A 101,396-nucleotide genomic window follows, 5' to 3' on the forward strand; every position below is an offset into this window, starting at 1 on the left:
CCCCAACCCCAACCCCAACCCCAACCCCAACCCCAACCCCAACCCCAACCCCAACCCCAACCCCAACCCCAACCCCAACCCCAACCCCAACCCCCAACCCCAACCCCAACCCCAACCCCAACCCCAACCCCAACCCCAACCCCAACCCCAACCCCAACCCCAACCCCAACCCCAACCCCAACCCCAACCCCAACCCCAACCCCAACCCCAACCCCAACCCCAACCCCAACCCCAACCCCAACCCCAACCCCGTTAAAATAAATATAGGATTAATTTTTGATTATTAAAAATATAATTATATTTATCTTACACTTTGCATTAAATTTCAATTTTTTGCAAATTAAAATTTATAAGCTCTATTTAATTTTGCTAAAAATTAATTAATTAACGAGAGACACACACAAAATTTGAATTGTAAATAATATCTAAATAAATTAGTTATAAGCGACACAATTTTTTTTTTGTGTATCAAAAAAGAGTGTGTCACTCACTATCTTCTAAGTAATATTTAAAGTAGTCACAAATTATGAAGATAAGAAACAATTTAAAGATACAATTATTATAAATTTGCTAGTGATTAACTTTGCGGGAAAAATTAGAAATCTTAGTAATTAGATAAAAATAATTAATAATTAAACAATTAATAAAGCAAAATATCATAAAATATTAAGTAGCAACACATAAGTCAAAATGGATAAAAAGTCATTCGGTCAAACTTTCTGCGGAGAATACTACGGTGCTATGATGAAGGATAAGTCTCAAAGAGGAGCTATGCTTAACTTCTACGGTTAAGACTCCTAAATGATTTACAATGGTGAAGAATGCAACGGACTCCCATAAATTGCCAGAAAAATTGAATCCCTCGGTTACGAAAAGATTATTTACAAAATTGAAGACTTAGACATCATTGAAAGACCTGGTTGTTACGTTATGCTCATTTTTGGTGCTCTCTAAATGGATAACAGCGACGAATTTAGATTTACCCAAACTTTCAATGTCGTTTAAAACTAAAACGGTGGTTTCTACATCCAAACTGATATTTTGAGACTTATTTTCTGAAATTAAAGATATATATGAATATTTATTTAGTATGAATTGATGAATTACGTCATAGAATTAGCAATCAATTCTTCATAATTTTAGTTAAAAATATATTTCTTTCTATCTGGATTTAACTTAAGCTATCTGTATAGGATTTTTATATTAGTATTTTTTTTTTTTTGAAAATTTTATTCAAAGCCTGCCTTACTCACTTACATACATTTTTACCCATCTAATTGAAACATAAAATAAAAAGCAAGAAGCAAAAATGGTTTCTAAAACAGACAGACTCAGTTAAGCTATTAAATTATTTTACTAAAAATAAATTTTACTCACTTAAAAAATTTTTCAAACTTAAAGCTGACCACCAATAATAATTTCTTATTTATTAGTTTAGTTTGGTGATAAAAATTTCTATTTTTAAACTCATAAAATAGCAAAGAAATAAATAAATAAATTATTTTGAGTAAAGCTCAAAGAAAATTAATTAATAGTTTTAAAAAAAATATTTAGTAATGTAAAAAAAAATAAAATTTTTACACTCAATCAATCAATAAATATTTGTTAATAGAAATTTTAGTTAAATTTTTATTAGATAGAATTATTTATTATTTAGTAATTAATTATTTCATTAACTCAAAATTTTATTTTGATATTTTAAAATATTTTTTTTCCCTGGAAAAATTGTTTCCTTCTTCCTTATTCTAAGTGCTTGTTTTTTCTATGATATTTTTATCATTCATTATTTTCTTCTTGATGTTTTGGTTCTGAAAGAAGCTTGACTTGAGCTACTACAACAGTAATATCATCAGATTTACCTCCTCTGTAATTGTAATAGGCTTTCTTAGCTCTCTTTGCGAAAGGAGAATTATAGACAGGATCGACAGATAATTTGAATGCGTACTTTGCAATAATTTCTGATAGGAGATTTACATCAGTGATGTTGTCATTATATTCCCAGAAGGGCTTGATGCAGTTTAAAATTTGATTTTCATCGATATTATCAAACACACCATCTGTACCACAAACAATAATATCATTATGTTCTATTTAGTGATCAAATGTCCATGCTTTAGTAGGACTATCTCCTTCTGAACCAATTTGGTATGGGAAGTTAAATGATTTAGTTTGCTCTTCACTGACAAAAATAGGATTAATACTCTTTTTTTATTTTCTGAAAATTGCATATCCACTATCCCCAATATAACTTGTGTAAACTATGGGTTTTTGCTCATCAATAGTGAGGATACAACATGTTGTTGAACCAGTTGCTTTTGTTTGACTATGTGAATCTATAATTAATTATTGTGGATTTAACAAATATTCGCTTTATTTATTTTTAAAGTTCTCTTCAATGTGCTTAACTAATTCTTTGCTGTAGAGGCCTGGGTCGACTCCGTACTAAGCCCAGCCGCCAACACCATCTGCAACACAGAGAATCTAATTATTACAAAAGCATGCATCTTCACCTCCTTTAAATGCCTTTTCGGGATGAGGAATCATGTAAGATGCAGCTAAAAATTGATTGATTTTCTTGCTTGAAAGTTTGCCTGCTGTTGCAAAAGAGTAAACACTCTTTTAATTAAGAAATTGCTTTGATAACTAAGCTATTCTAGAAGCCATTTTAATTTAAAAATAAATAAGCGTATATTTTAATTTAAAGAAAATTTATTATTTTATCGAATGAATATTCTTTTTAATTCAATCAATCAGTCAGTCAGTTATTGTAAAAATTAAAGTTAATTTGAAAGCAATTGATATACATATATACATACTTATATATATATTTATATCCTTTATGAGTTAATTGTGTTTAAAATTTTTTCCCCTTAAATTTGATTAACTAAAGATTTGAAATTACAAATAAAATTTGTATCACATTTATTAACGATACGATAGGATACATGCACACATATCAAAAAGATTATTAAAACTAATTAAATACACATGCGGATAAAACTGGGAGTTAACCAAAGCTTTTCCTTAATTACATATTCAATTTGCAATACAAATTAATTTCCTTCAAGCAGCGAATCAATCTAACTTACCGTAGGGAAGAAGAGGATTTGCCTTGATGGAAACTTCGTTGTAGCCACTGGATTTGGATGTGAATTGGAAACTCATAAAAATAATGGCAATACATTACATCAATAATGTGCCAATAGTAATAATTCTATGTTAAACATAATCAGCTATGAAGGATGTAATAAACAAAATGACTGGGAAGGCAAGGAAGTAAAGAGAACCAACAATTACGAATTTGTAAATAAAGACCTTAACCTTTTCTCTAGCAGTCTTAAGAGTATCCTTAATACCAAACAAGAAGTAGATAAACATACCTAAACGCAAAAATACGATAATCCAACCAACAAAACCACCGTATTAATGGAATTTGTGACTTTCATCATCTGTCAATTTGCTTAAACCAACAATCATCATGTGGACAATACCTAATAACACCTATTTATTTATAAATAATTTTAGTCATTTATTGATTGATTGATTTAGCTAGCTGATATAGTATTAAAAAATTAATTAATTAATAAATAAATTACTGCAAGTGGAATGTAAATATCGAAGTTTTCAAGTTCAGAATAGTTGATAGTCCAACCCCAAGAAATAAGAATGAACAAGATAGCCATGGTGAATTAAGCTGCGATACCGAAAAGCTAGCCGAATAATTGTAGGACGAATGAACCCTTACCATTGGAAGAGTAAATAAGCATGTGAGTCCATTCAAAGAATATATTTAAAATTTGCATAATCAGGGTGATATTAGCAAGCAAGAATGCCCAATCTAATTCTTCTTCCTTATTATACAACTTAATTAAACGCTACATGTTTTTAGATAAAAAGACAGAGCAAATAATAAGGAGGAAGAAGAAAGGATAAAGGAAACCTTCTTCTTCAGAGGAGAAATGGGAGTTTTCAATATTGAGCATTTCAGTTTAGATATCAATCTTTAAGCCAGCAGGGTTTTTACCATTAAGAACACCTTCGCAATCTAAAATTGTGAAAAAATAAGTTCTCCTATTAATTAATAATACAAAAATGATGATTTAATATTTATAGAATGCATATAAGAAGAAAATTAATTTATTTACCTTCTGACTATCTAAACAAGGGTGAAGGTTTAATCAGGACCCCATGTTCTACCGTCGTTAGGAATTACAAGTTTGTCACTGAGTCTAGCAATGTCTAATTTTTATTTACAGGTTTCAGCTGCTTAATATTCTTCCCATTTATCATCAAGGACGACTGCAACAGTAAGAGTTGAATTATCTTCTCTGTTGGACTATATTAAGGGCTTGTTAAACTTAGCACGACCAACAAAAGTTCCTTAACCAATGTCATAACTAAACTTAATTATGTAGCTATTATTTTATGCTTTCTTCATCTTCTAGTAGGGAACACTAACAGTAGTAATCTTACATAAAGAAAGACTAATAGTTGCTAATAAAATAATTGACAAAGATACAAGATTCATGGCTTTTCTTTTTTAAATTATTAAATAATTTAATTTCTTTTTATTTATTTAATTAGTTTATTATTTTCAACTTTAATTTTCTTTTTTATAAAAACAAACAAATAAATAAATGGGCTCCTGTTAACAAATGTAAGATCCCGAGAGAAATAATTAATTAATTAATTAAAATAAATCAATTACTTATTTATTTATTTCATTACGTATTTCATAAAATCAATCATAATTTTAAGAGATTTAATTAAAACAAAGAGTTGTATAATTAATTTTTTGTATAAAAAATTCTTAAGAAACCAAAAATAAAGTAAAAAAAAAGAAAAGCTATTAATTGATAAAAAAATTTTGTTGGAGAGATTAATTATTTAGTTTAAAGCCAATTTACTATGTTATAAACTTTAATTAAGATATTTATAACTTTGTAGACTTCTTTTGTCTTACGTGGCCCCAAATTTTAACTTTCAAAACTTAACTCTCTCTCACAAAAAATAAAAAGAAATTAAAGCATTTCTTAATTTAGAGATAAATAGAAATACTATTAGATTTAGATACCCTAAACAAGGTGCATAACCGCTCTTTAAAAAAAATCAGATTATATTGAAACAACCAGGAAGTTTTTTATTTTCCCTTCTAGCAAGTTTTTAACATCTCAAGATGCACTCTGTTTAGGCTAAATCTATTCGTACTCTATTTATTTTCTTGCGTTGTCACTATTAAAAAATAATTTTATATTTACTCTTTTTAATAAATAAATAAATTAGTAAAATATTTGTATTAAAAAAATAATAAATATCAGTTAGAAATAAATTAAATATTTGTAAATTCAAAAAAGATATGAAAAGATAAAAAGAATTAAACTTGATCACATCGCATAAGCAAAAAAAAACACTAGTAAACATGCAAGCAAGCAATCAAACAAATAAATAAATAAATATTCTTAAATTGTTAAAATATGAAAAATTAATTTGAATTTAATTAAATAAGAAGGAATATAAACGAAGTATAAATAAATTAATAAATTACGTGTTTTTAATTAAAATCAGTCAGTCTGTATTCTGTTTTTATATTAATTCTTACACAAAGTTAAATTAATCTCAAAACCAAAGATATATTTTTTATCAAAAATATAAAAATAGTTATTATTACTTATTTAGTTAGTTATCAAATAAACAAAAATTTTTAGGAATGGAAGGCATTAAATCTATAGTCGAAAAAATCCCTCTTTGCAAGGTCAACGCTGGCCCTAGAGACGAAAAATGGTTGGATAGAGTTAAAGAAGAATACTTGATATTAATTAAGTACATCGAATTGAATAAATAGCAAGATAATGATTGGATTAAAATCGCTTCTGATAAGGAAGGCAAGGTTTGGAAAGGCAAATGTTGGTACATTCATAATTTAGTTCGTTATGATTTTGATTTAGAATTCGAAATTCCTGCTACCTATCCTGCATCACCTATTGAATTATGTTTACCCGAACTTGATGGTAAAACTCACAAAATGTACAGGTAAAAAATAAATTATTTCATTTCATATTTCTTTATTTTGATCTCCCTTTTTAACTTCTTTATTAATTAATTATCAAATTAGAGGAGGCAAGATTTGTTTGGATATCCACTTTGCTCCTTTATGGGCTAAAAACAGTCCCAAATTCGGTATTGCTCACGCATTGGCTTTAGGAGTAATTTCAAAATATTCTAATATATTTATCAACTTAAAAAAACTCTTTAACATAAATATTTAGTTGGGTCCATGGTTAGCTGCTGAAATTCCAGTATTGATTGATTAAGGAGTCATTAAGAAAAATTGAATTATAAAATAAGTTAATAAATACTACAAAAAATTAATTTCTTTATAAATCAATAATTAATTAAATAAATATTACTTTGTTTGTTTTTTTGTTTGCTTGTCTGTCTGTCTATATGTTATATTTTAAATTATGTATCAATTTATCAAGCATTATAATTCAAATTACAAAAAGAAACTTACATATTTATGAAGAATTTATTTTATAAAAAAGTCTAATATAGCAAAACCAACGAAGTTCCTCGCATAGAAGAGGGCGTTTCGCTGGATTATTTAATTGATAGAAATAAATATATTTATTTTGGAGGTGTTAAACCGAAAGAAGTTACAAAAGATACCAAACTATTTTGTAAAATATAACACAATTACATTCATTTATATTGATATTCAGATATTATAATTAGAGAATGATAAAGATAAAAATGAAGTTAAAACAGCAAACACTATCAATTTAGGTTAGGGAAAAAACGCCCCTACAATTAATACAACAAATAGCATTTAATTTAAAATTGCGGAACTTGATAATCCATTTACATTAAATCCTGCTTTATAAAATAATACAATCCACTACTTCGATCCAAGTACGTACATACATACATATTTAATTAAAATTTTAATATGATTGATTGAGTATAAAATTTACAGTTAATTAGGATTGGACAGAATATGAATGTACTGGAAAAATTCCATCAAAGAGAATTTATCATTAGAGTTGGTACTAATCTCCCTATTTGTTTATTTATGGAGGTCTTTCTCCTGAAAAAAAAATATTGAATGACATGTATGTGCTTAATTGTGATACAAGAGTTTGGAATTCTTTCTTTTGGTATAATGGTAATTTTTTGCTGATTGAAATATATTTGTAATACACCTAATTTATAAATTTAAATAGGACCTAATCCTCCAAAAATATACTCTCAGCTTGTAAATATGGGTGATAGAAAATTTGTGATAGGAGGTGCATCTATGCCAGAAAATCTACTTACTAATGAAGTGTGGTCTTTTTCATTAGATAACATGGAATGGGATTCTGGTTTCGATGATTACAAACCTATTAAGTGGGAAAAAATAGATTTTTAAGTAGGATATTTTATATTAATTTGTATTTGAAATTATAAATTATTTATATTATTAGGATCATCACTTGTTTCCACCAACTAAAGCTCATAGTGCCATTAAAATATCTTAAAATTAAATATTCATATTTGGTGGGTTTAACTAAAAAAAGTAGTGCACAGATACATCAATCATTATGGATATTGAAAAAAGGAGAATTTTCCACTTTGAAACTAGAGGTCAAAAACCTTGTCCAAGAGCCTTCCATGTACTCTTAATTTATTAATTAATTAAGAATAATAAACAGTTATTATTTTTTAAAGAAAATGCTTCCTGTTAAAGAAAATATTATCTGCTTGTTTGGAGGTATAAGCTGTCCAGAAGATGCCATTAAAAGCTTGACAGCTACTTATCTGAATGATTTTTATTTATTAAATTTAAGTAATTTTAATTCAAAAACTAATGATTTATCTATGATAATCAATAAATTTTTTAGACGAAGGCTATTGGTCAAGACCTAATTGTGGAGGTTATGTGCCAACTCCTAGATATTCATTTGCTATGGCATCTAACCAAAGCGAGTAACAAGGGGAAATTATAATTTTAGGAGGAAGAACTTTAGAAAGTATAGGTGACAAGCAAGTATACATTTTGTGTGAACTAGAGTCAAATAGTGAAGAAGCCTATGGAATAATAGATCACGAAGCTAAATTACAATATGATGAATTCAGAGAAGCAAATAAAAAAGATAAAAATAAAGAAAAAGAATTAAAAAATGTCTCGATGGTTACTCTCGAATTCAGCTAGGCAGAAAAATACATCGTTGAGCAAAAGAGAAAAATAGGAGAATTAGAAACAGTCTATAAAAAACTAAAAGATTCTAACAAATAAACATTAGAAAATCATAAAATATACTCTGATAAAATTTTATAGCTAGGTTAAGAACTTGAAGACCAATCAATAAAGCTTACAAAAGAAATTTAAAGTAAAACTAGTCGTAATTAATAAAGTGCTTAATTGCTCACCAAAGTTAAAATGATTCTTGCTCAAGAAAGAAAAAAAAGAAAATTACTTGAGTTAAAATCCCATGCTTTGCAAGATACATTTAAAAAGGCAGAATCCTTTGTTGTCACACTCGATACAATTTACACAAGAGGCTAAAAAGGTACATTTTTATCTATTTAAGAATTTTATTTTAGAATTTATAAGTTTAGTAAAAATTTTTTATTCGAAGAGCTATTTTTTTAGGAAATTCAATTAGAAAAACTATAAAAGAAATAATTATTTCCATAAATTCCAATAATCCTCTAAATAAATTTTAGTATCTAAAAAAACATTTTTGCATTTTATAGTTAAAAGCTTTAATATTCTTTTTAATAAGTAATAATTTTTTATGAAAAGAAATCATTTAAATTTTAGTAAAATAATTTCATTAATAAAAAAAGTTTATTTTAATTTTAATATTTTTAAAAGAATTAATTAATATTTTTTAAATTAATTTTATTTGCAATAAATAGACAACTTGTTCCAAGGATTAGTTGGCAATGATGTTCTTGAAAAAATTGAGAAGCAAAGAGAAGAGCATAAAAATTAAATGTAAGACTTTAAATAAGATTTTGAAATAGGAATAAGTAGAGAAGAACGTATAAAGAAAAATATGAAATAAAAGGTAAAATAATTTTTTTATTTTATATTTTAATATATATAAATAAGTTAATTTATTTGATATATGGTAGTTTAATTAGCTAATTGAAATATATTTTATTAAATAATTCAGAAAGAAAGCATCAAATAGTTCTACAACGTATCTCAAGAGTGGAAAAAGCTTCTCACTAGTGACGAAAAATTGCTTTTCCCTTAAAAGATACCTACTAATTAAAACATTCCTAAGCAGTGATAAAAATAGATAGATAGATGGTTAGATAGTAATTAATTTAGTAACTAAATAAGTATGTTAGTCTAAAATATTTTAGATTAATAATTCATATATAAATATTTTATAATTTATTTATTTATTTCACATAGTATAGCAATTAATTTACACTTAATTTCTTTATAATATTTTATACACTTTGTTAATTAATTTATTATCTGTTTATTTATTTATGTCATTTTTTCATTCATTTTAATTCATTATTTTTTAGGTGTGTCTGTAAAAATTAATCAAAATTTGTTTTCTAGCTACTTCATCCAAGATTTGCATTTTTGTAAAAATTCAACTTAAAAGAAATGCATTTCTTCAAAGTTTTCCTATTCAAATTAAAATCTTTCTTAGTTAGTATTTGTGCTACTCAATGAAATTTCAGCATTCTAATTATCTTTGGATTTTGTTTGCTATTCTGGTAGGTTTGAAATATAGGGTTAGCTAATCTTATTACTATTGATTATATTTGTTGGAGTTTGCTTTTTTTATAAATTGTTGTTTGTAACTTCAGCTCTTGTTGGTTTTAGAAAAGCTTGCTGAGTATTTTATACTTTATTTTAAGTACTTTTTGGGGATGTGTTATTACTTTTAACTTGCTCACCATCTATATATGCTTCTCTATCAATAATACTAAAGTTATTCGTATTTTAAAATTCCTTTTTTTGAGTTTGCATTTCGTTAATAAATATATTTTCAAATTATTATCTTTTTTTTTAATATATCTAAGATCTGATTCTGTTGTTTTTATTTGGCTCAACAACTACTTTTTAGCTAGACTAAGGCTCTATCTTTGGGGATTAATTATTATTATTATTTGTTTCTATTTAATTATGCTCTAAATAATCAATCCGTTTATTTTGATAGCTTGATATATTAGCTCTTTACTTGCCGTTTTGAGTCTGTGGATTTTACTGTTATTTATCTATCAATTAATGTATTTAAGGTTAACTTTAATAAACAACTTCATCCCTCTAAATGTTAGCTTGATTTAAAGGCTAACTGCTAGTTTAATCATAAAATTGCTTAGATTTATTATATGGTTAATTTTTTGATCCCTCCTCTAGTTTTTCTTTTGCTAATATTATTGGAAAAGAGTACTCTTTAGAAGTAACCCTTGATCTTAAATAAGTGTTATTATTGCTATTAATATCTAAAAATTCATTTTCGTATTTAGTTAATTTGGCATCGCTTCCATTTTACCCATTTTATTCCTTTTGCTTGTATTCGGTAGAAAGCATCTGTCGTGAAGTTTCTGCTTTAGAATTACTGAAACAAGATTAATCATCAAATATAAAACTAAAAGAAGAGTTTTTTGTTGACTAAGAACCTCTTGCATTTGAATAGTAATCCATATTATTGTTATTATTGTTTAAGTGTTTTTTAAACTAAGTAGCGACTTAATATTGCTGTTAATTTTGCTAATTTACACTCTATATCCTCTACTACCTAACAACAGCTTTATTGCCATGAATATTCTACTCAAGCCATGAATCCATTTCTAATAAAAATATAATACAAAGTAATTTACTAAAATTTTATTTAAAATATTTACCTTCACTTGAACCCTAAGACCTTATGCCAGTTTTAGTTGATAAATTATTTGAATTAAAGTGTGTAGAAATATCGTATAAACCTATCATATCCTCCTAAAATATATTATTTTGTTAATTTATTTGTTTAGAATCAATAAAAATTGGTTATAATTTTGCAAAATATTTTGTATAATAACTCTAATTTAATTAAAAATACAAAGTATAATTTAACTACATTTAACTATAGGTTTTTTGTGCCATTGCTAATAATCTTTTTTCTATCTATTTTTAAATAATGTTTAAAATAAAAATTGATAAAAGTAATAATACTTGTTCTCATTTATGGAACTACGACTATTTTGCTCATCTCTGCTATTGTATTTTCTAGTTTTTATGAGCTGAGACTAACACAAAGCTTTACTACCTATTTATTTATCCCTATTATCAAATAAATAGTTGGCTTTGAAATTAATTAAATAATGTGGAAGATTGAATATGATTTATAATTAATAAATTGATTGATTAATAACTAATCAAAAGATAAATAGATATATAGATAGATAGATACTTATTATGTATTTCTAAACACTAAAAAACTTACTTTTTCATTCAGATTTCTTTGAAATAATCAAATTTCATATCAATTTTTATATAATCAATAAATCAATCAATGACTCAGTCAAACATAACAAACAACTTATTCTTAAACTAAAAACAATCAACTAATTAAACTTAATAATAACCATATATTAAGCCATAACTCAGTATTTACCAACCTGAGTAGATAGATCATTCATATTGAAAATATAAATTTATCCATTAAAAAAATAAATAAAAAATATTGATGATTAATATTTCGAAATTAAATACACCTTAAATTTATTGCCAAAATTGCTTAAATTAATACATTTTTTATTTAATAAATATCATTTTATCTATTTTTTTATTATTTGGGAATTTTTCTTGAAATTTCAAATTTATTTAAATAAAATATTTGCTCATTTTTTAAATAAATAAATAAAAATTAATTTATCTTTTTTAAAAATTAGTAAAATTATTAAATATATTAAAATGATAAATAACAGTAAATGACAAAAAAAACTTTATAATAAATATTATTAATTCAAAAACATAAATTCTTTTTTAAATATTACACTCATTTTTATAAATATTTATTTACCAAAAATTAGCAATATGTTTTAATATTCTTAAAATAACAAGTTAAAACTAACAAATAGAATTAATTTTTCTTTATCAATTCAACTCTATTTGAATATTAAAATTATAGAAAAAATCAATTTTTTTTTAAAATTAAAAATTTATAATAAAAAATAAATTTCTATCTTAAAATTTGAATTGGATTTATTTTATTTATTATGAATAATAATATTTTTTTTAACTTAGTAAATATTTAATAATTTAAAATCTTACATATTTGTTAAAAATATTTTATTTAGGCAAACAATTTAGTCATCAACAAATAATATTATATAGTTTTTGTAATTAAATTCCTTTAATTTTAAATTCAAAATTATATAATGCAGCATTTTTTTCACATACTTTTGTTATTTTTTAACAAAAATTTAACTTGTAATTTCTCAAAATTAAAAATAAATGAAAGTATTTTAAAATAATTAGTAAAAATATTTTATAAAAACTTAATTTTATGAATTATTTATTAAATAGATCTTTTTTTTTAAATAAATTTTTAATTTAGAAAGTAAACTTTTGAAATTGTTATTGATAAATTTATTTTTTTGATTTTTCTAAATTAATAATTTATAAATTTTGTATGGATATCTCAGAAAGATAGAATCGATTGAATTTAAATTTTTGAGGTTTAAACACAAATTTTTTGATATAATTTAAGAAAGCTTATTTGATTTACTCTTATACTTAAAATTCAAACAAATATAACTAAGTTATTAGTATTTACAAATTATCAATTATGAGCTAAGAACAGCAATAAGGATAGACACAAGGAGAAAACTATCAAGATATTAAAGAAGCTCTTGAATACCAAATAGATATAGTTTTAAGGCTGGAAGAAGAAAGACTTCTTTTGATTAAGGAAAGCAAAATTTAAAAGTAGGTCTTATTCTTAAAAATTAATGAATTTAAAAATATTTTAGATAAAAAATTAAGGAACTTCAAGACACCATTGAGAAAATAAATCCTGATTTATAGAATAAATAAAATAAATAACAGGATGCTCAAACATAAGCATCTATTTAGATTTACAGTGTTGGAATAGATGTATAAACTTAAACAGAATAAGGAGTTATTTAGAGCTAATTAAATGAAAAATATATGATCAATTTTACTGAAAATGATGAGGATTATAACGATTCTGTGCTTTAATATTCATAAAATTAATCAATTATGACTTTAGAAGATGATATTGATACTTTTTCAATTCAAGAAGGAAAAAAATCTAATACAAGCGATTTACTTTAAAAGGCCCAATAAATTTTAAAAAAGAGTGAATAGAAAATATAAAATTTCGAAGAAGCATCACAATAAAAAAAAAAGACTACTTCTTCAGCAGCTGTAAATTAATTTAAAAATATTTAATATAAATTAATTTATTTTAAATAAAATAAAAGTAAAAGAGTTTACCAATTAAAAGTCTCAATTTTAAGAAAAAAGATGGATCATCCAACTCATCACTGCAATCTTCTCATTATCAAAGCACTTCTGAAAAGTTACCAACAGAAAAAGAAAATACATCAATATCATTAAATACAGAAAAGAAGAAGGAATAGAATGATATCATAGCTTAGGAATTAGTAAAACTAACTCGTGAGAACAATTCTATGAGAGTAAACTTATTAATTAATTTTTAATCTTTTAGTAAGAAATCTTAAAATAATTTATTAATTTATTAATTAATTTTAATTAGAAAGAAATGCAAAAATTGTAGGAATTATGTAAAAAACACTAAAAAGATAATGTCGATATGAAAAAATTGATTGATGTAAAAAATGAAATGCTAGATAAATTGAGAATGGAAGTTGCTGAATTATCTCTTGTATTAAATAATGATAAATACAAATCAATTAGAACTATAGAAGTAAAATTTTAGTTTGTAAGAATAATTATTTAAAAAAAATATTGTGTAAAAGGGTGAATTAAAAAAGTCAAAACAGTAAAATGCTGAGTTAAAAAAAGAATATGAAAGGGTATTTGAAGAAAAAAACGAAATTAAAGAAGAATTATCTCAATTTAAAGTTATACTCTCAAAGATTACTGAAGAATATGATAAAATTAACAATAAAAATTCAGAGGGAGATATAAATATCAAGAAAGAAAATGAAAAACTAAAAGAAAAACTTTAAGAACAAGAAAAATAATAAAAGTTTTTAAAAGAGCAAATGCACTATAAAGAAGCTTCTGTACAAGAAATAAAAACAGAAAACCAAAAACTACTTGAAGAGATAGAATATTACAAACATGTTTCAATTAAGAGCAAAGAGTATGCTTAAAAGGCTATCTAAGACATAGATTTCTATAGAAACATATTAAAATAACACAATATCAACTTAAGTTGATCATAAATTGATTTAATTAATTAATAAATAAATAAATAAATTATTACTATTATATAAAATTCATCTTATATTATTTTTGTAATTACTCTTTATTGTTTTCATTATTCTCTAATTATTCTTTCTAATAATAATTTTTTTAAATTTAATTGAATTTCTAAAACAATAAATAGCCTTTTTTTAAAATAGTTATTGTTAAATTGGTTCAAAAATTACTTTTTACTTATTTTATTTATTAAATATTATAAGTTATTTTTTATGCTATTTTAGATAATTTTTATCATAAAAGTTTTTTTAGATTAATAATCCTCAAAATAATGAAAGATGAATTATTTTTTATTTTTTTTAGTTAATGAATAAATTCAAGAAATATATTTAAATCTTTAGAATAATTTATACAAAAAGTTATTAAACAATTATTCATTATAAATAACTTGGTTATAAATAGAGATGGAACTAGGGTTAGATTTTTCTTAGATTTTTTCATAATTTGAAGAATTTTGAAAGCCATTAGTAATTTCTTTTTGCCAATTTTAATTTTTTTGTAAAAATTTTTTGAATGAAGTGGCTTGGAAAAAAGCTTAATTTGTATAATTTCTAAAATTTATCATATATTTAAAGTGTTTATTTTCAAAGACAAGTTAGTTAAAAAAGTATTAAAAATTTAATTCAAACATTATATAAAATATCTTAAAAATAAATCAGCCAATTAACTTGGAATTTATCACACCTTATAATTGAACATAAATATTATAATACATAATTTTTAAAAAATAGAATTAATTAATTAAATAAATAATTAAGAAATAAATTATATTTGAAGAATTTATACAAGAAGCTTTTGATTAATTTATTCATTTTAAAATATCAAAAATTTCGTCTTTAGGATATTTAAATAAATTTTTTTCTATACTTTCTTATAGTTATTGAAGATAAGGTCTTAATTTATATCTATTTATATAAATTTAAGATTGGTTATCACTCTCATTCGCATAAATAGGATTTAGTAAATTTTCTACTAGAGAGAGTTTACTATCTAATTTATTAATAACTAAGATTGTTTGGTTTAGTAATTTAATCTGTTCATCTAAAATTAATTTCTGATTCAATCTATAAATAACAGCAAATCTCAACCTGTAGTTAATATCTGGGTTAAGAAGTGTTTTTTGATCTTCTTCAACAGAAGTTGTATATCTATTTTATTTATTTTTTTATTTATTTATTTATTAGTTAAATTGATAAGGTCTTTTAAATTATTTTAAAATAAATTACTTATTTCTGAGATATTATAGTAATTTAACAGCAAAAGATAATACAAAAGATTCATATATTGGGGAAACAGGCAAACTAGCTATAATTCTCTTAAAGTCAGGTCCTTTGTAGTGCATCATGAGATAGAGTCTTAAATATATAATTAAGTCTATATAATATAATTTTAATAAGGTACTTTAATTTATTCTTAAATTAACAATATATATGTAAATAAATTTATTTACCAATACAAATTTCATTTTTCTTTATTCTAAATTCCTAAGTTAAATCTTTTAGATCGACCTTTTCTTTTTTCTTCCATACAAAACCTCCAGAGCATGTGTCACTGGCTAAATACTCCTAAAATACAATCTTTTCAAATAGAATGTCATTAAGTTTCTCTACTTGCATATTCATCCACAGCTAATAATTAAAATTGTTAGTTTTATATTTTTAATTTTATTTTTACTCTAAATGAATAAGAATCGTATCGATTTTTTAAGAAGGCAAAACCGTACCACATAAGTAAAAATCTATTTGTGCGCTGTCCATAGCAATTATATAACTATTGTCCCTTTTTTTCTCTTTTTAATTAATTAAATATTTATTTAATTTATTAAATTTATTAATAAAAAAATATACGGTTATCTTGTTGTGACGACAAAGTAATTTTCTTCATCTTCATCATCATACCAGCTGAAATCAGACTCATCACTAACATCGCTAAAATCGCTTGAACTGTCACAACTTTCCCAATCCTCTTGTTCAACCTCCTCTTTTTCCTCACCCTCTTTCTTATTTTAGTCATCTTAAATTGCTTTTTTGGTAGCTGTGATTTATAAGAAATAATTTTTTAATAAAATTAAACTAACAACTAGTTTACTGTGAATTGTGAGTTATTTAACTTGCATTATAATTCCATCTTCTTCTTTTTCTAGTAAGACGTCTTCTTCCCATTTCTTCTTCTTTTATTTTTATGGCTTAGGTTCTGATTTGAGGTTAAAAAATTTTTCTAATTCAGCTTCTTTAAGCTATTAATTTTATCCCTTTCTCTCTGTTTTTTCATCATCAGAGGTGTCATTGTCTTCAGATTCAGTAGTAGGGTAAAATTTAAATGTAAATAAATCTTATTCCTTGTATGTTTATAAAAATTTATTTTATTTCCAAAAATGTTTATTATTTACTTACTTTTGTCTATTTAAGCTTATTAACATTTATTTCAGCACACAATTGCCTTAGCTCGTCCCTAGGTATCCAATCAATACCTTTTAAATCTAAATTTTTTTAGCTTTCCTCACTTAGATATTCTCTAAATTGATAAACATATTTCAATCTCCTGTTTTGATATCTAATTAATTAATTAAATACATATTAGACTCATATTGAATCAATTTAAATTTAAATAATCACTGATATAGGTTGTTTTTTATTTTATCCTCCTCTGTAAATACTAAAAGAGGATCTTTCATTAATTATAAATTTATTTTGTGCTTTTTAATTCTGTATTTTTCATGTGCCTTTTTGGGATGCTACTCAAATTCTCTATTAATTATATAATGAGTTGTAGTATCGCAGTTATGGTTGAACATATCTGCTAAAGGAACTAGGCAAACACTTGGAAGAGTCCATCCATACCTAACAAAATATTCTTAATAATTATCATAATAAAACCTTAAATAAATAATACCCTCTAGTCATGCAAAGCTCATAGCAGTAATAAAATAGCTCTTTGTTTACTTTATCTTATGGAAAATATTAAGGGTATAGCTTAACTACTTTATCCATGTTTCTCCATTATTTTTCCATCTCATTTTTAAGAGATTAAAGCTATTATATTTTTAGTTGTTAAAATCAAATTCAAATTATAATTAAAAAGCATAATTTAAAGATATTAATGATTTATTCTACTTTTCTTAAAGCACATTTAAGACAGATTATTATAAAAAAAATATTTAATTTGATTGATTTACTTCTTGTAAAATATAGGAGTCCTCAAATTATGCAAGTTCTTCAGTACTCCAATCTAGCAAGGTATAAGATTTTTAGTTGAGTTCAAAATATGGATGCCAAAATGATTATTCTCCTTTTAATTTCTCATACATTAGGTAGAGTGCAAGAATGTTAAAATCTGCATCCCCGCACTTTTCTTCGTCAAATAATTCAGGAAATCTATTTTATTTAATAATTTATTACTAAATTCTATTTTAATTATTTAATTATGAATTAATTACTTTTCTAAAACTTCTTCTAAATCGCATCCATAAACCTTGTCTTCTGAAATAATTAATTTGTTTGGAATAGCTAAAATAACCTAATTATTTTTATAATAAATGAGCTAAATTTTTTATGAAGAACATGCTTACCTTTTAGGGAGATATATCCTAATCGGCTGCAATTCCAGGAACTCCCAAAGGACCAAATGCTGCAGGGAATTAAATCTAATATATATTATAAATTAATAAAATTTTATGTGAGTAGTAAGTAATTAATTAATTAATTACTCCTTCCATAATAGCTCCATTATCAATGCACCATTGTTTAAACTTGATATATCTTTAATCACTTTATAATTTGAGGGTCTCCTCTATGTTTAACTCGTCTTCTTCTATAAAATAATTTGATTGTCACATTATGATAAATGTTAATATCTTAAATATTAATTGACTAAATAAATAAATAAATACCTATCATATTATATTGGTTCTCCGCTATTTTAAATTTTTGAAATTTAATTAAAAAAAAATACAAATTTTGCGCAATATATCTTTGTTAGTTAAATTATATATCACAATTTCAACAAAATCTTATAACAATTTACCACATGCAAAAGCTATAAATAAATATATTCATTTTTGTAAAAAATATTTAATTAATATTTCATTTTGAAACTTTTACATTATAAATTTTAATTTTTATTAGTAAAATAAAATAAGCTTTTTTGAAGTAAACCAATAAAATTTGTTAATAAACTGTTTTTTTTCTTCAAAAATTTATTTTATTTCTCAAAATAAATAAATCACACACAATCTGTAAACTCTTTTATGACTTTACGTGTTTCTAACTTACTAATTATTAATTTTGAAAATTTTAATAAATTAGCAAGTATATTTAGAGGTTGAAAGTAACAAAATTGTTTACTTAAAGATTCAATGTAAATAGGCAAAAATAAATTTTTTAAGTTGAATAAATTATAACAAATATAATAAATTTAAATTAAATTTCTAATTTTTGAATAAATTGAGCATAATTTAAAATTAACTTAATGTAAAAATAAATGAAGCAAGTAAGTAAGTAAATAAGATGAGCATAATAAAAAGTTTCATTTTTTGAATTTGGAAAATTTAACAGAGCTTAGTAAGGTTTCGTTAGCTTTTTTAGGAGATGTTTGGCCCATTTCAGATTATTTTGATAATAACTTAATTAATGGTTATCCTTTCTCAGAAAGAGGGCTTTCTAAATTATTTTTTGATCCCAATCTAGATAATGTATTTTGGGCCTTGATTTTGTTGAAAGATTTTGCTAATTTCTTGTGAATACTTGAACCTAGGTTTTCCACATTAGAGGCTAAACTATTATTGCTATTGATTGTGTCTTCATTAATCACTACAGTCTAAGCTTATCTCAAAGACACATTTTATAGATTTTTTTCAATAAATGGCGATATAAACTATTTTTATAATTTTATCATTTGGAAAAATGAGTTTTTAAGCAAATCATTAAATTCATTATCAGTAATCTCTGCACTATTATTATTAAACACTCTCTATTTAATTGAAAGCTCCTCTTAATACAAGTACAAAGTGTATTGAACAAAGTTTTGATGCTTAATTTTGAATTGCTAGCATAAATTTATGAGATCAGGGTTATTTATCTTTTATTGGTTTGTAGAAAGATTTGGGAATTTATTTATTACTTGATTGATTTGAGAGTTAATGCTATCTTTAACCTCTTGTTGAACAATTTGTAAAAGTTTACTCAAAAAAGTAACTACAGAAATTTAATTTAACTGAATTTTTTGTTTAATTACATCTATAAATTGGAAATTAAAATCTGATTATTCAAAGGCTTTAATCACAGTGTTCCAAGGAATCTCTTCAAACACTGTATCTAAAGGCATATTAAATTCTAAATTTGAATTATTTTAGTAGTTAAACTCTGAAATTGGATTATAGATCTAAGTATTATTAACATTAATTTAGTCAAATCTGACTTGGTTCATGCTTGCATTTTAGTTATTAGCATATCTTTCGTTTTAGAGAGTTATAGGAGATATCTAGCTAATATCCTCATTATCTGGATACAAATTCTTTTTTTCTTCATTTAAATGCTGTAAACTCTAAAAAATTATTATCAATAACCTTACCTCTTCTCTACTAGGTAAAGGTTATTCAAATATGCCGAAAAGCTAACTAAAGAAATAGCTAAAAGTATCCTTTTAATTTCTTTCCTATAAATAGTAAATTATATAACCAATCATCTGGCAAGTATCTTCATAGTCTTAGCAAACATCATTTTAAAGGTACTCAATCAGCTAATCGCAAGGGTTAGATTCTGATTTTTAGACTGCTAATTGTCTTTGAAAAAATTAAATTAGAGTTTATTTGGCATTCCTTTTATTATTAGGAGATTTATCATCAACTAAAATTATATTTATTAATTAATTAAATAAATAAATAAAAATATCAAATAAGTGTGAATTTACTCTGCATTGTTAAGAAATTTATATGCTACAAACACTTAGTGAAGGGATGATCGCCAAACAAACTAATAAAAATTTTTACTTTTTTAATAAAACATTAAAATTTAATAAAATAATTACCGACTAACTTTGCTGTTAATGAAATTGCAAAAATTATTTTTTTGACTAAAAATATCTGAATCATTGAATTTAGATTTGCTAATAGAAAGGAGAACATTTGAGAGTGTAAGCAATTAAGATTCTGTCTTGATTTCAGCTTATTAAGCTGCAATAGACTCTTTTTTAATCATATTCGTCATTTTACTTGTAGTTTTAGCAAGCTTTGAAATAAAAATAAATCACTTAGTTTTATCTAAAAAGAAATTAATATTATTTTTTAAATTACTCCTTCTAGTTGTGTTGGAGCGAAATCTAGGTTTTGCATGTCTTCTAGATTGAATTTCATCTCTTAAATAGTGGTTTTGAGGTTAATTATTTCCTCTTTTAACTTTCCTTCAATGTTTAAGGTATTCTTTTACTCCTCGTTTATTTTTTTCATCAAGTTTAGAATTTCATTCTAGTAATAAATTTGATTAAGTTAAAAAAAATGCAAAAGAAAGAATTATTTATTTATTTATTTACATTCAAATCTTAGATCTGCTGTTTTTGATCTTAGATCAACTTTTCATTTTCAACATACTTTTGATTCATCTCTCTTTTTATTTTATATTGAAGTCTTGATTGTATATTATCCATCAAAATTATAAAGAATTTGTAAAATCCTTCACAAAATATGGCCAGATGACTGTCTTGATCAGAAATTTATCTTATTACTGGTGGGATATTATCATTCAATATAACAATCAATTCATTTATTAATCCATCATGGAAGCGATTTTTGCTTTGTTCCAAAATTTCTCTCTACAATTTTTCCAAAAAAGAAAACAAAACTGCTTTTGTTTAGGCATTTATAACACTGTTAAAGCTCATATTTTTGAACTTTTCTTTGTTATAAATGTTTAAAACATCAAGAGTCTATTTAATCTATCAAAATAAAATAAAATAATTAAAGAAAAAATATAACATTTTATTTATCTTTAAATTTGATTAAAGAGAGTTTTGTTATTTTAAGAGAGAATTTTATTAAAAGTAGGTTTTTACATCATCAGGTATATTTTCAAGTGATTGGACAACTTATTGATGCTAAACGAAGATTGGATTTTCATTTATATATTTCTTTACAAAGCCTTGAAATTTTTACTCATGTATAACATCATTTATAATAAGGCGACTAGCTTGCTAATGAATTTAGTTTTGTTTAAGATTAAAAGGGTTAGGAGATTATTATGATTGCTAAATAGATTAATGAGTTTGAATTAATGATAGTTGCATAGGAAATTGCTACTAATCGTTTTAAGGAGAAGTCATCGACATATTGACTTACTCATTGTTATTAGTCATTTAATAGAGCTACTAAGATTGATTTCTAGAATGAGTTTGACTTTATAAATTTACATTTGGTAGAGAAGAAGAATTGCTTACAGTAGATCTAACAACCTTTCTACGTAATGTAGAAGGAGTTAGCATCGCTGTAGATGCCCTATCACTAATTGGAGAAGCTCCAAAAGGTTTTATCTTAAATTTATCTAACTAAACCCAATTTTAAGAGTTGAAGTTGATATCTTTCACATTATAGTTGCTAGAAATCTTTAATTGAGGTATCTTGCTAATATAAATCTTTCCATCTTTGGTCTAGTTTTTAATTTGTTATTGAGGACTCTGCGTTACAGAATTAAAATATTACTCCATTTAATTTTTAAAAACTTTGAATAAAATATTAGTTTCCTTTTTAAAATAATTTATTAATCAGATAGATTTTAGAAGGTAATTTTGTCTTTTTAAAGAACTAACTCGCTAATATTGAACAATTATTTACTGAAAAATTGCGAAATTAAGTGTGAATCAATGATGCTAAATAAATAAATAAATTATAATTTAATTTAATATCCATAAATTTCAAGGCTTGAAACTTTTGCTTGTAAAATTATTTGTCATATTTATATTAAAATTTTTTATTTTCTTGATTTAAATTTATTTTTAATACTGATTGATAATTTTTTCTATAATAATTGAAACAAAACAAACAATAAATAAATAAATGAGTATAAGCATTATCAAATTTGTTTTTACTCATTTGTTAATATTTAACATAAAAAATGTATAAAACTCTTAAAAATAAATAGCTATAATAATGAAAATAGATATCAAATTTTTTGTTCTAAAGAGTAAAATTAGTTTAATTTTCTAAAAAGAATATTAAAAGCATCTGTAATATTTTTAAATTAAATTTTTAAGTATTCAGTTTAATAACCAAGTACCTTTGTTTATTTTTTTGTAATATTTAGAGAAAGTTAGATAGAGCCATCTAGTTTAAAACAAATTAAGGAATAAAATCTTTTAAATTAAAATATCTTATATTTCAAATTGAAATTAGAGCAATTAAATTATCACAGTTATTGATAATTCAATCAATATTTTAATTTAATATCAATTACTCTTTCTAAATGTATTAAAATTAAATTATTCTAATATTTTAATGTTTTATTTATTTTTAAAGAGTATTAAAAAAAATATTTTTTATTAATTTGTTTGCTAATTGAGTGAAAAGTGATAAATACTGGTTTTTAAAGTTGTTAATAATAGATAATATTTATTCAAAATTTACATTTACTATAAAAAAATGAAATTAAATAGAAATAATCATTAATTAATTAATTAAATTTGCAAGTAGGTTTAAGAGGTCTGAAGAGAACTCATTAAAAAGATTTGCTTTTTAGTTATCTAGTTAGCTAGCTAATAGATAGACTTAAAATGATATGTAAAGAAATAATTAATTGATTTTGCTTGTTTGTTTATTGATTATTTGTTAATAATACAAGTTAAAAGGTTAAATTGAATATATAAAAATAATAAATAAAGGCAAATGAATCCCATTTAATTTTCATAATTTGTTGTTAACTCTATTACAAAGCACTACTTTAAGGAAGTCGCGTAAATATTATAATCACAAGAATTTATTTTAAATAAGCTAACTTAGGCTTAGCTGAAGCTTTTTTGCAAGCAATACATTGTATTAAAACTAAAATAATCTTAATTATTAATAGTTAGGGAGCCCTTAGACCTGGTTAAGTTAGACGTGAAGTAAAATCAGTTTACAAGGACTACAGTAAAAATCATAAAATAATTGCTTTTTGAGAAAAAATATATTTATCTTTTTATCTATAAATTATAAAAAGATCCCTTGAAGATCCACATTTTTAAATACAAACACCCAAGAATGCTTGAAGTAATTTACAATTTATTTAATTATACATTTATTTGCACATTGTTAGAATTTCTAGAAATTAAATATTTACTGTCAAAAATGGTCTAGAATGAAAATATTAAAAAATTATTTTATTAAATTGTTATTAATCAAAACTTCATATATATTTAAGATTCCTATGCCTGGTCATTAAAGAAGAGCTGAAAGAGTAGAAGCACAAAGAAGAAGAAATAGAGAATAAATTAATTTCTTTTGTAGATATGTTCTTGCTAAGCAAGGAAAGACTATTCCTTATAATTGAAAATTAAACATTTTTCTAAATATTTAAATAATTTTAGCTAAACTAACTAATTAATTACTAATATGCTTATTTTTTCATTTATTGCATATCAAGTTTTGAATATTACAATTTAAATCGAATATAAAATCTCAAGGATTCTATTTAATATTATAATTATTCCGATTCATATTCATTAATAATTTTTTTAAAATTAAATTAATTATAAATTATTTAATTTAATAAGGATTTTTTACAAAAAAAAATCAATTTAAATTATATTTTTTTGCCAAATTTTGTATTAAAATTGAAATCCTCTTCAATTTTAAATGTTATTAAATTCATTTTAATATGATTTTTAAATTTTAATTAAAAAAAACTATCTTCATCACATCAATAGCAAAATCTTAAAACAAAAACTAAAAGAGAAGCAAATATTTCTAAGTAAATTGATTTAAAATTCGCAGAATATACAAATAATATCTGTAATCATTTAAAAATATTTGGGTTTAAATTTATAAATTTATTTTAGCTTGATAGAATTTAATTTCTAATAATATAAAAACAAATACTTATTGAATATTAAATAACTTATTAATCTGTGAAAGGCTATTTTTTATTAATTAGCATAAATTCAAGATATTTAAATTTACTTTAAATAAAATATAAGAAATATATTAATGAAAAACCTTAAAATATATTAATATATTATAAATGTTAAACTCATTATTTTAATTTCATTTAAAATTCGCAGAATATGCAAATAATATCTGTAATTTTTAAAAAATATTTGGGTTTAAATTTATTTTAACTTGATAGAATTTAATTTCTAATAATATAAAAACAAATTACTTATTGAATATTAAATAACTTCTTAATCTGTGAATAGCTATTTTTTATTAATTAGCATAAATTTAAGATATTTAAGATTACTTTAAATAAAATATAAGAAATATTTTAATGAAAAACCTTAAAATATATTAATTTATTATAAAATTTAAACTCATTATATTATATATCTATCTTGGAAGATGATATTTTTATTACATTACATTATATTATATTACCATATTTTTGGAAAAAACTAATCTTAATATTTTTAGGTGATTGCCTAAATCTATTTTTTTTAATATGTGATTGATTGATCATTCAATTTTAAAAAATTATAACAAAAAAATTAAATTTAGATAAATCACAATAAGATTAAACTGTTCAATAAATTTTTTAGATATTTCATTTATTTATTATTAATGATATTGATTTGTTTATATTATTTATATATTATATGAATTAATCTTTTAAAAATATTTAATGGCTTTATTGTAAAAAATTTATTTTTTGTTTTTTAAAGTTTTAGAAAAATGGTTTGTTTGTTTTTCAATTAATAGAATCATTTTTATGAAAAATAAATTTAAATGATAAAAATTAAAAGAATGTAATAAATATCTATTAAATTTAATTTATAGTTTTTATCTATCTAACTTTGATTGATAAATAATCTATTTATGAAATTGAAATTTAACCACTAAATTAATAACTTTTTAGGATATATAAAAATCAAAGATATTTACAACCACATTATTTATGATTTTAAATAACTATTGAAATGCATAGACCATTAAGAAATACATATATATTTGTATAGTTGATATTTTTTGTAATAAAATGTAATTGGAGCTTGCTTAATATTTAAGCTAAATCAAGCAATTAAATAAATTATCAAAGAATCTATATAAATCAATAATTAAATCAACTATCAAACTTCTTTATATTTTTATAATCTCCTTCTAAGTGAGTGAAATATTAATTATGAAAATAAAGACTAAACTAAAAGAATTAGATTTTTCTCAAATAGCTTTAAACAGCAATAGAAACTCGCCTTCTCAAAAATCTCCTAGCTCAGCTAGCAAGAGGAAGACTATATTTCATAAATAGGGAGTCACACTTAAGAAAAGCTAATAAAACAATACACCATATTAAGGAGTTATTTCTCATAAAAATAGATATTAAAGTTTAGAAAAAGTATAAAAATTAGAGTAATCGCCTAAATTGAGATAAATTAATAGGGATTAATAGACAACAATATTCGATGGATATACAGTAAAAACTCTTGAAGAAAATTAAACTTCGTTAAATAACACATTTTTCAGTACTAAAGCGAGATTAAAATCTTCATAATTAAGGACAGCTACATAAAGTTCAAATACAAATAACAGTAATACTACTGCATCAAATGACTCGCCTATATAAAATAAAAAATAACCATTCCTACAGTAATTAACTTAAAAATATGGCAGTAGCACAAAAACAACTTCTCTGTAAGATTATGTCGATTCATTTGAAAATAGTCCTACTAGATATAGGCTATATTCCTCTATACAATAAGATAAAAGCATAAGAAATTTACATACATCTATAGATTTTCTTCCTTCTAAAACACCTTTAAATTAGTCAACTTCACTTACAAGAAATGAGCAAAGATTAGATCAATATAAATTACCCTATTTAGATGTGGATAAACGTAAAGAAAATAGGATTCAAAGTACGAGTTTGACATCTAGAAATAGCTCTTCAAAAAGATTCAATTTAAAAAAGACTTTTCTCATTCAGTCTTCCTACTAAGCTCATATGAATAGCTCAAAATAAATAACATCCCCTCATTCTTTAAACACAACTTCAAACACTTCTTTGCACCGAAAAAGTTTGTAATTTATCTTAAAATACCACAAACACAATTAATTCTTCATTATATTTTAATGATAAAATTTTAATTTATCGAATATATATTTTTTTATGATTTAAGTAAATGTTTTATTTTTTATAATTATAAAATAGATAAAGTAGCTTCTTTTTAGGAGGAAAAGACACTGGAAGATAGAGCATATTAGATATGGCAGAAGAAGAATTGTAGCAAGATAAATTTTATTAATTTCTGGGATAAATTATTTTAAGTGAGAGCGAGTTCAATATTTATTTAGACAGTTTTAAAAACAATACAACGGTTTTTTCATTAAAGCACTTTTTAGACACTTTTTCTAAGCAAGAGAGAAGATTTAACAAATATGTTGAGGAAATATCAAAAAAGGTGTTGGCCAACAAGTTTGATTTATTTTCTTTGATTAAATAAAAAGAAAGATGCATTAAGCTTATTGAAGAAACGACTAGAATACATTCTTCTATGCTGCTGTCTGCAAAAACAACTCTTGAAAGGGATGAAAATAATTATTTTAAAATGGACAAAATAACTTAAAGAGCAATGTAAAATTTTAGAGATAATTTTAATATTAAAACATAAATATGTTTTCTTAAAAAAAGTTTAAGTATCAAAGAGTATGTTTATTTATTTGAAAATTTAATCAGCTTTATTGACTAAAGGATAAAACTTTAAAAGTATATTCAATCTACTTAAAACGTAAATTAATTAATTTAGTCAAAAATTATATTTAGATTAAAATCAAATCATTAGGAATTCAACACTAAGAATCAAATTCTAACTAAAAAGCTAGCTCAAAATGTTTTAGATTAAATGTCACATTATGAGCAAATATGGAAAAACATATTATAAGATTTTGAACATGATTTTTAATATATCTAAAGCCTCTCTTTATTTAATGTTATTTAGTTATAAGAGTCTCTCTCAAGTGAAATATTATCAATAACTCATACGCCTGTTAATTAATTTTAAAATATACTAAGTAATAACATTATTTAAAAATATAAAAAGCTTTAAATAAACTTATTTTTAAACTTAAAAAATATTTCAATTATCATAAGTTTGATTATAGAAAATTGAGGTTTAAAAAATAATAATTTAATCTAAATATTCAATAATTAAGACGTTTTCCACTTTATTTTTAAGACTATTTTTATGAGCTCGTTAGATTTTTTAGAGAATATTTTGTCATTAATAATTGGAATAAATATTTAAGAATTTTAGCAAAACTTTTTAATTTAATTTAATTATTTGTTTTTTTTTTAAACATTTTTCTTTTTAATTAACTTAAATATAGATGAATTTATAGATTCAGCAAGAAATTTTCTATTTAGAGTAAGCTCTTTGATGCTTTCTTATTTTTTAACAAAACCTTTTCTCAGTCGTGTAAAAGAAAATAAACAGCAATTAAATGAGGTATTAATGATATTTAGAGTTTTTATTTGACTCATTTTTTTTAATAGGAAAAAAAATAAATGATTAATGATGTGAGATAAAATTATTTTAGAATGGTAAACTCTTTAGAGTTATATTTTTATGAAAAATTATCTTTGAAATCAAGTTAAGAAGTATATTAAAAAGAAGTTGTTGATTTTGGTCTACCTAGTCTTTACTTATTAATGGAAGTAGCTAATTTAACTGGGCTGAAAGGATAATAGATACTTTAAAACATAGCTAGTCTTTTGGTAGATTTAAAAAGTATTTATAAAAAATTTAATTTTTGCTCGAGATTTTATATTCTTCCTGCAGATAAATCTTTTTTTTAGTAAATGCTTGTCTTTCTTGAAACGATAGAAAGTTAAGCTATAATATAATTAAGTAAACATTTTGCTTTGCTCAAAGCTGAGCTTAATATGCTTTAGCATCCTGTTGATTATTCTAAGTCTTATAAGTTTAAATAATAATAAACTTCTATCTAAAATTTAATTTTTATATCTAACAAAATTGAAGAAAACTAAAAGCTAAGGCCTAAAATATTTACTTCTTGTACTCCTGAAAGTTTGTTAGCGAAAAGTCAGGAGTTTGTAGAATAATTTGAAAAGGAAATAAATATGTTGATACAAGCTGCATAACCTTATGAAGATGAAATAATTAAGGAGCAGTAAGAAAGAGATGTCTCTACACTAAGCAATTTCATTGAGGGTATTACATTTGTTAAACCTAGCTATGAAATATTTTTGCATTTCTTTAGAGAGATTAAATAATATTCCATAACTGATATTTTTGAAAAGCTTAAAGCAAATAAAATTGATATCATTCAAAATCATAACTTATTATTTGAAAATTTTATGTTTTATTACCTCAAAAAGAATATAGATTTTTAATAGATTAATAAATTAGAATGGGAAATTAAATAATTTATATCATAAATATTACAAAATAGTTTTGAAAATAACAACAATTTTATTAATGCATACCAAAATGCAAAAAAATTGAACACATAAATTAGCTTAATATAGGATTAATTTAAATAACAAAATTATGCTTTTACTCCTTTAATAAATGTCTTCGAATAGACTCAAGGACTAGTTGAAAAGTATGAATTAATGATTATGATGTTTAACATATCGGAAAACATTTGTAAAAATGATTCAAAATAATCGGTAATGCCTAATTTTTAAGATTTTAAAGATCTAATTAATTTTGTTAGCAACTACTCTCAAGATTTAAATATTGATGAATTCAATTTATTATTTAAGCCTATTTCTGATAAAATCAATTTAGGATTATCTTAGATTTAATAATTAGATAAATTCTTAAGCATTCCTTGTCCTGAAAACTAATAAGTAAATTTATTTATATAAACCATTTAAAAAATGTGCAATAAAATAATAGATTAATAATAAATTATAGTAAATAATTCAAATTAATCTCAAAGAGCTAATTTAATTAATTTCATAGGTGAATATCTTGCTTTTAAAAGGGAAAAAATAGTTTTGTTACAATAAAAATCATAAACAGTTTATATTTTTGATTATTCATAATTTCAAGCTCAAACTATTAGTCTTGAAAATTAAAACAATAATAAAATTAATCAATAAGATCTGAATAAAATTAGCCATAGCGTCTAATACAATAATTTAGCTCTTCTTTAAAAAATTGATAACTAATTTATCAAAAAAGATAATAAAATAACACTAAAGCCTCTTCAAAAAAAGCCTTTGATTTCATCTGATTTATAAAATACAACTGAAAAAAATACTTATTAAAAAAATAATGTAAATTAAAACATGTTATAGCTAAATATTAATAGTATAACTCTCTAATAACCCAAAAAAAGCCAATAACTATAAAGTATTAATACCTCTTTAACATACTCTAAAAATGATGGAATCTAAAATATTGAAACAAAGCAAAAAGATTAAACTGCTCTATAAATTCAAAAGACAAGTTAATAAAATTAATAAATAAGTATGCAAGCTATTTTATAATAGATAAAATAATATGTGATAAATTAATTTGGTATTATAAAAACATAACCAACAAATTTAGAGTTAGTTAAAGAGACTTTAACCAAATAAATATAACAAATAAAAATTATCGATAAAAAAATAAAAAGCATAAATACAGAAATTTCTGAAATCTATTCTCCAAACAAACTGAAAAATCTTAAACAAGAAAGAGTACTACGATTTTAGACTAAAAAATAATCTATTTTCATTTATTTTGACTCTCCCTTTTAGAGCTATGATTTAACTATTTTTGATGAGCAAAATTAAAAGCTAATCTGCAAGGTTTAAGATTTCCAAAGCGGTCTTTAAGAAGCTGAAATTTACTTAGATTAATTATGTAATTAAATTTCTATTTTATTTTACAAGACTTAGCTGAGTGACTAATTTGATAGAATTCATTTTAAATTACAAGCAGTAGCATATAGCTTTTTACCAAACTTTTTAGACATATCTCTTGTCCCACTAAATTTTAAACAACATGAATTTATAAATGTCTTCTTTGTAAGTAGAAAGCCAGAAATGCTAGAACAAATTTTATAAAAAGACTCAATTGAACTTATAAAATTTAGAGATTTATAATCTCAGTAAGATATTTGTTTTAGTTAATCTAAGTTATCTAAAGAAAACATATGTTACCATTTACCTCATGATATTTAAGATAAACAAATCTTACTATATATTAACGCACTTAACTAATTATCTTAAGAAATTCTTAATCAGCTAGGAATTGAAATTTACATTTATATGAGAAAGGAATTTATGAAAGCAGGTAAATCAGTTACAAAAATAGAAATCTCTTAGTGCAACTTTGAAAATCTAAAATAAAAAAACATCTAATTGAATAAAAATAATTACTTCGAGTGGGAAATTGCTGAATACGAAAACACATCTTCATCAATAAAAGTTTTAAATAAAATCTAGTTACAATAATGATCTACTTTACTTTAAATATATCTGTACATATTTATTTATTTGAGAATCACTTTTTTTTATAATTTCTACTAACAATTCTATTTAAAAAAACAACTTAAATTCTGAAGTTTTTTATTAGTTTCTTTATTTATTTATGTTATTCAACACATATTTTAATTAAATTTTACTATCCGTATTTCAAAATTTTACTGATACATTAATATTTACAATACAGACAAATAAAATTTATAAAAAAAATATTTTTAATTCATTATTTTTTGCAATTAAAATTACTAAAATAAGTTTATCAAAATTTTCAAAACCTGATTGATGATTTAAATTGATTTTATTTTATGTTTATATTTAAGTAAAAATAAAATAAAAAATAAATAAATAAATAAATAGGATAAATTTGTTTTTTTGTTTTGATAATTAGTAACATTTAAAGAAAAATTTATTTTTTTAATCAATAATTTAGAATAATTTTCTAAAAAAGCTTAAGTTATTAAGCTTGATATTTTGAAGACTAATTAAAATTAATTTAGAAATAATAATATTCATTAAATTCAAATGAGTATATTAATAAATATATTTATTTATTTAACATATATTTTATTTATGATATAAAAAAATTTTATTTAATTTAGTGAAATGTGATTTTTGATAAATTTATAATAAATATTTATGAATGAATGAATGAATGACTGATTTTTTAATTTAATATGAAAGTTAAAATTTGTTCATATATTTAGAGGTTATTAATATTATTTCAGTATAGTCATTCATGAAGCTGTTTACTCAGAAGCTTAATCTAAGTCTGTTTCAGTAGGATTAACTATTTTTTAGATGTTGTTAGGTTTAAATATAGGTTGTTCTTTTTTTCTTCTAAGTGCATAATACTATTTTTTCATAAGCATTTTTTATTTCATATTGACTTATTTTGTTGAGAGTAGAGGCTAATCCTCTATTATATTATCCTTGTTAGTAAATACAGATTCTACAGTTGAATACCTTTTAAAGGGCGAAGTAGCATTTTATATTAGAGCCTAAAGACTTTCATAATAAATGGATTTATTTGCAAAAATCTTGTCATTCTATTTATTGTGATTTCCTTAGTTTTTAATATCTACAGAAGATTATGTTTACATGTTTTAATTAGCTATTTCTAATTGTCTATTGAAAAAGCTATTCTTAGGAGGAATTTTAGGTAGTTAGGGACTGAAGAAATCATTTATATTTGACTAAATAGACTATTATCTTACTTTTTTTATTGGTGATTCATTTTACTAAGATCTACTTACTGAGTTGCTGTTAAAAATTCTCCTAATAGAAAAGGGAAGCTTATAATTTTCTAGATCATTTTTGAATAGATTTACATTCACAACTATTTTATCGTTAAATTAACTCTTCAACTAAATATCATTATGGTACAGATCTTCAATTTAAAGATTAGAAATTTATCTCTCTTTTTGGTTTATATCATTTATAGGTTTTTCAGATCTGTTTGTGTAAATTAACTCACTTGATTGATCTAATTAAAAATTGTAATTTCTTTATGTAGAAATAGCATTTAATAAAGAATTGTTGTGCTAATCATCCTCTTAGTTATTTTAATTTTTTTCTTAGCTATGCAAAGCCTAAGCATTTTAATTTTCTTAAATTTGATCTTTTTCAAATTTATCTTTCTTTTGTACACCGAAAGTTATAGTTTCTGATTAAGTTTCGTCTGAATCTTTAATAAGATATCCTGACTCTTCATAAGACTTATTTAATCTGCTACTCCTAAAAAATTTTTTAAATAAAGTAAAACTTATAAATATTTTTTTTATTATTAATTTGAATGATTTTTTATTTGAATCAATTTAAAATAAAATAATTAAAATAAATACATTTAATGATTCCTTAAAAAAATAAAATGATAATTAATTTTAAGTAATTTTGTTTCCTCAAAAAAAGTTTATTTTAACCTTATTGCAAAATTTAAATAAGTAAGTAAGAAAGATAATTATTTTGATGAAATATTTTTTTATTTATTTTTAAACTTTAATAAATTATTACTTTTTTACAGAGTCTGAATTTTTAACTTCTATAATATTAGTAGCAACACTTAAATGTCTGTATGAGTTTGAATTTACTTCACTTGCTGGCTAAGAAAAATTGATGCTGTTTTGATTTGGGACAATCTATGAACTATTCAATTAATAGCTATTATTTACTGAATGATTTCTTGAGCTTGATTACTAAATTTTTTTATATATTTTAATGCTGTTTTTGCTTGCTTGGATATCAATAGTAGGTAATTAAAGTCTTGGAATATGCACAGGCTCATTGTCAAAGTGCTTACTTTTCTAATTTAAATCATTTTATTCATCATCTTCAAATTAGCTACTACCTAATAAGTATGCCTGAGTCTGCTCTCTCTTATTTTTTATATTTTATTAAGAATTTTTTTATGAAATCCTCCTCATTTATTTATATTTTCTTTTCTGATAAATTGGAGTTCCCTAATTTATTATTTAGAACTCATATTCTTCATCACTATAGTCTTCATCATCCGATCCTTTTTCTTCTAAGCTATTGAATGATTTAGAGTTTTGCTTAGTTTTATTTCTTACAGAATCTGTTGTAATATTTTTTTTTATCAATATAGTGGAGGATGGAAGATCGAATACAGAGCTAAGTTGTTTTTTAAGTATATTCTAAGTCTAAGAAATATGAGCGTCTTCTTCAATTTAGTTACGGGTCTATATATAAAATAAAAAATTAACCAACAAAACAAATTTAGATAATGTTAAAGCAAATAATATTAACGAAGGAAGAAATTAGGTATAATTTTAATGGAAGCTATTCAATCTAAGTATAGGATTAGATAAATATATTTCTTATTTTCATTTTAATAAAGATCTTATTTTCATTTATTTTAATAAAAATCTTATTTAAATTTTAATAAAAATTTTATTTTAATTTTAACAAAATCTTATTTTAATTTAAATAAAGATCTTATTTAAAATTTAATAAAAGTCTTATTTTAATTTTGATAAAAATCTTATTTTATTTTAAATAAAAAAGTCTTATTTATTTTAACAAAAGTCTTTTCAAAATTTTAATTAATAAAATCTTCTTTTAAATTATAATAATTTTGATTTGAGCTACAGAAACTAATAAAATTAATATTTCAATAATGAAATAGTTCATATTTTGTTACTAAATTTAAAAATGAGCTTATAGAAATATGAAGCTTAAATGAATTAGCAGATTTTAAAAGAGAAATAAATAAATAAAATAATTAAGAAAAATTTAAGTGAAATAAAATATAAATTACTCCATGAAGACTGTGAGAAAAAAAAGAGGCTCTTTAACCAAAATTTACTAAAGATGGTACTCTGTTGACTATAATAGAATTTTTAGCTTTTTGCTTTTCTTGTTATAAAATGTCTATTAACCTTATTCCCATGTAAGAAAATGCTTTGTCTTCGAATTTATCTTAGTCAGTAATCTGAATTTGTTAAAAATTTGAAATGAATAGTTTTTGTGTGATTGTTTATTTATTTATTCTTACATTCAAAGAGGTAAATATTCTTTAAAAGTTCTAAATAATTGTTTTCTCTACCCTAACTTTATTTTCTAAAAGTTTATCTTTATCAGGATGATTAAAAGATTTAAAGAAATTATATTGAGACCAATTTATATGCTCCAAAAAAGTTCTAGCAAAACAGTAAATAGCATCTTAGTGATTCAAGTTTATTTATTTATTTTTCTTCAAAAAATGCTCATTGAAATCTTTAATATCTTTTCTAAGCATGACTAAAGTGAGATTTTCGCTCTTTAAAAGTTTGATTTTCTTTATCAAACTCTTTTATTTAAAATAATTTTTAATTTATCTAAAATTAACTTTTTAAAATATTAAATATAATTATCAATTTAAATAAATTGAACAAGAATAAATATAATTTATTCATTTATACATGTTAAGCTTTCTATATCTTAGAATATACTAAATTATACATCAGAGGAACTATTTTAACCAAGAAAAACTCTTTTATATCAGGAGATCTTAGCTGCTCCTTCATTACACTTTTTTCTAATTCTATAATTTGATTGCATATTTCAGTGATTTAGTCTCTTAATTCTAAAATTTTGATTATTTTTTCATGGCAGATTCTATTGGCATAATACAGTTTCTTGAATATTCTACCAAGGAACTAAATGTACTAATGTATTTTTTATAAATAAATTAAAAAACAAAAAAAGAAAAATTTATTATTTATAAATTCATTTTATTTTTAATTTTAACAACAAAAAATAAATAAATAAATAAATAAAAATTTACCTTTTGCTTTTCCTCCTCTTCAACTAAATTTTTTCTTTTAAGATACATGGTAATTTCTTAAGCAATTAATACAGAGTGGTTATGCATTACTTTTAAATATCCAACTTCACGTGCTAAAGCTTATTTTCCTATAGTTGGTTCTTGGTGTTTTATTCCATTTGATTTACTCTTATATGCCCATTGTACCTCTCTCACAGTTCTCATAGAATACTTTAAATTTGAGTCAATAATTTATGATCTAGTTTTTAAAATAATTAATCATACTTCTAAATGTCCAGAATAAGGTGAAACTGTTCCAATAATAAATGTTTTTGATTTTCCTCCTAGATATTCCTTAAAATAAGAAGTAAATGGAGACTGTTCGTAATGAACAAAGTTATCTTCCCTCATTTTCATGTTAATTTCGTAAATTGTTCTCATGCAATTGTTAAAAGAAAGCATTGCATTATTAACGCCTTTGCTATCTATTTTGTCTAAAGATTCGTATGATTCAGTGTCTATTATATACAAATCAGCAGTGGCTTATTTTTACTCTGATTCCTTCCCTCCTTCAACAGTGTTTATAATAGTAAATTTTATTATAAATATTTCTTTATCTGGTTGACAATTGAATAGTGTGAATGCTTGAGAAAAATCCTTTTAGTTTTTAAAATCAAAGTAAATTTTTTCCTCAAAACCAAAATTTATTTATTTACTCTATTTATATCCCTTTTACCATTAACCACCAATGCTGTTTTGAGGAAAGTTAAATATGTTTACATATCCTGACACTCGTTAAGCGATAATCCTGGTAGATATGCCCCATTATATGTTGACCTATGCTCTAAACTTTCCCCTGTGTATGCAAGAAGATCCTTGAAATTATTTTAAAAGCTAAAGCAACTGAGATATATTCTTGCATTAGCATAGTGTTTTTATTTTAGCTGGAAAATCGTATTTGGTATCAAAAAGCATAAACCTATTTAAATTAAAATTTAATTTAAGCTAGTAAATAGTAAATGAGAGCTAATTGCTAATTTAATAATTATTTTGAGTCTATCAAAAATAAAATTAAAATTGAATATTTATTGAAGCTGAAATGCTAATTTATCAAATAAATTCACTTAAAATGTTTTATTTAATTCATTTATATATTTTTTTTGAAGTTTTAAAGTTTGGTAAATATATATTATTTACCAGGGTCACCAACATTCCCAATGAAAGTGTGAGTTTTTCCAGAGTCTTTACCTCCAATCACAAAAATTGCTTAATTTAACCCTTTAAATGCATCATGTGCTAAGTCTAGTATTCCTAATTGAAGTAACTGGTTTGTTTTTCCACCTGGTGGAACTGTTTTAGAGCATCTATTTTAAAAGACCATAACAATAAATTATCATAATCGTTTATTGAGAATTAAAAATAAGTTCACTAAATAAATTTATGTTTACCTATAAAGCTTATCTTTTGTTAATGATTTCAATCCTTGCTAATGCTCGTGCCTAAAAATAACCGATTCCCTATCAAGTACTTCTATAGAATTTTAAGGATTCCTCATTTGCTCAGGTAGGAATAAAGGCCTAACTCTTAAATATGCCTCAAAAGGAGTACTTCCTGGTTTATAATTAGAATGATGCTGATTATGATTATCAAGCTTTGACTTTTTGGTATTCTCTGTTTACTCTTACTGATTAAGATACCTATTGAGTAGCTTCATTCTTTTTATGCCTAAAAAATGGATTAAAATTAATATTCTTAAGTGATTTTAGCTTTCTACTTTATTAATTACTTCTCCCAAATAAGTATTCTTAAGTTCTATTAACAACTTATGTGCTATTTTGATTAAAATATACTGATTTGCCAATTATAGTTTTATTTATTTATGAATATGACTTATATTACAAGCATTTAACATTCTTTTATTAAAATTTGCAGACAACGCCAATCAAATTACTTTAATTAAAGGCTTCAAACAAATAACTATCTTCCTATTTATTACTGAAGGAATTTCTCATATAGAGGATATACAAAAATAAACGCATAAATAAATTGCTTATTTTTCTATTTATGATTAGCTGAATCAGCTAAATAAAATAGAATTATTTTTATTTATTTTAGATTTTATTTTAATAAATATGAAAAACATTTCTGACAACATTATTAAATTGAATTCTTTTGAAGAACAAGCAATTTATCATTTCAATTTATATTTTAGTATTTTTATAAAATAAAATAATCCTACAACCCGATTCTTCCATAAATACAAAAAACGATGATAAAATCTTGACATCACAATATAAATTTAACTTTAAAAATTACATTTATTTTAAATAAATTTCTCAAATTATTAATTAATTGATATTTTTTTCAACTAGCCTCTTTATTTTACAAATTTAAAATATCATTTTTTTTTGTTGATCGTTTTCAATCTAACACATTCTAATATTTTAATAAAATACTCTCAAGACAAAGAAAATAATTCATAATTTGTTATGAAGAAATTGAAAACCATAATAAAAAATAAAATAAAAAACAATCTTTTGTAATTAAAAATTATATTTACAGAATATCTAATTTCAAAGTTTTTAGATTAACACATTTTTTTAGATTAGAACCTAAATTTATTGCCCCCTAACCCTAAACTAAGTTTTAACTGTTATTTTATAAAAAAAATAATAACTATTTATAGAATAACTCTAAATAGATGATTAAATTAAATTTTAATAAATATATTCAAACAAATTTCAATAATAAGGAAAAATTTAAGAATAAATACGAGAGATCTAGAGTTAAATGTGAAAGCTAAGCACACCTTGATAACTCCAAGCCTAAATTCAACGCACCCTGATTTCCAATTTTATTTCCACTAAATAGTAATATATTTTAATTTATAAGTAATTGTTTTATCATTTACTTTTCATAAATTTGAAGAAAAATAATTATATAATTACAAAAGATCTAATCTTATAATTGAGAGATTACTGCATTTTACTAAAGCAGAGCCTAACTCTTATAAGCTCTAATCTCCAAGTTAGGTTTTACTTTTTTTAATTTCATTTTAATTTTATAAAAAGTAAAAAGTATTAATTCTAAAAAAGAGATTTAAAGGCTAAATAAATAATGAAGGAATTAGTAAAATTTATTTTTCTTAAAATTAAAAATTATTTTTATATTTATATTATTAATTGAAATAGAGACTAACTTTCTGATTAAGTCAAATTGAAATTAAATTTTACCACAATATTAACACCAAAGAAGATAAATTTTTATTTTTAGCTAAACCTTAGCATAAAATTTAAAAACCTTAAGCACCAATATCATTATTATACCTTTTAATTTTTTAAAGAAACTGAAATTGAAGAGAAATCATAATTCATCAAAAAAGTAGTTGAAAAACAGCAAATAATTGCAAAACAAATTTAAATTATTACATTCAAATTCAAATGAATCAAAAAATAATTTAATAGATTTACGAGAAATTTAAAGCTAATGTATTTAGTTTTGTACAGTTTTAAAAGATTATTGCTAAACCTGAAACACCTATCTACCCAAAATTATTCCTACTATTAAAATATAAACATTAATAATATTTTTAAAAATAAATTTATATAAATTATTTAAGTAATTGCTAAATTTTATTTAATAAGTAGAAAGTAATTTGTTAAATTTTATTTAATGAGTAATAGATAGATAATTAACTAATCAATCATCAATATAAATTTAAATCAAAAAAGCTTACTCTAAAGATAAGTTTAGACTTTAAAGATTGTCATAATTTTAAAATGAAAAACCTAAATCTTTGACCCCTTAATCTCCAATACTATTGTTACTATATATTAAAATAAATAATATATCTTATCTAAAGTTTTAATATTAAAATAATAATTTAGAAGAAATTTTATTTTATAAAAATTCTTTTTACCTCAAGCCTAGTGTCAGATTGGATAGAACTTTACATTTAGACAAGCCAGAACTTAAAAGTGATACACCTTTATCATCAATATTATTAAAGCTTTATTTTAAATAAAATCTTTTTTAGTATTATGCTAAAAAAAACATAAAAAAATTCAAAATTTAAAGAAAAAAATATTTTAAATAATTAAAATTTGTAGTAATTATTGATAATACAAAAATGAAAAAATGTCTTTTACTAAAGAAAAAGGATCAAAGTTGAGAGTTTCATACATTTAGCTAGATTTAATCCTAGAGATTATGCTCCAACAGTTCCAATATTTGTGCAACTTTTATTATGATTCAAATAACCAATTTTACAGTTGAAAGAAATTTATTTATTTAAAAAAAAATTACCACAGATTTAAACATAAAGTTGAAATTTTAGTACAATTTGCTAAAGCTAAAGATAAAGCCTAAACACCTTCATCATTTATCTAGTTTTCACTAATAACAAAACAATTAAAATTAATATTTTATTTTCAAATTAATTTTATTTTTAATGTTTTTATGATGATTTAAGAGATATTTATTTTTAATAAAAGATTGTAAAAATATAAATTAATTAATTTTACTAGATGTCTAATTTGAAATTTGAGATATTAGTACAATTTTTTAAGCCAGAGCTTAAGCATTCTAATCCTCTTGCTGTGATTTTACACTCGCTTTTTGTTTTTAAATTTAATATTAAAGTTAAAAATAACTAATAAGAATTATGTTAATAAATTTTTACCTAAGTTTAACATTTAGAATTTAAAGATTATCACATTTTCCTAAATATGAAAATAAATTTGACATATTTTCATAGCAAATATTTTTTCCACTTAAAAATAAAAAATTTATTTTAATAATTTTGCATAAATAAATAAATCCAAAAATAAAAAAGAAGAAAATAATTTTAATTTTAAGATTAAATTAGAATAAGTGCAATCAATATTTTAAATATCTCAAATTATCATTAATTAAGGTAAGACCGTGCAAAAAGTTAAGCTCTACAAAATAAAATAAAATCGTTTTTGTTTTTTTATTTATGAGAATAAAAAGTATTTAAAAAGAAGTTAAATAAATAAATGTTTCTTAGATAGATATTGGAAGTAATTTTATACTTGAGTTCAAAGTTAAAAGTTGAAAGCTTAGAGCAATGCATTAGACCAGAAAATAAATCTAAGATTCCTTAAGATCCTATTTCTTTGTTTTATCTTTTATAAAAAATTTAAAAAACAAAATTCACTATTTTTTTATTAATAATTAAATAAAATATTTTATGATATTATAAATCAATATAAAATAAAATTAATTCATGAAATATAAGTTAAAAATACCCAAGTTAAAGAGTTAAATTTGAAAGATCTCTGCATTTAATTAGTTATTATCCTAAATTTTCTAATCCTTAGTCTTTGATTTGAGTTTATCTTTTCATAAAACAATGTTTAGTTTTGCTTTAAAAAAATATTAAACATAACAACAAACAATTCTTGATTTAAGTAGTTAAAATATTTAGCAGGAATTAAGGTTCAACATATTTTTTTTTTATTTTAGTGGAGTATTTGTTAGTTTTTTTTAGAATAATTAATGCCAAAATTACATCATTTAAAAAAAAAATTATTTGAAGAAAAAAATTGAAAATTACTTTTTAATTTTTGTATTTTTTTCAAATAAAATATTTTAAAAATTAATGATTAAGTAAAAAAGATAAATTTTAAAGATTTCTTTAAATTTATAATCAATCTTACATGAGCAAAATTGTAAGAGTTTAGATATTAGTGCAATAAGCTAAGTTCTAATAAAAAAGTTGTAAATCTTCTTCATTATCTTTTATAATTCTATTTAAAAATAACAAATATATTAGCTTATGAAAAACAATTAAAAAATTGTTTTAAAGTTTATTTTAGGTTTAATTCTTAAATTATTTTAAAATTAATTTATTTTAGTAATGTAGACCAAACAATAGAGTCAACATTAATATTAAAAAATTTATACTGAAGACTGATATTTAGATAAGACTGAAGCAATTTTGATGAGCTTATAAACTTTAGTTATAAAAATAAGATATTTTTTTTAATTCTTATTTAATATTTTATTACATCTTTTAGACTACAAAACAATTTTGTTTATTATATCATTTATTTTTTTTCTAGCTTTACACTAATAATAAATTTAATTAAATTTCTTTTTCAAAATACATTGCAATTTAGTTATTTGTAATATCTCTTTTTATTTTACTAAATTTAAATAATATATTGATTAATTAATTACTGATTCATGTTCTTGTAAAAAGTTTTACTATATTCAAAGGATGAAGAGTATTATTTCATTTTACATGAGTTTTAAAATAATTTTATTTTAGATGAATGATTTAAACTCATTTTTAATTAAAATTTAAATAATTTTTTTAAATTGACAAATTATTGTAAAAATTGCTATTATCATATTAACAGTTGTAAATAATTAATTAAGCTAATTAAAAATAAAAACACTTAAAAAATATACTTTAATATTTTTATCAAAGATCATATTATAGCTATTTTCAATATCTATTAAATAGGACCTCTCATGATGTTTTATAATTATAAATGTTGGTTGAATCATAAATAATTAAAAACTCAATAATAAATAAAATATATTATTTAATAATGTTCTTTTTATTTACCTATTTATTTTTTGATTTTTGTGATTTTAGTTCAATTATTTAGATTAAATAACTATTTTTTTGAGTAATAAATTAATAAAATTAAATATTTATTTAATAAAATATTTATTTCTTTTATATTATGTTAAGAAATTAATATTATTATATTAAAAGCAATTTATTTACTAAAATTTCCAATTAAATTTTTATAAAGTAGGAGTTAACTTACAAAGAATTTAGGAAATGAATGAGTAGTTTAGAATATAAATTGGAGATAGTAAGTAAATAAATAAATATATTTATAGTTATTTTCTGGCTTCAAGAAATTTAGTTATTACAAAGAGATTTTATGTTTTGAATAACTTAAAATAAATTAAGTGGTTTTTTTAATAAAACTTAAACTTTTTATAATTTTTTTTTGTTAAACAACCTTCACTAGAATTTTTTACAGCAAATAAAAGTTGAATATTATCGTATTTAGTTTAAAATGCTAGTTAGCAAGATATACTCAGCTCTTGGTAACAAAAAGAAAGCTGAGGCTTAAAAAGTATAAGAATAAGAACTGTTGAAGGCTAAGTAAAAGGAATAGGAGAATTAAATTTAAATTTTCACTAACCATAATTAAATCAATATGTTTATAGTAGAAGTTATGAAGTTGATGAAAGATGTAAATTATTTTATTTAATTTAAAATGAAAGTTGATTTAATTTAATAAAATTATTAGGGTAGATACCGAAGTGCAATTTCAAAAATTTATTCTTTCTTCAATTCAGATTAATGTATTCAAATTAGTAGCGTTTAAACACTAAAGCTTATTAGGAGGTATTTTGCTTGTCTTTCTTACATTATAAAAAAAGCGAAAGCATCAGAGGGTAAACCTAGCGAATCTAAATTAAAAACACTATTCTTGCTTCTAAAAAGAGCAAATGAGTTACTTAATGAACAAAATAGGATAATATTAACATTAGTTTTAAAAGGCCAAAGTGTTCACAATGATAAAAATCCCAATATTAACAGACTTTCAATTTAGATGGAACTTAGCTTGCAAGATATTGTTAAAATGTCTTAAAGATCTGTGTTCAAAGGACTTATTTCTTATGATTCTGAGCTAAAAAATGATCATTTTGATTTTTAAAAACACATCTCACAAAAAAATAATCCAAATGCTTAGCAAGAGATAGAAAAGGAAGAAAAGAAATTTGATATTAACTTATTTGACAATCAAGAAGATGAATTAACTTCTACTGAAAGGGCATTTAAAAATTAATCCTAAAAGTAATAAGAATAAGAAGAAAGAAAGAAAAAGTAAATTCAAAAAAAAAAAAGTAAAAACCAAATAACTTTTGCGATTAGTAAACACTTTTCATCTTATTTACTAAAAATATAAAAATAGTCTTGTTTCAAACAAAATGTATGATAGTTTATTCTTTGAAGCTCTGCTAATTTTGGGCATTCTACTTTAAATAAAAAAATATGATCAGCTAATATGCTCTTTCCTTAAGGAAAGCTCTTGATTTATGCAATTAAGTCTAAGGATGTTGGGTAATTTCAAAAATTGATAATTAATTTTGTTTAAAAATAAATATTTTTTAAGGAAGACGAATATTAAAAAGAAATGGTAAATATCAAGATAGAAGTTTCAAATTTTTACTTTGAACAGCAAAGGTAATTAATTAATTTATTTTTTATATTTTATTATTACAAGTTAAATCTCAACAATTGTTAAAAATTTTTATTCATTTTTGTTTGAATTTTCATATTTCTTATTAATTTTTAAATAAAAAATAATTTAAAATTTTTTAACTTTTTTAGGAAAAATATTTAAATAATAATTTTTTTTTTACAAATTTTTTAAATAGCTTTAATTCTTGCTAAAAAATGATGAATAAAGTTTGGGATAATATTCTTTAGCAGTTCAATATCAAGCAATATATTTTACAAAATTAATATGACTTACCATAGAAACAAAAAATGAGAATAATGCATTCATTTCATGATTATGTAACAAATTTATTTTATTTTAAAATAATTTTGAAATTTATTTTTTAAAAAATAATTTTGAAATTTATTAATAGATTTCTTTAGTAATTACTGTTTTGGGAAATATGGCTTTGTTGGAAGAGTATTAGGGAAATTTCTCTAGGTTGACAGAGTGTATTAAATTATAATTTTGGCTTGCACATAATTATTTAGAAGGTATACACGATGATATATCTATTATATGCTCTAATAACTTAAAGAATGCTTAAAAAAAGGTAATAATATTATTAAAAGTTAAATTATAATATTTTTTGAATTTATCAAGTATGCAGAGTTTTTAACTGAAGAAGGTGAAATTCTCAGAGTTTTAGATGAGGTTTTTGGGATAAAGCAGGAAAAAAGAAATAAATTAAAATTTAATACCTGTGAAGATTAATTTTAAGAGGAGTTGAATTACAAATTCTACAAAAAGTATAAGATTGAGAAGCTAAATAAAGCATTAGTAATTTTACATAAAAGGTCTAAATCTGCAACTAAAGAGGATCTTATGAAAGCTTATCACCTTGACTCGCCAAAAAATAGTAAGAGATTTTTATTTTAATTTTACTTTTTGTTATCATCAAAAAATAAGAGAGCATTTTTTTATCAATTTTTTTGTAAAAAATTTTAAAAAAAGAGTTGATGAATCTGCTGAAATCAAACTAAGAGGAATAATAACTAGATGCTGAGTTGTAATAAGAAAACTAAGTGAATTAAAAACAGATTTCTATTTAATTATATGAAGATTAACTAATAAAAAATAATTCGAATAATACCACTTTAAGCACTCGGTTATCAGAATCTTTAGGTTCACCTTTTTTAACAAATATTTCTTAAAATAATGATTTTCTAAAAGAATCATTTTTATCACCTTTATAAGGAGCATAATTTAACACTCTAGGTGATTCCTAAGAAAAAAAGATAATGATTGATATAATAGATAATATTAAAGAAGAAGAGGATTTTGTTCTTAGTTAATAACAAGCTGAGAAAAATTAAATGTAAAAAATAGTTTCTATGAATAACTTAACTCCTAAAGATAAATTAAATGATAGCTCAAAAATAACTGATAAGCCATCTTACACTATTAAAAGGAGGCAGTTAAGTTTTGTTAAAAGACCCCCTAAATAAATCTAAAAAGTATAATTTTAATATGGTGTTAATTAACCAGTAGTCTTAACAACTAATAAGTGTAATAAATATTTTTTTATTTAATATTTCAAAAAAATCATTAATTTTTACAAAAAATTTTAATTCAAATTTATTTATTTATTTTCTACATTGAACAAAAATAATTAAAAATTTTAAAAGCAAATAATGATTATGCTTTTATTTTTAGCTCCTCAATTTAATGGAAAAAAAATAAATAATTTGTGAAAGATTTTTAAAGTAAAAAATATTCGTTCTATGTTATTAAAGAATTTAATTTTATATTAAAAGATTGGGAACCGTAGAAATTATATAGTGAAACCCCTATTATAGAAGAAGAAAAAAAGAAATAATAAGAGTCGTATAGGAAGATTTAATCGGAAAATAATCTGGATGAAAAAGTAACAGAAGTTTCAAAAAAATAAACAAATCAACCCTTAGGACTGATTAATATCGATAAATACTTTAAGGAATTTGTAGAAAAAGATTTGAATAGCAAATAAACTAATTTTTCTCTGGATTTGTAATTTGAAATTATTAAAATTAATTTTTAATTATATTTTAATTGTTAATTTAGCATTAAATAGGGGATTAACTGTATTATGGAAGATGAAAGATTTGATAACAAGGAGTTTTATGATGCTAGGAAGTTTATTGAATTTAAGCTTAAGTTTAGATAGGCTGTAAAGGATGGGGATGAAGAATTAAATTTTAACAGAGGAAAAATTGGATTAAGAGAATTAGTGCACCGCGAGTTTTTGGTATTTTCCAAAAGAATTTTCGACAAATTAGCTAATTATATTTTTATTAATTGAACAGGATTTACAAGACCAAGAAGCAATTTATCTAGATTTTCAAAAGAAAAAATAATTGATTAAGTGTAAAATTTATTTTATTTATTTATTTTATTAGTTTAAATTTTATTTATGTCAATCAAAGAAATGTAAGATTACATGATTAGATAAAAATAAACTCAGAAGCAGACTTTTGCTCAGCGATTTATGAATCATAGATAAACTCTTAATTTGCACAATGTTTATGATACAAAGCAAGAAAATGAAAGAATTTTAAGAATAAAAGAAAAGAGGGAATAGAAATTAGCAACTTTGTTTAGTTAAAAATTAAACAATAATAAATTTGAAATGATGAAAATGCAGCAAGAGCAAAGTTCCCAGAATTAGGAATAAAAATCTATTTAGCACTACAAAGAATTTGCTAAAAAAGTATTTTAATTAATTAATCTCAAAGAGAATTTTAATAATAGTATTAAATAAAAATAGGGAATAAATTTAATAGCAGAATCTACTTTTAACAATATATAAAAGAGTAGTTAGGAAATCAAAAAGATAATCCGAAAATCAAGTCAGTCTTTGTAAGTTCCAGACTAAATTATCACTCCTTAACTTAAAACTTAAGAATCAGAATAAAAGACTGAAAAAAGATAAAAATCACCCTAAGCTATGCAGTTATCTTCTATATCAATAACAGCTTTAAGAAAAAATTCTGAAATTAGTTATTTGAACATCAATTCTCCTTCCTCTGGTTAAAAGTAATTTTATCATACTGACAGACAAATAAATGGTAATTTTTATGAAATTTAAATTTAAATAGTTAAAATTCCTTACTTTGGAGTGATTGCTTCTATAATAAAGTCTATTATAATTAGCTCGCTTCTAGTTGCAATATGTTTGGAACTAAGCAAGCTGCAAAAAAAGCTAAAGGTATAGGTGATATAGCTTCTTTGGCACTAAAAATGAGAAGATAAAACGGTTAAGATGCTACAAAAAAACTTTTCAATGGGTAAGAATAAAAGAGAATAAGGAAGAAAACAGTCCACAGAAATATATTAGAATTAATCAAAAATAGCAGTTCAGTAATTAAAAAAATTACCGATTAAATTTGATGAGATATAAAATTTAGTTAAATTAAAAGTGAGATATTTTTTATTTATTTTCATTATTCTATTAATTTTAGTAATTTTTTTAAAATTTATATATAGGTTAAAATATCTAAATAATGTATTTATTTACGTTTCTTTTTGCTTTTAATTTCTTTTTTCCCTAAAGCTTAGTCTATTTAAAGCTCTTTTTCAAATAATTTAATATTAAATAGTCAAATTAACCCTTTCTTTTGGTATTATAAAATGCTATTTTATCTAACTGCTTTTATTTAGATCTTATTTATTTATTTTAAAAATATGTGATATTTATATCTACTATATATTTGTATGAATAAATATTATATTTTTATATGAAAATTTTGATAGTATTTCATTCTAATAATTTATTTCAATTATATTTTTTGAACCTTTTTGCCTTAGTGTGTATGTTTTATAATATATATTTACAAAAATAAATTTAAATAAAATAAAGATAAAATGTTGGATTATAATTCAAAGTAAGAAAGCTAATAATTAATTAAAAATTTAACTATCTTCAAAGATCACTGCTCTAAAAATTAAAGCATTTTACAATACCTTATTGAAAAATTTCAAAGTTGGGGTAGCTTGCTAGAAAGAAATAAGAATCTACCTGTTGAATTAGAGTATCAAAAAATAGTTTAAACCTCGAAAAAATACATTAATGATATTAAAAATAATTATTAATCTTCACTATAACGGTTAAAAAACAAAGAAACTGAGAAACAATAAGAAGTGTAGGTAAGTGAAAAATAAAATCAAACTATAGTAGAAAAAAACATTCAAAATTAATAAGAAAAATTAGATGATATTAGTTAAAATAAAAATGATTTGTACAAGATTCAAAAAAAAGCAGTTTTTAGGATAAAGCCAAAAAAAGAACCTTAAAAACTGTCAAATTATGAGAAAATAAAAAAATCACTTAAGAAGTTTGTTTAAACTAATTATAGGATCACCCCTTTATCAAACTAGAGAAAACCTAAAAGAAAACCAGTAAATATTGATTAAGAAGAAGAATAGTTGCAAGAGAATAATTCTTTTAGTGGATCTAATGAATAAAATAAAGACTTAAAAAACTAAAATCAAAAATCCATAATTACTCCTTAGGCTAACAATGAAGCTGATGCTAATCAATCAAACTAGAGTAAAAAGATTATAGATGAAAGATCTAATATTTACGAAATAGACAACACTCTTTTAACTAAAAATGATATGTCAATTTAAAAAATTTCAAATTTTTATATTGAAAAAAGATTTAGCTTTGAAGATTATTTGAAGTAAATTGTAGAGTTTGAGGACTACTTTGAAGTCAAAGTTCCTGATTTCTTTAAAGATAAAGAAATTCATCATTATAGAATGATCATGAATAATTATCAAATAGGTCATCTCAAAATTGATGAAGTTCTCGGAATTAAGAAACTTGTTGAGGTGTCTTAAAATTAAAGGTTAGTTTCTGCTCTTTTGTTAATTTCTGCTTCATTTTTAAGAGAATTAATAAAAAGAGCTAAAAGAATAGAAAATAACAAAGAAGAAGAATTGCTAATTGAAAAAGACATAAAAGAATCCAAAGAAAAAAATTATTTAGCTTACATAGAATAAGTCAAATTATTCGAATAGAAATATAACGTATCTTTCCCTGAGTTTTTTGTAAGTAAAAATTCATTCATGAGAAAAGAGTATTACGAAAAGAGAATAAGTTTGGCTGTTTCTGATGAAGATTGTATAAAAATCTTTTAAATTCATAAAGCTTATACAAGTACAAGAGGTCATTTACCAAGAGAACTCAGCTCAACCATACAAATAACAGAATCTTAATTACAATGTATTTTTGCCAGAGCTTAATATCTTTTAAAATGAGGGGATTGATTTTCCTTAAAATTAATATTTTCAAAAAGAGATATTTTCGTTTAAAATATATGCACTTTATGTTAGTTTTAACAGTTCTCAAAACCATTAAAATTAGATTTTAAAAATATTTAATTAATTTAATATTGAATAAGTTTATTTCATTTTGTAATATTTATTGTCTGGCTTAAAAAGTTTCGAATATTTATTTTTTTTAAAAAAGTAATCATAATAATAAGAATTATAATATTCTATCAAAATTAATTATTGTGCGTATATAGATTGAGGGTGCCTCTAATTTTTAAATATATACTACACCGTTTTTTTTAGCACTTATTAGTTATATGGTAAGATAAATTTTTGAGTTATTCAATATTCCAAGCTTATTAAGCCTATTGAGCAGACGATTTTTAATATAAACAAGTTATTAAAAAAGAAAAAGCTTTGAATTTAAATATAATTAATACATTTTTTCTATGGAGCTTATAAATTTACTTAACTAATTTATTTATTAATTAAAGAAAATTTGATTTCAGATATAAAAAAAGATGTTGCAATAGATTAAATTATAAAATTGATACTGAATAAAAGATTGTTTAAATAGCTTGTTACTGATCCTTTTTGATCCTTACTTGCTTTAAGAAAAATAAAATTTATATGAACAGTATTTGGTAGCATAAAAAAAAAAATATATATATGCTAAACTGAAGAATTTAATGTAAAATTTAAGACATTAAAATTTATTTTGTTCTAGTTAAATATGAGGTAAAAGTTAGTTTTCTTCTTTTCAAAGAACTTAAAATTATTAAATATAGTTAATATAAAATATAATATCTCGAAGTTGTTTTTATATCATAATAATGTAAGGGATTTTATTATCAATTGATTGCGGTGATAAACAAGTAGAGATAACTTTAATTACTGTTCCAACAATGAAAGCTTGCAAATATTAAATTATCATAATAAAAAAAACAAATTTTTAATTTTTTTTTTTCTATTAAATTAATTAAGGAAATAAATTGTATACTAATTAATAATTTATCTTAGTATGGGTTGCTCTAAATCAAAAGAAAAAGAAGTCCATAACCCAGAGGATCAACAAAATCCTAGTTCCGTACCTGTCAAAAAACTCTCTAATAATAGTTAATACAATAGTCCTTTTAAAAAAATGAAAACAAAAATTTAGTTCATACCTCCATTAGTTTTTGATGAAAATGGGGGTAGAGCTCATGATTAATATGTTCAAAAAGTGAATGTAATTAATTTTTTAGATTTATTTTTTTATAAATGTAAATATAATTAAGGATGGAGAAGGCTCTAGTTAATTCAAATTTGTTAGCCAAAAAAGTGGCATGAGTTAAGAAGGAAGCAAAAAGCACAAAAGATAGAAAAAATAATATAAATTTGTGAAAGAAACTATTGATGATAATGAAAATAAGCATAATTGTTTAGAAGTAGAAGAAGATGCTAAATTTGATGAAAATGGTATGACTAACTTTGAAACGCAATAAAATGATGACTTCACTACTTAAGTGATCAAAATTGGAAAATAATAAAATAATTATTAATAAAGAATATCTATTGAAAACAATCATTTTGCTGAAAAGAATAAAGAAAATAAAGTTTAGAGGCAACAAAGTAGAAGTTATTCTAAAATAGACCAATCTAACTCTAACAAAGAAGTTAAAAAAATGGGAAGTTCCATTTAAAGGAGATAGAAAAGTAGTAAAATGAGTATAAGTGAGAGTAAAAAGATAATTTCCCATAAATCATCTTTGGTGAAAGATAAAAATGATCAGATAGTTGATGAAAAAGAAGAAAATCAGCAAGTTGTAAATAGCCTTTCTAAGGCGTCATCACAAAATTTTGAGTTGAAAGAAAATTAATTTTTCTTCTAGCAAGCAAACATAACAAAATAATAAATTGAATAAGACTTGAAAGTGGAAGAAATAGAAGATGATTAAGAATTAATTAAATAAAACAAAAATAACAATTAATTAAACTGTGATATTGAAACAAGCAATGCAGATATTTTAAATTAATTTTAAATTAAAGAGGTAGAATGTGACAAAAAATCAGATGAGTAACAATAAAATAATAATAAAATTTGCTAAAAAAATGAAAATGAAAATACTAATTTAGAAAATTAAAATAATTTAAAAAATAACCATTTAATTGAGAGCAATGTAATTTAAAATAATCTTTTTTCTAATGAAATTAATGTTGAAGATTCTTAAAACAAAAAGCATGATTATTAGCAGAAAATATCAGACTAATCAACACTAAGTGATAAAGCTATTCCATAATAAAATCAATAATCCAATAGTTTAGCAAATAGCTCTGAATAGAATATAATTAAGAATGTCAATACCATCAAAAGTTTTAATATGATTGATGAATAATAGGCTAATAATAATGATAATCCAATTATTGAATCATAAATCCCTTTACTTACTAATCAATAACTTAGCAAATGTGAGTAGTTACCTGAATTCTATGTAGATAAATGTCCAGAACCTAGCAGTATTGGATCTTTTATTAATGATAGCAGTCCAATTAATGGCAGCAATAATGATAATATGATTGGCTGCAAAGACAGCAGCATCTCTTTCGAATTAACTGCTTAGGCAAATAACCAAGAAAAAAATAGTAGCAACAACTACTTGGCTGTCCATAAATATAATTTTAAAGAACCAAAACACAAATTTAATGATAAAGATGATAGTAATTAAAATAAGTATAAAGAGGCAAGTGATATTGAGAGCAAAGGATTTACTTTTTAAAGTGATGAATCAAACAGTGAATAAATACTTGTTGATATTTCGATTAAATAAAATGATAGTACAGACAAATAGACTTAAGACTAAGACTAAGATTAAGATTAAGAGGAGATGAAAGAAGATGATATTTTCTAACCTATAGTAAATAATTAAGCAGATCAAGATAATATAGCTAACTAAATTTAAGAGGATGCCCAAAGAGAAGAAAATTAAATTGACAAATAGAATAAAAAATAATAAGATAATAATTAACCTAACAATGAGCAAACTTAGTTTGAAAGTTAAATTAATTAAAAAGATGAATGTATGTAAGAATAACAAACTAATTAATTATTAGATATCAAAAAAGAAATTCCAGATGAAATTACCAATTTAAAGAATGAAGATTCCAGCGAAATACAATTAGAAAATAAAAAAGATTTAGATCAAAATACCGAATAGGAATAAAGTAAAGATGAAGAACAATAAGCAGTTGTTAGAAAAAAAAGATTTACTATTCCTCAAAAAAAGTTAACCAAAATGTCTTAGTTTTATAATCATAGGAAAAGCATATCAGTAAGTGTTGATAGCTTAGATAATAAGAATGAAAAAGATTAACAAATACAATCAAATACCTTACAACCAGGCTCAAGTTCTTTAAAAAATATTACAGATGTTTAAAAGTCATAATAAATTGAAAATAAAAATTTAAAAGAAGTGGAGTTTAATCAAAAATCTGACAATGGTTCTAGTAAAAATAGCTTAAATAAATAAAGCACAAATAGACTCAGCATATTTAATGAGGGAAAGAAACAAAATGATCAGTTGGATACAGATAAAAATCTTGAAAATTAAACATAAAAAAAAGAAGAAAATCAATCAAAATCTTCTAAACTTTTAGAAGATTAAGTATTTAAACAGATTCTTAAAAAATAATTTTCTTAGAATAAAGAATAAGCATAAATACTTAGTTAAGGCTTGTTATTGGATGATTGTGAAAAATAAAATTTAGAATAAAAAGTAATGCTTGGATATGAGGATCAATAGATCAAATCTAAATCCTCCTTTTCAAATAAAGAGATAAAAGATGATAAACTACTTAAAGAATGTGACATTTAAAAGTTTAATTAAATAGATACGATGATTGATAAATAAGAGATAGAGAGTATTAGTGAAAATTTAAGCTAAGGAGAACTTTATTAAGAAAATGTTATCGATACAAAATAATAATATCAGTACAATGTAAACTTTAATTAAAATTAAGAAATCAATAATGCATAAAATTAGTTTACTTAGGAAAATATCCTTTACTTATGTGAGAAATTAGAGTAGCTAAAACTTTAGTAAGAGGTCATAATTAATTCTGAAAAGATCATTTTCTAGTAATATGACATCCCTCCAATTAAAAAAACAAGGACATTTTCACCTACTTTTGCTGAATCCTACAATAAATCAAAAGAAAATTTTATTGAAGATGAAACAATTTTATAAAATAATGAATAGAATGAATATAATTCTGAAAATACTGTGAATAATAAATTTCAAATTAAAAATTACCCTATAGAGAGTTTAAAAAAATAAACAAATTGCTCACTTAATCAGTAGTCATTATAAATAGAAGAAAATACATCGATCGGATAAAACAAATCATAAACTTCAATAAGAAATTTTATTAAATAAGAAATAAATAATCCTCAAATAATCGCAAAAAATTCAATAAAAATTAATTTAGAATCTGAAAATAAAACTTGTTTATTTTCCTTATTGTCAGTTCAAGAAAAGTAAGAAAAGTTAAAAAGTAATTCTTTAAAATAAATAGATTGTAATTATCTAAATAATGATAAGTAGAAAAACTAAGATTTAACATCTATTTAAAAAATTAATGAACAACCTATTTCAATAGAAATACCTCTTTAAATATAGTAAAGCAGTTCTAAAATTACATAATAAAATAATGAAAAAATTCAAGAAAAAGGAGTCTCTATTTCCCTTCCTAGTAAAGTTATATCTATAAATATTGAATAAATTAACTCTAAATATTAAAATGAAATCTCAGTTTCGGAATAATTATTCACTGATTAGGAGTTTCCTCCTTCTGAGGAAAGCTTTACCAAGAATTTAAGCAAATTTTAAAGGGCAAAAGGATTACAGTGGAAAAGAATAATTTAATTTTAAGAGGGTGTTAAGAAACACAAATAAATTGCTATTTATGGATAATAAAATCAAATATCAGTCAAAGACACTGTTTAAGGCTGGATAGCTAATTGCTATTTTGTTGCTTCTCTAACGTGTATTGCTTAATATCCACAACTTGTAAAAAAATTATTCAACAATATTCAAGGTAACTAGGACTAAAAGAATAATAATTTGTAAGCAGTTTTAGAAAAATAAGATGGTTCTTTATAAAATACTAAAAATTCCTGCTATTCCGTAAATATGTGCATAGATGGTTAATGGCAGACTGTGTTAATTGATGATAATTTACCTTGTAGAAAAAATGACTCTGATCCTATATTTTGCAAGTTTTCTAATGATACCAAGGCTTATTGGACATGCTTGCTTGAAAAGGCTTATGCTAAGTTTAAAGGTTGTTATTCAAATATAGAAGGCGGGAAAAATAAAAATGGCTCAAGTGATGCAGTTGTGGATATGACTGGAGCACCAAGTAAACATGTTCCTTTTAAAAACTCAAATAAAGAAGAAATATGGAAAATGATCCATGAAGGTAAGCAAAAGGGCTACTTATTTACTACGATGCTAAAAGATGAAATAGAGGAAAACTAAGTAGATTAATTAGATTAACAATAGCAGTAATAATATAACTCAAATGCAAGTTTAGATGGATAAGCCAAGTAAAATGGATTGATTTCTAATCATGCATACTCCATTCTAGAAACAGATGAAATCGATGGTATCAAAATTCTGAAATTAAAGAATCCTTGGGGAAAAACAGAGTGGAATGGGAAATGGTCTGACCAATGCACGCTAACGTGGACAGAGAAATTAAAATAAAGACATTAGCTTGAAGTGGCAAACGATGGAATATTTTGGATGAGTTTCTGCGATTATTTTGATAATTTTTGCAGTCTATGTATAAGCTATGTAAATGTGGATTATTTTTATTCATCTCTAGCATTTGAAAATAATCAAAAAAGTGAAAAACAAGTTAATGTGTATACTGTATAATAGTTAGAAAAGTAAGTAGAGGGCTACTTTATAATATATTAGAACCGAGAGCATCTCATTGAAGAATATGAAAGCAACTAATATGTAAATCATTTAGTTAAAATCAATGAAATGTCTTCAGATGGAAAGGAAATAATTAAACAAGTAGCACAGATATACATCTCTACCACGAAATTTGCCTTTACAGAAATAAAATTTGAGCCTAAAAAGATATACAAAATAGTATTAGTAACTGAAAAATCGAGTAATATAGTTTTAGCTTTCTATACAAGTGACTTAATACCTCTTTCTAATAAATACCTTGAAATAGACTGTTCTTAAGAAATCCTTATTTAATAAGCAAGGCTGCTTGCAAAAAAGGAAAAAATAAATCCTCTTTACCAAGTTTACTGGATTTCTTTTTTTTGTGAGCAGAATCACATCGTTGAAATTGTTAATGATACAACTGATAAAATATTCCAGCAAAATATAAAATTTATTCTTAGCAATATTGAAATAGATACCCAACTGAAAGAAAATGAGTATAATATAATTAAAGTAATGCCTAAATCTACTATCAGATATATATTCAAAAAAATCAACCCTAAACAGTAAGTATAAATTTAATATTCAAAATATGATCCAGAATTTTTAGATTTATGAAATTAATATTCTAACAAATCACCACCTTAATTCAATACAAATAAATCTCACTATTTACTACAATTTTCCACCTAAATTTATATTTTAAAATAAATTTATAAATAAATAAATATATTTAATCTATGAATGCACTTAAAATGTATATATTTCTTTCACTTCTTATATGTTAGAAAGTATCACTCTAGATGATGTTATCCATATATTTATTTAACTAACTATCTATCTATAAAATTATCTACAAATTTAATTAATTTTAATAATTCTTTCTATTATGATTTAATGAAAAAATAAATGATAAATAAATAATTTAAATATGGAAAAGTTAGACTTGCCAGCTTAAATCCTTAAAGAATCAAGAATTAAATGGAAATAATTAAAGAAGATTAAAATTAATTAGCCATGATTTTCAATAAAAAATACTTTTTTAGATTGTTTTCTTTGAGAAATAAATTATTTTCTTCCTCATTTATTGGAAGAATTTATTTGATTCTGATAATGTTTTATTTTATTTTAAAGAGCAGTTTTTTTATTTTTTGTAAAAATATCAAATAATCTTATCAAATCAAAATAACTTGAAATGTTATTAAAAAACAAAATAATTAACTCTTAAATTGTAAATTATATCTTATTATTATTTATATTTTATGAATAAATAGTTTAATTAGCCAAAAAAATTATTAATTTTGGATAAATTAAACTGAATTTAAATAGAGTAAGAGATTAAAAAAATATCTTTTTAATTATTGGTTTCTGTTTATTCTAAAAACAAATACAATTTAACTGATTTCTTGTTAACTAAGAAAATTAAATAATCAAAATAAAGATGTTATTTTAAAACCTTAAAAAAATAACAAAATAATTTTTGGTTATAAAAAAGTTTAGTATATTATTAACGTAGTTAAAATAAAATAAACTATTTGAATAATAAAATGATTTTCAAGATTAAATAAGATTAATTAAATATAAATAAAAATAAATTTAAATTTTTTATTTACAAATCTCTATGCAAAAATACAATTTAGGACTATCAACAGCTCTAAAAGTGGTGAGACATTTGGAAGATTTAGGGATATCTATTTAAAAATAAATAAAAGAGAAGGCTTTTATTATGAATTAAAAAATATTAATTAATTAATTCAAGTTAAGAGAATCTGACAAAAACAATATATTAGAAATAAATAAATAAAATATCTGTAAATATGTATGTAGTATAAATGAATGAATGCTTTATACATACAATTAACATTTGAAAAATAAAATCTTAGGAAGGAAAACAAACAACCAACTATAAAAAATTAAATAAAAATAATAAACAAATTAAGAAGTGAATAGATAAATAGATCTTGAATTTATTGTTTATCATTAATAGATTGAAGGTAAAAGCAAATAAATAAATAAGCAATTAATTAATAAATTAATAAGTAAATAAATAGTTAATACAAAATACAACTAAAATAGCATAGAAATCATTTTTTAAAAATATTTTAAGAATTAGAAAGCAATGTCATCCTGTATTAGTACTGGTATTTCAGCCATCTATATTTTAGATCATAAGGGAAGAGTTCTCATCACAAGATGTTATAAAGGTGATTTGCCTATTAACATTCATGATATTTTCAACAAGAAATTGCTTGAATATGATGAATTCTCAGTTAAGCCTATTTTGCGTGATAAGTATGGTCACTCTTTCTTCTATTTACATCATAATAATTTGATCTTCTTAGCAATTTCTAGAAAGAATACTAACTGCATGATGGTGTTCAGCTTCTTGTACCAACTTATTTAAGTTTTAGTAGATTATTTTAAGGAATTAGAAGAGGAATCTGTACGTGATAATTTTGTTATTATTTATGAACTACTTGATGAAATGATGGATAATGGTTATCCCCAAACCACTGACAATAAGATTCTTAAAGGATTGATAAAGACTGAATCTCATGAGTTGAAAAAAGATTAAAAAAAGCCAAGCAAGAATAGTTCTTTGTCAATCGAAAACTAAGTAGATGCAATTACAGGTGCAGTTACTTGGAGAAACAATGGTATTTCTTACAAAAAGAATGAAGTCTTTTTGGATGTTATTGAAAAATTAAATATGTTAGTTTCTCATCAAGGTAATGTCATTAAGTCAGAAATAGCTGGTTAAATTAGAGTTCGTTGTTTCCTTTCCGGTATGCCTGAACTTAAATTAGGTAAAATATTGCATAAAATTTAAAAGTTAGTTTGTTTGCAAGTTAATTTTGAAAGAAGCAAATATCTTCAAAAAAAAAAAACACGTTTCTTTTTATTTTTGTTGCAGTTTTTAAAAATAATTTTAGTGTTTTTAACTTTCGCATTCTGCAAAATCATTCTTCTGAATTGAAAATTTAGAAAGGCATTCTCCTCTAACATTTCAAATGCTTAAATTTTCGAGAATAAAATAGATTTAGGAATTGTCTTAGTTTTGAAAGTTAAAAAAATCAGCAATCATTAGGTTTAATTATTTATGACTTATAAAATTTATTTAGAGATCAATTAAAATTCAAAATTTTATTTAAAAATCGTCTCTTCAGAAATCAATATAAAGCAGATATGAATTAATTAATACAAGAAACAAAAAAAATTATCTCACTCACAGATTAATGTTTTTCAATGAGGTGAGATAGTTGTTTCTGATATCTTTGAAAAGCTCTCATTTTTAAGAGCAAGATTGAAAAATAAAATTCATTACACTTATATTTATTTATATTTTAAATCAGGTATCAATGATAAGGCCTTTTATGATGCATAAGGGCGTACTTCTAAGAGTAGAGCAATAGAATTTGATGATATGAAATTCCATGCCTGCGTGAGATTGTCGAAGTTTGAAAATGATAGAGTAATTTCATTCATTCCTCCTGATGGTGAATTTGAATTAGCTTCCTATCGTTTAGATGTTCGTGTTAAGCCTCTATTTTCAGTTGAAGTTACTCCTGAAAGAAAGCCTAACTCTAATAAAATTGAATTCACAGTTAAGGTAAAGAGTAATTTCAAGCAAAAATCTACTGCTAATAACGTTGAAATCTTTATCCCTGTACCTGATGATGCTGAAACCCCAGTTTTCAAGGCTGCTTATGGTACTGTCGAATATGTTGCTGAAAAAGAAGCTATGGGATGGAAATTTAAGTAATTCCCTGGCTAAAGAGAATACATGATGACAGCTACTTTCCACTTGCCTACTGTAGTATCTCCTAATAGAGAAAAATTCTAAAGAATGCCAATCAGCATCAACTTCGAAATCCCTTACTACACCGTAAGTGGTTTCTAAGTTAGATATTTAAAAATATAAGAAAAGAGTGGTTATCATGCTCTTCCTTGGGTTCGTTATATTACATAAAATGGAGATTATCAAATTAGAATGTCTTGAAAGAAACCAACCAAAATTAACATGTTTAATTAAATTTTTGTAAAGAATATAAGTACTAGCTAGCTATCTATCTATCTAACCAACTAATCAACCAACTCATTAATTAACTTGTATTATATCTTCTTAAGATTGTGCATTAATTATATGTTTTTATACTCCATAAATCCATAATCTTTCATTTTTTAAAGTGTTTAAGTCAGTATATTTTGAATGAAATAAATTAATTTATATGTCATCAAGTTGAAATAAAATTGAATAAAAAATGATAAATAAGGTCTCAATTAAAAGCAAAACGATAAATAAAAATTAGAATAAACATCCTCTAAAGCTTACTTAAAACTATAATTCTCAAGTAATTTTTAATCTTAATCAATCCTAAAGGAAAAAGACATAATTGCTAAATATTACCGTATTAAGAAACTTTTATTTTGTAAAAAACTTTTCAACAATTTTTATTTTATATTTATAATTTAAGTCACTCCTTACTATTTTTATTAATTTGTATAAATTGAAATTTTTCAAAGCCAAATAAATATGTGTCAGTTTAAATTCTGTGCTTAAATTTTTATGAAAAAATAACTATTAATCATAAAAAAGCTAAAAAAAAAAAAGAAATCTAAAATAAAAAAAGTGATGTAAAAATTTTGAGATTTAAAACTATTTTAAATAGTTAAAAATTATATTTTTATTCAATCAATTAAAAACTCAAAATAAATTAGATAACTTAAAAAATTTATTAAAATTAAAATTTATTAATCATAATTATTATTGTAAGAATTAAGTTTTTAAAAATTAGAAATTAAAAAAAGAATAGTAAATTTATATAAAAAAGAATCATTAAATATAAATCAAACTATTCATTTTTTAAAAATCTTCAAGATTTATTGGTAATATTAAAATATAACAAATATATATTATTATAAAATCAAATTATACTTTATCTAAAAATAGTTATGATTGTTACAAAAACTAAGTAAATTGGTTTCTTATTTTTTATTTAAACTAGATTTTTTTAAACAAAATGTTTCTTCAATTGTACTTGCATCATATTCAAGTTAAAATATTTTTATCATTGGATCTAGTAAATAAGCAAATTGAAACTAAATCTAATAAAAATTTTACTAAAAATCAAAGATTGTTTAAATTCTATCAATTATGTTTAAGGAATATAAGCAATAAAGCTAAACCTTTTATTCTAAGAATTATTATTTTGATATGATTTTGTAACATTATTTCTAAATTTATAATTTTAACTCACTATTTATTTATTTGCTTCAAGTTAGAATAAAATGATAGTTTTCTAAACCTAATTAGTGTTTAATTTAAAATCAAAGTTTAAATAAATTCTTTTCAAGAATCAAATTAATAAGTAATTAGTAAGAAACTTAAAAAAACTTAAAATAAATTGTGGAAAATAAATCATTTTAATTTTTAGAGTTAAAGCTAATTTAAATAATTAAAAAAATTAATTTTTAGCTAAATTAAAAATTAAATTTACAGTAGGTTGCTAATAATTCTTGATGGATATTAATTTAGATTAAAATGTACTACTCTAAATTATAAGTAGCAATTTTTTAATGAAATAAATATAAGATAATAAATTCATTTTCTAACTAAAAAATTAAATATTAATAAAATTATTTGTTTGAAATAAATTTAAAGACTGCAAGATTTGTTGTTAATTTTCAAAAATTTACAAATATTCAGATACAATCCCTTATAAATCAATTCAAAATTATAAAATTAATTTCTATTTAACCCAAAAATAATTTGAAAAAAATTAAATAAATAAATAAACAATGAAATTTTCCATTTATTTTTATTTAACTTTTTTTTTAATTCATTACAAATTCTCTGCCTTTTATTTTTTTTTTATGTAATTTATTGAAAAATGTACTAAGAGGATTAATATAAAACTTTATTGAAAATTAATTCTTTAAATATTTCAAGTTGCTATTTTTTACCACATAATTAGTAATAACCAATCAGATAGAATGAAATTCAGTAAAAAATAAAATTTATGGAGAGGGGATTCAGTAAAAATTTATAATTACTTACTTGTTTTTAATATGTAAAACATTACAGTTTATTAAAAGTAATAAATTCAAAATACCTTTTTTCTTATATATATTATTAATAATCTGATAAGCTACTCAATTTAGTAAGAATAATCATAATTATTGCTTTTGTTACTATGTGATTTGTTTAAATCTTTTTTCATATTACTGCTCATAGAATATTTTATTCATGTTTATTAAATTGTATTTGTAATTAGCATATCCGTTTGAGTATCCAGCAACAAAGAAAAATCCCATACAAATTAATAATCTTAATTTTTGTTGTGATTTTGAAATTTACTTGAAAGGATATGTAGAACCTCCAAATTCTTTAGCAGGGAATAAATTTTAAGCTTTAGGATTTTGTTGTAAAAAAGCTTCATTTTCTATTGCTTTTTATAGATAATGTTTATTTACTTCTTTAAAATGTAAATAATAGCAGCCTCCAGAAACTAAAGATGCGAAAATCCCAAAGAAACTAGGTAAATAATATTTCAGATATTTTAAAGTACAATGATCTTTATCGCGAATGTAAGTTTATGGGTCAGAGCCTATTTAGTTTTCCAAATACTATTCTGACTCAGTTAGCTTTTACTCAAAAATTTTAGATAAAGATTTTAAAATATACCATTTTATAGGTATTCCATCCATGTTTTAATTTTAGAGTGATTCTTTATTCTATTCTAATTATGGCATAGTTGCAAAATTTTGCTACTGCAAATGTTGGTATTATTAAAGATATTTATTTATATTGATTTTTTATTTATTTTCTGATATATTTGTATCTATCTATCAATCTATCTATTTATCTTTTTCTATCAAAAATTGTATGTAATTTAATAAATTAATAGATTCAATTAATGTAAAAATAATTTAATTGTCTAAGATATCTTAAAGTTAAAATAGTACGAAAGGAATGTAAATTAATTGATATGTAACAATATTGAATAAATACAAAGGGTTTATTGGTTTTGGGTGTGTGTGTGTATGAGATGGTTTATAAAATAGAAGTAATTTAATTATTTCAAATGTTAACATTTTTTAGAGAGTTAATTAATTATTTTATTATTTACTTAATTATAGTAAATAATAGTATGTATTTGTATATTTTGAAACAGAACACTTAATCTGAATCAATCATCATTTATTTCATGATATCTCAATAATTTTTTTTTAATTTTATAAGATAAGTTAATTGATAATAGATAGGTAGAGAGGATTAATTTTAAAGTGAATTGAAACAGTGAAGGAGTCATAAATAGTTTAAATTTCATTGGGATATTAAATTTTTTATGAGAGAGTTATTAAATATATTTGGGTTTGGTTTGTTAGGGTACATTTAATATTGTTATTATTGCTGGTTTAGTGGATTTTAATTAATTTATTATTGTGGTTGTTATTGTTATAAATTTTATTACATTTAATTGAAATATTTTATAGAGTAAGTGGTTTGTAATTTTAAGGCTAGATTTTGCTTATATTGTTTGTCTATTTGCTCTATTTTTTGCAAGTATTTTTCTTATTCTTGGTTTTTATCTAATTTAGAAAGCACTTTGAATTTTGTGTATTGCTTTATGGGTAGAGTTGGTCCAAACTTTTATAAATTTATGTCGCTATTTTGGTTTTACTGAGATAGAGTCATCAGTTCATTGAGTTAATACATTAGCTGTTCATGTTTTATTTTTTGCTATTGTTGTTATTGATTTTGGTATTGCATTCTCAAAAGACGAAGGTCTTTACGAAATTGCGAACACTATTATATTAGTTCCTACTTCATTTCCTTTTAGGATAGTTTGTATTGTGTTTTTGTCGAAGTGTGCATGTTGCAAACTAAAACGTTTTCATCAAATTTGACGCATTTCTTTGGAGAAGCACTATTGCATCTTTTACGAACGATTTAATATGCTTTTTTTTAGTATTATTATATGTTTTCACAGAGAGAATTTTTGTTTTCTTGGCTGCTACTTGTTTCAGTTATGTCTAAATCATTAATAAATGGAGGAGCACTTTCGAAATTCTTAGCAATTACTTAAGAACTGTTGTTTTCTTCAAAACTTTCGCTTGTTGCCAAATTATTGGTTTCAAATTATTAATCATGCTGATAAAATTGATCTTAATCAACCACTTTCTTCTTTAAAATAGAATTTACTCTTATTATACGACGTTCTTTTATTAGTGGTTACTGAGAGTATGATGGATTGAAAGCAGCTACGCTATTACTAAATGTATCAGAATTTCTTAATTTTTGAATATCTGGTGTGCTTGTCAAATTTTTTGTATTTTGACTATTAGTAAATTTAGATTTTTAAATATTAATACAATGAGGTGCAGCTATTTGGTTAAAAGTTTGCTATTGATTCTTAGAACATACGTTTTCAAATTATAACTATTTATCTGTGTTTAAATACTAATTAGAAGTGTTATTACGAAAGTGAACACTTTTTTGATTTATGTGTGACTACTTTGTTTGTTTATCAGAGAAGTAATGTTATTATTAACAGTTTATTAATTTCTGGCTGCTATTGATATTAACACTTTTATTTGCATTATTTGAATGAATACTATTTTGATTATTAAAATTTATAGATGATCTAAGAAGAGTATTATATGACATCCCTGAACTGTCATTATTTTAAGATGATGCAGTAGACGGAGTTGAATTTTATCCATAATCCTTAGCTCCAAAAGATTGACTAGAAATTGATCTCTTTTTAGCAAATGACTCCTTTTATTATTGCTGCAAATTTAAAACGGCAGGAAGCAAGCTACCTGTTTATTTGGCATAAATTGGTTACTGATTATTTTATTATAAGAAAGATGAATTGAAAATCTAAATATTCTATTTTTAGTGAGGATAAGGATCTGAATGATAATTATTTTTTAAATTTTCCTACACAGTGCTGTTAATACAATCTCTCTATAAATGAACTGGATTAGCTGATGACTAAGGCTATTGTTATACTCCTAAAGCTGATTTATCCTTCAACATTTAAATAGATTGAATTTTTTCGAATATCTTATTGTAATTACTGACCGAACCACTTATACGACGCTTTGATGCAGACTCGTTGTCTTTTGTTAGACTCAAGCGCTTTGGAAAAAGAATGAAATTAGCCTTGCTATTGTCTGGTTAAATGATTTCTATTTAGCTCACAGACATTTATTTACTAATTAATTAATATGTTTATTTGTTCGCTTTTCAGTGTTTTTTGAATTAAAAATATTAATTAATTGCTTTTGAAATAATAATGTAAACAAACCAATATTATTTGATTAACTTTAATTGATTTTTTCTTTTCAAATTAATTTTTTTCTTTTAGATATCTTTCTTTTTTGATATTGTAATAACTTAATTAGCGATAATAACATTTATATTATTTTATATAGTCTGATTATTCATTTAATAGATAAATTCTTAATATTATTTGTCTCTTTTTAATTAAAAATACCATTTAAACTCTATTTACTTATATGCATGGCTACTAAAATTTTTTTTATCAATTTTTTTTGGTGTTACACTCAAATTACCCTAATATTTATTCTAAAATTCACTAACTATCTAAAGTATAATACATACTTTGCTGCTTGCTCCTATATTATTAATTATATGGTCTCTAATTAATTATTTTTTTATTTACCCATTATATCATTTTGCTTTCTGTATCGCAATTACACATTTTTATTTGGTTGACTCCATATATTTATTTATGTTTTACTTTTATTTCCTACCATAATTAATAATTTCTATTTGCTTTATATTTTCAAGCAATTAAGCGCTTCCTTCATTTCTTGATACTAAAAATAAATTTTAGTGTTCTTGCAAAATTATGCTAGTCTATTTATTCCATCATTATTTTTCGTTTGTCAAATTTCAATTTTATAAAGCCACCTTTTTTAAAAAGAGTTATTTTTTTTTACGAAAAACAAATACTTATTTGGAAATCAAAATGTTATATCATACTTTTCTATAAATAAATTTGTTGGTTGTAAAAGCAAAGTAAATTTTTGCATGAGGATAAATGTGATTAGAAATAATTAGAATTGATTGTTTCAAAGTTCCTTAAATTTAATATACGCATTAATACACGAGTAATTTAAGTCAAGTGTAATAATTTAAGCTGATTGTATATAATAATTTAAGAATTCTTCTTATCTTAAGGTTAAAATACATACAATCTTAACATTTAAATCATATTTTATCCATTTATTTGTTTAATTCTTTAAAATATGATGTAAAAATTTATTTTTTATTAAACAAATCAGTTATATAAAAAAATCTATTTTTATCTTAATTCAATTCTATCATTCATTATAAACAATGATATTTAATAGTCAAAAAAATCATAAATGATTTAAATAAATTAAGACTGTTAAAAAAATTAAAAAAAATGCGTTAAATTTTGATTGGCTTAGTAAATTTATGATCAAATTTACAATTTTTTATAAATTTTGTTTTACGTTTTAATGACTAAATTAAAAATGGTTTAATTTTCGAAAGTAAGTTTTCCTAAATTGGAATAGAAGCAGCAAGTAATTTAAAAATAAATCAAATAAATTCAATTTTTTTTTCAATCAGTAGAAATACACAAAATTAAGCAATTTGAGTTTCAATAGCTTAATTTAAAAAATTAGCTATTCGATCAGATAAATTTGATTAGGTTAAATGTATTTCTTTTTTAAATTAGAGTAGAATGATTTACGCAATTATTGATCTAATTAGAATTTAATTAAAAACTCAATTTAACCTCTAAATATTTGCTTTTTAGTCAAACTTATTTGCTCTTTATTAAATTTAATATTGATATTTCATACTTTCTACTCTTCACTAAATACACAATTTTCAAAACAAAAACAAAGAGTTTAAAATGCTTAACTCAAAAAAAACAACAAAATATTAAGCAACATACACTTTTTTATTAAACATTCCTAATTTTATAGTTATAATTATAAATAGAAAAAAGAAATATATTGATTGTCTACAAAAGCAAATAAATTTATATTTTTAATTTATCCAAATAATTTATACTCTATTTAAAATAAAATAAATTCAAAGCTAGCAGTTTATAAATTTTAGACTGCCTAAATTTAAATAGACTATAAAATATTTAAATTATATTTATCATTGATAAATACGTAAATTATAAATAGTAATAATTAAATCAAAAATTTCTATATTTCTGTATTTACAATTTATTTAAAAATCAATGAGAAAGTCATCACAAAAAATATTATTTTTTTTTGAGATTTTTGTTATTTTAAATAGAAATTATCCAAAATATTATTCTGATAAATCTGATTTCCAATAAATTAAAATGTTTAATAAAAATAATATTTTAATATTCTATATATTTATTTATATAATATAATACATTTTAATCTATTTTTTTCATAAACATTTCATATCTATTGAAAAATAAAATTACACATAGGAATTTCTATCAAAAATATTGAAAATATTGATTATTGATTAGATATAAGATATCATATGAATTATCATTCATATCATAAAAATTTTTCATAATATTATTATCATATCAGCATTAAAGGATCTAAAAAAAACTTTAGGTAATATTAATATTAAATAAAAATATATTCAATTTATTTATAGTGAATTTTCTGCTTAATATAACTAACTTGAGTTTATTTGAATGACTTCTCTATTAATTAGAAGGAAATTGTAAAATCCCACATGATGATAGTATAATTTTTGTGCTTATCTTCAGCTAAATAGATTAAAAAAGTATTATTGTTTTTGCTATTTTATGTTTGTATTATATGATTAGTATTTATTTCATGATGTTAAAACTTGTTTTTACTTTTTCCATCATATTTTTCTGAAATTAACTAAAATTTTTTCTCTTCAAAAATGTGTGAGATATTTTATTTTAATTAAAAATTATGTTAGTTGATGATATTATTTTATTTTTAATAAATAAATTTTGTAATAAAAATAATATAATTAATTTATTGTAATTAAGAGTAGAATATAATTTTAATACAATTTATTTAAATTTTCTATTTTAGCAAGTAAATTTAACTAGTCTTTCATATAAAATTATTCTCACCAACACCACCTTAACTTAGAAAATACCTTAACTTAGAAATCACCTTAACTTAGAATCATCACGGTAAATACTATCATAATTGAATAATAAATAACTAAAATTAAAAAATACTTCTTATTCGCAATAGGCTAGCCATATAGAATAAATTGCATCATATTAAAATAAGATTAAATTTATCAAATAATTCATTTTTACCTTTATAATTTATTTATCTTTAATTTATTTTAAAGCTAAACAAATATCATTCAAATAAAATCATACTTTCTTTATTTTATTTAAATTTCTCAATTGAGTAATTGTAGATGTTAATTTTTTTATTAGCAGATAAAGCCTAATCATAATTTGTAACAAAAAAATTTAATTTAAAATTTAAAAATGACAAATTAGTTAATTAATTAGATAATGTAGAATAGGTAGGTGGCTGACGACTGCCTTTAAATTGTTTTTCCTGGTTATCAATTTTGATTTTTAGATAAATAAATAAATAAAAAAACAATAAAAAATCTACAAAATAATATTTTAATAAAATATAAGATGATTCTATCATTATTTGCTATTGCTGTTTTAGCTTGTTCGATAACCTGCTTTGAAACGTTAAGTACGTCAAGTTTTGTAAGTGACGAATAACCGTAAAGCTTATTTATAGCAAACATAAATTTGGGTACTCCGCCTTAAAATATTCCTGTTATGTTGTTTTTTGGCACTTATCTTCCAAGTTTTGGATAATTCATACTTAACAAAAGTGTGTAAGGCACTAATGAAATGTTTGATCTATTTTAATAATAAATAGGAATGACAAATTATTATGATTTAGATAGTAGCACTACTTCTTAAATAAAAGGTAATTATGAATCAGTATAAGAATTTTCAGGAGCATATGGTGGGAAAATGACTGGAAAATATGTTCAAGATGTCTTGTAAATTGGAAAATTAAAATTCGAATACTACTTTGCTTGCGCATAGTAAATAACAAGTCTAAACAAAGCCTACAGTGGAGGATTGATATTTTTCTAAAGAACCGAAGATAACATATTCGATTTAATGTACCAATAAAAAATTACTAAGACAAGAGATTATATTTTATAAGGAAGTACTTATAAGCTTAATGGATTTTATTTTAGCAATATAGGATATGATTTGAAAATTCTTTACGATTTGGGATCTAATTCATAATATTACAATTATCCACCTAATTAGCTAGTGCCTAATAGTGACCTTTTTGAAATGTATTCCTACGGAATTTACTTAGAAGGTGAGGACGTCTCTGATAAAATTAAATAAAAAAGAATCTAAATAGATCAACTTACAGATACTAGTGGTTTAAGATTTGATCAAATTACAATACCCTCAGATTTATTTTAAATAATCGTTTCCAAATATGATTATGTAGAAAGTTTGTTAATTAGTAATTGCACTCAATGTTAATGTGATAGGGCTAAAAACCTCCCTAAAATTACTCTTATAACTTAAGAATATAAGCTGACAATAGACCCTAGTTAATATACTGAATATTATGAAGAAAAAGACCTTTGTAAAATCAAACTATCTTAATAAGACTGTTTTAATTTTGCAAAATCTTTAATATTTAATTCTAACACTCAAGTCATGTATTCAAAATAAACTGATACTGTAAGGTTAATAGGTGCTTAAACAATAAATCATGCAAATATAGATGCAATCAAATATATTTTCCCTATCTTTACCGCTATAATTTTAGCTGGATTGCTATTTACTTTTTCTTGGACTATTTACTAATTATAACCTTTAAAATTAGAATAAATATAATTAAAAGAGAAATTAAATATTTTTATAAAACTTTGAATTTATATAAGCTATCTTTTGGCCATTTAAGAATTTATATAGTAGTAAATAATATAAATTTATTTTTTAATCTCTTTTTTAAAGCTAAAATTAATTTTATTAATTTATCAAAAAAAAAAAAATAGTTTTACAAGTAAAAATAAATAAATTGATTTTTTAATTGAGTTAAAATTTAGTTACCAATAAAAAAGTTATTTTTTTAATAATTTATATAATAAACAAGTTTGATTTATTGATTGGGAAACAAACAGTTTACAAAAAAAAAATTTATAAACATAATTATCAATCAATTTATTAACGATAAAATAGAAAATTATCAAATAATAAATTTCAATACGATTTTAAAAAATAATTACTTGTTGTCTATTTATACATGCTTCACGCTTTTTTATTTACTCATAAATTAATTAGCTTAAATAAAATATTAACATTTTATTGTCTTAAATTTGTTTTTGTAGTTTAAAATCTTTATTTTGATTTGTAAAAGATTTCTTTAAATAAAGTGATCATAATTCTTATTCAATCCTTTAAATACATTTTATATTTACTGAATTATTAATTTAAAATTTTTAATTAATTTAAATGATAAATTAAATTACTAATTACAAATATAAATGAAGATTTTAAGAAATATTAAAACTTATCTTTCTTTTTTTATTAAATATTTCTAAAAATAAAGTTAAAAAATAAATTATCTGATTGATTTTAAATATTTTTTCTTCCTTTATGATTTTTAAAATTTAACTTTAATACTAAAGAAGTAAGTAAAATCTTCTTTTAAATATTTTTTCCTGAATTATTAATAAAAATTTCCTATAAGAAGTAGCTAGCATCTCTTTAAATTCTAATTAAAAAATAAATTATGAAATTTTTCATTTTAATAGAAAAATAAAGCATTTATTTTTTATTCACTACTTCTAACTTTATGAAAAATTTTCATTGAATTTTATTTCTTTTATCAAGTGTTTCTATGAAAATAAATTCAACATTTAATGATATAGATTTTTTTAGTTTATTTATTTTTTAATTTATCTAATTTCATAAATTAAAATTTCCCATTTAAATACTAGTTTATTTTAAAAAATCCATTCATTCAAATACATAAAATATTTCTATTAATTACAATAAAACTATTAACACAATAAATGATTTAAGCGATTATCAAATTATGTAGGAATTATTAAACAATTCAATTAATATTTTCTAAAACAATTTTATGCAAATAAAGATAAAAATAAATAAATATATTTTGCAATTTGATTGATTTTCATTTATGTTAAACAAACTTAGATAATAAAGCTTCAGTAGCAGAGTTAAATTTGGTGCCAGTGAAATCGGCAGTGCTCCTGTCTTGGTGGTTTTAGAAGAAAGTTCTTACCTACTTAGCAAGTACTTTACCGAGTTCTACACCCCACTAATCAAAACTATTAATATCCCACAAGAAACCTAGTAATTTTTGTAAAGTAAATTAAAAATTAAGTTTTAAATGTAAATAATTTCTTTACCTTCAATAGCAGTTCTATGTTCGTAAAGAGCTAGTAATTAACCAGCAGTGTAAGGATTTAATTCAGTAAATAATAGGGATAAGGAGGGTCTATCTATTGGGAAATATTTATTATTTTGTAAATTTTCAGGAACTTTTTCAGCCTTAAGTTCTTCAATAGTTTTACCACAAGCTAAAGCATCAGGCTATAATAAATAAATAGTTTAATTTGTATAAAAAATAATAATTAGTAAGTAAATAAATAAGTAAGTACTTATGAGAAGAAATTCGACATCAATTCTTCATGACTGGTTACTGGTTCACCAGCTAAAACAACTGTGCCTTAGGATCTGCAGAATCCAATAAATTCGCAAGGAACAATTCTACTTTAATGTAAAAGCTAATAGAAACTATGTTAACCTATAAATTATAATAATTTAAGAATTCTTCTTATCTTAAGGTTACAATACAATCTTAACATTTAAATCATTTATTATCAAAATATATGTTTAACTCTTTAAAATATGATGTAAAAATTTATTTTTTATTAAACAAATCAGTTATATAAAAAAATTTATTTTTATCTTAATAAAAAAATTAAATAAAAAATGCGTTCAATTTTGATTGGCTTAGTAAAAAATTTTATGATGCAATTTATAATTTTTTATAAATTTTGTTTTAGGTTTTAATGACTAAATTAAAAATGGTTCAATTTTCGAAAGTAAATTTTCCTAAATTAGAATAGAAACAGCAAGTAATTTAAAAATAAATCAAATAAATTCAATTTTTTTTTCAATCAGTAGAAATACACAAAATTAAGCAATTTGAGTTTCAATAGCTTAATTTAAAAAATTAGCTATTCGATCAGATAAATTTGATTAGGTTAAATGTATTTCTTTTTTAAATTAGAGTAGAATGATTTAATCAATTATTGATCTAATTAGAATTTAATTAAAAACTCAATTTAACCTCTAAATATTTGCTTTTTAGTCAAACTTATTTACTCTTTATTAAATTTAATATTGATATTTCATACTTTCTACTCTTCAAAATACACAATTTTCAAAACAAAAGCAAAGAGTTTAAAAAGCTTAACTCAAAAAAAACAACAAAATATTAAGCAACATATATTTTTTTATTAAACATTCCAAATCTTATAGTTATAATTATAAATAGAAAAAAGAAATATATTGTCTACAAAAGCAAATAAATTTATATTTTTAATTTATCCAAATAATTTATACTCTATATAAAATAAAATAAATTCAAAGCTAGCAGTTTATAAATTTTAGACTTCCTAAATTTAAATAGACTATAAAATATTTAAATTATATTTATTATTGATAAATATGTAAATTATAAATAGTAATAATTAAATCAAAAATTTCTATATTTCTGTATTTACAATTTATTTAAAAATCAATGAGAAAGTCATCACAAAAAATGATATTGAGATTTTTGTTTTAGTTTTAAATAGAAATTATCAAAAATATGAATCTGATAAATCTGATTTCCAACAAATTGATTAAAATGTTTAATAAAAAATAATATTTTAAATTATTCTATAGATAAAAATAAAAAAATACATTTTAATTTATTTTTTGTAGAGTATTTCATATTTATTGAAAAATAAAAACTACACGTAGTAATTTCTATCGAAAATATTGGTTATTGATTAGATATAAGATATTATATTTATTATCATTTATATCATAAAATTTTTTTCATAATATTGTCAGCTAATAAGCTAGTAGATGAAAAATTATTGTTGCTTTTGTTAAGTATTTTTTTTAATGATTAGTATTTTATGATGTTAAAACTAGTTTTTACTTTTTAGATCATATTTTTCTCTTCAAAAGTGTGTGGGATATTTTATTTTAATTAAAAAGTAAGTTGATAATATTATTTTATTTTAAATATTTGCAACAAAAAATCATATAATTAATTTATCGTAAGAGTAGAATATAATTTATTTAATTAATTATTCTGCAAAAAATTATAATTTAGATTTTTTCCAAAGATATATAAATTTTTATTTCATTTTAATTTATTTAAATAAAAATAAATAGAAGTTAAGTTCACTTTTAGTAAGGAAAATTCTTTCATATCAAATTATTTGATAAAATTTAAGGTTTATAGTATAAGAATACCTAAATATAATTTTTTTTGAAGGTTATTTCCTTGGATTTAGTGTAAATTTTTTTGATTTTAATAGGTAATGTGTTTAATAATTTATTTTATTAAATAATTTTAAAAATATATTTTTATAATAATGAAGTAAATATTTAAAAGCTCTTTTGGTAAATAGTAATATTAAGTATTTTATGTAAAAAGTTAAATTTAAGGTTTAGCCAATAAAATATTAACTTTTTCATTTTTATTAATGTTTTTTTAAATACAACTTTTTCAGAAATAGTTATTTATATTTTAATGATTTACTTTTTTTGATTTACAATTTTTTTTAAGTGATTATTTATATTGAGTGAATAATTGCAATCATCAAGAATAGTAATTTTACATTTAAATGCTTTTAGAATTTAGTTCTAATATTAATATGTTTTACAAAAATTTAAAACTTAGATTTAGTTAAATTATTAGATTTTGAAATTTAAATAATTATAAGAAATTAACAGAATTTTTTAATTTTTGAATTTGGATGAGGAAAATTTGTTTAAAGGAATAGTAATTAAAAATAGCTAGATAAATTAAAATTTTAATTTTAATACACTAAAATACTACCATAATTGAATAATGGATTATTAAAATTAACAAATACTCCTTTTTCGCAATAAACTAATCTAATAAAATAAATTGCATCAAATTAAAATAAGATTTTATTTATTGAATAATATATTTTTACCTTTACACTTTATTTATCATTAATTTGTTTGTTTTAAAGCTAAACAAATATCATTCAAATAAAATCAAACTTTCTTTATTTTATTTAATTTTTGCAGAAATTAACAAATTTAATTAAATTTGAGTATTTGTATATATGTTTAGTTTTTTTGTTAGTAGATAAAGCCTAATCGTAATTTGTAACAAAAAATCTTAATTTAAAATTTAAAAAAATTAAAAATAAGTTAATTAATTAATTAAAATAGACGAGGTAAGTGGACTGCCTTTAAATTGGTTTTCCAGGTTATTAATTTTTATTTTTAGATAAATAAATAAATATATAAAAAAAAACAATAAAAAATCTACAAAAAATATTTTAATAAAATATAAGATGATTCTATCTTTATTTGTTATTGCTGTTTTAGCTTGTTCGATAACCTGCTTTGAAACGTTAAGTACGTCAATTCCTGTAAGTAACTAACAACCATAAAGCTTACTTATAGCAAACATAAATTTGGGTACTCCTCCTTAAAATATACCAGTTATGTTGTTTTTTGGCACTAATCTTCCACGTTTAGGATAATTCATACTTAACAAAAGTGTGTAAGGCACTAATGAAATTTTTGATTTACTTTAAAAATAAATAGGAATGACAAATTATTATGATTTAGATAGTAGCACTACTTCTGAATAAAAAGGTGATTATGAATCAGTATAAGAATAATCAGGATATGGTGGGTAAATGAGAGGAAAATATGTTCAAGATGTTTTGTAAATTGGAAAATTAAAATTCAAATACTACTTTGCTTGCGCATAGAAAATAACAAGTCTAAACTAAGCCTATAGTGGTGGAATGATATTTTTCTAAAGAACCGAAGATAACATATTCGATTTAATGTACAAATAAAAAATCATTAAGACAAGAGATTATGTTTTATAAGGAAGCACTTATGAGATTAATGGGGGATATTCTAGCAATAAAGGATATAATTTGAAAATGCATTTCGATTTGGAATCTAATTCATAATATTATAATTATCCACCTAATTAGCTAGTCCCTAATAGTGATATTTTTGAAATGTATTGCTACGGAATTTACTTAGACGGCGAGGATATCTCTGATAAAATTAAATACAAAAGAATCTTCATAGATTAACTTACAGATACTATTGATTTAGGAGATAATACAATTGGAATCCCCTTAGATTTATATTCAATGCTCGCTTCCAAATATGATTCTGTAGGAAGGTAGTAAATTTTTAATTGCGCTAAATGTTAATGTGATTAAATTAAGAATCTCCCCACAATTACTCTTATAACTTAAGAATATAAGCTGACAATAGACCCTAGTTAATATACTTAACATATTGAATAAATGGATATGTGTTAAGTCCATCTAACTTAAGAAAAATAATTTAATTTTGCAAAATCTTTAATATTTAATTCTAACATTCAAGTCATGTATTCAAAATAACCTGATACTGTAAGGCTTATAGGTGCTTAAACAATAAATCATGTAAATATAGACGCAATTAAATATATTTTCCCTATTTTTACAGCTATAATTTTAACAGGATTGCTATTTACTTTTTCTTGGACTATTTATTAAATATAGCCTTTAAAATTAGAATAAAAATAATTAAAAGAGAAATTAAATATTTGTATAAAACTTTGAATTTATGTAAGCTAGCTAGCTAGCTAGCTATCTATCTATCTATTTATCTAACTATCTTTTTCTCATTTATGAATGTGTATGTATAGTAAATAAATAATATAGATATATTTTTTAATCTCTTTTAAGGTTAAAATTTTAAATTGTTTTTTTAAATTGAGTTAGAATTTACTTACCAATAATTAAAAAGTTATTTTTTGATAATATATATTATAAATAAATTTATTTGATTAGGGTGCGAGCGAGAAAGAGACATATTATTTTTAAAAATTTTATAAAAAAAATTATCTATTCAGTTCATAAATACATTTTTATTTAGAAAAGATAAAAGTGAAAATTATCAAATATTAAATATCAATAAGATTTTGAGAGAAATATTTGATTGTTGTTTATTAATACAAGTTTTATGCTTTTGTATTTACCCAAAAATTAATTAGCTTAAATAAAATGTTAACGTTTTATTGTCTTAAATTTGTTTTTGTAGTTTAAAATTTTTATTTAGATTTATAAAAGATTTCTTTGAAATAAAATAAATAATACATTATTTTATATTTATTATTTTAAAAGTTTTAATTAATTTTAAATGGAAAATTGAATCACTAATTAATTATAAATATAAATGCAAATTTTAATAAATATTAAAACTTTTCTTTCTATTTTTATTAAATATTTCTAACTAAAAAATTAAGTTATTTTATAAATTAGCTCTTTGATTTTAAATATTTTTTCTTCATTTATGATTTAAAAAATATAACTTTATAACTTAATTTTAAGTAAAATCTTCCTTTAATTAATTTTTCTTGAATTATTAACAAAAATTTCGTAACAGGATGAGCAAGCATCTCTTTAAATTCTAAATTAAAAAAAATTATTTGAAATTTTCATTTTAATGTATAAATATAATGATAAATCAATCCTTTTTTAGTTTATTTATTTTTTAATTAATCTAATTTCATAAATTAAAAATTCTTATTTAAATACTTGTTTATCCTTAAAAATTCATTAAAATACATTAAATATTTCTATTAACAACCTTAAAACTGGTAACACATTAAATGATTTAAGCGATTATCAAATTATGTAGGAATTATTAAACAATTCAATTAATATTTTCTAAAACAATTTTATGCAAATAAAGATAAAAATAAATAAATATATTTTGCATTGTTATTGATTTTCATTTATGTTAGACAAACTTAGATAATAAAGCTTCAGTAGCAGAGTTAAATTTTGTACCAGTGAAATTGGCAGTGTTCTTGTCTTTGTGGTTTTAGAAGAAGGTTCTTACCTACTTAGCAAGTACTTTACCGAGTTCTACACCTCACTAATCAAAGCTATTAATATCCCACAAGAAACCTAGAAATTTTTGTATAGCAAATTAAAAATTAAGTTTTAAATGTAAATAATTTTTTACCTTCAATAGCAATTCTATGTTCGTAAAGAGCAAGTAATTAACCAGCAGTGTAAGGATTTAATTCAGTAAATAATAAGGATAAGGAGGGTCTATCTCCAGGGAAATATTTGTGATTTTGTAAATTCTCAGGAACTTTTTCAGCCTTAAGTTCTTCAATAGTTTTACCACAAGCTAAGGCATCAGGCTATTATAAATAAATAGTATAATTTGTATAAAAAATATTAATTAGTAAATAAATGAGTACTTATGAGAAGGAATTAGACATCAATTCTTCATGACTGGTTACTTTGGTTCTCCAGCTAAAACAAAAGGGCACTAGGATCTGCAGAATCCAATAAATTCGCAAGGAACAATTCTACCTTAATGTAAAAGCTAATAGAAACTATGTTAACCTATATGTTATTTAATTTATTATTATTTTTTTAAAAACTATTACATTAACTATTAAGGTTAAGTATATAATAATATGTGCTTTTAAATTAATAATGTTGATTACCATTAGTACCAGGTTCACCAAAATTAACGACTGTACATTCATAATCAAGGGTTTGTCCAGCAAGATTTACTCTCTTACCATTCGATTCCATGTCTAATTATTGTGCATGAGGAACAAATTTAAAGAGAGCTTAGCAGTAAGGAAGAATAGCTCTGGCATTTAAATTCTTAATTGAGGTATTGTAGAATCCAACCAAAGCTAATAACAAAGGTAAATTTCCTTTAATTGAAGTTGTTTTTGCTAAATGGGTATCAATATTGTGAGCACATATTTTTAAATTAATGTTTAGCCTAAATTTATATAAAATTTAATTATAAGCAATCCTTTTTAGAATCTATCCATATAATCGTTGCCAAATTGAATAGACAATGGGGGAATACCTACTGCACTCCAGACTTAGTATCTTCCACTGACCCAATCCCAGAAGCCAAAAACTTTTTCAGCTGAGATACCAAACTTGGAGGTATCAGTTAAATTAGTAGAAGCAGCACACATGTGGTGATTGACTAAATCCTTAATTTTATCTTCATTCTTGCAAACAAAACCTATATTTAAAAATTAAACCATTAATTTATTTAAACAATTAAATATTTAATTAAAATATCAAGCAAAATTTTTATTTGTTTCAAATATGTTATAGGAATTTCTATCAAAAATATTGATTATAAATTAGATATACAATATTATTATATTAATTATCATTCATATCATAAAAAATTTTTCATAATATTATTATCATATCAGCATTAAAGGATCTACAAAAAAAATTTTAGGCAATATTAATATTAAATAAAAATATATCCAATTTATTTATAGTGAATTTTCTGTTTAAAAGAACTAACTTGAGTTTATTTGAATGAATTCTCTATTAATTAGAGGGAAAGTGTAAAATCCCACATGATGATAGTATAATTTTTGTGCTTGTCTTCAGCAACTAATAGATGAAAAAAGTATTATTGTTTTTGTTATTTTATGTTTGTATTATATGATTAGTATTTATTTAATGATGTTAAAACTTGTTTTTACTTTTTCCATCATATTTTTCTGAAATTAACTAAAGTTTTTTCTCTTCAAAAATTTTGTGAGATATTTTATATTTTTAATAAATAAATTTTGTAATAAAAAATAATATAATTAATTTATTGTAAAAGTAGAGTATAATTTATTTAAATTTTCTATTTTATTTTAATTGATTTCAATAAAAATAAATAGAATTTAAGTTCTATTTTAGCAAGTAAATTTAACTATTCCCTCATATAAAATTATTTGATAAAATTAAAGCTATAATGTATAGAAATACCTAAATATTAATTTTTTGAAGGCTCTTTTCTTGGATCTAGTGAATTTATTTATTAAAATCTTTGGATTTTATAGATAATGTGTTTATTTAAAAATATATTTTTATAATAACGAAGTAAATATTTAAAAGCTCTTTTGGTAAATAATAATATTAAGTATTTAATGTAAAAAGTTAAATTTAAGGTTTAGCCAATAAAATATTAACTTTTTTCACTTTTATTAATGTTTTTTTCATTTACAACTATTACAGAAAAAGTAATTTATATATTTTAATGACTTAATTTTTTTTATTTATAATTTTTATAAAGTGATTATTTATATTTAATGAATAATTGCAATCATCAATTATAGTAATGTTTCATTTAAATGCTTTTAGAATTTAGTTCTAATATTAATATGTTTTACAAAAATTTGAAACCCAGAGCAAGTTAAATTATTAGATTTTGAAATTTAAATAATTATAAGAAATTAACAGAATTTTTTAATTTTTGAATTTATATGAGGATAATTTGTTTAAAGGAAAAGTAATATAAAAATAGATAGATAGAAAGATAAATACTATCATAATTGAATAATAAATAACTAAAATTAAAAAATACTTCTTATCCGCAATAAACTAACCATATAGAATAAATTGCATCTTATTATAATAAGATAAAATTTATCAAATAATTCATTTTTACCTTATAATTTATTTATCATTAATTTGTTTTAAAGTTAAACAAATATCATTCAAATAAAATCATACTTTCTTTATTTTATTTAAATTTAGCAATAGAAATTCACAAATTTAATTAAATTTGAGTATTTGTAGATGTTAATTTTTTTATTAGTAGATAAAGCCTAATCATAATTTGTAACAAAAAAACTTAATTTAAAATTTAAAAAATTACAAATTAATTAATTAATTAATTAGATAATATAGAATAGATAGGTGGCTCACGACTGCCTTTAAATTTTTTTTCCTGGTTATTAATTTTTATTTTTAGATAAATAAATAAATAAAAAAACAATAAAAAATCTACAAAAAATATTTTAATAAAATATAAGATGATTCTATCTTTATCTGTTATTGCTGTTTTAGCTTGTTAGATAACCTGCTTTGAAACGTTAAGTACGTCAAGTTTTATAAGTGACTAATAACCGTAAAGCTTACTTATAGCAAACATAAATTTGGGTACTCCGCCTTAAAATATTCCAGTTATGTTGTTTTTTGGCACTAATCTTCCACGCTTAGGATAATTCATACTTAACAAAAGTGTTTAAGGCACTAATGAAATGTTTGATTTATTTTAATAATAAATAGGAATTACAAATTATTATGATTTAGATAGTAGCACTACTTCTTAAATAAAAGGTAATTATGAATCAGTATAAGAATTATCAGGAGGATATGGTGGGAAAATGACTGGAAAATATGTTCAAGATGTCTTGTAAATTGGAAAATTAAAATTTTTATACTACTTTGCTTGCGCATAGTAAATAACAACTCTAAACTAAGCCTACAGTGGTGGATTGATATTTTTCTAAAGAACCGAAGATAACATATTCGATTTAATGTACCAATAAAAAATTACTAAGACAAGAGATTATATTTTATAAGGAAGTACTTATAAGCTTAATGGAGGATAATTTAACAATATAGGATATAATTTGAAAATGCTTTTTGATTTGGAATCTAATTCATAATATTATAATTATCCACCTAATTAGCTAGTCCCTAATAGTGACCTTTTTGAAATGTATTCCTACGGAATTTACTTAGACGGCGAGGATATCTCTGATAAAATTAAATACAAAAGAATCTAAATAGATTAACTTACAGATACTCAAGGTTTAAGATTTGATCAAATTACAATACCCTCAGATTTATTTTAAATAATCATTTCCAAATATGATTATGTAGAAAGTTTGTAAATTAGTAATTGCACTCAATGTTAATGTGATAGGGCTAAAAACCTCCCTAAAATTACTCTTATAACTTAAGAATATAAGCTGACAATAGACCCTAGTTAATATACTGAATATTATAAAGATTAAGACCTTTGTCAAATCAAACTATCTTAAAATGACTATTTTAATTTTGCAAAATCTTTGATATTTAATTCTAACATTCAAGTCATGTATTCAAAATAATCTGATACTGTAAGGCTTATAGGTGCTTAAACAATAAATCATGTAAATATAGACGCAATTAAATATATTTTCCCTATTTTTACAGCTATAATTTTAACAGGATTGCTATTTACTTTTTCTTGGACTATGTATTAATTATATCCTTTAAAATTAGAATAAATATAATTAAAAGAGAAATTAAATATTTCTGTAAAAATTTGAATTTATGTTAGTATTTTTTGATCATTTATGAATGTATAAAGTAGTAAATAATATAAATTTATTTTTTAATCTCTTTTTTAAGGTTAAAATTTTATTAAATTATCAAAAAAAAAAAATAGTTTTATAAATAAAAATAAATAAATTGATTTTTTAAAATTGAGTTAAAATTTAGTTACCATAAAAAAAAATTTATTTTTTTGATAATGTATGTAATAGATAAGTTTGATTGAGAAACAGGCAGGTTACAAAAAAAATTATCAATCAAGTACATAAATAAATAAATTTTATTAATTTAGGATAGATAAAAGAGAAAACTATCAAATAATAAATTTCAATACGATTTTAAGAAATATTTGTTTGCTGTTTATTTATACAAGCTTCACTCTTTCTTATTAACCCATAAATGATTAGCTAAATTGGCATTTTGTTGTCTTAAATTTGTTTTTGTAGTTTAAAATCTTTATTTTGATTTGTAAAAGATTTCTTTAAATAAAGTGCTCATAATTCTGACTTAATAATTTTAATTAAATTCATTTTATATTTATCTGAATTATTATTTTAATAAATTTAATTAATTTAAATGAAAAATCGAATCACTAATTACAAATATAAATGAAAATTTAAAGAAATATTAAAACAAACTAACTTATCTTCTTTTTTTATTAAATATTTCTAAAAATTAAGTTTTTAAATAAATTATCTCTTTGATTTTAAATATTGTTCTTCATTTATGATTAAAAAAATTTAACTTTAATATTAAAGAAGAATGTAAAATCTTCCTTTAAATAATTTTTCCCGAATTATTAACAAAAATTTAGTAAAAGAAGTAGCGTAGCATCTCTTTAAATTCTAATTAAAAAAAATTATGAAATTTTTTATTTTAATGTATTATTAGAACATTTATTTATTCATTACTTACTTCTAACTTTATGAAAAATTGTTATTTAAGTTTATTTCTTTTCAAGTATTTCTATAAAATAAATTCAAAATCTAATGATAAATATATTTTTTTAGTTTATTATTTTTTAATTAATCCAATTTTATAAATTAAAAATTCCCATTTAAATGCTTGCCAAATATTCTTAAAAATCCATTAAAATACATTAAATATTTCTATTAATTACCATGAAACTGTTAGTTAATACAATAAATGATTATCAAATTATGTAGGAATTATTAAACAATTCAATTAATATTTTCTAAAACAATTTTATGCAAATAAAGATAAAAATAAATAAATATATTTTGCACTATGATTAATTTTCATTTATGTTAGACAAACTTAGATAATAAAGCTTCAGTAGCAGAGTTAAATTTGGTACCGCTGAAATCAGCAGTGCTCTTGTCTTGGTGGTTTTAGAAGAAGGTTCTTACCTACTTTGCAAGTACTTTACCGAGTTCTACACCCCACTGATCAAAACTATTAATATCCCACAAGAAACCTAGAAATTATTGTAAAGTAAATTAAAAATTAAGTTTTAAATGTAAATAATTTCTTTACCTTCAATAGCAGTTCTATGTTCGTAAAGAGCAAGTAATTAACCAGCAGTGTAAGGATTTAATTCAGTAAATAATAAGGATAAGGAGGGTCTATCTCCAGGGAAATATTTGTGATTTTGTAAATTTTCAGGAACTTTTTCAGCCTTAAGTTCTTCAATAGTTTTACCACAAGCTAAGGCATCAGGCTTTAATAAATAAATAAATAAATAAATAAAAAGTATAATTTGTATAAAAAATATTAATTAGTAAGTAAATAAGTACTTATGAGAAGAAATTGGACATCAATTCTTCATGACTGGTTACTGGTTCTCCAGCTAAAACAACTGGGCGTTAGGATCTGCAGAATCCAATAAATTCGCAAGGAACAATTCTACCTTGATGTAAAAGCTAATAGAAACTATGTTAACCTATAAATTATTTAAATTATTATTATTAATATTTAAGCTATTACATTAACTATTAAGGTTAAGTATATAATAATATGTGCTTTTAAATTAATAATTTTGATTACCATTAGTACCGGGTTCACCAAAATTAACGACTGTGCATTCATAATCAAGGGTTTGTCCAGCAAGATTTACTCTCTTACCATTCGATTCCATGTCTAATTATTGTACATGAGGAACGAATTTACAGAGAGCTTAGCAGTAAGGAAGAATAGCTCTGGCATTTAAATTCTTAATTGAGGTATTGTAGAATCCAACCAAAGCTAATAACAAAGGTAAATTTCCTTTAATTGAAGTTGCTTTAGCTAAATGGGTATCAATGTTGTGAGCACCTATTTATTTTTAAATTAATTTATAGCTTAAATTAATATTAAAATTTAATTATTAGCAAACCTTTTAAGAATCTATCCATATAATCATATCCGAATTGAATAGATAATGGGAGAATACCTACTGCACTCCAGACTGAGTATCTTCCACCAACCCAATCCCAGAAGCCAAAAACTTTTTCAGCTGAGATACCAAACTTGGAGGTATCAGTTAAATTAGTAGAAGCAGCACACATGTGGTGATTGACTAAATCCTTAATTTCATCTTCATTCTTGCAAACAACTCCTATAATTAGAAATTAAACCATTAATTTTTTAATTAAACCATTAAATTTTTATTAAAATATTAAGCTAATTTTTTATTTATTTCAAATAAATTCAAGTCTATTTGTTTATAATTTAATTAGCAATTTCTGCACTTTTTATTAAAAATAAATGTTTACCTTTCAATTTGTATTGTTCAATGAGCCAGTTACGACAAGTACGAGCATTCAACATAGTCTCAGCAGTTGTGAAAGTCTTAGAGTTGATGATGAATAAGGTTTCTTCAACACACAATCCTTCAGTAGCTCTAGAAAAATCAATAGGATCTACATTAGCCAAGAATCTAGTTAAGTTAGAACATAAAAAGTTAAGTAGGAATATAAACGCTTACAAATGAAATGAATTTTTAGCATTATTCTAAAATTAATTTGAATGCATACCTTAGCTTTCTATCCTAGGCTCTGGCAACTGCTTCGGGATGAGAACGGAGAGCTTCATAAACGAATTCAATGGATAAATAAGAACCACCAATACCAATTACAACAACATTTTTGAGGGTTCTACCAGTCTTTCCTTTCAAATGTCCAGAACGGATTTAGTTAGAGAAGTTTTCGATTCTGTGGAGAGTTTCGTGGACTTCTTCAACAACATTCTTTCCATCGGTGACGATCTTTTCACCCTTTTGAGCTCTCAAAGCAACATGTAAGACTGCTCTTCCTTCAGTGGTGTTAATTTTTTCCTAAAATTAATAAATTTTGATATGAATTTATTCATTTTAGAAGTAATAGTTTTTTAATCAAAAATATTTCAAAATTCAATCCATTTATATTGATTAAGAGCTATTTTTAATTTAAAAAAGGGAATATTTACTCCTGAGAACATCTTCTTGACTCCTTCATAGACTCCTGATTTAACAGCAACTTCTTCTAAGAGGTTTAATGTTTAGTCAGTAATTTTTTCATGGGTTAAATCCAATACAATGTTGTCATGTTCAAAGATCAAATGCTTTTAATAGAATTAGAAAATAAAATTAACTAAAATTTACAATGAAACATCTTTTAAATTGATTTTTATGCTAGTATGAATAATTATTCATGTTTAATATGTCAAAAACAACTTCGGAAATATAAGATACATTTCACTTTAAGTTATTATTCGTAATTTATCATCTTAAATTATTAAAGTAGAAACAAGCTTAAAATAAGTCTAATTCAAATTAGAAAACACATATTTTAAAAAAATGATTACTTTGTTTCTTTCCTTATCAGCTAAAAGGTCTCTAAGATGAGTTTTAGAGAGTTCAGCATCATGCTTCTAGAGGTTGGCCCACAATTCCTTTCTGCTCATTGTTCTTATTTATAAATACTATAATTTTTTTAAATGTATCTTTTAAAAGATTAAAGATTTTATTATTTTTAATTAAAATTTTTATAGAATCAAGAATGGAGAATCTTTCTTTTCTACTGGTGGGTAGGATAAGTAAAGTAGGTATTTAATTTATCATGTATGTATGTATTTTGGATTATTTGCTATTTTAATAAGCGATTTATATAGCACTTATCTCAATAAAAAAATATACTCTACTAAGCAATTTTATAATAATACGCAATTCCAACCGTTTTGGATTGAGTTTTTTGTTGTATGGAATATGATGTATCTTTTATTTATTCTATGATTATCATTTATTTATCAACTATTCTTAAATATATAATATAAATTTCTATTAAAATATTGCAATAAAAGTTTACTTCTATTATTTATGATTGCCTAAAAACCATCATAATAAAGATTATAAAATAACAAACTACGAGAATAGTGTAACAATTAAATTTAATCAAGTATTTATATTATTTCTTATCAAAAATTTTGATTCTATATCAATTTTATTTTAAATTAATTAAGTAATGATGCATTTGAATAATTTAGAATTAGTTTATTCCATTTAAAAGTTGATATTTAAAATAATCTCAAATAAAATTTAAAATACTCATAGATATTTAAACGAAAGTATTATTTACACAAGAAAATGCTTAGATATTTATTAAACCAGGAAAAATAACTATGCTCTTTCCTATTTTTTTATTTATTTATTTATAGTTTAGATTAATTGTTCATTTCTTTTTAATTGAAAGAGGAAAATGATCAATTAATTAATTTATTTATTTATTTAATAGATATTAATTGATAAAGGAATTAGAACCTTAAATTATTTATTTATTTATATTGATTTTGTTAATTTATTAAGTAATTATTTTTTCACTGCTTTTATGGCAAGACCATACTGCCATTTTTTTCAAGTAATTGTTTAGAGCTCCTCCATTTATTTTATAGTTCTATTTCTTCAAGATAGTTTTCGAAGAACTTTTAACAAATTATAATTAATGCATAGAATTCAATATGAAAGAACTTACATATTCTAATTTATTCCTTTTAATTAATCTGCAAATCTCAATCGGAGTTTTCTTATTCTAATTATAAAATTTATATTTAATATTAAATATTTCAAAGATAATTTTATTACTGAGTTAAGGGCATGTAGATTTGCTCCTTTTGAAAGGAGGTATTTTATAACTTTTAAATTACATTTTCTACTTGCCATATGAAGAACTGTATCACCTTCCTAATATTATTTCAACAAAAAAATGTCTGATACTATTAAATACTTTAAGTTAAAATACCTTATCAATAGTATTAATTAAATCTGGGTTCCTATCTAGCAAGAATTCTATTTCTATTAAATCATTTTCTGCAAGTCTTCTACAAAATAATTCCTCTTCTTCAGTTATTTATTTACTTTTAAATCTTTGCTTAAGTTCTTCTAGCTGCTTTTTTTACTCTTGCATAATCTAAAAAAATAAAATATCAAAAATGGAATATTTTATGTAAACAAATAAAAATAAATTGAAATTAATCCATATGAAAATCAATAAACAATAATAAACTGAATTAATAAAAATAAGAAATCTTCATAACAAAAAAAACTTTTTTTGAAAAAAATATTTTCAAATCATATTTTCCAATTCCATTCATTAAAATTGAACTAATTAATAATCCAATATTTAAATTTTTTGTAAAAAATGAATAAAAGGTTTCATAATTTTTCTAAATATTTGGCTATTATTTCATTTTAAACTAAAAAAATAAATTATTTATTTGATAAAAAATTTTCAAAAGTATAAAAAAATAAATTAAATGAATAAAAATATGTTAATTAATTAATTTACTTGGTCATCAGTTTTATTATGAGTCATTTCATAGAAGGGTTTTAATATTTCTTTTTCTGGTAATTCTTGTAATTATATAGCTTGAGTTTCTTCTTCTTCGTCTAAGTGAGATTAGGATTAAATTAATTTATGTGATTATATTTTATTTATTTTATCTGTCTTTTAAATTTGAGGCAGCTTGTCTGTAGAAATATAAGCTTATTATTGGTTTTTAATTGGAGGGAGTTTTTCTGATTATTGAGTTTCAATTTTTTCTTTTATTTCTTAATTTTCTTATAACTCTTTTGCTAACTTAGCTTTCTCTTCGTTTAAGTACTTTAAAATAATAATATTTCTATCTACGTCTAAATCTTTAAATGATAAATATTCTAGAGGTGGTACTATAAGATGGCTATTTTTAATGCTATATTATTATTTTAGCTTTAGGATTACATTTTCTTTAAGATTTTCTTTTATCAAATCAACTTTATCTGCTAAAGTAAGTTCATGGTTTTGCTCTTAAAATAAATCGAAGATCTTTTTTTTTTTCCCATAATTTTTAAGAATTTTTTTAGGTTTGAATGGATCAAAAGCCTCATTAAAATTAAATTTTTTCTTTTTTTCCTTTTAACTGGGAACCTATTTTTCTTCCAGCTAATTATCATCATCATTGTTATGTGGAATCACCAGGTCAGTATAACTTTAATATTTAGTATTTTAATCTTAATTTGCATTATTTTATTGCTACAAAGGTTCTTATCCTATAAAATATTTTTTTAATTATAATTTGCCATTTTAATAATTTATTTTTTAAATAAATAAAATTTTTAATTTACTTAAACTCTCTTTAAAATACTCTTCTATTTTCGCCCTATCTTCTGGACTCATTTAACAGAGAGTGACAAAATTCATTTTATGTAATTTAGGATTGAATTTGAAATTTTCATCATTGAGAAGTGAATGCAAAGAGTTTTTTTCAATTCTTAAAATATCTTTTTATGCCTTTTAGTAAATTAATTTATTAAAATATTAAATACTTTTAAAGAATACTTACATCAATATAATCTAGTCTTTTAGAATTAAAATTTGGCTATCTAGAATTAACTTCATTTTCATATTTCTGTAATTGTTGCTTTACTAAAGTTTTCACTTATTGTTCTGATGATTTTAAAATGATAGCATAGTCAGTGAATTATTTTATAGAGTTTTTCATTTCCTTAAATTAAAATGTTTGATAAATATACTTTTTATCGATGATAAACTTTATTTTACCCTTTAAAAATCTATAATCTAGCTATTTACTTTAGGATTTATTGCACTCAAATTCAATTTACTTACATTTGAAGCATTCTACTACTGCATACTTTCATTAATATTACTTAAATTTTAGCTTATGTTATTGAGATGAAAAGAATGCAAATTAGCTCCTTCATTTAAAGAATTAATGCTCTTAGCTGTTTGTTGTATTAAAAATAAATAAATATTTTTAAAAACCATTTTAGATTTCATTTAAAATATTTTCAAATATGAAAAACTAAAAGATTTTTTGATTTATTCTCTCAATCTTTTTTTACTCTGAAAAATACTTTTCGTTACTAAATGAAACTTAAACATAATATCTTTAATATTTTTTTTAGTTATTTATATTAAATGATTAAGTGCTTATGAAACTTTTTGATAGTTTTTACTTATGTTGTTAGAAGATTAGGCTAGCCTCTAGCTTGCTTCACTTTTTAGGTCAGCGTAAGTTATTTTTTTTTTAGTAAAATTGTCTTGAAATATAAAATTATCAAATCCTGAGTCTTATTTCAATGCCTTGTTGGTCTAGATATTTATTGATTCATTTAAATTATTTGGAATTACATTTGACACATCTTAAGACGCAATCCAAAGTTGAGAGAGGGATTTTAAACTTGCTAATGAATTATTTATTTTTGGAAGCTTTTTAGAGGTTTTAGAATTCCCTATTTATTTCTTAACTGATGAATTTAAAGAACTCATCTGATACTTAAAATTATTGTAGAGGATTTGTTTTAATCCAAAATCAGTCCTAAAAATTAAGATTTATACTGACAAACAAAATAGTCTTTAATTAATTCTTTATAATAATTGGTTCCTTTCAAAACTCCTGTCTTTCAAAAAGTTATCAAAAATAGAAATTCGCTAACATATAACCAAATCAATTTCATTTTATAATGTTGATATTTATTCAAAGTAAAAATGGTTTTATCAAATAATAAAAATCAATGTAAAAAACCTTTTAATTTTATTTTTTCAATTTATCAAAATAATTTTTAATAAATTTTTTTTTTCTAAACTTGAAAAACGAAAAAATAAAATTATAAAATTAGCTTTTAATTCTAAGAAAACTTCTTTTGAAAACGTAAATTGACAAATAATTTATCTTTTAGTTTATATGCATGTTAAAATCTATTCCTACTTTTATTTTTAAGTAAAAGCTCAAGAAAACAAAAGGTTAAAATCAAAATATATTAAAATCAATTTTTGATTATATAAATCAATAATCTTTCTTTTAATCAATAAATTAATTTCAATTAAAATAAGTCAATGAAAATTACTTTTTTTATTTTATTTAATACTAAAAAGAGAAGTAAGTAAGTTTATATGATTTAAGTAAATTGAATACTTTCAATAAAAATAAATTATGGTGAAATAAAATGTTATCATACATGCATAATTTATTTTTTGTGTTGATATAATTTAAAATTGACAATTACTTAATTAATTATTTAAACTTTAAAAATTTTTTTTCTTCAGATTTTATAATTTATTTTTTCAACAGGAATGGGTTCAGAGAGCTTTTGAGTTTCTAAATTGAGTACTTGGTATTATGAATAATTAAAGAATCCTGTATCTTTTTTATAGACAGGAAGATGGAGCATTTTTTCACCTACAAAATCAATCAAATTAAGCTTATCCATCATTTATTATTATTTTGATTACTCTTTGTTGTTTCCATCATCCCCATGAATTTTTACTATTTACAATAATCTTTCACTTGTTTCTATATCTTTCAATGAATTTAAAAAGATATGTTCTAAGAATTTAGAATCTGTCTTGAAAGTTTCTTTATATTATTAAATTAATTCTTTAAAAGGTTCTTCAGCTACTTGGCCTGGTTCAGTTAAATGTCTTTTTGTTAAATTAAGAAAAAACTAAATTAAGTTAAAACTTTATTTATTGTAAATTACTATGTAGAGGTGTATTTTAAAATAAAGAAATCTTCCCTAACCATGTTCACATAATCTAATTCAATTTCGTACTTATCAAGAATACTTAATTTCTTTCCTACTTCTAAAGTTTCATTTAACAAATCTTCAGAAAATTTAGCATCATATTGCTTTAGCAAATTTGCTAATACTTCTCTATCTAATGTATACTCAACGCAGGGTAAAGTAAAATGTTGACATTTTTGGGTATTTACAACAATTTTTCCTTCAATGTCTTACAAAAATAATTTCTATCCAGTATGAAAAGAATTCTTAGTGCTTTTTACTTCTATTTACTTAACTAATTCGCTCTTTGCTAAATTTGCATCAAATACTAATAATTTAGAAGAAGACTTTTTATTTTTTTATGCTTTTAGTAGCTACTCTGCTTGGCTCTCAGGCTTATTTGATACTATTTCACTCATTATTTGTTAACTTAATTATTTTTTGATATTTGTAATTATTAATAATTAATTTTAAGATTTAAAATTTTTATAATGATTAATTTTTTGAAAAAAACAATAAATATTTATTTGAATTTATTATAAATAAAAAATAGAATGATCTAAATTGATTTTTTTGTTTATTTAATTTACTTGTAGAATTTACTTTTATAGTTATAAATCTATTTAAAATAGTAAATTTTTATTTTATTTTCATAAATTTTATAAAAATATATTTATTTTTAAGGATTAAATTTTTTTTATTTTGAATAAATTAAAAAAAAAACAGGGACCTGCCAGGATTGAACCGGCGACCTAAGGATTTGCAGTCCTCCGCTCTGCCACTGAGCTAAAGCCCCTTTCATGAAAGCTTAACATGAACTAAAAATATTTCTAATAAATTTTTTTTAAAAAAAATCAGTAATAAAGAAAGAAAAAGATATTTTCATATTTTATAAACCATTAAGAATATTCTTATTTCTTAAATGATCAGATAATTAAAGACAATAAATAAATCCTTAAAACAAAGATTTATAGAATGAGATAAAAATGGCATTAATCAAAATATTATTTGGATATTTATTCCTTGAGGATTTATTTTATCATTCTAGTTTAATAATTACATAAATATATATTAAAATTAAAACAATTTTTGAATTGAAAATTACTTAAATAAGTAATCAATCTTTTTTAGTTGATTTAATAATAATTAATTTACAAAATTAAATAAATTTATTTATTTAATTAAAAAATAATAATAATTTATTTGTGAAAAAATATTAAGAAAGGATAGTTAGTTATTTACAAACATTTTATTAAAAACAAAATAATTATTTGATATTTTAAATATTTTTTATTTATTTCATAAAAAAATAATATTTTTTTCTTTTTCTTTTAAGTAATCTTCTTAAAAATATAAAATAAAAATGCAAGATTTAATAAAAAATAAATTTATATTTTATTTTGCTAATGAATTAAATTTGTAAAACAATTTTAAAATATAGAATTAAATGAATTTTAATTATGGTTTTAACATAAATAAAATTTAAATCAAATTCATATTTTATAGGTATAGTAGTCTGGGTGAAGAGAGCACTTAAACTTAATACTTTCAGGGTTAGTGATATTTTCAAATCCACTATAAGGCTAGGTTACTTTCATATAAAGGGCATTTTGCTCAACGTGCTTAGGACTGACTAAATGAAGTTAGCTGCATCTTTTGTTTGTGAAGAAAATCTTTTTAAAGGCTTGTACTAAATCAGCTAATTTGATTTTCTTGAGCTCTTCAATCATTTTTTCCTCTTTATATTTAAGTTAAAATGAAATATAATTAATATAAAACTTTTTATTTTACTCAAGTCAAAAGTATAGTGATGCTAAACAATATATTCAAAGTATCTTTCTGTTTGTTTTTTGATGCTAAAGTCTTTTTCTCTAATATCTACCTCTACAGCAGCTCTAATTTTTTCAAACTATTCTGAAGTGAGTTCTTCTAATCTAATTTTCTATTATTCTAAAAAAATTTTACGTTAAATAAGACATTTTAAGATTAAAAATAAATATTTACATAAGAAGCTATGAATACGAGATGCAAGATACTAAGGAGGTTGAACATCTGATTAGATTATGAATCTAACAAATCCAACACCTCTGATGGCATTTGTTCTGGACCAGCAAATATATCCAAGACACTCGTTAGTTCTTAATTAAGTAAAGAAAGATTCTGAAAAAACATTTCCTAGTAATTCCATTATTACCCTGCTTCTTACTGAGACACTTTCTCCATCTTCGTAATTAGCACAGATATAGTTATTTGTTTCTTCTTCTCCTAGAGTCTCTGTATAAACATATACTTGGTCAACTGCAGGTTAGATTACTCTTCTGTCTATTAAGTCGGACTATTATTTTAAAGTTAAATATAAATTTTATTTAAAACATGATTATTTATTTCTTAATCAAAAATATAATTTTATTTAATTATTGAAATATTTTAGTAATTTAAAGACAAACCTTTTTAACAGGCTTTGCTCCTCTTTTCTCAAAAATGTGAGCAGTGCAAATATTGCCTATATTTAGAGCAGACTCGGAAGTTAAACTTCCACCGATTAAGAGTTCGAGTCTAAGTGCTTTCAAGAAATTGGTACTGAATTCAACAAAGGTATCAAATTGGATATTAAGAGACTCTTCTTATAATTGCTTGGGAGAAAAAGTTCTGGTTTAGAGGAAATATTCATTATATGTATTTCCTTGCTGATAAGGTGGTTGTTTAAAGAAATTTTTCAAATCTTTTTAGAGCTTATTAAGCTAAATCTAGAACTCTTTTTATAATTTGGATACATCAAATTCGACTAATTTTTGTAAGTAAAGTTCCATAAAATTAGTAATAGAATCACTAAAACCGTCTACTGTTAAAGTTAATTCTTATTTAAATTCTAAATTAGAGTCAAGTAATGCCATCTCTGCTTAATATCTTAATTCTCTAGTAAATTCATTGAATAAATTAGTCCATAATTTAGTTTAGACTTCAGCTCTTGCAGTCAATCCAAGACCACAGCTATTTTTTAATAATTATAAACATTTTTAATTTAAATAAAACTAATTTTTAAACTTTACTCATTGTTTTTAAAACGTAACTTCAATGTAACCTTAGGAATCTTAAATTAGCTATCTTATTTATACCAAAGTTCGATAAATTCGTTATTTAAAAGATCCTTAGGAGGAGCATCAGTTTCACTTGTAAATAAATCGAATTTTTAGGGAAGTAATGTATTCTTAGGAGGTAAATCCATTTTCTTGCTATCATGAGGTATTTATGGATTTTCAAAGGCTTTGATAATAGATTCAGAGATAGGTTCAATTGAATATTTAGTTTAATAGTACTTTTCTGTTAAATTACACTCTTCGGTTAAAGTTGGAGATATTAAAGTAATCCTTAAATTGTCTACTATTAAAGCATCGAGAGCACTCTATAATAAGTCTTTATCATAAGGCTCTGGAGCGTTGTCTGTTCTCAAAATATCAATATACTCACACTCTTGCATGGCAGTAGCAATTTCATATGTATAATCAATAGGTTCTTCTTTATCTTTAAAGTCAAATTTCAACTATGAAATATTCTTGAATTCATCATAAACCCATTGTTAATTGGCCTTTTCTTTGAGCATCTTAGTGTAGGCAGAAACAAAATTAATTACTTTTTCATAATTTTCAAAACCTTGTTCAGTTAAAACAACTGTCACAGAGAGCTAAGAAAATAATCCCATGATTTAACTTTCACTTGATCTCAAGGCCTCAGCATATCCGGCATCCATGAGAGCACTTAATAAACTGTGTTCTCCTTCATGTCCGTAAAGATAGCTGAACAATTTAGTTGGATTTTTTCTGTAATTCTTTTCATAATTTGGCAAAACCCAAGAGAATTTTAACTTATTTAAAAATTTATATTTTAACTTAAAATCAAAACTACATTTTTAAAATGAATTTTTACTCTTTTTTCTTATTTGCAAGGAACTATTTTTAAGAACTTTTTAAGATTAGTTGAATCGAAAGGGCTTTCTTTGTAAACAGGTTTTGGTAATTTACGGTTAGGTATTTAAGAAAATAGTTCTACAGCCTAAGTTTCAAGTTCCTCCAAAGTTTCATTTGAAAGAATGACAACTTTAGTAAGGTTTGAAGAGTAGTATTAATTGTAGAACTTAATTAGATCTTCACGAGTTGATTCAAAATTCAAAGTCTCGAGATTACCTGTTCCAAATTTATTAAAAGGATTTCCTTCTTTACTTGTGGATCTATTTAATTGATATTCCCTCCATAGATCTTATTACAAATTTTTTTAATTTTCGCTATTTACTGCATTCATTTCTCTAGATGTCAACTCCTTAGTAAATAGTGGCTCAATGAAGAACCATGCAAATCTAAAATTATAAAAATAATTTTTATGAGCTTTGATGTTATTTATTAGCATTCAAGTGTAATTATATTAACATACCTATCAAGAGCTTCTTTAAATCCTGCATTAGAGCAATGGAAGAAGTAGTTAGTTTAATCTAAAGCTGTGAATGCATTAGAATATCCTGAATATTGATTTAAATGCTAATCGAATTGTGAAGCATCTGGATACTTCTTAGTACCTAAAAAGAGCATGTGTTCTAAGAAATGAGCAAGGCCTATTTAATTTATACATTTTAATTCTTCGTATTTTATAAAAAATTTTATTTACCCTATCTTTCAATTGGATCTTAAAGTTGGCCAGCATTTACATTTACTGCTGCTGAGCTCTTATCAGTAGTAGGATCTGAAATTAATAAAATTTCAATATCATTAACTGGTAACTTAATTAATTTGTATTTTCTATCATCTGATTTGGAAGCAACTGGTTGCTAAAGTGTGACACTCATTTTAATTTTGTTGGCTATTTAGATACTTTTGAGAATAGATATGAAAAAGTAAGATATTTTTTTATTTTAATTATTGAATATTAACTATATTTGACAATAGATTTTATATTCAACAGAAGATCAGATATCTTTTGATAGCAGTAAAAAATCAAATGATTAATAAAAAACAGAAAATTAGTTTTACATTTATTGATTTATATTTTCTTCCAAAGTTGTTTGAAATAAAAGAAAATATAATTATTTTTTTAAACTCTATCTTTATCATGATAAAATATTAATATAATTTTACAAATTATTCTAAAATGAATTTTAAATATTACAAATAATAAACAAAAATGTTATTTTCTTTATGAAAAAAGTTAATTTTTTACAATCAAAAATATTTGAAAAATAAAATTTATAAAATTTTATGAAGATATTTTTTTTGTTTTTGTTCACTAAAAATATTTTATTTTAAATTTTATTATAAAAAGCAATAAATTAATCAATTTCAATAAAAGAGTTACATTTTGAAATTTAAAAAACTAATCTGTTCAAATATTTTCTTTTTTTATAGAAAATTTCATAAGAAAATAATTTTAAATGTGTTAAATTGAAAACTATTTTTAAATTTTACTAAGTAAAGCATTTAGCAGTTATTTACTGGCTTTTTTGGTTTATAGAAATGCACAAAAAGATTTGAATGATCTTTTCAATATACTACAAACATACATTTTTTAAATTGAAAATTTTTTTTATAAAAAAAGAAGCAATTTCTATCAATATTTCTTAAAATTATTACGATTTTGTTATTATTCAAATTATATTTATTTTTTATTGGAACAAACAAATCTAAAAGTATTACAAATTAAATCTAGATTAAATTTTTGTATAATACAATATAGCCCTAATTTTCAAAAGTATTTTTTAGTAATTGTAATTTAAAATAAAATAAATCAAATGGATTAAGAAGACCTTTAATAAATTGCTTCAGGTTTTAGATTTATTATAGAATTTTATTAGTTAGCATATATCCTTATGGAATATGAAAATTGAACTGTTATAAACATCATTTTTAATTAGAAAGAATTGTAGATTTGACAAAGGCAATTAGCGGAATAGAAGGAAAGAGACTTCAAAGTATTGCTTTTAAAATATATAATGCAAGGTAATTTCTATTTATTGAAATTGTATTTAAATCTTGGTTTTTTCATTTTTTTTGAGTTAAATTCACTCTAAAAACTTTAGAAAAGAGGTTTGGGAGAGAGTGAGAAATAGAAAAACAGAAACTAACAAAAAAGCTATACACACTGAATTACAAAGAAATTTAGAAGAGTTTTTAGACAAAGTAAGTACTTATTTGAATATTAGAATGAAAGAAAGCAGGTGTGAATATTTATATTTTTAACTTAGAAAAAAGAAGAAAAGAAGATAGACATAGAATAAATATAAATTTTTAAAAATAAAGACTAATACACAAAACAAGCACCTTAAGTTGAACTCCACAAAATAGTAAGAATTTTTAATTTATTTTACAAATTAATGAATCTTTATGTGAATAATAGGAAGATAAAATAGATATTATTAGAGGACTGCCTTAGGATATATGCAAACTAAAATCATTGTTTGAGTAAGATGAAGATTTAGATGATTGAAGATTTCATTAAAAGAAAAAAAATAAGGGATTTTATTAATTAAAAAAGAAGAGTGAAAAACACTTTAAAGAATATTAAAAATAAATTTAAAAATTCTAAAAAATTATTTAAAAGCTTTTTATAATTTATTTCTAAAAAATATTTCTTTAATTTCTTGTAAATGCAATTGTGATTTATTTTGTAACTAGCTTGATTCGCATTTATTATAAAGATTAAATTAGCAACCAGCATCGTGCATAATTTGATTTCAAATATTTTTGATTTGGGCACCAATTTATAAATGATGATGAGATTAATATCAAAATTAAATAGATTTTTAAAATTATAAGCATATCATATTTCTATGTTTGTCTCTTTTACATTAGAAACATTTGTAGCTTGAAAAAACAAATATTATATAATTTAAAGCAATAAAAAATCATTTGGATACGAAATAGAAGATATAAAGGAGTTAAATAATTCTTTATCATCAAAAATTAGTTTAATTATAATTATTATTAACAGTAAGCATCATAAGCGAATAAAGATAATAGTAAAGCAATCAAATATATTCAATATCAATTATTACAATATTCAAAATTACCAATTATTTAAATGATGGAGAGCGAACCTGATAAAAAGCTTAAAGATGCAAATTAATCAAATTAAGAAAATGATAAAAATGGACATGAAATGTAAATGTTATTAATAGAGTTATAATGAATTCATTTTATTTAAAAGTGAGGAATAAATACCTTACGTAGGCTTAAGAAATTAAGGAAATACATGCTACATGAACAGCTATTTGCAGACGCTTTACCATTTGGGAGATTTTACAAGATTAGTGTTATAGATACCAACTCATGGAGAACCTTTGGTTTTTCCAGACTCGATGCAAATCCTCTTTAATGGTCTGCTAAAAGAAAGTCGAGCTGTATAAACTCAATAATAATTTACAAAAAGCTTTTATATATTAAAAGTGATTAATTATACTTTTATAAAAATTAGTAAAGCACTGTGGAACTTTGCAAGAGTTTTGGCTGGGATAGAGAAGACGCATTCAATTAGTAGGATGTACAGGAATTTAGTTGTAAAATAAACAGAAACAATATATTTATTTATTTATTTATTTGTTTTAAACAAAATGGTTTTATTAAACATAAATTAGGCAACATAATTGAAGCTTTAGAAAGAAAAGTGGACAAATATGAAAAATTAAAAGGAAGCATTTAAAATCTGTTTTAAGGAGTAGCAAAAAACTATATAAGATGCAAAAACGTTGAGTTTTGTTCAGAAAGAAAAGAAACATTTTTTGACATTTAGTTATAGGTTAAAGGTACTTTATAAAAAGTATAGTTATTAAAGAAAACATTTAACCTCAAATAAAATATTTATTTTATAGGTAAAAAAGATATCTACGAATCACTGATGGAATACACTTCTGAAGAGCTCATGACTGGTGATAATTAAGTACAAATAAATGCTAAAAATATTCATTATTAAAAGATAATTATTTAAAATAGTATGACACTGAAGATCCAAAGTTTGGTAGACAAGATGCAATCAAAGGAATAAAATTTTAAAGTTTGCCTCCCATTTTACAAATTACTCTAAAGAGGTTTGATTTCGACTACCAGAAGGTACAAAACAATTTGCTTATATATAATATACTAACAAAATTTAGCTGATTTATTTAATAATATACATAGATGAGACTTGTAAAAATTTTAGATAAATACAACTACCCTTTAGAATTAAACTTGTATGACTTTATGGATAATTCAGCCAAGGAAAATGATTTGTCAAAAGTAATGAATGCTTAAAAGTTTTAATTAATTATTATTGAATTGAATTAATTTCTGTTAATTAAAAGGAAAATTGCTTGTATACTTTATATGCAGTATTGATTCATAGTGGTAAATAAAGTGGCTCAGGTCACTATTATGTCTATATAAATAAACTTAACAAATGGTATAAATTTAATGACTCTCGTGTTGATATAATTTCTGAAGAAGAAGTTCTTACTGGTGGCGAAGGAGGTGAATTTACTGAAAAAAAATATATTTAGGTACTGCAATTTTTAAGATAAAATTTAAAAAAACTTTGTTTAAATTTTAAAAAGTAAACAGAAAAAATAGAGGAAACTACAATACAAAAAAAAGAAACAGCTTATATGCTTGTCTATGTATAAAAAAATAAAGCAAATTAAATTCTCAAAGATATAACTGATGCTGACATCCCTCAATAAATAAAAACTATATATCTGGAAAAGAAGAAAAGAGAAGAAGCAGAAAGAAGAAACAGAGAGTATTTCTAAGTAAAGCTTTTGACTTTTTAAGATTTATAGCAAACAAATGGTATTATTTTTTCATTTAAATACATTTTTTACTAAATTTTAAAATTTAAAACATTTAAAAAAGTTTTTTTTTTAATTCTCAAGTAAAGTTTTTTTTTTTTTTAAATTTATTGATTTAATAAAAAAGGGAATTCTTTATTTTTCCATAAAAACCATAAAAATGAATATGTCTCTACTGAAAATTTTGATCATATTGGAAAAAATATCTCCTTAAAAAATATGATAACTTTAGATTATTTTCTAAAATAGCTGGCAAATTAGTTAAAATGCAATGAAAAAGATATTTTATTATTCAAAATTACTTATGGAGTTTAACTAGAAAAAGTTGCTAATTTATCTCATTTACTTTAATTAAATATGGGAAATTTTAAAGTTAAGTAGATATTTTAAAGTAAGATTTTTTCCTGTTAGGATTATGCTTTGCTTGTCCTTGCTTTAAACCCAAATAGGCTTAATTTATCATTAGAAAATATTACAGATGAATATTAAAATGAAGAAGACGATGACAATGTCATGGCTAAATAATCTATCGAAATTACAATCGATGCTGAAGTAATAAATAATTAACTTTGTTAATATAAAGTTCTTAAATAAACTTTCAAGTTTAATATTTTTGAATCAAAAATTAATTATTTTAAGTTAAAGCTTCATTTTAAAATTAGGAAAAATAAACGAAAGATGAACTATTAAAATAGTAGAAACTAGTGATTTTTTATAAACTAATACATATAGCAGATAAACCAGGATAGCTATTATTGGATTCAAATAATAGTTTGTAAATTAAATTGACTAATTACATTTACGTCAGAGTTTGGGATAACTTTGAATTAGCAGTTTAAAAAATAGCAAAATAATAAAATATAAGTGAGTCGAAACTGTGCTAAAACTTTGAATTTTATTAAGAGAAAAATCACTTAGCCTATCCTTTAGATATTAATGATATTTATAATAAAAAAGTATATGAAGTTCTTCATAATCGTTATTATGGTGTTTTGGTGCTTAAAGACACAAACTTAGATAAATTATCAAATGAAGTAAGATTTTTAAGTATTTAAACAAGATTTAAAAGAATCAATTGACTTAATTATAAAGAAAATTGATATAGAAGATATCTATAAATAAAAAGAGAACACATATCGAGTTACATTTGATCCTGTAATAAATATTATTTTTTAAATGTTTATTTCATTTTAATAATATTCATTTATTTATTTATTTTAAAAGACTGAATCATCTTGTCTTATCTAAGAAAAAAAATCATATGAACTTAAAGGGGAGTACACTTTTGATATGGTCTAAAGAAGTATTAATGAAGTAAAAAGTGTTAGTTAAATCTTTTTAAAAATGAAACATATTTATTTTGTATAAAGGATTATTACAATGATGAAAAGGATTATTAAAAAATATACTTTTAATACTATGATTAAGATAAAAAAGTAAACATTTTTTTATTCAATTCACATACTAATTAATTTGTATCTAATTACAATGAATGATCAGAAATAAACTAACTAATCAAATTTATTAACTAAAAATAATTTAATTAATTAATTAATTAGAGATGGGTAGACTTTGCTATCGATGAAAACACATTAATAAGCGATTTAAATGATATTTGTGAATTGAGATTTGGCTATGATGAAAATATGAAAGCATATGATAGAAGTACATGTGTCAACTATAAGTTTTATTTAATGGATCATAGCTAACAGGTATATTTAATAAATAAACCTCAAGAGAAAGCTATCATAATCTATTAATAAACTAAGCTGTAAAATTATATAGAATTAGTGGAAGAAAATCCTGATTAAATGTATTAATTTATTTGAAATATTTTTAAAAAAATTTTTAAATCTATTAAAAAAGATCATATAATCTTAAAGACAATCTAAGAAACTAAATAATCGTTTCAAGAGTGAATAAAAGAAATCCACATTTACTAGTTAGATGTTAAAATCTATCAATTACAATGAATATTGTTTCAACTTAAAATTATAAATATATGCATATTTTGGAAAGACCTTATATTTAAGAAGAAGACTACCTCATAGCAGGCTGCTTTACAGATAGCGAAAATACTTACTTTGGTCATCCTTTTTTGATGGTTGAATCTAAAAATACAAAAATAAGTGATTTTTATGAAAAAATAAATCATCAATTTAAAAATAAAAAAATAAATAAATTCTTTGATTAAGATAGTTAATCTTAGATTACAAAATTTGATGCTGTTCTAACTTATAATTAAAATAATGAAAACAGTAATATTTCAAAAACTATAAATATCACCTAAAACTAAAACTGCACTGATACTATCGAAAGTTTAGGTGTGCATGAGAATTTTGAAGAGTAAGAGTATATGATTTTAAAAATTAAAATATATGGAATAGATCTTTCTTCAAATATAAAAAGGATTTAATCATCTTAAAACTGAAGCTATAAATAATCAAAAGCATATTTTTATAAAAATTTATTTTTATTCAATAAAATTTGTTTTCTATTTTTCTTGAAAAATAATTTTATATTTTCGTAATTATATTTCTTTGTTTTAAAATTAATTCAAAAACGGAGATAAATTTTTATTTTATCCTATGTCTATGTATAAAAAAGTAAAGTTCCATATATTAAAAAAAATGTTTAATTAAAAATTATTTCAAAAAACTATCTAAAATTGGATTACTTCTGTTGAAGTATTATTTAAAAGTATTTTAAATAATTCAATATTTATTATTAATTTAAGAACTTTTGTTTATGAGATTTTAAATTGACTGATTTATTAAATTTAGATCTTATTCTAATCAATATAATGTTAATATTATTTCATCATTAACAAAATATAATATAAAATATAAATTTTTACTTTATTTAAATATTTTGTTAAAATTATTATTAAAGTGTTTTTATTTTTTGAAATAACTAAAATTTATTTCATTTTATAACAAAATTTAATTAAAAAAATTAATATTAAATATAAATTATTACTTTATTTTTTTTAGAATAAATTATTAAACTTTTGTTCAAAATTAATTTTTTGAAAAGAAAAATATGAATGAATGGGGTTGGGGTTGGGGTTGGGGTTGGGGTTGGGGTTGGGGTTGGGGTTGGGGTTGGGGTTGGGGTTGGGGTTGGGGTTGGGGTTGGGGTTGGGGTTGGGGTTGGGGTTGGGGTTGGGGTTGGGGTTGGGGTTGGGGTTGGGGTTGGGGTTGGGGTTGGGGTTGGGGTTGGGGTTGGGGTTGGGGTTGGGGTTGGGGTTGGGGTTGGGGTTGGGGTTGGGGTTGGGGTTGGGGTTGGGGTTGGGGTTGGGGTTGGGGTTGGGGTTGGGGTTGGGGTTGGGGTTGGGGTTGGGGTTGGGGT

General features: G+C 22.3%; 30 protein-coding genes across 30 annotated transcripts; 15 read left to right on the forward strand and 15 right to left on the reverse strand. All coding sequences in view use genetic code 6, as the record gives it.

Annotated features, from left to right (window-relative positions):
• Nucleotides 1-690: 690 nt before the first annotated feature.
• On the forward strand, nt 691-1,059 carry TTHERM_001108479 (nuclear transport factor 2; the record flags this gene model as incomplete). The annotated part of the gene is made up of 1 exon (XM_012800012.1): nt 691-1,059. The coding sequence occupies one exon, from the start codon at nt 691-693 to the stop codon at nt 1,057-1,059; it is 369 nt and encodes a 122-aa protein (XP_012655466.1).
• Nucleotides 1,060-1,776: 717 nt separating this feature from the next.
• TTHERM_01108480 (serine/threonine phosphatase 2C) lies at nt 1,777-2,664 on the reverse strand (the record flags this gene model as incomplete). The annotated part of the gene is made up of 1 exon (XM_001030209.1): nt 1,777-2,664. One exon carries the CDS (start codon nt 2,662-2,664, stop codon nt 1,777-1,779), a length of 888 nt encoding a protein of 295 aa, XP_001030209.1.
• A 411-nt stretch (nt 2,665-3,075) lies between these two features.
• Nucleotides 3,076-4,528, reverse strand: TTHERM_01108490 (rhodopsin-like GPCR transmembrane domain protein; the record flags this gene model as incomplete). The annotated part of the gene is made up of 3 exons (XM_001030210.2): nt 3,076-3,501; nt 3,597-4,071; nt 4,146-4,528. 3 exons carry the CDS (start codon nt 4,526-4,528, stop codon nt 3,076-3,078), a joined length of 1,284 nt encoding a protein of 427 aa, XP_001030210.2.
• Nucleotides 4,529-5,707: 1,179 nt separating this feature from the next.
• TTHERM_01108500 (ubiquitin-fold modifier-conjugating enzyme) lies at nt 5,708-6,332 on the forward strand (the record flags this gene model as incomplete). Its single annotated transcript, XM_001030211.2, has 3 exons — nt 5,708-6,030; nt 6,113-6,203; nt 6,267-6,332. The coding sequence occupies 3 exons, from the start codon at nt 5,708-5,710 to the stop codon at nt 6,330-6,332; spliced, it is 480 nt and encodes a 159-aa protein (XP_001030211.2).
• Nucleotides 6,333-6,517: 185 nt separating this feature from the next.
• On the forward strand, nt 6,518-9,281 carry TTHERM_01108510 (kelch motif protein; the record flags this gene model as incomplete). Its single annotated transcript, XM_001030212.1, has 9 exons — nt 6,518-6,677; nt 6,733-6,909; nt 6,974-7,162; nt 7,221-7,408; nt 7,464-7,652; nt 7,708-7,825; nt 7,881-8,549; nt 8,902-9,053; nt 9,162-9,281. 9 exons carry the CDS (start codon nt 6,518-6,520, stop codon nt 9,279-9,281), a joined length of 1,962 nt encoding a protein of 653 aa, XP_001030212.1.
• Nucleotides 9,282-9,547: 266 nt separating this feature from the next.
• TTHERM_01108520 (hypothetical protein) lies at nt 9,548-11,447 on the reverse strand (the record flags this gene model as incomplete). The annotated part of the gene is made up of 4 exons (XM_001030213.4): nt 11,171-11,447; nt 11,076-11,122; nt 10,861-10,954; nt 9,548-10,806 (listed from the first exon to the last, which is right to left on the reverse strand). The coding sequence occupies exons 1-4, from the start codon at nt 11,205-11,207 to the stop codon at nt 9,548-9,550; spliced, it is 1,437 nt and encodes a 478-aa protein (XP_001030213.3). The 5' UTR covers nt 11,208-11,447.
• Nucleotides 11,448-12,788: 1,341 nt separating this feature from the next.
• TTHERM_01108530 (hypothetical protein) lies at nt 12,789-14,391 on the forward strand (the record flags this gene model as incomplete). Its single annotated transcript, XM_001030214.3, has 5 exons — nt 12,789-12,928; nt 12,973-13,390; nt 13,447-13,662; nt 13,743-13,913; nt 13,966-14,391. 5 exons carry the CDS (start codon nt 12,789-12,791, stop codon nt 14,389-14,391), a joined length of 1,371 nt encoding a protein of 456 aa, XP_001030214.3.
• Nucleotides 14,392-15,242: 851 nt separating this feature from the next.
• Nucleotides 15,243-18,330, reverse strand: TTHERM_001108531 (RuBisCO LSMT substrate-binding protein; the record flags this gene model as incomplete). The annotated part of the gene is made up of 14 exons (XM_012800013.1): nt 15,243-15,582; nt 15,661-15,808; nt 15,885-16,062; nt 16,109-16,223; nt 16,282-16,468; nt 16,523-16,772; nt 16,828-16,987; nt 17,050-17,274; nt 17,327-17,466; nt 17,610-17,808; nt 17,871-17,950; nt 18,003-18,077; nt 18,141-18,244; nt 18,324-18,330. The coding sequence occupies 14 exons, from the start codon at nt 18,328-18,330 to the stop codon at nt 15,243-15,245; spliced, it is 2,208 nt and encodes a 735-aa protein (XP_012655467.1).
• Nucleotides 18,331-18,958: 628 nt separating this feature from the next.
• Nucleotides 18,959-22,126, reverse strand: TTHERM_01108540 (hypothetical protein; the record flags this gene model as incomplete). The annotated part of the gene is made up of 6 exons (XM_001030215.2): nt 18,959-20,277; nt 20,342-20,403; nt 20,459-20,658; nt 20,724-20,894; nt 20,960-21,361; nt 21,479-22,126. 6 exons carry the CDS (start codon nt 22,124-22,126, stop codon nt 18,959-18,961), a joined length of 2,802 nt encoding a protein of 933 aa, XP_001030215.2.
• Nucleotides 22,127-23,300: 1,174 nt separating this feature from the next.
• On the forward strand, nt 23,301-23,943 carry TTHERM_01108550 (hypothetical protein; the record flags this gene model as incomplete). Its single annotated transcript, XM_001030216.3, has 4 exons — nt 23,301-23,368; nt 23,482-23,543; nt 23,614-23,663; nt 23,815-23,943. 4 exons carry the CDS (start codon nt 23,301-23,303, stop codon nt 23,941-23,943), a joined length of 309 nt encoding a protein of 102 aa, XP_001030216.1.
• A 1,665-nt stretch (nt 23,944-25,608) lies between these two features.
• Nucleotides 25,609-31,017, forward strand: TTHERM_01108560 (hypothetical protein; the record flags this gene model as incomplete). The annotated part of the gene is made up of 6 exons (XM_001030217.2): nt 25,609-26,624; nt 26,755-27,177; nt 27,235-27,331; nt 27,386-27,614; nt 27,930-28,048; nt 28,096-31,017. Exons 1-6 carry the CDS (start codon nt 25,729-25,731, stop codon nt 31,015-31,017), a joined length of 4,686 nt encoding a protein of 1,561 aa, XP_001030217.2. The 5' UTR covers nt 25,609-25,728.
• A 761-nt stretch (nt 31,018-31,778) lies between these two features.
• On the reverse strand, nt 31,779-37,019 carry TTHERM_01108570 (kinesin motor catalytic domain protein; the record flags this gene model as incomplete). The annotated part of the gene is made up of 10 exons (XM_001030218.2): nt 31,779-32,778; nt 33,055-33,740; nt 34,319-34,492; nt 34,556-34,849; nt 34,962-35,207; nt 35,327-35,536; nt 35,591-35,962; nt 36,022-36,284; nt 36,503-36,669; nt 36,754-37,019. 10 exons carry the CDS (start codon nt 37,017-37,019, stop codon nt 31,779-31,781), a joined length of 3,678 nt encoding a protein of 1,225 aa, XP_001030218.2.
• Nucleotides 37,020-37,641: 622 nt separating this feature from the next.
• Nucleotides 37,642-41,285, reverse strand: TTHERM_01108580 (kinase domain protein; the record flags this gene model as incomplete). The annotated part of the gene is made up of 15 exons (XM_001030219.2): nt 41,234-41,285; nt 40,987-41,076; nt 40,576-40,665; nt 40,360-40,452; nt 39,987-40,076; nt 39,829-39,918; nt 39,454-39,700; nt 39,225-39,314; nt 39,042-39,131; nt 38,776-38,865; nt 38,539-38,631; nt 38,254-38,343; nt 38,079-38,168; nt 37,866-37,955; nt 37,642-37,741 (listed from the first exon to the last, which is right to left on the reverse strand). Exons 2-15 carry the CDS (start codon nt 41,060-41,062, stop codon nt 37,642-37,644), a joined length of 1,419 nt encoding a protein of 472 aa, XP_001030219.2. The 5' UTR covers nt 41,063-41,076; nt 41,234-41,285.
• Nucleotides 41,286-42,369: 1,084 nt separating this feature from the next.
• TTHERM_01108590 (hypothetical protein) lies at nt 42,370-46,953 on the forward strand (the record flags this gene model as incomplete). Its single annotated transcript, XM_001030220.2, has 14 exons — nt 42,370-42,549; nt 42,607-43,207; nt 43,276-43,424; nt 43,477-43,547; nt 43,742-43,883; nt 43,958-44,137; nt 44,188-44,443; nt 44,539-45,093; nt 45,342-45,573; nt 45,628-45,811; nt 45,870-45,930; nt 45,990-46,273; nt 46,331-46,599; nt 46,662-46,953. 14 exons carry the CDS (start codon nt 42,370-42,372, stop codon nt 46,951-46,953), a joined length of 3,456 nt encoding a protein of 1,151 aa, XP_001030220.2.
• Nucleotides 46,954-47,427: 474 nt separating this feature from the next.
• On the forward strand, nt 47,428-48,825 carry TTHERM_01108600 (hypothetical protein; the record flags this gene model as incomplete). The annotated part of the gene is made up of 1 exon (XM_001030221.3): nt 47,428-48,825. One exon carries the CDS (start codon nt 47,428-47,430, stop codon nt 48,823-48,825), a length of 1,398 nt encoding a protein of 465 aa, XP_001030221.1.
• Nucleotides 48,826-49,861: 1,036 nt separating this feature from the next.
• TTHERM_01108610 (calpain family cysteine protease) lies at nt 49,862-55,400 on the forward strand (the record flags this gene model as incomplete). The annotated part of the gene is made up of 2 exons (XM_001030222.2): nt 49,862-50,068; nt 50,118-55,400. The coding sequence occupies 2 exons, from the start codon at nt 49,862-49,864 to the stop codon at nt 55,398-55,400; spliced, it is 5,490 nt and encodes a 1,829-aa protein (XP_001030222.2).
• Nucleotides 55,401-56,622: 1,222 nt separating this feature from the next.
• TTHERM_01108620 (clathrin adapter protein AP-1, mu subunit) lies at nt 56,623-58,782 on the forward strand (the record flags this gene model as incomplete). The annotated part of the gene is made up of 2 exons (XM_001030223.3): nt 56,623-57,589; nt 58,136-58,782. 2 exons carry the CDS (start codon nt 56,623-56,625, stop codon nt 58,780-58,782), a joined length of 1,614 nt encoding a protein of 537 aa, XP_001030223.2.
• Nucleotides 58,783-60,953: 2,171 nt separating this feature from the next.
• TTHERM_01108630 (transmembrane protein, putative) lies at nt 60,954-61,535 on the reverse strand (the record flags this gene model as incomplete). Its single annotated transcript, XM_001030224.2, has 1 exon — nt 60,954-61,535. The coding sequence occupies one exon, from the start codon at nt 61,533-61,535 to the stop codon at nt 60,954-60,956; it is 582 nt and encodes a 193-aa protein (XP_001030224.2).
• A 574-nt stretch (nt 61,536-62,109) lies between these two features.
• On the reverse strand, nt 62,110-63,999 carry TTHERM_01108640 (hypothetical protein; the record flags this gene model as incomplete). Its single annotated transcript, XM_001030225.3, has 1 exon — nt 62,110-63,999. One exon carries the CDS (start codon nt 63,997-63,999, stop codon nt 62,110-62,112), a length of 1,890 nt encoding a protein of 629 aa, XP_001030225.1.
• Nucleotides 64,000-67,438: 3,439 nt separating this feature from the next.
• TTHERM_01108650 (eukaryotic aspartyl protease family protein) lies at nt 67,439-68,725 on the forward strand (the record flags this gene model as incomplete). Its single annotated transcript, XM_001030226.2, has 1 exon — nt 67,439-68,725. The coding sequence occupies one exon, from the start codon at nt 67,439-67,441 to the stop codon at nt 68,723-68,725; it is 1,287 nt and encodes a 428-aa protein (XP_001030226.2).
• A 1,267-nt stretch (nt 68,726-69,992) lies between these two features.
• TTHERM_01108660 (glucose-6-phosphate isomerase) lies at nt 69,993-70,689 on the reverse strand (the record flags this gene model as incomplete). The annotated part of the gene is made up of 3 exons (XM_001030227.2): nt 69,993-70,171; nt 70,231-70,414; nt 70,483-70,689. The coding sequence occupies 3 exons, from the start codon at nt 70,687-70,689 to the stop codon at nt 69,993-69,995; spliced, it is 570 nt and encodes a 189-aa protein (XP_001030227.2).
• Nucleotides 70,690-73,437: 2,748 nt separating this feature from the next.
• On the forward strand, nt 73,438-74,721 carry TTHERM_01108670 (eukaryotic aspartyl protease family protein; the record flags this gene model as incomplete). Its single annotated transcript, XM_001030228.2, has 1 exon — nt 73,438-74,721. One exon carries the CDS (start codon nt 73,438-73,440, stop codon nt 74,719-74,721), a length of 1,284 nt encoding a protein of 427 aa, XP_001030228.2.
• Nucleotides 74,722-75,789: 1,068 nt separating this feature from the next.
• On the reverse strand, nt 75,790-77,195 carry TTHERM_01108680 (glucose-6-phosphate isomerase; the record flags this gene model as incomplete). The annotated part of the gene is made up of 5 exons (XM_001030229.2): nt 75,790-76,074; nt 76,133-76,316; nt 76,412-76,524; nt 76,629-76,918; nt 77,009-77,195. 5 exons carry the CDS (start codon nt 77,193-77,195, stop codon nt 75,790-75,792), a joined length of 1,059 nt encoding a protein of 352 aa, XP_001030229.2.
• Nucleotides 77,196-78,977: 1,782 nt separating this feature from the next.
• On the forward strand, nt 78,978-80,264 carry TTHERM_01108690 (eukaryotic aspartyl protease family protein; the record flags this gene model as incomplete). Its single annotated transcript, XM_001030230.2, has 1 exon — nt 78,978-80,264. The coding sequence occupies one exon, from the start codon at nt 78,978-78,980 to the stop codon at nt 80,262-80,264; it is 1,287 nt and encodes a 428-aa protein (XP_001030230.2).
• Nucleotides 80,265-81,527: 1,263 nt separating this feature from the next.
• TTHERM_01108700 (glucose-6-phosphate isomerase) lies at nt 81,528-84,150 on the reverse strand (the record flags this gene model as incomplete). Its single annotated transcript, XM_001030231.3, has 9 exons — nt 81,528-81,706; nt 81,766-81,949; nt 82,026-82,171; nt 82,276-82,542; nt 82,604-82,825; nt 82,983-83,146; nt 83,244-83,542; nt 83,674-83,808; nt 84,052-84,150. 9 exons carry the CDS (start codon nt 84,148-84,150, stop codon nt 81,528-81,530), a joined length of 1,695 nt encoding a protein of 564 aa, XP_001030231.2.
• A 764-nt stretch (nt 84,151-84,914) lies between these two features.
• Nucleotides 84,915-88,007, reverse strand: TTHERM_01108710 (ankyrin domain protein; the record flags this gene model as incomplete). Its single annotated transcript, XM_001030232.2, has 8 exons — nt 84,915-85,271; nt 85,325-85,423; nt 85,482-85,649; nt 86,028-86,767; nt 86,843-87,008; nt 87,061-87,222; nt 87,279-87,460; nt 87,695-88,007. The coding sequence occupies 8 exons, from the start codon at nt 88,005-88,007 to the stop codon at nt 84,915-84,917; spliced, it is 2,187 nt and encodes a 728-aa protein (XP_001030232.2).
• A 773-nt stretch (nt 88,008-88,780) lies between these two features.
• TTHERM_01108720 (hypothetical protein) lies at nt 88,781-89,661 on the reverse strand (the record flags this gene model as incomplete). Its single annotated transcript, XM_001030233.1, has 2 exons — nt 88,781-89,159; nt 89,219-89,661. The coding sequence occupies 2 exons, from the start codon at nt 89,659-89,661 to the stop codon at nt 88,781-88,783; spliced, it is 822 nt and encodes a 273-aa protein (XP_001030233.1).
• Nucleotides 89,662-90,735: 1,074 nt separating this feature from the next.
• Nucleotides 90,736-94,076, reverse strand: TTHERM_01108740 (insulysin, insulin-degrading enzyme; the record flags this gene model as incomplete). The annotated part of the gene is made up of 8 exons (XM_001030234.1): nt 90,736-90,980; nt 91,034-91,192; nt 91,247-91,577; nt 91,690-92,233; nt 92,293-93,104; nt 93,167-93,593; nt 93,668-93,845; nt 93,899-94,076. 8 exons carry the CDS (start codon nt 94,074-94,076, stop codon nt 90,736-90,738), a joined length of 2,874 nt encoding a protein of 957 aa, XP_001030234.1.
• Nucleotides 94,077-95,015: 939 nt separating this feature from the next.
• Nucleotides 95,016-95,710, forward strand: TTHERM_01108750 (hypothetical protein; the record flags this gene model as incomplete). Its single annotated transcript, XM_001030235.1, has 5 exons — nt 95,016-95,049; nt 95,139-95,223; nt 95,304-95,403; nt 95,469-95,567; nt 95,621-95,710. The coding sequence occupies 5 exons, from the start codon at nt 95,016-95,018 to the stop codon at nt 95,708-95,710; spliced, it is 408 nt and encodes a 135-aa protein (XP_001030235.1).
• Nucleotides 95,711-96,304: 594 nt separating this feature from the next.
• On the forward strand, nt 96,305-100,476 carry TTHERM_01108760 (ubiquitin carboxy-terminal hydrolase; the record flags this gene model as incomplete). Its single annotated transcript, XM_001030236.2, has 16 exons — nt 96,305-96,384; nt 96,431-96,623; nt 96,698-96,779; nt 96,858-97,025; nt 97,092-97,159; nt 97,213-97,329; nt 97,399-97,497; nt 97,563-97,757; nt 97,812-98,046; nt 98,173-98,597; nt 98,708-99,079; nt 99,138-99,200; nt 99,270-99,359; nt 99,416-99,481; nt 99,605-99,858; nt 99,912-100,476. The coding sequence occupies 16 exons, from the start codon at nt 96,305-96,307 to the stop codon at nt 100,474-100,476; spliced, it is 3,072 nt and encodes a 1,023-aa protein (XP_001030236.2).
• Between the last annotated feature and the right edge of the window lie 920 nt (nt 100,477-101,396).

The sequence above is a fragment of the Tetrahymena thermophila genome (genome assembly GCF_000189635.1).
Source record: "Tetrahymena thermophila SB210 genomic scaffold scf_8254396, whole genome shotgun sequence".
In the NCBI taxonomy this organism is placed as follows: Eukaryota; Ciliophora; class Oligohymenophorea; order Hymenostomatida; family Tetrahymenidae; genus Tetrahymena; species Tetrahymena thermophila.